Source organism: Vanessa tameamea, chromosome 25 (genome assembly GCF_037043105.1).
Source record: "Vanessa tameamea isolate UH-Manoa-2023 chromosome 25, ilVanTame1 primary haplotype, whole genome shotgun sequence".
NCBI classification, from domain to species: domain Eukaryota; kingdom Metazoa; phylum Arthropoda; class Insecta; order Lepidoptera; family Nymphalidae; genus Vanessa; species Vanessa tameamea.
In genome coordinates, this window is record NC_087333.1 from 1433647 (window position 1) to 1565075 (window position 131429).

The 131429-nt window shown below is 33.1% G+C and overlaps 6 protein-coding genes and 2 non-coding genes across 12 annotated transcripts; 2 read left to right on the plus strand and 6 right to left on the minus strand.

The window, feature by feature from the left end:
- Positions 1-2772: 2772 nt before the first annotated feature.
- LOC113399505 (facilitated trehalose transporter Tret1-like) lies at positions 2773-16769 on the minus strand. Its single transcript, XM_026638649.2, has 10 exons — positions 16611-16769; positions 11965-12197; positions 11355-11508; positions 10590-10759; positions 9688-9811; positions 8980-9069; positions 8214-8272; positions 7165-7323; positions 6156-6338; positions 2773-3024 (listed from the first exon to the last, which is right to left on the minus strand). Exons 1-10 carry the CDS (start codon positions 16645-16647, stop codon positions 2797-2799), a joined length of 1437 nt encoding a protein of 478 aa, XP_026494434.2. The 5' UTR covers positions 16648-16769; the 3' UTR covers positions 2773-2796.
- Trnam-cau (transfer RNA methionine (anticodon CAU)) lies at positions 7898-7969 on the plus strand. Its single transcript has one exon. It is a non-coding gene; the product is annotated as a tRNA-Met (tRNA).
- A 12612-nt stretch (positions 16770-29381) lies between the features above and the next one.
- On the minus strand, positions 29382-35739 carry LOC113399507 (facilitated trehalose transporter Tret1-like). Its single transcript, XM_026638656.2, has 8 exons — positions 35623-35739; positions 34751-34980; positions 34015-34335; positions 33612-33741; positions 31762-31848; positions 31199-31416; positions 30509-30691; positions 29382-29673 (listed from the first exon to the last, which is right to left on the minus strand). Exons 1-8 carry the CDS (start codon positions 35681-35683, stop codon positions 29425-29427), a joined length of 1479 nt encoding a protein of 492 aa, XP_026494441.1. The 5' UTR covers positions 35684-35739; the 3' UTR covers positions 29382-29424.
- Positions 35740-39504: 3765 nt separating this feature from the next.
- LOC113399506 (protein transport protein SEC31-like) lies at positions 39505-63973 on the minus strand. Of its 4 annotated transcripts, XM_026638650.2 has the most exons (6): positions 63931-63971; positions 63812-63836; positions 44472-44547; positions 43498-43518; positions 41555-41650; positions 39505-41203 (listed from the first exon to the last, which is right to left on the minus strand). In XM_026638650.2, exons 3-6 carry the CDS (start codon positions 44545-44547, stop codon positions 39654-39656), a joined length of 1743 nt encoding a protein of 580 aa, XP_026494435.2. In that variant the 5' UTR covers positions 63812-63836; positions 63931-63971; the 3' UTR covers positions 39505-39653. The 4 variants fall into 4 exon arrangements, with proteins under 4 accessions (XP_026494435.2, XP_026494440.2, XP_026494436.2 ...); XM_026638651.2 differs by lacking the exon at positions 43498-43518 and having other exon boundaries at positions 39506-41203; positions 63931-63973; XM_026638653.2 differs by lacking the exon at positions 43498-43518 and having other exon boundaries at positions 39507-41203; positions 63812-63972.
- Positions 63974-93073: 29100 nt separating this feature from the next.
- Trnav-aac (transfer RNA valine (anticodon AAC)) lies at positions 93074-93146 on the minus strand. The gene has a single exon. It is a non-coding gene; the product is annotated as a tRNA-Val (tRNA).
- Positions 93147-96018: 2872 nt separating this feature from the next.
- LOC113399498 (PSME3-interacting protein) lies at positions 96019-101524 on the plus strand. The gene is made up of 7 exons (XM_026638642.2): positions 96019-96226; positions 97343-97441; positions 98328-98448; positions 98755-98869; positions 99602-99696; positions 100545-100677; positions 101208-101524. Exons 1-7 carry the CDS (start codon positions 96130-96132, stop codon positions 101295-101297), a joined length of 750 nt encoding a protein of 249 aa, XP_026494427.1. The 5' UTR covers positions 96019-96129; the 3' UTR covers positions 101298-101524.
- Positions 101525-105422: 3898 nt separating this feature from the next.
- LOC113399497 (zinc finger protein ZFP2-like) lies at positions 105423-117117 on the minus strand. The gene is made up of 15 exons (XM_026638640.2): positions 116845-117117; positions 116103-116234; positions 115213-115602; positions 114625-114747; positions 113390-113517; positions 112601-112675; positions 111881-112013; positions 111071-111192; positions 109703-109763; positions 108719-108741; positions 108363-108450; positions 107832-107954; positions 106962-107072; positions 106217-106332; positions 105423-105664 (listed from the first exon to the last, which is right to left on the minus strand). The coding sequence occupies exons 1-15, from the start codon at positions 116950-116952 to the stop codon at positions 105460-105462; spliced, it is 1938 nt and encodes a 645-aa protein (XP_026494425.2). The 5' UTR covers positions 116953-117117; the 3' UTR covers positions 105423-105459.
- Positions 117118-118783: 1666 nt separating this feature from the next.
- On the minus strand, positions 118784-130090 carry LOC113399503 (zinc finger protein 99-like). Of its 2 annotated transcripts, XM_026638648.2 has the most exons (14): positions 129864-130090; positions 129454-129585; positions 128795-129250; positions 127458-127580; positions 126219-126346; positions 124842-124916; positions 123255-123387; positions 122428-122549; positions 121397-121460; positions 121286-121308; positions 120331-120517; positions 119774-119884; positions 119261-119376; positions 118784-118872 (listed from the first exon to the last, which is right to left on the minus strand). In XM_026638648.2, the coding sequence occupies exons 1-14, from the start codon at positions 129969-129971 to the stop codon at positions 118851-118853; spliced, it is 1800 nt and encodes a 599-aa protein (XP_026494433.2). In that variant the 5' UTR covers positions 129972-130090; the 3' UTR covers positions 118784-118850. The 2 variants fall into 2 exon arrangements, 1 of the variants encoding a protein (XP_026494433.2); XR_003368985.2 differs by lacking the exon at positions 118784-118872 and having other exon boundaries at positions 120331-120513.
- Positions 130091-131429: the final 1339 nt, after the last annotated feature.

The following is a 131429-nucleotide window of genomic DNA, read 5'->3' on the forward strand; positions in this document are numbered from 1 at the left end:
AAAACTCATTTAAATTATGATCAGTATAATATTTACGTTAGATCAGAGCGATGTTAATCAACCAATGATAGACTTAGCACCTGCACAGAACATATTATATTGCACAAATTTGTGCCCAATCACAGGAGATCCGACACAGATATACTTTCCAACTTTTATGTCAATGCTACCAACATAAAAAATCCGAGCTGATAATTTCTTGAGAGAAAATTCCAATAACCATTGATTATATAATATCAAAATCCGGGCTTCGACCTACATTATCTGCAGCCTCAAAGTTAGCCACTGAGTAAACGAGTCAGCCATCCATAATAACATCAGTAGAATGTTCCTCTTCGAATTCTATGAACAATATATATTACTATTTCCTCAACTAAGTTCCATTGTTCGAAAGTAAGCCAAGTGTTAGATTTACTGTTGAAGTCGGTCGTAAATAATATTAAGTAGGTCTTTAGTAAATGCCATTTATGCTGGACTCCATGATCTTATTTATCTTTCCAATAATATAAATATAGTTCTACGATAGTTTAAATACTACTTAATATATATATACGGTCGTATATATAAATAACGTAAATTGCAGCCAGTAAATGTTCCACTTCTGGACTCTCCCATTGAGGAGATTGCTTGTAGCTTATTCTAACAGGCTGCAAAAGTGCGTCTTTATGATAAACATATGGAAATATCATTGGAATTAGCAGGATTTATTATATACTCAAATTAGGCTTATGAAATTTCAGCAGTGCTTGTCTATTTTGAAGTGAAAATTATCGTCTTGTCCACGTTCTAACCAATGGGACATCTCGGCTCTCATATACATATATGTATATAGCAAGCGAATATTGGACGGACCCTGTCTATTCTTGCCTTTGCTTGGTTTTCTTGTTAAATTGGTAACAATTTCAAGCTATCTCCTCCGTCCAATCAGTACATTATATACGAAGCTAGTGTAATTTCGGTAGTTCGGGATGGCAAAATAAAATTATGTTTTTTACAATGATGCTCCAATCTCTCTATATATCTTTTACAAGCCCTCACAATCATCCAATTGTTTTCCTTATGACAGCTCAATCATTTTTAAAATAAGCAATAGTGTTACATGCCAGTATTAAATGTTATCCCATAAAATAATATTAACTAAAGTTGTACAAATTATTGATCAATTAATTACAATAATAATTGTATATATTTATAATATGTGATATTATTAATGATATAATTAATTATAATATCCTATGACGTAGCACCGTATGGAGGTTAGGGCTAATCTCGTAACACTAGATCTTCGACTGATCGATATTTAAAATAAAAAGATGTTTAAAACTCGTTGCGATTAAAATTAACTCAAATTGAAGCTGAAGCTATAATGACAAAAAAAATTAAAATATATACACCCTTCTCATTCAAATAGTAACGCCCAATTTTTTATGAAAATAAAGAGGCGAGTTCCGAGTTTCGTGTGGGTCTCGGTGCGATCAACTTTGGGAATCACTGGGAGAACATGTAAGTCGTTCTGTCGACAAATACCCTCAATCGTAAAGTAAAGTGTAATAATAATAATAATAGGTAAGTAAAATTATATTATAAAAAGTGATATTTATTTATTCAAGATTTAGATTAATTACATTAGCATATATTTAATACAATTAAAACAAAATTTGGCCAATTTCCTTATTATTAATATAACAAAAGCCCTTGACCTTCGCAGAAGACCAAAAACTATTTATACATCTATATATTTGTATAATATTTATCAATAACAAAGCAAGGTTTATATACATTGACTACTTATTATTAAATGGTCCAATCCGCCTGAAGAAACTTTTTAAGACATTTTCTGCCTCGCACAACCACTCTGTGGAACCAGTTTTCGCCGACGGTTTTTCCGAATTGATACGATTTGGGAACCTTCAAGAAAAGAGCGTACTCTTTGCTGAAAGGCGGGCAACGCACCTGCAAGCCCCCCGGTGTTGCAGATGTCCATGGGCGGTGGTAGTCACTTTCCATCAGGTGAGCCTCCTGCCCGTTTGCCACAAATGAAATTAAAAAAAAAAATTAAAAAAAAAGTCCTTTCTTACACGGTGATCAGATCAACAAAATGGGATTGAAGATTTATTAACTTTGCATACTTGCTCACTAATCCCGAACCGATTCAAAGTATTCATATTAAGCTATAGAATTACCGATGATATGCTCTTGATGTTGTTGAAAATAATAAATAGTTTATTTATTATACGCAAATTAAAAAAAAGCTTTTTAATTAATTGTACAAGAAAATGAAAGCGTACAAAGGTAGACTTATTCCAATAAAACATCTTAAAAAAACAGTAAATTTCTCATACTAAATATTATTAACATGCTAATGGGTTTTATAAATCTTTCCACTTCAAACTTAATTAATTTAACAAATATAATCTAAATTGATTTTTTTGCTGTCTCTACTCTTAGCCGTCGCACGCACACTAATACATCTTGTTAGTACGAGCCTCACTCATGCTAACGCACTGATACTTTAGCGTGGGGGGGAGCACCTTTGTAAGCGAATGGGTATATACCCAGACGGGTTCACAAAGCCCTATAACTGGTAAATGAAATGTTCATAAAATCATAATTAAACAAAACATCTATAACATCCTATAATTACTAGTTTTCGACCATAATTGTCTGTTTTGAGCATATTTGTATCAAAAAATTGAAAAACGGGATCAAAAGTTACAGAAATGTTATTTCTTTGTCTATTATTATTATATATATATTGTCTATACAGATAGAGTCATTATTAGAATACCATTAAACTCATTTCCGTCGCCTCAAAAACGTTTCCTGAATTTGTTCATTAGTGAGTCCCTTTGTTTCCGGCACTAAAAATAGGCCAATGATGGTGTCTATAACAGCGAAGCAAGCGAAACTGTAGAAAGATCCGTGGACTCCGAAGAATTTGACCATGTAGGGGAAGACACCCACGATGAAGAAATTGAGGAGCCACACCCATTCCATTAACAGCATGGAAGCGAGGCTTTGTACCTGATGGGTAAATAAAAACACATCAGATAAGACAAGTACAATCTTGCTAAGGTAATGCGTTTATAACGTCAGTGTTTTGATCATGAACACACAAAAAATAAACAGTTGACACAGTCTGTACGCCACCAACCTTGGAAATTAAGATGTTATATCCCTTGTGCATGTAGATACACTGGCTTACTCAAACCGGAACACAACAATACTGAGTACTGCTGTTTGGCGGTGGAATATCTGATGAGTGGGAGGTACCTAACCAGGTGGACTTGCAAAATGCCCTACCACTCAGTAAGTTATTGGTATGGGAAATATAAGATAATAATATTCACTTCACTCAAAGTACATCCTCATGTCACAAATATTTTTCAATCTGGATTACTTCAAGTAAACATTAAACTATAAATATATTTCCTTAATTACCAAATCAAAACCCGAAAAATTCCATTGAGGATACATAAATTACATTCTTAATGTGTTTTTATTTCGTGCAAAAAATTGTAAATGCCAAACTTGTTCGTACCATTTATATTTAATCAATATTTTCGCATTTAACCCTTAACTGATCAAAAGCTTTTTGACCTTTTGAATAAAACACTTTCAGAAGTAAGTACGAAGAAATATTGAATAATCAGCATATATCTGTAATAACAGAAATCTGTGCCAAAAAAGTTCTGTGCATAGATTAACTAAACTAACTACTTGTAAAAAGTAAAAAGAAATAAATTTTATTAAGTTCTAACATAATAAAAATGCCCAAGTCTTATACAAAAACATAGAAAAAAATCAAACAAGATTATTTACGTTTATTTTTTCACAGAACTAAATGCGGTACGAAATTATATCTTAAAATCATGATTGATCACTTCCAGGCTTTTTATATTCCTTGTATGATAATGATTCATGATAAAAATATTTTTGCTCTACTAATCCAATTTATTATAGCTGAATGTTTTTAATGATGCATGACATTTATTAATTACTCGTCTGTCCGCGGCTTCATCCATGTGTGGGGGGGGGCAGGTTTTAGGTTAGCTTTGTTTATGTAAACGGTCGGATAAATAGGCCACCTGATTTTATGTGGTCTCATCACCGTCCATAGACATTGGTGATGTAAGATATATTAAGCATTACATCGTCAAAGCACCAGCAATCAGAACTTAGATGTCCCTTGTACCTGTAGTTACAACTGCTTACTCAACCTTCAAACCCGGAAGAATACTAAGTATTGCTGTTTGTCGGTAGAATACCTGATGAGGTACCTACCCAGACGGGCTTGCACAAAGCCCTACCACCAAGTAAAAGTCTTATCTGTACCCCTGACAAGCCCTGACTGTAAGATTTCATGTTGATATCGATCAAATCTTTGATTGAGGTTCTGTAGTTAAGACTTGAAAGATAAACAAACAAAGGCACTTTATATATTAAACCCTCGGCTCGTGTGTTTGATTATGAAAAAATAATAATCACATATAGCCGCTTAGGAATTCAATGAGATACACACGTACAAAACGATTATATGTATATAAATATATAATCTCGGCGCCGATTGTTTAAGATAAAATATTTATTTCTCAAACTGCAATGAAGATAATGTCGTTATTTTTATCTAAATGTAAATTTATTTTATTTGATATTTAAAGACCTGTGACGTCATATTTAAATTTGCAGTAGCATTCTTATCAATATTTAGTTTGTACAAGTTGGTATGTCAGTTTGTATAAAATGTAAAAAGCGGCCAAGTGCGAGTCGGACTCGTCCATGAAGGGTTCCGTAGCAGCAAGTAACAAGGTTTATGTTTATGAAATTAAATGTTTTTTTGTTTTTATATTTGAGTTGATTGAATGAAAGGTAAATTGCGGTTTACGATTTATGAAATTAAAATAAAAAAAACTACTTACTAGATCTCGTTCAAACCAATTTCGGGTGGAAGTTTACATGGTAATGTACATCATATATTTTTTTTAGTTTTATCATTCACATTCACAGGGGGGAGGACATTTTACGACTTCGGAAGTGTCTCTCGCGCAAACTATGTACTCAACTTGGAAAAAAAATTTGTTAGAAACCTCGATATCATTGTTGAAGGCCTATCCATATATTCACACGTATACTCATCTAGTCTCAACAGTATAGTTCTTATAGTTTCGGAAAAAAGTGTCTGTGACATACGGACGGACGGACAGACAGACAAACAGACATGACGAATATATAAGGGTTCCGTTTTTTGCCTTTTGGCTAGGGAACCCCTACATAAAGGAACTACTACTATAGCGATGCACCCAAGCCTCGCACGGGTGCAGCTTAGTAAAAAAGATAATATGACATAAAAGCAGTTATGCCATATGCATAAATATTACTATGCAATGCGCTCAGGATTGTGGTGATTTTTTTTTATAATTGAATCGTTATATTAGGAGATTAACTCTTACATACAAAGACAGAATTTTTACCTATTAATAATATTAATATAGATGTTATAGAAAAGGACAAATTTTCGGCAAATAATAATAACATCCTATTCAAATACTATTGTAATTAATCTAACTTCTAGAAATACTATTATGACAAATATGTTTCAAGAATAATGTGTGTTGAATATTTTTTTATAATTTGATTGTGATATCTAGTTGAAGAAGATATACTACGTCTAGATATGTGTTTTTGTCCGTGTCACCGTTTCGTATCAGCGTCGCGATCGAAAAACTCTAGACGCAAAGTTAGAATAGACCGTTACTCCGTTACGTCGCTGCGATCATTGTTATCATCACTGTGTGAAGTTTTGTATCACCTTTGACACAAACGACTCATGACGCTGACGCCGTATATCCAAACATCCAAACAGTTTGGAGTTACGGTACGGAAAAAGATCTGGAGGCAGCTTAAGAGGCACGTATACTCGTAATATCAATACACGCGTATGTGTGTAAGCATGTCTGTGTATTTTTAATAATGACATTGACTACAAAAAGTACCGTTATTATGACATCTAAGATGTCAGATGTTAGTGCATATAATTTGCACAACTAAAAGCCATTAAACTAAGAATTGAATTAATACAGCTTACACAGCCTTTCATTGGAAATACTGATTTATAATATATTAATATGTTATTCGATGACATAATAATTACATACCTCTGGTATAAAAGCTTCCGCTAGCAACACGTATGGTACACTCCCGGAGCCAAACATGAAAGAGAAGCAGAACAGCAATATGAGCACAGCTGTCACCCATGGCGGTAGAATGCTGGTCTGAATAAGTACGCCCATCCCTGCGAGACACAGGCCCACAGCGATTGAAGAGGTTACGAGAAGGACCTATAAAGGAAACTTAGGACTTTAGTAAAGATCTTTGTCTCTATATTGAAAAAGTCAAATTTGTTGCCTAAATAATTGTTTCTAACTCTACCAATATATGTATTGGAGTTCGTTGCTTCAAATTACGTCGACAAACCTCATCAGATTTCATAAAACGACACTATCAAAATCATTTAACGCATCACACACGAAAAAATCGGAACTCACTCAGCAAAATGATAGTGAGAGTGATCTTAAAGACTGTTCACTGAAGCAATGGGCACTTATTTTTAGTGATTAGATAGTTTAGTGATGTTTTCGGATCGCACGTGAAAGTACTACTTTCATTTCTTGGTCTTGGAACTGAATGAGACGACGCAGGTGCTACTCACACATACTAATGCATCGATTTGTATCAGGTCATCTATTTGAATCTAGATTGCGCTTTTTAAAATGTAATTGATTTCGGTGAAATCTATAATAATCGGTTGACCATATTGTGGACAAAATAATCGATTATTCGAGAATATCGAGACGTCAATTTTTAAATTTGGAAGATAACTTTTTTTTAAATAACGCTATACAAATTTACATCCTTAGGCTGTTGATAAAGATTACTCGCTACAACTATATGTAACATTTTCAAGGTCATAACCTTTATCTACCAAAGTTATTTTCAATTACAATCACTATTAAATTTAAAGCGATACCGTATCACACCAAAAAAAAATTGTAAATTTATCTTTGCTAATATTTTTAGGTTGGTTTCAGTTACAATTTAGTTATTCATTCCTGTAATTTAAAAAACGAATTCTTGGCTTGATGATAATGTTGTTAAACAACTCACCCGCCTTCCAAATTTGTCGGAAAACAAAGCACTTAAAAGACTTCCAAAGAGGAGGACCAGCGCAAACATCACGGAGCAGAAATGTGAGGAGAGACTGGGTGCAGCACTCCCAAATATGTCCTTGGCATAAACCTGCACCGCTACCATACCCATCATCACCTGTTAAAATAAAACCCATTAACGATATATTAATTATAATTTAATTGAACATTATGACCTTGAAACTCCTTGCTTCTGTACCTAACCGCTCAACGTTTATCAATAGGTTAAGTTCAATATTGCACGCACTAATCTAAAGTGCTTTCAGAATTATTTGTTAATCGTAGAGAAAGATTAAACATTACCTTGTTGCTAGGCTTGCAACGAATATTCGGTTACTATTCGGTATTCGCCCTATTTGGCTGCTTTTATTATATTCGCCCGAATAATAATACCGATTGATTCATATATTTTGTTATAAGGAGATAATTGGAAAAATTAAAAAAATATCGATTCATTAGATACGTATGAATTCATTGATCATATTAGCAAATACAATTAATATTGAACCATACCATAGTTTAAAGATAGAAAATAGAACAATAAAAATCTCTTATATACATAGATACAAAGAATATAAAACACTCTCCTTATTTCCAATCAGTTTAAAAATAAAAAAAATAGTAAAGCTAGTAACAGGCGTTTACGTTTTCAATATTAAATAATGTTACACATTTTCACACTTTACATCAAGAGCAGAGTGGCGCAGTGGAAGCGTGCTGGGCCCATAACCCAGAGGTCCGTGGATCGAAACCACGCTCTGCTAGCAACGTTTTTGTTTTTTATTAACATATTTTTTTGTTGTTATTTTTTACATCGATATATCTCATAGCTTATTGTATTAATTTAATTCTTTATAAATATACATTCCCTTGTACAAAATGACACTAACATTCAGTTATCAGGAGGACTGGTGTCTTGTATACGTTAAAATATTAAATTTGAAACACGTATATTCCGAACAATTAAAATATATATAATTAATGATGTATTTACGTTTTTATACTTACTTGTACAGACAGCGTGAGACCAACTACGGTGAAAGCTCGTCGCGATGACGGGGAGACGACTGTGAAACAAAATTAAAGTTTTAATTACAGATGGCGCTAGTGTCCGTTCAATAAATTTTAATCGTGTTTTTTATTAGAATTGTTTTCAAACTAGCACTGAATAACTTAGTTGAGTTATGTATTTTCACATAACTTAAAATTTTATATTATTATATTATAGTATTATAGTCAAACATATTCAATTAAAATATTCAATCTCCCCGTTTAAATCATGAATAGCTTACAAACTTTATAATAGTTGATACAACTAACGCCATCTAGGATCTGTGTTTGAAGTTTTTTTTATTGAGACTGATTGCTTGGTCTAAGAATTTGCGCCACATTATTTTTAAATGACATTGACACGTCTGCCTAGGAGGTGATTTTCAGTCATCTGATGGTAAGTGGTTACCACTAACCATAGATATTGGCATATAAAAAAAAAAAATCTTCCTTCCTCCATCGCCAATGCACTACGAACCTTAGGAACTGAGATTTTATGTCCCTTGTGCATGTAGTTACACTCGGAACACATAAATACAAAATATCGGTACTTAGCGGTAGAATATAGAACATAGCACATAATTTAAGTTCACAAACCGCAAACAAAACACCGGGAGAACAGGATTTAAATGAATGAATTATTTTCAATTCATAATATCAGAATGAGTTCTCTTAATAAAAATTATATAGTTGCGTCTTTTAGTTATATAAGTAAAAAACTCACACAACATTTTGAATGATGACATTTTCGGATTCTCCTCATCGTCATTGTTCAAATTCAGTTTTTCTTTTTCCGCTTCATCAGCCTTAGCATCTATAACATAAATAAACGAACGATAAAAATACAGAGGGGCGATGTTTAATTTAATTCTTAAACTAGCGACCCCGACTTTGAACATGTGGGATTTGAGAATATAGTAATGTTTTGATACCAATATAATCCATACCATATAGCACTCAAAAATAGTGTAACGATCTACCAGTGCTTTGTTTTAGAACTGCAACATAATTTCCGTAGACTCTTTATAATATTATAATACGATTAGGGGTTAGGTAATTCATTATCAGACATTATGATATCCGAAAAGTCTATTCGTTCACGTTCGCAATATATCTCTTTTTGATGTTCCCTTAACTATGACACTTTCGGCTGACCCGTTTTCTCTACGCCGAGCTGACGTTTCCAGCATGTACGATAAAAATAAATAAATCCTAATTAAACTTTTTGATGCTTCGACATATGTATATATAGGTACGCCATCTGATGGTAAGCAGTTAATATCACGCAAAGACATTGCACTTTAAGATATATTAATCATCCCTTACGTCGTCCACGCGCCCCTAGCCTTTGGCGCTAAGGTGCGACCGGGTGTTATTTATATTATAAAATAAACTCATCATTAAATAGCATAAAATAATGCAAAACTTCTACCAGAATCAACTGCTATTAGTTCCACGGCAGGCGTTATCTGCTGTTTTAGTCTTGAAAACTCTTCCATCACAACTTTTGATGAGATCGACGCTCCTCTGTAATGAGCGATAGCCAAACGAGCATCCTGCAATAAAATACCTTCAACGATTAATATGGTAGTCAGTCTGCATGTGAGCGGTCAAATAACATCAAAATTTTATTCAAGTAGGCTTTTTAAGCACTTTTGCATCGTAATTTTACAGAATTGTATTAAATATAAAGCTTCCAATCGGAATGCAGATTCTACCAAGAAAAATCCCGAGAAACACAGTAGGAAATTAAATACAATTAAATTTATATAATATATCCCATCTACAAGTGCATTTCTTTTAACCTTCATGCTTTTTTACCCTGTATATTTTTTTTAAATGATATGTCTTATTTAATAATATTGTTTTTACTTAATGTTCAAATCTATGAATCGGCAAAAATTATATTCTATTTTACTAGTACAATGATCCAGTTGCTGTTCGATCGATGTAGAGACTATGAACGGGAACATATCATTGGCTCACAGTTACGATTAAGATGAGTTTTATGTTTTTGGGGAAGTTTGATTGGAATAGAATCGGGAATGTATCCTAGCTGTTAAATATTAGCAGTATTAACCCCGAAATTTACGAATACTTTCCATAGAATAATTATATAGTTTATTTCAACCATGATCAGCTCATCTGCAGAACTCACTTCGTACGTCATTCGTTATATTTTTGTAATACGACATTTTGTTTTTATGCGTAGATATTTTAAACATTTAAGGACATAACTACTTTATGATATTTCACTAGTTTGTACTTAGAATAATGTCCAGTGACACGAATTTTCGCAAAATTTATGGGAAGAAATGCCCTACGTCCACTTACCTCTTCCCGCTTTTGTCTCATTAGGTGTACAGGACTCTCGTTAATAGTCATCATGAGGCCCACGTAGATCAGACAGCAAATAATATTTGCCCAGATAATATACCTGTACGTTAAAAACCATCCGAGGAGGTACGAAAGGAGGACCCCTAAACAGTAGAAGGTGATCGGTGCTGTAAATGTTAAATTAAAATTGAAAAACATCTCAGGAACTCCTTACTTCCTTCATATATTTACTAATACATGCTAAATATTACTTTCATCCAGCACATGCAATTTTCCTCACTGTGTTTTTCTTTACCGGCGAGCATGATGAGATACATTCTAAAAATAAAATGGGCTGGGCTCTCGTGAGTCACATTAGGCTAACTATTAGCCTAAATACTATTCTAAATAATACGTATAATTTTTGGTTAACGTAATATTTAGAATAGTACGTTAACCAAAAATGTACTTAACATACCATAAGTGATGTTCTATTAGGTAAAGATTTATGCCAATAATCTGTCAAATGCTTAGAATTATCGGACGAGATTTTTGCTAAAATTTTTTAAAAAGATTTTGAAAATATTTTTTCTCTTTTATCTAAACCAAGGTTTGTGTCTTGCTTTCCTGATACCATGCCAGCAGTCATGATCATGTCGCGTTATCTTTAACTGGACTATTAATTATATTTAAAAGTCACAAAAAACGGAAAAAGTACCAATTAAATCTTACTTAAAGTAATTTTAAAATGTTGAGAATAATGAGTCAATTATTTAAACTAGCCTGATGTCAAAGTCCCTCGTATAGATTCTTCAACAACTTCAGATATAAAGATGGGTGAGTGAACCATAATGGCACCGCTAGATGTACCTCCAATGAACCTCGCAATAAGTATGACAATTGATGAACTTGTCAGGTCGATCATCAACCAAGATATCTGGAACATAAGAATATTATATTTATAAATATAAATTGATCTTTGCAGGCATAAGATTATCTGTAAGAGTATCTACTTAAAGATTGCTATGAAAAAAATATGTGTCTTACTACACTGACAAAACCATAATATGATCATAGACCTTAAATTAAATCGCTCTATGACAACATGGTTCATTAAAAGAGTACGAACTCTTTTACTGAACCTAAGACGAGTTCTAATGATTCCATTTTAGCTCATCAATTTATAAATTGATTTAATTTCGAATTTTATTTTATCATTTACTTTTCTTTAAATTTTTGTAGTAATGCTAAAATCGACCAAATGGACGAATAATTCGATGGGGGAAGTCAACTTTTTATTAATAAAGGCCTGACTATACGATGCATTGACAGAATTTTCAAATATCATTATTGTCAAGTATTTTCATGTACTGTGTATATCTAAAATAGTTACCATAAGTGGCAGAGCTATGATAATTCCACCCTTCTGTCTTCCGAAGACACTCAAAATCCAACCAATCATCGCCGTTCCCGCCATCGCTCCTAATGAAGGCAAACTTCCTACTAAGGAGCTCTCTAATTCAGTCATCGGTGAAGAAAGCAGAGTTGTATTTTTGTCTGTGTACAATTGTAGCGTGTATGATGGCCACACATACAGAAGACCAACCAGCATATTCCCTATGGAACCTAGAAGATGAGAAAAATGCTATATGTATAATATAAAAAACATTTCAGGTTGTTCACCTGCCCAATAATACGCTGCCATTAATCACTTTCTAAGATGTTATGTATCTTGTGTTTGTTATTAATTGGTAAGCAAATATTAGCCCTTTAGCTCTTGGATTAAAAAATAAACGGCAGAGACGCGTGGAACTATGAAGAAACTACGAAAGTAACGTGGAACTGTGGAGAAACTTCGAAGCGGTGATGCAACAAAAACGAATACAAATTTCAAGCGTTTTTCATTCCCTATTTTATAACAGAGTTGCTAATTTTCTTCTAAAATGTTAATCAAGTTATCCTGATTAGTCTGATTGCTGGGCTAAGACCTCCTCGGAGAAGGTTTGGAGCTTATTCTACCGTGCCATAGTTTATCATAAAAAGGAGTATAAAATTTGCACTGATCATATCAATAGACTAAATTGAAAGTGGGTGAAATTGCAAAGCGCACCAATTAACATAATAATGTTCTATACTAAGAGTTTCTCCGATGCGCTACGTCTTTTGGGTCAAAATTTTGTTAAAACTGGGTTAGAAGTTTTGCAGTTGGGCATTACAAAAAAAAACGCTTCCTTATTATTATAAATTTGTTAATTCTTTGATTATTCTTTCAGTTTAACTCGAAATTTAAAAATATCAATATCATAGGCCTTGTTGTTTGTGATATCCATCTCTAAAGCTTCAAGGATTGCAATATTTTATAAATAACATTGATAACTACCGATAATTTATTTATTAGTAAATAATATTAATAACAATATTTTTAGTTAGAGTTATAAGTCTACAATTTGACAATGCGTACAATTTATTTCAAATCATAGAAAGAGGGTTTTTTTATAAATAAAACATTATTACATTCGACCTAAAATCATACGACGTCTGATAAGATCTCGGAAATATATGACAGGTGGTATATTAATTCATCATTGTACTGATTGTGAGTGATATAGAATTTACTAAAGGAAATTGTGTTTTATATTATATAACTATATCTATACACTTATAAAAATATCTGGGTGCTATGAATTTACACATGAGAAATTCCTTCGAAGATCTCTTCTGTTTTGCGAACGCCCGGTATCCATAAATGTGAAGGAGTGGAGAGGAGAAGAATAAGTAGTTTTCACATCAGGCATGCGGAAAGAAGATGTGCGAAGATTATGTTTTGATAACGTTATAAGATAACGTTATCAAAACAATATATATAAATGTTATAATAATACTCTGTAAAATATATTTAAATTTGATCTAGTTCAACCTGGTAATTCCAGGTCTCTCATTCTAGTTAAAATTGGTTTCAACTAGATCGTTAAAACTATTATCATGAATAAGTCAGTTTTATACAATTTTATTAAACTTATCGTTGATACAAAACAAATGATGCTTTAATGATTAGTTGATAGGAAAAATACGAGCGGCACTACTAAAGAAGTCATGTTGGTGCTAGGTAGTTTTATCAGAAGCGTAGTACACGAAAAACCTTTCTATATACAGCTACTAGCAGAACCTGCTTTCCCGCGTGAAATTTATAAAACAAACTTCCAGCCCTATTCTACCCCCTTAGAGGTAAAGTTTGGTAAAATGTGATCGAATTTCTACATATAAGGAACCAACCTGCCAAATTTCAAGTTTGTAGGTGTTATAATTTCTGAAATTTCGTCATTCATTATCGTGAGTGGTATTTCGCATTTATATATAAATATTTAATATATATATATATATATATATATATATATATATATATATATATATATATACATACATACATATATATATATATTTATTAAATATTAGCTCATATCGAAAATCAAGAAGACGACTTGTCAAAGTTCAACAATATGGCTTTCGACCTCATTTATAGTAAATAAATTTTCAATTGACAGATTAAGAACAAATAATTAATGATAATAATAATAATAATGCCACTAATAAACAGTTCTTCATTAATAAGGTTTTTGTTTTTTTTTTTTCATCTTCTCTTTGTAAGTCCAAATTTTTATTTTTAATATATTCGTATTGTAAATTTTCTTTTTTTTTTTCTTTAATTTACCACATCCACCCCCGGCTCACAGTTGCCCGTGCCTTTTTTTACATTTTACTTTTATAAATTTTGGCGTTATTTTATATTTCTACTGAACATCAGCAGATCTTCGCTGGACTTTGAACTTGTCGTCTTCTTGGTCGTCTTAATATATAAATAATCCATAATAAATAATATATGATAATATATAAAAATACTGTATATAGTAATTTTTTTTTATCCTTATTACTGCAATCCAGCGGGCCCTGCTCCGTGCTAGATCAGAGAGAGTACAGCCTCGGCGACTCTGATATCGCGTTTATGTATAGATGTCTTGAGGCTGTGCTCTAGGATGGTCTTTTCTGAAGCACTGAATCTGCTGATAGCGTCGTCACCATCGTCCGTGTAATAGACACAGGTGTTAGTGTGTCTAGTGATTGCCACAACTGCGTGAGGAACACTTTCGTGTGTACGGAGCCTCACATTCTTCGACTGGACTATGATAACGTCGCCGTAGGTCTGTCCCTGAGATTCGTGGATGGTCATGACGCTTGACCTTTTCCGTATCCCTGGTCTATCAGGAGTTTCTTTTCCTCCTGCGTATGAGCCAGATATAGGGTTTTGGTTTGGCCGGATGGTATGTTGGCGTCAGTGAATCTCTCCATTTTGAGGGAGTGGACGATGGGACTTGCAGAGTATATGTTACGGTAGACCTCGCTAATGGCGTATGCGACGTCCAGGGGGTTTCGGTGCGTACAGGATAACTCACGGGTGATGTTTGTTGTCAGGCTTGGTCGGCAGTACCTCATTTCGAACAGATTTTCTCTGTCGATATAAGGCAACTGGTTGATATCTCCGATGAGGACCACCTCGCTAGCTCCGGACAGCTGTGCCGCCATTACTATGGCTCCAAAGTGGTTCATGAGAGCTTCGTCGACCGTAAGACGGTTACATTTTATGCTCCCATTGAACCCGTTCACTAGCACAGATGCCATAGTTCGTACCCTTGATTTAGCTTTTTCGCCAAATCGGTGTTTAAGTTGTTCTTTCAGGTCTTTGGCGGCTTCGATTGTGGAGGTGACTACCACTTCTTTGTCCTCAGCGAAATTCCTGACAATGTGAGTCGTCTTTCCGCATCCTGGTACCCCGTTTATCCACGATCATATTGTAATTTTTGGACTACCTTTGTTGCCTTATTTATCAGGCAGTTATAAATACTTATATTATAAATGTGAAAGTAACTCTGTCTGTCTGTCTGTTGCTCTTTCACAGCAAAATCTGCCATTCAAAAATACATTTCATACAATTGATGTTTTATTCCACCAATGAGTTTTTATTATGTTTTATCTGTGTTTCTTACGCGTTCGGTGAAGGAAAACATCTTAAGAACACCTGCATGAGTCGAATGAAGATCTGCGATATGTGCCTGCTCAAACTCATATTGCATTTTGTATTGAATAAGCTCTACATCGTCCTTCTCAAACGAGAAACTTAACCCAATAGTGTGACATTAAAACTCTGTTACTTTTTTTTCCATGAAGCTCTATCACCTCAAAGGTGTGGCTGTTTAGTAGTACCGACTTTAACACGAAGTTATTTTAATAGTTAATATCTAGACGCTCCTTGAAACAGCTTATTTAAACAAATATTAGAATTAATAGATAAGTTATAATCAGCCTCCTTACAACCCTCTTATAACTATAGAACGATTTAATTTACTTTTTCATGACATTTCGTCTTCTTAGAGGGTTTATAAGGATCTATATGATGTAGAACCGAGCTCATTTAATAGGGAATCCGCAAAAACTCTTTTTTTTTTATCATCTATATATTAAGAAGTGAATAGATCTCTGTCCTTACCTATTCCTCTTTAAGCATATTGCGCAACCGATATTGTAAGTTTAGATTGATTGATAGAATATTGGTTGTCGCCAGCGGATTTGCTCGCGTTTTAAAGTTAGTTCGTTGGATATTAGGAATAAAAACCAACTAAGCAACATGGCATTAATACTTGTCGAAATAAGCCCTATGTGAAATGGGGTATATTTCTTAAAGTCAATACCTGAGTAAAGTTTTTTACGAACAACCTAGCTCCTTGTACTTAGATTAAGTGCCAGTATATCGTAACAATATTTCAGCCTATTTATGAGATTTAATTTTTCATATTTATAGAGAATTTGCTGCAGCTTCGCTCGTGTTTAAGGCGTAAGTCTGAGATGTTACGTCTCCTGTGTCTTTAGTTACACGATCTTTCATTTATTTTATTTATTTTGTATTTTATACATAAATTATAAAACTAAATTATAATTTTATTATTTTTTGCCACTAAATTTTTTAAATTAAGTAACAATTAAACTCACACGCCACGCTTGTTTGGGCTTGATGCAACTTTCCCATTTTTGTATCGCACTTACACTGAACAACTGTCTACCATCACGTATTATCAGTCAGTTAAAACATTTTGTGAATGTTTAATTACATAAAGGTACGGTAAATGTTTGAACATCAGAACGCGATAGCGAACTTTGTGTAGTGTAGTCAACCGTCTACGTAAAACAAAATTATCACGATTCTATTTTCTAAGCAGTCGATATGTTATTATAAATGTGTGCATATTTTACTATCGACTCGATTTGAATATCGAATATCGATTTAAAATTTTGATAATGCTTGTTTGTTAATTTTATGTTGCTAATTGTTTTAGACCGTGACCACGATTGGTGCAATTTATTCCGCACACTGTAAACAAAAAAAGTTATCGCGGTTACAACTCACAAAATCTAATTTTCATGTGAAAATCTAGGCTTGGTTAGATAATCTGGTAAATATAGATAAAATCGACGAAATCGTTTTTTTTTTGTTTTTTTTAATAATACTATGCTATTAAATAGAAATATATATATATTTAAGAAGCTACATATAGAACTTTTTATTTATATACGAACATAATCCTCAATACTTCTTATAATATTGTACATTTCTTATAGCACATATATAGATAGGTACGATATTTCTTATAATTAGCAAATACTTACTTAAAAGATTTTAATGCGGTCATCATCTCCTTCGTGTTTTGTTTACACCCATCGTTGATATGATCGACAAAAAATTGTCAACCTCATAATGATTGCGACAGTTGCATTCTTGCTGGATAATAATAAAAAATATATAATATGCCTTTTTATATGAAATGGGACAAATGTGCTACCCGATCGTGGTCATCATCGCCCCTGGGCGATGATGACCACGATCGGGTAGCACGATCGGGTAGCACATAGCACGATCGGGTAGGTAGGTATTGGACCTGTCCAATGTCTATTACTGGAGCTGTAAGAAATATTCATCAAAGCGCTACCAAGCTTGAGAACTAAGACGTTATATTCTTTGTTCCAGAACATCTTATTGCCCATTACATTGGCTCACTCACCCTTTAAACTCAAGCATAATAATACTAAGTATAGCTATTTGACGGTAGAGTATATGATGAGTCTGGCCACCTACCCAGACGGACCACCAAGTAATTCATTCCCTTTAGCCTTATTATTAGACGCATAAAAAACCATTGAATAAACAACACGCCTATCCATATGTTCTGAACATGTACCTTAGGATATATATTATAAAAAAATAAGACCAGCTGATTTAAATTTTCATTATAAAACTTAGTATTAAATTTAATATTCGATTGAACGTTTATGAAATGAAATCATAGTTCTCAGACTAGTTTTGAGACGGCACAGTGGATATAATCTACATATCGTGGCGATAAGATCCAAGAAAACATCGAGGAGTTGCTATGTTAAATTTGCGTTCACAATTTATCTTGAGATGCCGCTGAAAAGTTTAAGTTGCAGAGGAGCAGACTATCAATAACTTATTCTCGATTTAAGAGGAATACATTGTCTAGTAATAGGATTATAATGAGTTTGTTAATGAACGATAAAATATTTTTAATTATTTTATATATAACACAATATTTCAATCGATATAATAACGAATAGTTTGATAATAGACCATTGTAAACTATGTTTTTTTTCTATAAGTATTTAAATTTATATTCATAAACGAGTTTGAATGATTAATGAATACGTGTTATTATATATTTTTATTAATTAGAAAAACGAATATTAACGATTATTTTGAGTGTGGCACACGGACATAAGATCTCAAGGACTAAGACTTTATTCATTGATGATGTAAGAAATTATTAATATTCCTTACAGTTAATGGGCCACCTGATGATCAGTGGTCACTATGGTCAATAGATTTCGGCGCTATAAGACATAATAAATATTCCTTACACTGCCCATGCGTCAACCTTAGGAACTAAGATGTTATATTACTTGTGACTACAGTTACTCTGAATCACTCACCCTTCAAACCGGAACCCAACAATATATTTTCTGTAGTGTTTGGCAGTAATATATTACATTAACAGCCTGTAAATTTCTCACTCCTGGGCTAAGGCCTCCTCTCCTTTTGAGGAGAAGGTTTTGGGGCATAATCCACCACGCTGCTCCAATGCGGGTTAGTGGAATCCACATGTGGCAGAATTTCGTTGAAATTAGACACAAGCAGGTTTCCTCGCGACGTTTTCCTTCACCGCCGAGCACGAGATTAATTATAAACACAAATTAAGAACATTAAATTCAGTGGTGCTTGCGTGGGTTTGAACCCGAAATCATCGGTTAAGATGCGTTCTAACCACTGGGCCATCTCGGCTCTATTAATCTTTTTTATCTTTCTTAACATTATGTATGATTGAACAATGTAACGCTCAAATAAAAAAAAAAAAACATTGATAAATAAGGCAATATTACTCAATACAGGATTATATTAAACATTAAAAAGCACAGACTTAGTATCTATTGACTTCTAGACAGGATATATAAAAAAAAATGTTGTTTACATACATACTCTGTTACTAAAATAGTGGAGAAGAGTTACTGAGTTTTTTGGCGGTTCTTCCGGAACTGTGTAACAGTGTAACATGACGAACCAAAAGTTATTTTATTAGCCGACTTGAATAAAGAATATTTTGATTTTGATATTGATCATGTCTTATCAAAAGAGCATATGTCATAAAAATATATATTAAAAATCCGAAACATCTATTTAAAAAAAAAAAAGAAAACTATTTATTTTATTAACAATTGAGGAAACTGATAATTTAATTATATAATAGAAGATCATATGCATTATTTTTATTATACCATCGTCAAGGGAAATAAAAAAAAATTAAAGTACCTTATTGGAAAACGTTTACGTAGTATTGTCTAATGAGTACTCATTAGATAAGATAATTGATATTTGTTTGACAAAACAAGTTTTGTTTTTTTTTTATGGCACAGTTTGGCGGACGAGCATATGGGCAACCTGATGGTAAGTGGTCCCTATCGCCCATAGACAATGGCACTGTAAGAAATATTAACCATTCCCTACATCGCCAATGCTCCACCAGCCTTGGGAACTTTGATGATTTTGATTGATTATATTCCTTGTGCCTATAGTTACACTGGCTCACTCACCCTTCAAACCGGAACACAACAATAGTAAATGTTAAGCGGTATAATATAAGTGCGTGGTACCTATCCAGACGCACAAGGCTTGCACAAAGCCCTACCACCAAGTAAATTCGACTCACAAATGAGTTACACAAATGTTGCCAGAGTTTAAGACCGTTTACATAAGACTAAAGTCATCGCAATGTATTGTTGTTGTTAGTCGTGGTACACAGAACACACGTCGCAGCCAAATTGTTAAATAAGCTTTTTCATTAAAAGCCTAGCCATTTTATCAAACGCTGTTATTCAACCAGTGGGCTGAACGACTTCAGCCAATACATATCCATTTCATAGAATAAGGGATCATTTACTTTAGTCCCTCCTGAATATAGACAAAGGTATGCTAAAATAAAGGATGAGAAGAATCTAAATCTAGCTGCCTGCGGCGCTCATAGCGTGCTGATTTAAAGGCTACATACGCATACATCTTAACTAATGATTGCCGATTCAAAGCCAGGTAAACACTCGTGCATGCCTTAGCACTTAACATCAAGATTAAGGTCCGCCTATAAGATATAAAAAAACTTTTGAAAAAAACCAACTGTTATTATTAGAGCAATCGGGATTCTAAAGTTATGTTACACTGACGTATTTCGACCAACTCTGTTCTGGCACTCTCATAATCCAAAGCGAAGGCCGATCCGATACCACAGGAGGAAGAGGAGGAGCTTTTTTGCTATCCAAGACACGGAAGAGTAAACACTTCCAATTTCCAGACACAGGTTGATGTGAAGAACAATAGATTTTTAAATACCCAAATGGGCTTTGAACAGTACACAAGAATCAGTGGCTTTATGTGCTAACCAAACCCACGAGGCTGTCAGCATCGTAGTCTTGCCAAAATATTGCCTATATAGATTTTTTTTATTATAAACAAAACACCTGCTAGTTCGTTGAGAATTTATAAAAAGATTGGCCTACTTATAAACGATTGTACAGGGCACTATCAATATTATAAAATACTTATTTTGTATTATTGCTAACTTATCTGTAATAAATATTATTTATAATATTTATTACATAAAGATAAGTTAATAAATAATAAAGTTCAAAGACCTTTAATAGTCGCAACGCTACAAATGAAATACTGATTATATCACTTTTCACTAGATGGCGTTGTAAAGTAAATATTAATTTATCTTTAGAAATTACTTTTTTTTTTGTTTTGGCTTTTATTTGTGCCAAGGGGACACAGATTATTTCGCCAACGTCACGTGCGATGGAGAAGACACGATTGATCGGTACGGTCGAGATTACAGGCTTAATTTAATTTTGAAGGCATAATGCCAAATTTCGCTTGTCAATTTTTGACATATTTAAGCTAGTGTGCGTGTAATTGCGTGTGTGTGTATGATCACAACTAATTAAACCTATCGATATAAAGCGTTATGATGTTATTACATTATTAATTCCGTACATATTTTCTATGGGTTATATTTTTAATTATATATAAAATAAAATTACATATGTACGAATCATAATAAATTAATGAAATAATTATAACATATTGGACATGAAAAATAAAAAAAACTATTAAAATATTAAAATCGATTGTCTCTTATTGATTTTTTTTTTTGTAAAAAGACAAATCATAGACAATTTCGAGCATGTAATAATAATGGATAACACAAGTTACTTCGTTATTTTACATAGGATAAATAACGCAAAATTATATAACATTTTTATATTAAATTTTTTTTTAAGTATTATATCATTTTTAAGTATAAATGTTAACGTACTGATTTTTATGCACACAACGAGTTAACATTTCTTATCTCGATTCAATATTAGTTGTCCCTAATTTGAGGGTAGATCTGTTAAAGTAGAATGGAACTGTATATCACCTTCTTTTTAATAATGTAAACAGTCTGGATAAAATATTTAAAATTGTAAATAAATTGTGCAGTGATAAATAAAAATGCTCAAGTAAGTGAAAAGTAATTTTATTTTTTAATAAATAACTTTATCAAGTTTAATAATAGCTTCCGCTCTGCTTTACTGTGATCGAACCTCTATTAAACTCAATTTCTCATATTGTTTAACGTTATTTATAGTTTCTTAAACATTATATGGTAATATAACCTTCAACCTTTCTCAATAACAGACCGATAATAAGCTATATGGATGTTATATCATTGTATTGCAACCGGAGTTTACGGGTTCATATCTGGCCAAAAAATTCTCATATGCATAGATTATGTTTATAATTCGTCCATTCCTTTGTGGGCCTCCAAACCTCCAAATCCGGTCCTGTTCACCGACCAAAGATTCCACTATAGTGGTAAGTCATAAAGTAATTCTTAGGAATACTGTAGCATCAGTTAAGATCACATTGTTTAATGTTAGCATAAAATTTAGCATTTTTAAATTACTTTAGGTTAATAACACATTTGATCTCTCATAGTATACAAATCTAGATTTTTTGTTGTAAACAAATTGTGTTTGTGATAACATCGTTTACATCGTTTGCATTACACAAAATATTGTATCATCAAATAATTTAGTTAAACTTAAAGTAATGATACAATACTGATAAGGCGAACTGATCTTGGAATGCAATGAAATATACAAAACAGGTTCGCGTCGTTATAAATTATTCAGAGATAACACAATCACGTGCAGTTCAAGTAATGCTAATATGAATATCGTATTATTTAATTTAAAATTATAATTGATTAAAGAATTAAAAATCGGGTTCTTTTAAGGTAGGTTTTTGCAGACATTATTTCGACTGACTTAACTCTCGGATTTTTTAGTCTTAAACCGAACCGAATCCCCGTGTATTTAGTGTTGGACGGTAAAACAATCCTGCACGTCGTCATCATCCTCCTGCCCTTATCCCAATTTTATTTGGGGTCGGCGCAGCATGTCGTCTTCCATACTTCTCTGTCTGACGTCATCTCACAAGTAACATGTCGCCTTTCACACAATCCATCCATCGTTTATTTGGCCGTCCCCTACCTCTATACCCATCCACATCCATGCTCAAGACCTTCCTAACAACATGGTCCTCATTCCTCCGCATAATGTGCCCATACTATGACAGCCCGTTTCTACATAGCTTCTCGGTTATCGGTGCCAAAAGAATCCTGCACGCATCCGATGAAAATCTTCCACATGTGTATCCACGAATCTGATTCACTCCAAGAAAAATATAATTATTGAAATGAGTTGGTATATTCTAGCCTGATTATAGTCTTCTCTTCGATAGAAGAACAGGTTGCCCATACACTAACCTTATCAATAAGTTCAATGAGGTAATCAACAATATTTGCTGATAGAGCCCGTCTGGGTTCTTCTCCCACAACAATACTTATTATTGTTGTGTTTCGGTTAAAATTGTGAGTGAGCCAGTGTAACTACAGGCACAAGATGCATAACATTTTAATTTAATGACTTTGAGCAGTGGTGATCATCATGTACCATCTGCCAGTCCGCCTATATGACATAAAAAGAGACTATCTGGAAGGGATTATTGGCAAAAACAATATGTCATTTCGTTTTAATTTCAATAAATCGTCTAAAAATAATAATTTTTATCATATATTTGAACAAGCTTGGTAAGATTTGCAAATCTTGAAGTCGCGATGTTATCTAGCGTTAGGTTTTTCTGTATTGTTATAAGGATTATGTAAAAGGCCAAATCCTTGATGTGCTCATTCGTTATTTAATACTCTATAGTATATATTATACAACGGTTATTAAATATATAAACATATAATATCAACAAAGTACTTAAAGGTAGATCTAATAGTGTGACAATTTACGCCTTTGGTATGACAGGATCTTATCCAACTTAATTCAAATAAAAATATACTGTAGAACATTATTGTAAATCAATATTATCTTTGGCATAAAATTATGAGCCATCATGGAACTCGGCCGATGAGAAACATCGATATTTATTTAAATATGGTGAGGAGGCATGATGGATTTGGATGGATGGATAGGTAGGTGATCTAACAAATGGGCTATCTATGAGAAATATTAACCATTTCATACATGAACACTGCAGGACCAACATTGGGAGCTAAGATGTTATGTCCCTAGTGCCTACACTGGCTCACTCACCCATCCAATCGGAACACAATAACACTAAGTATTGCTGCTGGGTGGTAGAACAGATGTAACAGTGGGTGGTACATACCCGGACGGGTTTGCACAAAACCCTACCACCAAGTAACCGTTACCGTCATGCTATACGCGTTGGTCTCACCCTCAAGTCGAGCCTTTACATATTTCACATTCTAAAAGCCTAGCGTTTAAAACATTTATATTAAATAAAGATTTCGACTTTGACTATAACCTTGAAGAAATTTCTCTTAGAATAGATAGAAATCTGTGGATAAATTATCGGCGGTTCATAGTTTTTGAGGAGATATTCAAAATTACTGCAAAACTGTTTTCTTACGTAATTCGATGGTTTGAAATAACAAAATAAAAGTAAATATCCCAATGCTAAGGGCTAAGGCTTTTTCTCTCTTTCAGGATTAGATTTGCAGCATTTCATTCATTAAATAGCTTACCAGAATTTTATTTCTGTCCAGTACTGAAAATAGCCTTTTACTATTGAAATGGTACAATTAAACATTTTAGCCATCAAAGGCTGCCATTTTTTTAGGTTTGGGTTCGACAAATCAAATTTTAGTTAACGAACGTCGTGTGACATACTATATGTACATATAATGTATGTTTGGGGAGCTTATGTGTATTATTATTTCGCCATGTGTACAATAAGGAGCCGAGATAGCACACTGGAATAGAACGCATGTAGTTTTTAATGTAACAATTATTAAGTGAAATGCTTAAAAGGAATTATTATTTGATTTGTTTTGATTCGTTCAAGCCCGGAATTCATATTATACATATATTAATAAGATAAGGAAAATTGAAGAATAAAATGAGTTATCATTATAGTGTTGTATTATTTGTAGTATTTATTTTGCCGATCGAAAGTATGTTACATGTTTTGGTTGAGCCAGTGAAATTACAATGAATTTGTCGAATTGACGAATGATAAATCTTGAAATGTATATGTCTGTAAACGATAGTGACTATTTTCATTCAGTGGTGATCTGACTTACTTATGAAGCTGATATCGAGGTGGTCAGTTCAAATTGCCTGAAGTTTGGAAGTTGTCAGAAGTGTAGAACTCTTTCAGATCGTATTGCCGTCCAATCGGATTCTTAGAGTGAATAAATAGAGAGTTGATGCTCTTTTTTGCGCACACTTATAACATTGCCAGCGTAGTTCGTCATTCTGCGTTGAGAATGGTAACCATTTCCGTAATCGATCAGAAAGACATCGATAAATCATCAATCATAAGTTGGCATGACTAGTGGTAGTGCCACACTGCATACCTTCGGGCTGCAGCCGAATGAGCCGGCACGCGCGGGGAAGTACCACTCTCTCACTTAAAATCGGCGTAAAGTGGTAGCTATGCTTCCGCGTTTCGTCCGGTATGTGAGAGTCCAGAAGGCCCGATCCCCCTCCGCCGCAAAACATAATGTTTGTGCAGAATTTGGTTTCATTACCCCAGGAGGGTACTCAGCGACTGCGGTGGAGAATCCCTCTCTGGGCGTCCATGCTCAGGACGTACACCACCTGAGCAGGGATGTCCAGGCTGCCCACCGAACTCTGGGGGGGTGCAATTTTGCGCTTGCCACTATTCGGGGCAAGCGGAGCAGGCATCATAAGGCAACCCCTACCACCCACACTGTGGACTTCTGCAACATAAGGGGACTCGATTCCAACTTAAACGCTGTTCACTTACACCTTGAGACGGCGAAGCCGGCCTTGCTCTTTCTTACCGCTCATCCGGACCATCCGGATGGCTACCCGCTTATCGTCGATCCCCCTCTAGGCTCGTCGGACCACTGGCTCGGTCGGAGTACAGTGCCGGTTGCGCGGTACTCACGACCTCGTTTCGTGGGCTACCGCAGAGTGTGGCACTACAAGTCAGCAGATTGGGATGGGATGCGGTGCTTCTTTGCATCCTACCCATGGGGGCAGGTTTGTTTCTCGCCGGATGATCCGAGCGTTGTTGCTTACTCTGTCGCCGATGTGGTGCTTCAGAGTATGGAACTGTTCATTCCGTATTCTGCGGTCCCCATCGGTGGCAAGTCCCAGCCCTGGTTTGGTCGTTTCTGCAAAACGGCTTCACGCCGAAAATGGGAACGCTACCAAGACTGGGCTAATGTATCGGCGTCTCGTGATGTAAATACCAGCGCATTCAGAAAGGAATATAATTCTGCCTCTACATCCTTCAAAAACGTGGCCCCCCCGTTTCCGTCCGTGAAACAGACCCGTCCAATTATAGGCCCATAGCCATCACCTCCTTGTTCTTCAAGGTAATGGAGTCCATTATTAACTGCCAGCTCCTGCGGTACCTAGAGGAGTACCAGCTGATTAGCGACCGCCAGTACGGTTTCAGTCGGGGTCGCTCAGCCGGTGATCTTCTAGTTTACCTTACTCATAAATGAGCGGAAGCAGTTGAGAGCAAGGGGGATGCATTAGCAGCCAGTCTGGACATAGCGAAGGCCTTCGATCGCGTATGGCATAAAGCGCTTCTTTCGAAGCTTCCTTCCTATGGGCTTCCCGGGAAATTATGTAATTGGATTACTAGTTTTTTGGCAGATTGGAGCATCAAGGTCGTTTTCGACGGTGCATGCTCCGACTTAAAATTCGTCAATGCTGGTGTTCCACAAGGCTGCGTTCTATCACCCACTCTGTTTCTTCTGCATATCAATGACATGTTGCAAATCAGTAACATTCACTGCTATGCAGACGACAGCACCGTAGACACCTCATACACCGGCCGTGCTAATATTTCTCGGGGAAACGTCGAAGAAAACCGGAACAAACTTGTGTCTGAAATCGAGTCTTCATTAAACTAAGTCTCGAACTGGGGTTGGCTAAACCTAGTCCATTTCAACCCCAAAAAGACGCAAGTTTGCGCGTTAACTGCTAAAAAACACCATTTGTCGTATCTCCACGATTTGAGAACATTCCGTTAGCCGCCACAGCTAGTATCGGAATACTTGGCGTCGATATTTCGAGCCTCGTTCAGTTCCGCGGTCAATTGGAAGGCAAAGCCAAATTGGCATCAAAAAAGCTCGGTGTGCTCAGCAAGGCAAGACAGTATTTCACGTCGGCCCATCGTCTAAGCCTATACAAGGAGCAAATTCGGCCTCACATGGAATACTGCTCTCACCTCTGGGCGGGTGGTCCCCAGTACCAGCTCCATTTGACCGTATCCAACGTAGATCGGCTCGAATTATCGACGTTCAAGCCCTTTCCGATATGCTTGATCCTTTGGCTTTGCGTAGAGATGTTGGATCGCTGTGCATCTTCTACAGAATTTTTCACGGGGAATGTTCCGAGGAATTATTCGGATTAATCCCGGCTGCTGAATTTCACCTTCGGACATCTCGTCAGAATTCCAAATATCACCCGCACCACCTAGATGTCCGAAAATCCACAACAGCGCGATTTTTAAGACATTTTCTGCCTCGCACAACCACTCTGTGGAACCAGCTTTCGCCGGCGGTTTTTCCGAACCGATACGACTTGGGAACCTTCAAGAAAAGAGCGTACTCCTTCCTAAAAAGCCGGCAACGCACCTGCAAGCCCCCCGGTGTTGCAGATGTAAATGGGCGGTGGTAATCACTTTCCATCAGGTGAGCCTCCTCCTAGTTTGCCAAATCTAACATAAAAACAAAATCCGCATGTGTGCCTTCGTCAAAAAAAGATAACGGATTCTGAATACTAGATTACAAGAATCGAATCACAATAAAAATTCGACGTCATTACAAGGTTGTAATTTTTATAAGCGTATCTCTGCTGTAAATATTGATTTAAATTACTTTAGTTTTATCAAAATTTAAATAAGTATCATAATTATTTTAAGATAAAGTTTAATGTCGTAAAAAATACAATAATTAAATAGCTACAGCATGTACTATTATATCAATTTGATTTGGGTGACTTCATGTTTATAGTAATTTCTATTTTCGTTTTATAGAGAGAAAAACAGACGAGGTGGCTAGATTTATTATGGACTAACCATTTTGCATAAAATTGTTTTTTTGTTTTTTATGGATTTTAATTATGCCGAAAAGGCCTATTCGAGAACACATAAAACTATCTTGAAAATTTCTCGTCAAGCTTTTATATGATATAAAATTGAACAATGTAACAACATAATGAGTGTTATTTACTTCAAAGTTTATTAAGTAATGTTTTACTTTTAATTTATTTATCAGAATGGAAGGTTAAGGTCTTATACTATTATAATATCCTATAATATAGGTATAGTCCATTGAAATGTTAAAATTTTAGAGTCAAACTGAACATTTTCTAGAGGACGCAATTTTATTTGTGGGACATGTAGGGGGTGTCAGTACAACCTTAACCCCAAGTTTGTGGGGTTGCCGTACTTGTCCCCCGCCCGCCGTTTTTTGAAGAAAAAAGGGGTGGAAACATATTTTTAACTATATCTCCGAAACTATTAATTGTACGGAAAATTTGTAAGGACATAATTTGTAGCAAATTGTTGTGGCTACAATTATGTTTATGTGACTTTTTACCATAAACTTAATATTTAAAAAGTTATAAGCAAAAAAGTGAGATTTTTTTTTTGCTTAATAACTTTTTTCTGTTCATTATAGCACAAAATCAATCAGGTCAGAACAAATTTATAGACGACTTTATATTGACCAGGTTCGATCAGAATTTATATCGACCAGGTTCATCAATGCTCATGATAACTTAGCCAAAACATCATGTTTCAAATCAAATCATATATAAAAAAGCTATTATTGTTTTTAACGTATTTGCTAATTAAATGAATCAGGCGCTATATTAATTTTATATTATTTATTATTATTCCTAAAAATTCTAACAATATAACTATGTACGTTTTAAATTAAACTACTATATCACATGGTTGAAATTTGTCTAATTTTTAACAAAATTCAACTATTTTTATTTGGGGCACAGATGTGATGTGCGTATTCACCAAACAAATCTTTTTACTTATTATTACCCTTTCAACAGGCGATAGGATTATTATTTTTCTTATTTACTTCGCGTTCATTTACTAATAATCAAAATTATCTAATGTTTTCTGTAATCCAATAAAACATATTACGTTTGCTATATAATGTAAGTTATAAACAATAAATAGTTTTTCACTCAAACAAAATTAAAGCATCTTCATAACGGAAAACTGTTTCCGAAAATAGAAATAAATGACAATTTGTTTAGTAATCTTCATCTTCATTATGGAAATTCGTTGGTTCTAACGGAGCTACTTTTGTCACATATTAAGTATTAAATAAAAGACACAATGAAATAAATTAACAAACAGAATAATTAAATGAAAAGAAATATTTAAATTGCTATTAAAAATCGCTCATGAATAACCAAAATAAATTAAAATGATGTTTTATAATACCGCATATAATAGAAAGAGACAATGAGAAATAAAAAGAGAGGCAAAGCGATTTCGGACAGTTTTCTCTACTGTAAGCCGCGCAAAGGAACTCCATTTCATAAAAAGGGGTTAAGGAAAATAAGACAACGGTACTTAAAAATATATAATTGACAGCTACACTCGCGGTTGACACCTCCTTCTACTTTTCTTCAAAAACAGCGGCTGTATTGCATCAGCTGATAGACCTTTCGTCTCGGGAAGGCAGAAGTGACTGTAGGCTGCTCCTAGGAAGCACACCACTGAGAAGCCGTAGAATATAGGTCCAAGACCAAAGATTTGTACTAAGGGGTAGAAGACGATGATTGTACCGAAGTTCATGATCCACATACATGCCATTGAGAAACTGTTGCAGAGCCCGCGAACCTGAAATACAAAACACTTTAATATGGTGAACAAAGTCTTATGGCATTGACGACCTCTGTGGTCGAGTAGTGTGTACACCGGTTTTCATGGGTACGCCACTCCGAGGTTCCGAGTTCGATTCACGACCGAGTCGATCTAGAAAAAGTTCATTAGTTTTCTATGTTGTCTTGGGTCTGGGTGTATGTGGTACCGTCGTTACTTCTGATTTTCCATAACACAAGTGCTTTAGCTACTTACATTGGGATCAGAGTAATGTATTTGATGTTGTCCAATGTTTATATCGTTTCATTTGACGCAACATATTAGCGTATTTTATCATTTATATTATTATTTATTTAGTCTCATGTTACCATAACAATCTTAAAATCTAAGGCACAGTTAATATTTCATACAATGCCAATTTGTATGAGTGGTAATTACTTTCCAGGTGGGTCTATACTGGGATGGGTATATACTGTACTATGGGTGGGAATATACTGTTCTTTGCCTCATTATTAGAGCAGGCGTCGTCAACAACTTGCTTCAACCGTCCACATATGGTTTGTTTAGAGTCACTGTGCAGCTCGTGCGTCCAATGTTTTGGGAATAAGAAGAATATTTAGTATATTTGAGTTATTTTCCGATTCAGTTAAATCAATTATTAATGGCTAGTGAAATGCTTTTATAGTCAAAAGTACTTGTCGGATCCCTCTTGTATATTCCATGATGGGCCGAATATGGTTTGAACCGAATGCGAAGTTTGGCAATTGCATTTTCGCCCGCTTTACTTTTAGACTATTGATTTGACAGTGATTTTCATGTTCTTGTAATTAAAAAAATTAATTAACTCTCTTACCTCAGGGAGAAATACCTCAGCGGTCAGTACGAACGGGACGACGGCTGCTCCAAGGTTATAGACTAAGGAATAACCATATATGCAAAATGCTGTGAACCAATGCGGTGCCCAGTGTACGTGGAGCTGAGAGCCGAGTAATGACGTTAAGATGCCGGATAGCATAGATGTGACTGTCATAAGTGACTGAAAACCAAATGACAAATATTCTTAATGGTGTCTTCTTCTATTATTCCATTCAACGGCAATACACCGATAATCGTTAGGTGTATAATGGCATTTAGTTATTCTGGCTCATAGCCTTCAAATCGAAACAAATCAATATATGTTACTGCTATTCCACGGCTGTTTAAGTGATGAGTAGGGTTTACTTGGTAGGAGAACTTTTTGCAAATCTGAATATCACCTACTCATCAGATACGCTACCATAAAAAAGTAACACCTTAGTATTGTTTTTGAAGGGTGAGTGAGCCAATATAACTACAAGCAAAGAGGACGTAACATTACTTATGTCAGTATCATAGATTTCAATTTGCAACAATGTTTATATAGATATTTTCATTTTTGTATTCTAATTAAAGAATTAAATTATTTTATTTTAGTATCTATTTTTCTAATTAGACGCTTTCTATATTTTGTTTACTTTTGAACCCTTTAAAAATTGTATTATATGAACCAAAATAAAGAAATTACCTTTCTACCGTATTTGTCTAACATACAACCGCAAACCAAACTTGCGACCAAGTAGGCCACGGCCAGTAATATAGAGCAAGTATTTGGATCCATCGTGGGCAGAGCCTCCATAAATAGAGGTTCCGCGTACACTTGCAAAACAATGGAACCCATTGAAATCGTTATCGCCATCACTATAAGAACTGCGAGCAATGCGTTCTTCGATGTTTCAGATCGTCCTGCAATTTAAGTGTAATTTAACCTCCTCACAAATATTATTGGTGAGTTGGTTTGTTACGCTTTCATGTCCAAACTACTTAACTGATAGCTAAAATTTTGTATAGGAACTCAGAATAGAAGGTAGTGCACCTAAAATTCTAACGAATTCCTCCTCCCCCCTTCACACGTGGGCAATGATGCAGGTGCAATGTATTAATAAGTTCCTTTTAATATATTAGGTGGATTTTAAAATAATATTGACACTTTAAACTGATGATGATCAGAAAAGCATACAACATAATATAAAGCTAAGATCTTTGCGTACTTGTCATCGACGTCTGTTTTCATAAAAAAAAAAAACATACTTAGAAACTGCCACGCTGATTCTCGTTTTTCATCTTTTGTAGTGAAGCTTAGCGGATCGTCCAAAAGTTCAGCGGTTACTTTCGCATCTAAAACATTTCAAAGAAAAATACGATTAAATAACAAACTTAAACTCAGAGTATGATTTGGATCCTGATCCAATTATTTGTACTAACGTTGAATGGAATAATCAGGTATCATGATGAATAAAAAGTCTACTTAAAAATATCAGCCTGTGGTAAGATTTCGTATGAGTAGGATTACTCACTTAGGACCCCACGCATAACTTACCCCCCCGCCAAATACTACCCTTAGCTCGTCTGGTTTTCTAAAATAAATTGACAAAAAAACTATATTGGTTGATTGAACTGATTTGTGTAGCTGGATATGAATCATAAATATTTATAGAGATTTTTAGAAATAAAAACGTAATTAAAGTTTTCATTTGAATGAATCAACTAATGAAATAGAACCAAGTGGCAATTTATAATAGTAGCAATAGCTTCCTACTTTAACTAGTAAACTCTCATACATTTGTATTAGGGAATCAGCGACTGCCTCATTGCTCTAGTGGCTAGATATAAGGCTGCAGGTCCATAGGCTTCAAACATAAGGTTAAACCCAGCCTGATCTGAATTCAAGCGCCAAAAAAAGTAGTAACAGTGAGTTTTGAAATCGGAAGTTCGTATTTTCCCTTGGTTTAGGAATCAAGTGAAACCTTTGTTCCTGCGCCTGAACTATCCCATCGGAATAATCCGATAAGTCATAAGACTGAGAGAATAAAAATTGCACCTTTACTTGCGGACACACTTGCGCACTGTAATATCATGCGTACCTGTCTGGTCTCTGGTCTGAGATTGACGACCGTGGTCGAAATTGGTCAAGACGACATCATCATTGGATATTTTTTTTGAGCTTATCGTGCCAAATTTTTAAATAGCCTAAGTTTAGGTGGATATAAAGCTGACAAGATTCAGGTAAAGGTCCTATGTGTTCGTTTACACTTTGCTTACCTTGATTCTAATCTGCGATTATAATCAATGTTTACACGTATTAATTGTATAACATTCACACATTTGCAATTTAGCTGAAAGTGTTTTCGTATCATTCAAACAAATAAATTAAATCGTTGAAGCATATTATGTCAATACATTTAAAGAGACAGATATCTGAAATCTAGAATCAGATAACTTTTTATTACTGATATCAAAGGTAGGTTGCTTTGAGTATATATCGCGCTTATGCGTTATTTAAATTTAATTTATATCCTTCTGTTTGTCTAGCTACTTAAATTTTACAATGAAATTTTATGAGAGTTTTTGAATAGTCTTAACGGTCGTCTGTTATCAAATTACGTCCAGAAAATAGTTTTATTTGAGTTACGCTGATTCCTTTTTACTATGCAATCGTTAGCGGAAAAACTTAAATAAAAATATATGTTAACCGACAACATGTAACGCATTTCCACTACATTGAAAAAATATAATTAAACCAATTAGCAATAAATTTCCCACTGCTGGGCTAAGGCCTTCTCTCCCTTTGAGGAAAAGGTTTTGAAGCATATTCCACCACAATGCTCCAATGCGGTCTGGTGGAATACACATGTGGCAGAATTACGTTGAAATTAGACGCATGCAGGTTTCCTCACGATGTTTTCGTTTACCGCCGAGCACGAGATGAATTATAAACACAAATTAAGCACATGAAACTTCAGTGGTGCTTGCCTGGGTTGGACCCAAAATCATCGGTTAAGATGCATGCGTTCTAATTACTAGGCCATCTCGGTTCACCCACCTGATTTCGGCCCATTAACAAGTTGTTAAAAATAATTTATCGACATCTAAACACTCACCATCATTTCCAGCTTCTAATATTAAATTTATCTTTGGATCCAACTGTAGTTTAATTTTTTTTATCTCAATTTCTATTTCTTTCGAATTTAGTTCGAACCGATGATAGAAAGCAATCGATTCTGCAGCTTCCTAAAATAATATAACCCCGTCATTAGCTGTACTAAAAACTTCACTACATTCAGCAAAGAAAGAAAGTGTATTAATTTGTACCATATGATTATATAGCGATATAAAGCGCTTTAACAATTTCAAAATACATTATTTAACTGCATTACAGTATAATAAATTTTCTATTTAATTTAAACTCAACTGCCAAGTCTAAGCCAGCTAAGATCTCAAGACGTTATCATCGCAATGTTGCAATAAAATCTTTAAACAATATTATAATAATAAAAAGATTACCTTTTCTTTACCACATTTTAATAAAAACACCGGTGACTCCTTTAACAGCGCTAACATCACTATATAAAAAACTGATAGTGTTAAATGAACATACAAAACATTATAGTAAGATAAATAACCCCCCAATGCATAGGAAAATAATAATCCAACGAAAAATCCAGACACAGTCGTTGACGTTAGACCTCCTCTAATGGAATCGTGGGATATTTCTGATATGAACACAGACGATACTGCCTGCCCTGCGGCTCCAACGCCTGCTAATCCAACAGCAAATATTATCACGTATACAGATTTGCTAACAGAGATAAGCGCCCATGTCATCTGAAATTATTAAACCTTAATTTAATATGGCTCATATAAATCTAACAATATTAAACCTTAATTTAATATGGCTCATAGTGTTTCAAACTTTGGCTATGTCATTAATAAACTATGGGATCGGTAGTAGGTATCAAAACAATGTTAAATAAATTATAAACAAATAAGAAATAGTAGACCTGTAATAGTATTAAAAAAGTAACACTATTAAATAAATGTTTCTTTGAAATCCAACGAACAACTATCGATTAGAAGGAGAGACAATTAGAGAGAGATGAAAAATAGAATAAATATTCCTTAATCATAACAATATTAATATATTTCTGGTAACGAATGCCGAGAAAAACGAAATCGATTTATGCCAAATGTAGTCATTTCACGTATATCCACGTATTGTTTATCTGCCTATGTAACTCACCACATATGGTAAGCCGAATAGCATAGCGGAGTATTTCCTTCCGAACTTGTCAACAGTGTATCCACAAAATGGCGTTGCGACCAACGCTCCAATGTTTGTAATACTTCCCAATAGTGATAATTGCGCAGTCGTCATGGGTGCGTCCAGTATTGTTTCGTTTGATTTAAATACCGCAAATGTGTATGATGGCCAAGCATATATGAATCCAGTGAGAGATACGAGATTGGCAACTAGAAAGACAAAATTTGTTCGATGTTGTATGTAACTTAGCTACGGTTAACTAAAGTTATAAAAAATATTTTCAACAATTTAAACACTCGTAAAACACGTAAACAATTTGTTTTGACTTGATTCGGTGGAGCCAGGATCCCCTTTTTTTCACGCAGTGGAAACCTTCAGCGTATCCGGTCCCCTTTGGGGAAACCGGGTTATGTGGGATTCCCACCCACTAAAACCACCGCAATGGCCGTCCTCTGCACGGATTGAATTGGCTGTGGGATCGTTTCAATATAACGCATCCACGTCCCGTGCAGTGCTCTACTCGAGGTTCAGCGGAGCTTTTCTTAGGGGGCGACCGTAATCTCACCCCCCGCACTCCTCGCTATTGCGTACAGCATCACGAGGCCATCCCGGCTGCCATCCTCCTTAAGGCCGTCTGAAATAGAAAACGTGAGGCCCTCACCTCACGCGTCCACGACCCAGAGTCACGTCCTATCGGGATCCCGTCTCATCAGACCATGAGAATGCACGTGTATTTGGGATCACTTTAACACTATAATATCTGTCTAATCTATCGTCATGATTGTACTCCATAACGGAAATCTAATAGTAAAATCTATTTATATATACTATATTTTAGTAAATCAACTAACTTATCATTGTTGATGCAATTTGCACTAAAAATGCAGATTTTTTCAATTTGAATTCCTCCATTTTGTTACTTAATCGAGAATCGACACTACAATGAATATTACTCCTCGTACATATGATGTTAAATTACATATATTATATAAATTATATAAAACTATGGTTTATTGTTTCGGATTAGATAATAAAATATCACTCAGCACTGTTAAAATTTATTTAGTTTCCATAACCTGACTTTGCTTCAAATATATTCTATAAACAATGTCGTCAGAATTAATATTATTGATGATGATGATCTCTTCCTGATAGATTTCGTACGGTGGCGTTGTCATGGGAGATGAGCCCACTGCTCAGTTTATGCATAAGTGCTCTCTTTATTTCCTGGCTTTCATTATCCGATGGGACGGAAAATCCAAGACAACCGAAAAGAGTTCAAGTGCAGAATGTTGCATCGAAAGGTGTCCAACGGCATTCGTGTCTTGCGACCTTTCAGATTCCGGATTAGTTCTGAAAATGTATCCAAAGAGAAACCCAAGATTTCTTTTGGTAATAATCTAAGTAATAATTTCAACATAATTGTATGAAATTAAACTGAAACATAATTACTGGGATAAAACATAGTTATATATATATAATTGAACTTGCAATAGATATATGAACACAACACAAACAAAGAAAGAGGACTACATAAAAAGGGGGACAAAGGATCTTAGCAATAAGAAGTATTTCTTCCAGACAGGCTGTTGATAGACTTAATATAAAATTGTTACTATAGGTCGTATATACTCAAAATAGTCAAGTTTTTAGCTACCTCATTGGTCTCATTGGCTACATATGAGGCCGCAGATAACGAGGTCGATTTTAGATGAAAGTTATTGGGTTTTGTGCAATTCACAATCGGGAAGCCGTTGGTCCTGCGCCTAAACTCTTTCCAGTCGTGTTGGATTTACCGTCACGTCGGATTGTAGGAGTGCATCTGTGCATAATCACACACTTGCGCATTATAATATATCCTAAGTAGTTAGCTGGTCTACTTTCAGGTTCTCCGCTGTGGCCAAAATCAATCAATCAACAAAAAACAGTCTTTAGATATTAAAATTAAGAGCTAATGATATAAAAGTGTGCCCAAAACAGTTAAATGACTTGATATATTTTTCCCGATGACAAATGTCCTATCATAGTTTATATATAGCATAATAGTTATTAGATGTTATAAAAAGAAAGTTCGGGGCGGAATTTGATTACTTCGAATCTGGGAAAAATTGTCTCGAGTCGGAGCAGACTATAAATTGATACAATTCCCGTCTTCTGACTATTAATAATTATGTTGAGTCAATATTTGGCTAACGAGCGATGTAAAAATTGAACCTTTGTGCTATTGTCATAGCTTAAGTTAACCAAATGTCGATTTAAAATTACTTAACCTATATCATTTCAATTTTAGATTTTAATTACCTCAGACACAAATATAATCTTTTGACAATTTAAAAAAAATTTTTACTTTATTTTATCATGAAGAAATCGTTCAAGTAACAGACACTCTAACGAATCGACATCATCTTGTTTATTTCGTTTCTCCTATCGTTCACCCCTTAACAAATGTCATATTATAGAAGAACTCGTATCTGATAGAGCATTCTAACCGTTATATCTAATGAAATAAGGTTCATTATAAATATTTTAAATTCATCCGTGTCGCCTACTTTACGCGTGTTGTGAACGATATCTAACAGCAAATAGTTTTCTGATAGTGTCATTTCATCTTATGTAAATATAATTACTCCAAAAAGTACAGTTAGCAGATAAATATAAATGCTTTCAAATTATTAATAAAAATATACTCATGGGTATATTTTATATCGATGAATGACAACGCCAGCCAGGCGGTTAGTACGGTTAGTACGGCCAGATCTTCAACTAAAAATGAATTGGCGAAAACTTTACAATTTTATATAAAAACAAAAAAAAAATATTGTCTTACGAAGACAAAATTATTTTGCAGAGAGATAAATTTTCATAAATTGAAATATGTTGTATTGCGGTACTGTTAAATATTAGTATTATTATTTTATATGATACATTAAGATTATTATGTTTATCTATCTTACGTCGTCGTATGACGAGAGCTGTCTGTATAGACACATTCATAGTCCGACACATCTACGAAGGGTACAATTGAAAATCAGTGTGTGGTTAAGGAACTCAATTTGGTCGCTGAATGGTACCTTTATTTGGGAGACGTTTGCAGTCATTGTTGTTTTAATCATTATTTTTTTCTTTATTGTTTAGATTAAGTAAGGTTTTTTTTATCTATTTTTGTTATTATTTAAATATATTATTTCTTATTATTAAGTGCTTTGCATTGGACAACAAATTTCTAAACTATTCAAAATGGCATCAATTAAATTATGAATTGTTCCGAACGAATTATTTTGCCAAAAACCTTCGGTCGGACACTAATTGTAAGCGACCTCATTATTCATATTATGAAAATTATACACAAATATTTATTGAGAAACGTATTTTGCTGATGGTACTAGCTGCGCAGGATTTGCATACGTGGCATAATTATATATATATCATAAAATAATTTACTGTCCAAATAATTTATGTTATCATTTACAGTAAGACTGTTTGCATGTATGTGTATTGACGTCTTGTAAGTTTTTAAACATATCCTTAAGCAAAGCTTGCTTTCCTAGATCTACGATACAGTTATTTTTGGTATTCTAATTATAAATTTTCTAATCTATTCGAAACAATAGAAGAAGGAATTTATAATTTCCTAAGAAAAGTCAGAATTCTGAAATAACATTTAACGTTGACAGTTAACTTTTGACATTGACAGTTTAAAATTTCGGCTTAGAAATTAGAATCAGTATGAGTCAATTATCTTGTGAACATTACCTAAAAAAGCCTACACAATTAATATTTAATTGTGTAGGCTTTTTTATCTGTATATAATTTTTGACACTAATTTTGGTGTTACCAGTTTATAGTCAAAAGCTACTTTAAAATTGTTATTATTCTATTATAATAATCAATGTTATTGTAAATAAACATAATAGGTATTTTGTAAATGTATCGTAACAGAGACGTCAGAATAATTGAATCATTTGAAACAGGCCTTTTTATACCAGACAGTTTCAGCGTATTGTATTATCAGTTACATTAAGATCACTATCGTTTAATGTTTGCTTAAATGCTTTTCAACATTTGTGTTCCAAATGAAGTTCAAGGCAATTAAAAAAAAGAATTTAAATATTATTTAAGAAAGTAATATTTGTTTTTATTGTCATATTAAGGTTAATTTATCATCGAATTGTACATGTATGTCGTCAAAATTAAAAAAAAAAAAAGTACTTTTGAAAAAACATGTAGTGTAGTCTAGCAGTGCACCAAAAACAATAAATTTTAATATAATTTTATTATCAGTGTATAGGAGATATAATGGCAATGTAGAATAAATAAAATGTTATATTTTTTTATTTTATTTATTTTAATTGATTTCTATAAACAATATAATATTTACAAAAATAATATAAATAATCATTTCAGTTACCAAGTCCAATTAGTATATATTCATTGATTGATGTTCTATTATTATTTATACGTTTTATATATCTTTCATATAAATTATTATAATTATAACATATGTAATACTAAACTAGATATATCCATAGGATTATAAAAACAATTGTACAATCGATATTTTTATGAAGATTATATTATTCCCTTAAATATATCATAAGTTTCTTCTTCTTGGCGTTTATTTAATGACGTAATTAATTTTTTAAAGAAATTGGAGCAAAGATCTTTGTTTAAAAAATCATTAATAAGATTGTTCAATTGTATTTCATTAATAATGAATTTGAGAAAATATAAATGTGTCCAAATAAATCATCATTTTTAGAACGGATATTGAAAAAATAGGGTTTCCTTTATTACTCAATAAAAGTCCTATACAATAACCTTAGGAATGCAATTATTAAAAATAACTTTAGTACTTAATAAATAAGCATAAATTAATTGTTTATCAAAATTTAATGGATGCATGCGATCTGTGCCAGCAGAAAGACACAGCTAAACTACTTATTAATGACCCAGCTAAAACTAGAAATCCACCCCATAACGCGGCTGTGGACGAAATGCATATACCGGTCTCATGTGGGAGGTCTTCAGCAAAGACCACTCTCAGACCCTTTTCGATAGTCGTAACTGGTTCATAAGTTCTATTACCCACGTGAATAATATCACGTCTTTTCCTCCTCGGCTCTGTGCTTCCAGGGTTCGGGCAGACTTCGCAATCAGTCTTACATAGTTCAACTTCGCATTGGATTATCAAATCCATTTCGTCAGGAAACTTGAATGCGTTAAAATAGGCGTAAGCTATGATGGAAGCCCCTGTATTACCCGTTTCTCTTGTCTTCTGGAATGATCCGAAGAGTTTCGGTTTGAGTACGCAGCCATTAGAATCGGTCAAGGGTACGACGTGATTGTTTCCAGAATCTCTAGCTATGCACTCTCTTACTAAAATATCGAAACCTGGATCCCCGGTAACAGATACTACTAATGTCATTATTTCACCGATTTTGATTAAGCCATTAGCTTCAGGAGCGAACGGACCTTTTCCTGTTTGAATATCCAAACGAGCCATGGCAGTGTCACCGCTGAAGTTACTTGTAATTTGATTGAGCATGCCGACACTAAGTGATGATACTAGCTGCTTTGTTAAGTTTCCTTCCCAGAGACATCTGACTCGACGGATATGATCCCAGACTTCCTGTATACCAGGTTCGTTTTGAAGAACTAAAATATTCTCCAAGTATGCTTGACCTTCATTTTCGAAATCACTGAAGAATTTTGTACCACATTTGTCAAGGTTGACAGTAAAGGAATATTTAATTTGATTGGAGTTTTCTCTCACGTAAACACAATCAGAGTCTTTAAAATGGTCTTGAGAATAGATAATACCATTATAAGCTTTGTTGAATTCTATATTGATGGTCATCATTTGTTTGCCGCAGGCAACTGTTATATCGTGAATATGTGGCGGATGACGGTCATCGTCATCTGGCCCAGGAGGAAGTTGTGATGGTAGGGTTCCGATGTTGCCATTGTCTGGATTTTCAGGCTGTTGCGTAGGGAAATTAGGCTGAGTAGGTTGATACGTCGAAGTTACTTCATTATTAGGCTGGGAAGGTTGACTAGGTTGGTAATCTGGCTGAGAAGGTTTGCTTGAATCGTATGGAGATTGGGATGGTTGACTAGGCTGAGAAGGCTCTGATGGTTTATACGGATATTGGGATGGTTCGCTTGGTTCATATGGTGGTAAAGTTGGCTGACTAGGTTGATAGCCCGGTTCACTTGGCTGGTACGGCAGTTGGCTTGGCTCCGATGATGGTTGCTCCGGTTGACTTGATAAGAAAGGCGAGCTAGGTTGATAGTTTGGACTGGAAGGAGATGGACCCTCGCTATACGAAGGCGTTGGGCGATTTCCCGATGGAGGGTAACCAGTTGGCGGTAGATAAGATGCAGGTTCAAATGGCCTCGGTCTCTCTGGTTTGCCACCAAAGTATTGTCGTGCTGGAAATATTAAATAATATTTAAATATTTAAATTACTAAATACAATTTGAACAAATGTGTATGTTGTGAATCAGTGTTTTGTGAAATCTCGTAACCAGCGTGATAAGCGTGACTTGTGGATGTTTGTGTTTCGAAAAAATATCTACTTCAGAAAGAACATCTTAAATATCGAAATTAAATTTTCAGTCAATAATTATATAACCCTGCTGGGCCTCCTCTCTCTTTTGAAGAGAAGGTTAACAGTATGATATGACCCTATAATATTTAATGTCTTTTACGTCAAATTATTTGTATATCATACGAGTGTCATTGTCATAGTCTATGGTCACCTGAAATTTACTAAAACGGACCTTTCCTATTCTTCTGTTGGTATAAACCTTGAATCCATTGCAGGAGATTGTTGACCATTTCATCGCTATCCGCAGCTTGTCCTGGTTGATATTCAGCTGGAAACTGGATTATCAGTGGAAATATCCAAGAAGATCTTATGATTCCAAATCCATCACCGGATTATTCTCGTTTATGAGAGAAGACGAAATGGTTAAATTAGAATTTTAAATTCATAGTTATATTATATAAATAGTAGAAGGATAAGAAACCAAGGTTAATGATGAACGAAAGAAAATATCTAAGTTAAGTTTCATAAGATCTATTTATAGTTAATTAGTTTCATCACACATATTAGGGAAGTTAGAAGTAAAAGGAAATCATCTTTACTATAAATAGAAAAATTAAAAGTAAAAAAATAGAAATGTGTAAAACACAAGGAAAAATTAAGACGGAAGTGAAGAAGAAGAATTGAGCTGAATATAAAACTTCAACTCATTATGTTCTGTTAGTTGACAGAGAAACATTTAATCTATATTATTATAAAATCTCGGGGCCAATTCTACTAGGTAACTATTCCGATCCAATTTTCCAATTTCGACTATTCCTCACAAAAAATAACCTGAGCTTAATCCTAACTGATTAGCTTATTCATATCGATTACGATACGATCCAGATTAGATTCCAAACCAACTTTAATCGAAACACAACTGGATCGTTGCGTTTGTAGAATAGAAAACGTCTGAACGATTATTTTTCGAATCGATTGCGATACGCTGTCAATTTCTTAGTAGAATTTAGGCCCTGTATGATTAAGTAGACCTCACTTTGAAGACACATTGTTATTGGTTAAAGTCGAAGTCATTTCATCATGCAGTTTTTATTTTTTTATGCAGACTTGAAAATGTTATAGTAGATACTAATAAAATATTTATAAGGACTCATAGAACCCTTAATTGCAAAATTGCATAATGTAAAAGCAATATGTATATTTAAAATTATAACCACGAATTAAATCAAGTTTTTGCAATGGCTAATCAAAATCGGATTAACTTGACTGTAATCTATACAGTCATTGGTCGATGAAAGCTGATGACGTAATAAGCGACCAATGAGCGTTAAGTATATAGTTTCTTAGTTAATCTTATTTTGGTTAGTCTGTATATCTTGACAACTGTAATTTAGTCTTATTAAGTTACTCATCTCAACTTGGAAAGCGTTCATTTCGCATCGCATAGTATATTTTTTCGTTGCGTGTAAATAAGCATGAGTATAAATGAAAACAAGACTCGTAACCTGAATTATAAAAAACTGTTATTCATAATATGTAATTTCTGTATTATATTAAATTGTATTCAAATGAAACATTACGTGATATATCAAATAGTCACATATATATAAGGAGACAAAAGCCGATACCGCTGTGAATATAATTACATTGTGATGCCTATTCCAATCACAGAAGGACAAAGACCAATAAACACCATTATTATTGAATTTAGGTAGTTGGTTAGATAGTAGGTATCTTAGATAATCTGTATTATTAATTATGGATTTATTAAGACATGACGTTTTGAATGTCGGCGAATTTGTTTGAATTAAATTATAAAAGTAGTTCTTAGGAATGGTATTTATAATACAACAATATTCCTGAGGTGAAGATGGTGAAGATGAGAAAATGTTTTATTAATGAATTAATGTTTGTACATCAGCTACAAACAGCTATTGATACTACATTGGGTTTACTTATTCGATACGATTTGCTCATCGCAGAAAACTTAAGGTTGGTTTATCTTTGCTCCTTCTTAGCTTGAAATACGTATTATCATGATTGTTATTAAACAAAATTTAAATTTAGAATAGATTTTGCGTCAGAGAATTTAATATATTTTCCAAGACAAAATTACAAGTCTCGTTTTACACTGTTATTAAATCCACTAAACCATAGTGTATTGTGTTTACGTACCGATCCTAGGCTTTTTCGGTTCTGTAAAAATTTTGACATTAAATAAGTGTAATATATTATAAATATATGTACAAATTAACTTAAACTAACATTTGTCCCTTTTCCACGTTTAAGGTTAGAACGAGATAGCTATATACGTTTCATGATTACCAAGTTCATTTAACAAATATCGAATTTTCGAAATGTTTTTAATTACATATGTAGAGAATAGTAATGTTGAAATTATTTATTAGTAAATATTGTACTTATTTGCCTCCACTGGTGACAGGAGGGTTCGTTTTTTTGCCCAGAGGATCAGAAATGCGATTCAATATTTTCCAATGTTGCTAGCATTCTTGCCACCGTTCCGCGCGATCAAGATTTACGCAGTACATTTTTAATTAATATTTGGACATATTTAAGGACTTAATATTAATAAGCTTCTTATGTTAATCTTATTCCCGATAAGACATATTATAAAACAGACAGTAGTTCAATCTTTGTCAAAGAACTAATAATCATGAATCACTATTTGAAATAAATACATAAGAATAAATGATGATAATATAAAACTAAATTTATTTTACGTTCAATTAAATAAGTATTCAATCTCCTTGGTTTCAGTGATTGTTTTTAAATATTCATTACTTATAAGCTGTTTTACGATCGTTGTTAAACGATAAGCTTCAACAATAAGCAACAATTGTAATTAGATTAAAACTGTAATAGAATTGTCATTGTAGAAGAGGTCAGTCAGTCAACGCTCAAATCATTTGTCAATTTTTTTTTAAATTAAATAATGTGGCTAAAGAAGCTAACTTACTAATTCTTAATTTAAAAATAAAAGGTGTTCTTTTTTTAAATTAGATAAAAATACAATAAATTCATTATTATAAAAAACAATTTAAACATATCTTCACTTTGATTTAAATTTTTATAATAAAATATTAAAAACGCTAAAAATGATTTTAAGTTTTTGTTAAGTTATTACTTACGAAACCGTGAAGAAGTGTCGATTGCATTTGTGCACACGACAAGCGCTGTCAGCGCTAACAAACTCCACCCGTACATCTGAAAATAAATATAATAAATTTATTAGATTTTGATTTTCGCTTTAATAATGAGCATGACGTGAAGCCATTAATGCTTTAATTAAACAAATAAAATATCAAAATGTATTTTAGTACATTTTTTAATGATATGTGATTAGACATTTATAAATTAAACACATTACGTCAATCGGTCGATTTTAAAATAAACGTAGCTTTAACTTTGATAAGTAATATTCCAGGAAATATTAACTACTGAGTAAAGATTCGCTTCAAATCCCTCTTCGTTCCATGTGCGCGTGTTCTATGTGCGCAAAGGCTCATACGTCATTTGACAACCGATGTACGGCGATACGCCATTTTGATACTTGTATTGTATATAATAAATTTTATAACTATAATAGTCAATATCACATTCCGACGCTATATATCGCTGGTATTCTTCAGCAAGTTTCGATTTTCTTATTACAGAATACCTCACTGGCCCTCTGGTTGATAGATACAAGAATCTACTATGTATATTGGTACAGTTTATGTTGGCTTATTCTATGATGAATTATAGTAGGAATTATTAAAGTATTTTCTGGATTCCTAATATATTTCTCTGTTATTGTTAACGAACGTATAGATACTACACATTTAATATAATCTTGTAAAATGACAATGTTTATCAATCGAAACTATTTAATTAAAATAAACCTATTTAGCCGAGATGGCCCAGTGGTTAGAACACGTGCATCTTAACCGATGATTTCGGATTCAAATCCAGGCAAGCACCACTGATTTTCATGTGTTTAATTTGTGTTTATAATTCATCTCGTGCACGGCGGTGAAGGAAAACATCGTGAGGAAACCTGCATGCGTCTAAGTCAAGAGGAGGCCATAGCCCAGCAGTGGGAAATTTACGAGCTGTTAATGTATTTAATAAAATGTAAAACCTATTTATAATCAAATATCACACATCTTTATCAATTCAGTTTTATTAGAAACATTGAATTTGAATAAAATTTCAAAATTAACAAACCAATGATGTTACATTGTCTTAGTCTTAAGCAATTGTGCATTGTGGTCGCGAGTTCGATTCCCAGAGGTTGATTTATCGCTTAGGAACAATGGCCCGTATCGCAGCTGTATGTTAATTGATCCTTGACATAGTAGCTAGTTTTTGTCTTCCTCTTCTTAATTAAATATTATGACTTCTTAAATTAGTAGCTTATATTTTAACATAACTTTGTATCATTACAACTTCTTTGGAACATAAGTGAGCAAAAAAAAAAACAAAACCAAAATATACTTTATTCAAGTAGGCTTTTACAAGCACTTTTGAATCGTCATTTAACAAACTATTTAAAGTAAAGCTACCACCGGTTCGGAATATAGATTCTATCGAGAAGAACCGGCAAGAGACTCAGTAGTTACTCTTTTTCAATATCTAAAAATACAGTCATGTTAAAAGAAAGAGCGCTAGAAGATCTCTTAAAAATCTTTTTTATTAGCCAGATCACCGCTAACCCGGGCGCCTGTTGTGCTTAAGACGAGGCTGTTTGAACCCAAGACAGTATAGATTTACGTATCACACGCATTGGGTCAAATGAACTCTTACACAACGATAGAAAACATACACAGGTAGTTACGTTATGTATAATTTAACATCAAGTGAGTCTAAAAAGTAAATAAACAGCTTGTAACGTGTTTTATAACTAAACAATGAACGTCACGAATAATGATTGTTTAAATTTATTAAATCATTAATTTTTTTTTTTTTTACCTTTGGCGTTTGATTTGACGCGACATCGGCGCTGTAAGAAATATTAACCATTCCTTAAAACGTCATAGCGCTATAAAACTTTGGAACTATTATTATTATTATTTTAAAGGGTAAGTAATATTACCAAATATTACTTAAATATAAAATAGAAGACAACAATATTAAGACCATAGTACTGTCTTATAGTAAAATAAATTATACATATGTAGATGGTATATACCCAGACGGACGTGCTAAAACCCAATAAATATGGTCGCATATCTTATGAGGGAAACTAACGGCGTAAAAATTCGTCTCTAACTGTAATCTCTGTGTCGATTGCAATTAAAACACTAGGATCTTATATTTCAGTTTCGGAAAGTTTCCGTAGTCTCGGAATGGCAATTCAACTATGATATCAGGAAATACTGCCAGCATTCTTACCACGAATCCTAAAATAGCTTTTCTAATTAATATATTTATAATTATGAAAATAATTGTACAATGTCAACAATTATTACATAAATAAATAACTACTATTATAATGTTTTAATTAAAATAATAATTTTCATTTTTAATGAATATATGAAGTAATGATTTGAGTCCATTCACAGCGGCCATTTGTTATTGAGCTTACAATGACTGAGATATTTTATCTGTGGGTGACTGTATGTGTGCACGCACACAGGTTAATCTCTAATCACTCTCACCATCCGATGGGACGAAAATCTGTCATGACCGCAGAGAGTTCAGGTGTAGAGTCAAAACTTAATGGGTTTTCCTAGCTAGGCCAGGTTCAAGGGCTTGGAGGCCCTAGGAAAAAAAGGAGTAGAAGGCGATTTTTTTTAAATACGCGACAAACTCAGTTTAACAGATTTTCTGTTTCTGTAACAAATTAACAGTAAGAATGAAAATGTTTTGATAAACTATATTTTTTTTCTTATCTATAACAATATATCATATTACAAAGGCCTCTTTCTTGTGGAAGACGCTGTTGCTTTCCTAGGGGCTCGGGAGTTAACACTACCAACTTCCAAAAATCGGACTATTTAAACCTAAGGATTGTAGACTGTAGCCTTATAAGCCCCTAGACCAACGTGACTTCATCATTGAAAAGTTGAAATTGGCTATCGTTTTTATATTATTTGTAAAAGTACCTGTCCAACATAATGCTTAACAAATATATGCAAAAACAAATATTATGAATAATAAACTCATGCAAGCTTCATATATTCACGAGTAAAACCAAACATAGAAACATGTCAATATAGGAAAGTCATAACATTGCCAAGTCATTATTAGAAAATTCACATTTTATAACTGTTTTGTGCGTGACCTATTATGTAAGCTTTGGCTAGCGTTGACTGGCGGTTATGACGCTGCGTTTGTTTTTATTACATAAAAAATCACTTTCAAATTTAAAAACTCAAAGCATTGATCATCTTTCTAATATAATTAACTGTCTATTTTATTATTATAGACTTATTTAAGATCATTTAAGATCAACTTCCAGGTGAAACAAAAAAATCATGACATTTCAAAAGTGTGATCTCCATGCGAAAAGACAAATTAATATTTATTCACTTTTTTTATTTCGTTCGTAAAGCTAGATTCAATTATTAGGTAGTCTAGGTATGCAGATATGCAAATCAAATAAAAGTAAACCAACAAAAAAAAATAATAATATTTTTTATTGTGAATTAAATTATTAATTATCATACATATATAATTACAAGTAATGTAATTTTTATCATTTATAATTTAATTTAAAAAAAGAATATATTCTAAACGAAATTTCATTTACGTAATTCATTACCATAACTCATAAATCATAATAACTCGTAACATCTATAATTTTTTTTATCAAAATGTAAATTATAATTAATTAAAAGTCATTAATTGTTCATTAATTAATTAAACTAGAGTAATTGGTAGAAAGAGGGACGAAATATGTTATTTAGATATTTTGACTGAATGCTACACTTTCGGATAAATATCAGGCATTGTAACATAAATGACGTAAGTGAAGCGGTACAATGTTCAATACAATGAGCGGAATAATATTCTATCTTCAAAAACAACACACACCTTGTATAACTTGATAGACTTTTTTTTTTAATTTCTCACTCACAAGCAATGTAAAGTTTGGTTAATACATACAGTGTAACTTAAGCCACAGGGGACATAACATCTCAGTTCCCAAGGCGATTTGGCGATGTAATGCAATGAAACGTATTGGAATGGTGAATTTTTTACGGTACCAATGGGTTATTCAGGGGCGGACCGTAAGTTTAGGGGGCCCTGGGCTAACACTACTGAGGGGTCCACCTAAGACATATCTGAACTTCAATTAAGACTTGAATTAAATTAATTGAATGGGTTTGATTAATTGCAGAACTCGCAGGGCTGCAAATCATACGATGTGTTTAATTTAATAAAGTTATGGATTCTTTCGAATTATCGTCATTTTTACTTTGACTTGACTTAGCTGGGGCCCCCTTGTTTGTAATGTTTTTAATAACCGTAATGTTTTTCTACTAAAGAAGCCGTAAAAAGGTAGTCTATATATAAAATATCAGAAAAACATGCCGTAACAGTCATCCCGTAACTCTTACGTCACGTGTGCTTTTTCGTCAGCGTCCTTTATTGGGAACTTTTCACATAAAGCTTTATTGAAGATTATACTACTTGTAAGCAGAACAAATTATTTATATCTATAACATAGTAATCGGACATTATTAAATGTCACTGTATAACGACTCGATCGTTTTTTTTCCCGCGAGAACCGCGTCCCAACCGCCCGTCGGTGCGAATTTACACATTACATAATAATACGCGTGCGTTTGAACGTATTGAAGACGTGTCACTTTATGTAATTCCTGTTCTATACATTGTAATGTCATTCATCAAAGATTAATGAAAGAGCTTACGTATTTAAAATGAAAAGATTATTATTAGCGATGACTATTGAAGTGATACAATAACATCTAAATAGACTCATACAAACGCTTATGATCTAGTTTAAAGCCAGCACTGGTTCTGTATATATATTCTACATATATTCTCAAAATCAAAATATTGTTTATTCGAGTAGGCTCACAAAAGCACTTTTGAAATCGTGTTACAGTGTAGAACTAAATTTAAATTTATCACCGGTTCGGAAGTGGATTCTACCGAGAAGAACCGGCAAGAAACTCAGTAGTTACTCTTTTCCACCATTTTAATTATAAAGTATGTCAGTAAAGAACATTTTTTTTTATATAAATATCCTGCTTAGAAATATATATTAATACTAAGTCAGTAAATACTATGTCCACAATTTTTTATCTTTAATACAATCTTGTATTGAGTAATATGCTTTATTTATCTTTTTTTTTTTGACATAAGCTTTAAATTTATTTATAGGCCAAGTTAAAATATAGAAAGTAATAAATTTATTAACAATTGATAACATTAAGTGCTTAAATATATACGAATATGAATTAAAAATAGTTACTGTATAAATCTTGACCGCGTGGAATGGTGGCAAGAATGCTAGCAGCATTTCCCCATTTCAAAATATCATTGTGTGTGTCATGTATAAAAATAAAAACATTCGTTCCGTTCGTTTTCTATTCGTTTACGCATACTATCAGATTAACACTGCAAAGTCGTACTCAAGTAAAGAAAGTCTCGAACAGTATCGAAGCAAATCCAGAAGAAACCAAACCAAAATAGGACGCGTAGTTTTGGCGCCAATTAAAATTCCCACAGACACACACAACAACGCGGAGATAAGACGGCCAAAACACGATGCTACCTCTATACAAGTACATCTGTCCCATTTTGGTATAATCTTGTTAGTCTCAGAGAAAGTTACTGTTTTGAATACGAGACAATTTCCGTATTCCCTTCGACGTTTTATTTATAATTCAAATAGACCCTTAGATGTAACCGCTATTATTTTATAGTCTAAAATTCAAAAATAGAACCCGTGTCTTCTAAAATGTGAAAGACTTGACTTTAATCAATCAAACTCATCATATATTTTACTCATAAGTAAAATGCAAAAGTATTGTATTGTTTCGGTTTGAAGTGTGTGTGAGTAACTACACGCCTAGAGCTTTTGTAACTACATGCCTAGAGATTTTATTATATATATATATAGATATAAAGGTAAAAATTCAAAATAATTGTTTTTTAGAAAGTAAAAATAGGCAAGGGCAACACTGAAAACGAGGATGTTGTTATATTAAAAAAAAAAACATACATAAGGAACATATAATTTCAGTTCCTAAGGTTGGTGGTGATTTGACTTTGTAAGGGATGGTTAAGAATTCATACAGTAATAATGTCTATGACATTATCAGTCTGTCTACTAAAATAAATGGCCCATAGATCCTACTCAGCCAAACTGGCACCAAGCCCTACCGGTTTTTTTGAAGTGTCAATCCCGCTAATGAGAGCCGAGATGGCCCAGTGGTTAGAACGCGTACATCTTAACCGATGATTTCGGGTTCAAACCCAGGCAAGCACCACTGAATTTTCATGTGCTTAATTTGTGTTTATAATTAATCTCGTGCTCGGCGGTGAAGAAAAACATCGTGAGGAAACCTGCATGTGTCTAATTTCAACGAAAACGCATTGGAACAGCGTGGTGGAATAGGCTCCAAACCTTCTTCTCAAAGGGATAGGAGGCCTTAGCCCAGCAGTGGGAAATTTACAGGCTGTTAATGTACCGCAAATCGGTCAAAGGAACATCAACTCATCCACTGACAATACGAAGTTACATAAAAATCTCTTTTCGACAGACATATTGCATTGCTTGCGACGTCTCACAGTTCAAATGATATTATTACATAACATGATCACATACAATATCGATTTTCACAGATCCAAATGGAATTATGTAACCCGGACAATAGATCATTTATCAAATATTCGAAACGATTCGATCGCTTTCATGTTAAAATTGCGATTGAAGTTAAAGGAAGTAATCATCACAATTGTTATGTCAATCAGTCAATCCTTCAACCTATATTCAACAAACACAGCGTTGTATATAAAAATATATATATTATAATAATTTCTTCTTTCTAGTAATCGAGTTTAATTGATCAATTAGTTATTAAGTACTCTACCTTATTCCATTCGAAGATTTTTTTTTTCGAACTGTGTATTGCTTTTGGCCCTATTGGCCTCTACAGCGTCACCAGGAGGGGTAGGCGAGCTAAACTACTCAAGCCTTGATGTTGAGATCCCACTTAAGGGCTCAGAATACGCGCGTCCTAAGGGTGCCTCCTGTGAGGCCGGACCTCGGCTTAGGACGCCGTCAAACAAACCCTTATTGTTAAACTATATTATACACTACTAACAGTTCTTGATTAATAATAATCTTCACAATCAACATATATCCACTTTAATTTTACTTCCAAAGTTCCTATAACAGCTTTGACGAAATTCAAAACGCCATTTATACGCAAATCCATAATCAAGCTATCCACCAATGATATCACGCCATATCGGAGTCAAATGTTTTTATTTGTCTTTAGTCCTATTGTGAAGACTATAAACCTTGAACTAGCATTTAAGCCCTATTAACCCCTACAGTAGATTCCACGAAGGTGATTCTGTAATATATGAATTCGAGATTGTGTCTGTTTCCTTGCGTATATGGGCCGGAAAGCGGTCGGCAAAGTCGCCATTTTATTCGAGAATTGCGCGAATGAATGAATGAAAGGAATGAGTAAAAACTAATCAATTTAAATAGATATATACTAATACTATAAATAAAGAACACTTCTTTGCTATTTAAATTTTGAGTATCAATATTCACTATTTTGGAGCAATATTTTTTTTGTGGTTCGTTCTTTTTTGTTTCGTTGTCGTTCGTCTTGGTTGTTTGGGCGCAAAATATTCTGCCAATGTCACGTGCAAAAGAGATGATACTGAGATTAGACTGTTTAAAATTTTGAAGTGTTTAATTGCAGGATCGATCCTAACTCCTTGGACTATTGTCGTCCCCACTTCTAACACAAGTGATAAGCTTCAAAGGAGAGGTAAATAGGAATATTAGTAATTTCTTAATTAATTTGGGGCAGCGCTAATAAAAAAAAAAATAATATGCTGTAATTATTTTAGTAAATCTTAATCACGTTCTGACATATCACGTCCGAATTCTGAAATCGGTTTCACGTTTGATCTTACGGAATAATTCTACAATTAGAAGATATAATAGGCATACACAAAACTTTGCATAATGTATGCGGTCAAGTTGAAGCGTAAATATTAAATCTATATTAACAAAGCTAACACAGAAACTAGATTTGCAATCACAAATAGTACTTAGATGTTCGAGATCATGCCAATATTTTGCGTTAAAACATCTTCGTTTACGTATTCATAATCGTTCTCAACAAGCTTGTAGACAATTTAGATTTAAAAAATAATAAATATACTGTTAATAAATAAAATATGTACCCATCTAAACTTATATATTCGTTGATTCAAGAAAAACACAATGTGCAAACACTGCTTTCACTTATACCTTACTCGTACTCCGATAAATAAATCTGACACAACCGGATATTTCCAGTTCATGACCAACGGATTTACGCGCTTCCCGTGGCACGGGAGTGATTGTCTGTAACACTTCAAATTTTTTACGGGCCTTGGAGCTAGAACCTGGGGATCTGCGGCGTTATATCTAGCCACTAAACCAACGAGGCTATATATATTATATGTTATATTATACTATATAAAAACGATAAATTTATTAGTACGATATAAAATTAACGTGACAGCATCTTATGGAAGAGTACTAGAACATATATTTATATTAAAAAATCGATGAATTAATTATTATTTGTAACATACTTTCTCATAGTAGAATAGCTAAGAATAATCAGATTCACAAAATAAAAACTAAAACTAATGATGATTATAATTTCAATATAATAAAGCACATTATATACTTTGTATCAAAATATTTATCATTCTAGTAACAATCTGTGCTCGCGTCTTCGCCGACGTGGACTTCAGATCGTGACTATTAAACTGTATACGTAGGTATATTTAAATCTCATTATTACTGAAATTTGAGAACGTTTAAGAATGATCAAATAATTATATAATAATAATTGTTTGAAATAAAAAAAAATACTAAAAAATATATTTATATAATATTATATGAAACCTAAAAGAGGCGAGATAGACCAGAGGTTACAGCGCGTACATCTTAACCGATGATTGCGGGTTCAAACCCAGGCACCAATGAATTTTCACGTGCTTAATTTTGCGTCTATAATTCATCTCCAGCTCGGCTGTGAAGAAAAACATCGTGAGAAAACCTGCACGTGACTAATTTCAATGAAATTCTGCCACGTATGAATCCACCAACCCGCACTGGAGCTGCGTGGTGAATATCCTAACCTTCGCCTCAAAGGGAGAGGAGGCCTTAGCCCAGCAGTGGGAAATTTACAGGCTGTCAATACTATACTATTACTATTATATAAACCGTATAACATAGAAAGAGAGGAAAAGGTCGCCTGGAGGAGGCATTTTAAGTGTCGATTTCTGCCAGTCCACTCTACTTTGAGCCGCGTAAAAGAACTTCCTAATGTTTAAGCGACTTTTCATCTCTTTCTCTACCTGCTGTCCCTTTCTTCGATATACGGATTGATATAACATTATTTACAATTTTTTGTTTTTAATACACACGGGATTTTCAACAACAGTGTTTAATTTTAGTCATTTAATGATCATCAAACATTGTTAACTTCATTCATCGTGACTGTTATTTAAAACGTAATATATATCAAAAGCAATTCCGGTCTAACCGAATATCCCACGAAACATCTCTTTTTGTTTAGAAGTCGTTATTATATTTACATTATGCGAAGTCATAATAACTACTGTAATGACATTATCTAACAACTAAAATATTTTCCACGAATTACGATTAAATACAGAAAACTAAGCTAAAAATTCACAGTCGAAATAACTCCTGCATTTTTATTAAATCTTATTTCTTAATGAAACGAAACGACGTTAGCTGAATGTAAAAGAGCTCTTATAACCAAGTAATAAAGATCAAAATATAACAAAAACAGTCTGTTTTTTGCATAATCATTCACAACAACCAATCAATACAGTTTTTTTTAAATAATTATAAGCTTTAAATGTAATGTATTAGAGATTAAATTACCTTGTGAACACATGATTAACCTAAAACAATATTGTAGCGTGAGAACACTTTTTACACTTACGATAACATCTCATAAGCATTGTTTTGTTTGTAAAGTCGGTTAACATTTCTGGGCCGAATGCAGCCAATGAAATGGAATTTTTATGTTGTAATAACGACAAGACTTTGACAGATCATATCTTAGAAGTATCGGTGTTAGCTTTTTACTAAAACCTATAAGATATAAAATCAAACATTATATCAAAATATTATTTATTCAAGAAGATAACTAAAAGCACTTTTGAATCGTCACGTTACATTGGTGAATTAAATTTAAATAATACCACCGGTACGGAAGGTAGATTTTACCGAGAAGAACCGGAAAATAACTCAGTAGTTACCCTTTTCCTCCATATTAATTACAAAGTATATAATTAAAGTACGATTAAATTTCCTATATCCTGCCTAGAAGTCAATAAATACTAAGTTCACGATTTTTTATCTTTAATACTATGTGCGTTATTTATTAATGTTTTTTGACCTTTAAATTTATTATTATGTTAAAAATTGCTATGTAATCTTATGATGTACGTACGTTATATATATAATTTAAAAGAATATATATGTATGTATTTTTATGTGATTACTTATAGTTTAAAAGTATTATTACTGATATGTTTTTTGTTTTGTTATGGAGAAGCGAGTACTTCTGATACTATGAGTGTTTTCATACTTAAAACAGGGTTTAAACCTTTTACTTTTTTTACTTCTCAAAAATTACTTTTCAATTAATATAACTTAATAAAACTTAAATTAACCGAATATGTTTTTAGTAAAAAGTATTTTCAATTTTTCAGTCTTCAAGATTCAATTACTATATATTTAATACTCTAACTTTTATTTTATTTTAATGATCGACTTTTAAACATCCATTATTCCGGATGCTATCATTATTTAAAAAAAATAATAAATTTTCAAACTAAACACAAGAAGCGACTCGACCACATATACACATTCAATGATTATGATCCTCACATTATTATGAATATATTATTATGAACCTCCTTCAAACCATACTTCTAAATTTCGTTTATGAGACACTGACTATAATAATAAAAATAATTATATTTAAATAGCGTATTTATTGACTTAAAAACGAAACTCCAACGGAAGTGTGTATATCAGATATAGTTTTCAAGAGTTAGATGTCGATATAATTTGAGTCCTTACAGAATAACACCGCTAGTGTTGCCATATTTATAATGAATGGCAACTTTATATCAAGAAATAAGATCAACATTTGCTCGAATACTTATCAGGAGTAAACAGTAGTTGTAAGTATGTTCACGCGTCCATAATAGCCCATAAATCAACACAATGGTGCAATATAATTAATTATATTTACATCACTACGTGAGAAATGAAGCTGATACATTCTTACATAGATTATGTCAAAGAATATATGAAGTGTTAACCCTAAAAAATTGGGGTTACGTGAACAACTCTTAATTAAAGTAATTTATCAGAGATCAAAGACGAAACGAACTCTTTTAAATTTTATTTATTAAGTTTTACAATATAAAAACACCTACATAAATAATTCTGTCCCGTATCTTCCGTTCGATTGAACGAAGAAAAACATTCAAACACACGAGTCATATCATAGTATTAGTAAGATAAACCTATATTTTTTTCTGGCATTTATTTGTGCCAAGAGGGCACAGATTATTTCACCAATGTCACGTGCGAAACCTATATTTTTAAAAACGCTTGTCAATCAACGTCATTGGTCAATGACAGCCGATGACGTTTAAATGACCAATATCAATATTTACTAACTTTGAAAATGTAATCTCGACCGTACCGATCAATCTCTATCGTGTCTTCTCCATCGCACGTGACATTAACGAAATAATCTGTGCCTTTTTGGCACAAATAAAAGCCACAAAAAAAAAAAACTTTGAAAATATTAAGACGAAGAAAACATTTTTATAATAATGAAGTTGGATGCTTTGAAATAATTTCCTAAGTCTATTCTTGGTTTTGTTTGAATGAAATTTGATATCTTCCATAGCTAAATATAAGATTTCTCTGGGAACTCATCTAATAGAAAGATTATTATGTACTTTTTTTCTCAATATAGACTCACAGGTCTTCTTAGTATTTATTCTATATTTAAATAAATCATCTCCATAATCTTTTCACGATAATATTTGATGTAGCAACCCTTAATTGTAAACAGGATTAACAAATGCAAACATTGTAGACAATTTAATTAAATCGAATGTTCGAGTGTAAACTGTTCTTATAATCTCGAATTCGAAATTCAAATGTCATTATATAAATGGTTCGTGAGTCTGTCAATTAGCCAACAAGGAGAGCCATTGTTAGGGTGACGCAACACGAGACATCTTATTTTAAATTTACACGTTCTAAAGGCTCGCGAGCTAATTGTCGAACGAACTTACAATCACAATAGCAATGTTAATGAAATGCTGTCACTTTTGTATTTTTTAATATCAACTATCAAAAATAATTAATATTTCATATAATTGGAGAGTTATGTTAATTTTAATTCGGATTGAAACAATTTACTTCTAAAATGAAAAAATAAACCAAGTCTCAAAATTTAACAATCCAAGTATAAACCATCAACTTAAATCCATCCGTCTATTTTATCTTAAAAATTATCGGTGAAACTTCATCGCCCATAGGTCGATGGGAAAGTTCTAGGTCTAAACTGAGACTAAGACTGGTATCATTCACCTTTGCCCTAGCCTTGTGGCGAGGTATGCTGAAGATTTATATAGTGGTTTTAATGGCGAGGAATCTCCGTGAAGTTAGTATTAATCGGCGAAAACTAACTTATATCAGCACATATGTTTTATTATTACCTCTTGGAAAACGTAAAGATCCATAAATATAAAAATAAAAGTGAAATATTATTTATGTTACTTCAAACAAAAATTATAAATATTGGGCTTTGTAATTTTTGCCTTAGATCATCATTTATGGAGATTTATTAATGAGCGTTAAAAATATAAAAACCAGATAATATATTTTTAATTTTTTTTTTCTTCAAGTCATTTTCTACCTTTACCAAGATAAGGTCAAGATTATGTCCAAAGACATAAATCACGCCACCGAACAGTAGTCTTTTATAGCTTAAATATCGATAATAATGACCACAGTAAATGTGTCAACGTACTTCAAAGTTATTGTTGGGGCATTATGCAAATGACCAAATGATTTTGTAATGTTGAACGACGGACATACATTGAATAATATGTTAAAATCAACCAGTAACATATTATTTTATATACGACCTTAAACGCTTTTAATGTTGTTTATATAGCCTTTATTGACTGCCGTTTGAACAGTACTTATTCAAAGATTTTATGCAGGTTAAAGGTTAATATAAGACTGAACAAAAACAGAGGTTGTAAGGTAGCTAAAGTGTTACATTTTTCGGTCAAGAGATGGCGTTATGTGTATGTTAAATCGCGCTATTATTTAAATATTTTTATTTCACATAACTACGTCCTAAGCTAAGTTTTTTCTATGCTACCGACTACGTTCTGAGCCATTCTCATAGGAAACACCGTAAGGATAGACGAAATTCGGAACATTAGGAGCCTTGAATTTCGAAGCGGAGTCTAATAATCTAAGAGGCAATAGCAATTATCAAAAAAAGCCAAGCTTAAAAAATAAATTCGCAGCCGTTAAAACGACTCCATCTTGTTTTATTTAAAAAACTGTGACTCCATCTACCATTGATACAGTTAAGATCTGTAGAACGAACTACATTATGTATTTGAATACTAGTAGAATTTTAATAAAAGAGATTCTAATAATATGTTTTAATAATATATACCGCCGACATATATTCTGTCACCGGACAGCAATACTTGGTACTGTTGACGGTTGAGTGAGCCAGTGTAACTATAAGCACAAGGGACATAAAATTAGTTCCCAAGTGATGTAAGGAATGGTGAACATTTCTTCAAACGCCAATATTTATAAGCACCAGCGACCATTTATCACAATGACATAAAAAAAAACACATAAGTAGATCTACTTGCATAAATCTTATGAATTCATTTGTATTTAATACTAACTATCCGACTCGACTCAACTCCAATCGACCGTACACGTATAATTAGGAGAAGAGAACAGAGAATAGAGAGATGTTCCGGGTAACAGTTCCGATTATTAGAAGTTGATTGTATTTAAACAACGAAATATTACCGAATTTCCGCTACTTAGTACGACAGTTATTGATACACCAAACGGTTTGCTGAACATAAATAAAACTATCTTTATATTGGGTACTCGGTCTTCAATATTCTACGATATAACTAAAATTTATATAAATAATAAATTAAATTTTTGCATAGAACTTTTACAAACAATCATATGTTGTATTTATAAGATACACCATCGATAGAGATGTTTACGGCAGTCGTTCATAACTTAAGTTTCGTCAAAACAATGACATAGTTACTTTATAAGACGTTAAATAGTCGAATGATAAAGTTCGAATTGTAGAAAGTATTACAACAGCATTACATAAAAAAGAGGAGACGCTAATTTGACATATGTTACAACATAATAAGAGTCATTATTATGTGCCCAATAACGACGTATGTAACCTCTGACATAAATTGTACTGTTATAACGTAGCTGATTCTTATAAGACAAGTGATAGAAATTATTACGTTATTTAAAAAATAAATAGCGTGTTTATGATAACTACGTAAACTTATGCAAAATACATGCAAATATAAACATATCTAGATGCAAATAATATAATATAGTGACCCGATGGTCCAAGAACACAAATAGAACCACTAAATTCTATTTTCTTAATTTGTGCTAATAATTTATATCGTGGCTATCGGTGAAGGAAAACATCGTAAGGAATCCTGCATGTGTCTAATAAAAGATCCAAATAATTCTCCAAATAAAGGAAAGGAGGCCTAAGCCTATATGAGTGGCAATTTTATGTTATTTAGTGCAAATTCATGCACAAGTCAAGCAAATGGAAACATATATTTACAAATAAAATTAGCTCTTTATAAAAGTACACATTATAAGTGACTCATTCTCCCTCATCGAGAGTTTAAAACTAGCGTCTTTACCGATAATTGGTTCAAGTACAGACAAAGTATACTAAATCCATGTCTTCAATTTGTGCTAATTATTCCCGCCTGATAATCGATTAAATCTACATGTGTCTAATTACAATCTGTCACATCTTATTAATACCAACAAACATTGGAGATTCTTGGAGGACTACTAACATTTCTCAGAGAATTTTAGATTTTGGGTTACTTTTGCTTTCCTTCTTTTTTGGATAATTTGTATTCGGATCAAATCCCTGACCAAATATTTCAGATACATGTAATATTGTCATTATAAGCACTAACTTGACCCACTAAAATGTAAGCGTTAATTTCATAAACAGTGCTAATGATTTAACCAAATAATATGGTTGTTTCGCAAGACCAATTTCTTAGATCCATCATAGTGAGTCAAGGCAAACTGAAACATCAATTTTATCCTCCGAATCTGCAATTAACTTCGTATTAAAGGACATGTCAGATAATTTCGTAAAGTACGCTGACCTTTCTTAATTTAAATAATTTTGCTATAGCATATTAGCTAGAACAAGTTTAGAATATACGTCGTGAGTTACATCAATATTTTGCATTAAATTCAAGCTGGTTTGGATCTAATGCAAAATAGCACCTATACGGAATGTGGATTCCACTAAGAATAGAAAATTGTCTTTTTTCAATCTATCACGATATTCAAAAATCGAAATCGATCGATCGAAAATCAAAAATTCATAGATAAGTTTTCTAGAATAAAATATATTCATTTTCAATTAAAATAAACTTTTTTAATTGACTGCTTCAATCTTGATAGGCTAGTAAAATATAATATAATAATAACCGGATAGAGTCGAAAGCATATAAGACACCGTAATTAAAGATTGACTAATTAAAATACCAAATCTAAGGTTTAAAAATTTCACGGTTCAAGATCAACTTTCGCTATTTCGTGTGATTTTAACTTTTACTATGACGTTATAGTTGTATGCTAATATTGTACGAACATGTAACATTTTAACATAGTATTTATTGAAATGAAAAAGAAAATTATGAAAGTTAAACTTATTAAATAATTTTAATAGTTCTGTGCCACAGATGACATATTTTTTTTCAAATCAATTATTTTAATTTGAAAATAGAAACATTTTAATATAACCATAATAATATATATATATTTTTAATCTATTTGACAATTGTAACTTTCATTGCTTTGGCATAAAATATTCTGCTTAATAATATGCCCATTTAATTATAACGAAAAAAAAAATACATTCTCTTTCAATGTCGTTGTCATTTACGAACGTGACAGCTGGGATAATGTCACCGTTGTTAACTGAATATAGTTCGTGAGAGACGAATATCTCTGTGACACGAAAATCCTTTCACTAGGAAGTTTGGTTAACATCCTGGAAATAAGCGAGTGACATAAACATATACCATGTCACATAGAAAGAGTTGTGTTCGATTATTTCGAAATAAGATTCTACACGCGACTTCTTCCGGGATAAAAAGTATCTGAAGTCGCACACTGGACAATAAGCTATATTATTTTGCAATTTAAAAATAATAACCTAGCATTCATCGCATATTCTTTCGTCAAAACGTGTTTTAATCGAATTTTAAAACTATATCAAAAATATAATTTTACTGGTATTTTATGCGAATCATGACGTAAAAAATATGGCCGCTATAAATAGATTCTAGTATTCATTTTTTTAATTATATTGAAATTAGTATCTCCATTATTATTTATAGTTCTAATTCAAGCTTATTGAGCTTCTCGAAACTCGCGATATCTCGATTCGAATATTTTAAAGCAATTTTATTCAATCTTCTTAAATGCGCGAAAAAGAAACTCAAGCGAGCCCCCCAATAATGCGTTTTTAAATTTAATTCTTGTATTCTTTTGATGATTGATAAGTACTGGCCACCGATTTTTTGCGTTCTAATGTAAAGTGACTTCCTAAAAAAGGTGTCCATGCCTTTTTAGTCGACCCGTAGCCTCTATTAAGGCTAGACTGTCGTTGGTTTAGCCCAAGTTACTCTAAGAGTAGCTTATGCCTCGGGAAGCACAACAAACCATTGGTCCTGCGCCTGGAATATTTCCGGTCGTATAGGATTTGCCGTCCGATCGGATCATTAGAGTGTGGGAATGGAGAGTTCCGCTATATTTGAGTACACACCTGTTACCTATAATATGTCCTGCATAGTTCGCTTGTCCCCCGCCGTCGCCGAAATCGGTCACAACGCCATCGTACTACTAAGACTAAACCACAATGCTTTAAAACATTCAAATTGACCATACATTGCAATCTGACAAACGCTCTTGACAAATGTTCACTGGTATTAGTAGAATATGAACTCCCAAGGGCCTATTATTATGTCATTATTACTCACAACTATTGTCATAGCATTCGTGCACTGTCCCGAATTACAATTTAAACATAACAAGTGGACTTGCCATTAAAATAACATTCGGATTTGTACTATATTCTTATAATTCCGTTCAATTTTCAATTTCCTTAGAAGTATCTCACTGATATAGCTCTCATCTCCTTTTAAGACCAAGAATAGGATACATTATTCATTATTTTAATATCAGGTATTATATAATAGAGTAAGACCTGAACGCACTATTAGAGAACAGTAAATAGTTTTTGAACCATTTTTATTTTGCGTTAGATAGTCCGTTAATTAAGGACGTAATGCTTTAATTATTTATATGTCTCTTTAGACAGTCAAAGCTGAGACCGCGTCGAAAAAATATTAGCCAGCTGTTGACCACTTGTACACGCACACTAGTAAAGTAATTTGACGTTTGGAAATCTCCAAACGTCAAATTACTTTACTAGTGTGCGTCACTCGTCAAGCGTAGCTGTCACTCACACCAAGATATTAAACTTGGCTTTATGTTTTAGTTATTTTGTAGTGCGACAGGATGTATAAATAATCTAAGTATTATATACAACTTGACGTTACAAAGGAAGGGAGTAAAAGCCATACACGTCATATAATATGACGAACTTTATGAATGGTCAAATTATTATAATACATAAATCATATCTAAGTCACGTTAGAACTGGATTTGACTTTTTTACACTTCAAATTTTAAATATAGATTCGAATAGTTTGTAATAATTTAATTCGAATTCGGATTTTTCTGTATCAATAATGTTACATAGATTAAAAAGATTATATATGTAAATATTATTTTTTTTATTTTATCATTCGTAATGCTTATGACCTGCAACGATTACGCGAACAGGTTGTATCTGTGATGGGAGTCAGTATTGTAATCATGGTAATCAGCAAGTAAAAGTGTCCGAGTATAATGATTAAAGTAGAGATTGCATGTTTTCACCTTTAGTCTAGAATAAAACTTTTTAGATTTTTTAATAGAAAATCTATTCGGAACATTTTTTTTAAGACAGAAAATATCTTAAATTTTTATTTAAACATGTATAAGGTATCTGATATGCATTTGGAGTTTTTTTTTTATTTTTTTTTTTATTACTGACACATTTTTAATCTGTCGTAAATAAAAATAAAAAAATTAAAACTAACTTCGATAATTGCAAATTAATAAAAAATATAAATACTATCGAAAATAAATATATATGTACTTTAACATTTTCCGTTTATTCTAAGTTCAAAAACCGCTCATTGGATCATTGAGAAACCTTTCTAAGGCATAGTATCTATTTATAAATATTGCACATCCTGCATACATGTCATGTCAAAACGAAGATAGCTTGACCCCTGTACTTTATAAGAGCGCTTATTTTATAAAGGTCAAATTGGATTTTTTTCATTACATTCATTTTACAAAAATAAATAAGGATTTCTTTCCGAATATTTTGTTTGCTTTTTTTTTATTTCTTCAATTACTTCATATTTATTATGATTGAGACTGAGAAGAGACATTATGTAATTAATAATTTATTAGTTAAAAAAAAACATAAAATCTTTGTATTTAAATGCATTTTTTTCAATTAACAATATTCAATTACAAATCAAATATACCTAAAGACGTTGAGATAAAATCTCTCTCATGGTATTGTAGTTTTAATCAAGATGTCAATCTATTTAAAACAATAGACATTACATACTTAGATAAATTATAGCTTTTTAACACTTTTAAAAGCATCCATTAACCAACCAATATTACTGACAATTGACATTTATATAAAAAAATTAAAGTTCAACAACATAGCAAAATGTTCCCTAAGACAGTTAAGATAAATAAAAAAAAAAATACCTTAAATCCTTTTTGAACGACACAGCTAAAACAAAAGAATTATATTATTAATCACACCACTAAAATCACAACCGTTACAATCGCGTTTTTAAATTTAAAATTGAACGAATGGAACGAACCGTATTTTTTTTTAAATTGTAATGCCTTGCCGGCTCTGCGTGTTGGAGGTGAATGTTTGCGGGCATTTCATAGTTCACGCTTTTAACCTCTGTGGTGATGTTACCACCATTATTGTGTGACCCTCATGTGGTAATGCCTGGTACCACACGTGGGGTTATTTAATATTGGCGTATAATTTGCACAATATGGGGGCAGGAGATGATACTTATTAACAATAATTAGAATATTACAATTGTGTAGTTTTTTTCTCTTAATTTGAACATTGAAGGGCTTGTATTAAGACGCTTGTCTACGCCGAAAATACGCATTGAAGATTGACCAGATTTTTTTACTCAATATATTTGAATTATTTAAATAACAATACTCTTAAGTTGCTTATATTTCTATTTTCTCTTCTACGTTTATTTATATTTAAAGTGATTTATATATTGTACGGCGTTAGAATAGAATCTGCTTTCTTATTTATTGTCATGTCACTAATTAGAAAAAAAAATGCACTGTTTACAGCTCTAATCAGAAATTTCATAGTAAGATCATAACTTAAATTATATTATAAAAAAAATCTGTACTTACTTGTCTATTTGAATGGCAAGAGTTCAAGATTAATAACTTCAATAGATCAATAGGTTTCGTAAGATGTGTGTTATTATATACTAGCAATTATGCCCATTACCTTTCGCGAATTTAATTAAAAAAAAAAACTATATGTCTTGTTTGACACAGACAGACACAGCCGGTTGGAAGTTGTTTATAAAAAACGGAAAAGAAAAAAAAAATCATTCTATAAAAATTTCAGACAGACAAATTGGAAAGGTCGCCTGGATAACATTACGCTTCTTCCTTACGAGACGATTTCGCTCAACTGTAAGCCGCGTAAAAGTACTCTGTTCCAATCAAATATAGTTTAACGTACACACACATTTTCTTAACTAATACACTACCCACTCGTCCTGGTCTCGCACGAGCAGAGCATCTACAAAACAATTTTATCGTAATACGTATGACTTTGTTGGTTTACGCGACGCACGCCGTAAATCTTCCAGTCGGCCTTTTTCACGGCATCTTTTTTTTTTACGGCATTGGCGGACGAGCATATGGGCCACCTGATGGTAAGTGGTCACCGCCTCCCATAGACAAAGGCGCTGTAAGAAATATTAACCATTCCTTACATCACCTATGCGCCACCAACCTCGGGAAGTAAGATGTTATGTCCCTTGTGCCTGTAATTACACTGGCTCACTCACCCTTCTAACCGGAACACAACAATACAGAATACTGTTATTTGGAGACGGGCTTGCACAAAGCCCTACCACCAAGTAAATCTTCAACGATCATCGTCATATGTCGGCCAGTTTACACAAAACCTTGATTATACACCGAAAGCTTCTTACTTAGTAAAAAACAGTATGGAAAATCCCTTCGGTAGATTTTGAGTTTATCGAGTTCCCATAGACAGACCCCGGCAGCTGTCTCTGTTTTTTTAAAATATATAGGTAACTAGCGACCCGCCCCGGCTTCGCACGGGTGCAATGCTAATACTAAATATACTACAGAATGTCTTACAACGTTCACAGTTTTTCAGTACTAACAATACTACAAACCGCTATGTCCCTGCTTTTTAAATCTGTAATATCTTCGAAAATATTCATTTAAATTACCTGCTATAAAGGGCCATATTGATCTATATTAAATTCATAATGTATTTAAGGTACCTCATTCGCTTCTAAAATAAGCCACTATTTCTCGTAAAAGTAAAGGATAAAAAATTATTATTGTAAGTTATCCCTAAGAGATAGACATATACCATCGGAGATTTTTTTGAAGACCTTTATAAATGTACAATACTGTAGTACATTTTTTGATCTATCTCGTAGGGTTCACCCAGCGTTTGCAATGTAAGCGCAAAAAATATTTTTATTTACGTCATCACTTCAGAAACCTCAAAAAATATTATCAGTGTTTCTCTACTATATTGTGCATGTATTATACATATAAACCTTCCCCTTGAATCAATGTATCTTTTATAAAAAAATCGCATTAAAATCCTATGTGTAATTTTAAAGATCTAAGCATACATAGAGAGAGACAGCAGTAAGCGACTTTGTTTTATACTATGTAATGATAATGTAATAAAGAATTTTCTATTCTTTTAATTATTGACGCTATATAATTCAAACACTAAGAGACATATTTTTATGTAGTTAGTATAAAGTAGTAGTTTTTATATAGTAGTTGTCGTCTGCTGCTTCGCCCAAAATAAATCGTTTTAGATAAAAAGTAAATGATTATAATCTAACTCTGTGCCAAAATTAATAAGCGTCAATAGCACAATGGTTTATGGGCCTAGCGACGTAAAAAGTCGCAGGATCGATCCTGACCCCTTTGGCTATTATCATCCCCGCTCCTACATTATCAGCCTGTAAATTCCCCACTGCTGGGCTAAAGGCCTCCTCTGCCTTTGAAGAAGGTTTGGAGCATATTCCACCACGGTGCTCCAATGCGGGTTGGTGGAATACACATGTGGCAGAATTTCGTTGAAATTAGACACATGCAGGTTTCCTCACGATGTTTTCCTTCACCGCCGAGCACGAGATGAATTATAAACACAAATTAAGCACATGAAAATTCAATCCCCGCTCCTAAGATAAGTGATAAGCTTAATTCATTTGGGACATTTCTACTATTTAAAAAAATGTAAATAAAAAAAACAATCACCATCCATCCATCCAAACGTCCGCCCTTATAAAATTAGAAAGATTATATTCGACTTTTGACGACGATCATACCTTTTCACATGGTCAGTACCTAATACCTCATGATACATACCTCACGACCACGACCATCGGATAAATTGAAAATGAAATGATCACGATTAAAACACGAAAATAAATAATCTCATATAGCTATGAATGGATATCGCAAAAGTTTTAAGTGTAAGTACTTGAGTGAATATTTCAATAAAAATCTATATATCTATCTTTTTTACAAATTTTATCAAAATCGGATTAGTAGCTCAGCCCGGTGAACCTTTTAATTCTGAAGTGACGATTGATGATTATGCGTTTTATTATTTATTGTTACTAGCATAATTATTATTATCGATGGCTACGGATTCTCTCTCCTCTTGGGGGTAAGGATTGGCTTAATTTTCTTCTGCTTCCCTTGTACCTGTGATTACACTGCTCTGCTGTGCTAACTCGTACATAAAAAAACCGTAAAACCGATAAAAAAACAAACCGTCAAAATACATAAAAAAAATTTAATATAAAGAATTTTACAGATTTAGTTAAAATTTAAATAAGTTGCAAAATCAAGTATTCCATTTGATCAGCATATTAATACGATATATGAATTGTCATTTGTATATATAATAGCATATTAAAATACCTATTTATTATATGATTGCGTTATAATGACGTTAATATGTTGCAATATAATAATAATGGATACGCAATCAATGTCAGTAAATATATTCTGTAAGAAGAAATTCGAAGCTCATGGTAAAACTCGAGCGTGAAATTTCGGAATGTAATATGCAACATTATACGATACTCGTATCAAAATGGCGCACCGGAGTTGTAAATTTTTACGAGTGAGATGGGAAGTGAAGTTCTACAGAACGGAACTGTCGTTAGTGGCGTATTCGGTTTCATTTGAAATAACTTTGTAAAACTTAATTTATTAAAATATACTCGACTCTTGTGATTTATTATCAGATACGCTTCAATATAGATGTACGCAAAGTTGTAGTGCTACAGCGCCATCTAGTAGCGGAGTTTATCAAAATAGATCGTATAAAATAAAGCTTTATCCAAATATGTGTCAACTTTGATAGTGATTGATCAATATCGAGACTAATAATCTCAAACCAATATCCAGACAAATATATTATGTATATATAATAATATATTATAATCTTTATGTAATATATAAAAAAATAACTGAAATAAAATTGTCATTTCCACCGTCCAATGTTTAGTCATAATTCAATTTTATCCCAGTATAGTTTTGCCGTGGCCACTGTTCCGAAAGCAACTTTAAAGCGAGGAGAATCTTTACATTGTCTTCTTGTTTTAAAATTTACTACTTTAAAACTATTCTATGTATTATAGAACTATTGTAAAATTCTGTCAGTCATTGAATCGAATTGATTCGGCAAATCGTTGAAATCATAAACAAGTAACTTTTTTTTGGCATAGACAATGTCTCGAGCCTGTAGTTGCACTAACTGACTCACCCTTCAATCTGAAACAAATCAATACTGAGTATTCTTGCTTAGCGGAAATATATAAGATAGAGTAGGTTACTGTGTCTGTGTGTGTTTAACTTACTGGTAAAACTTGCTGGCTTTACGTCCATGGAGTGCACATGAAATGCCTTTAACTACAAACTTAATCATTTTCCTAATATTATAAATGTATGTCTGTGACCTTTCATGCTTAAACCGCTAAACCGATTTAGATGAAATTTGGTAAGGAAATAATTTGAGACCCTCCAGGGGGTAACTTGGGGGCTGACGATTTGTGTTCTATGGGAAAAGTATTACATTCCTTACATAGCCCATGCACCAACCACCTCGTAAACTAAGATGTAACATCCCTTGTGCCTGTATTACACTGGGTCAACCTTTAAACCGGAACACAACAAAAATGAGTCAAGCCCTACCACAAAACAGGACGACAATCTATAGACGTACCACTTTGTATGTTGCCTATATCAATTGTTAATTTTAAGTCTTTAGTGATAAATTAGTAGCGTAAATTTAAATTAATAAATAAACATAATTTCTTTCGGAAGGTATTTAAATATCGAAACCCATACCTACAGTTCGCATTCCGTTACATATATATTGTAACTTATAAATAATTAATTCGTATTTAACCCGATATCAATTTAAGTTCATCTGACCACAGACATCCAAAGTATTTTTCTAATTACCTACAATTTGTTTCATTCATTCTATTTCGCAAATGAGACAATGTGGAAGGTAATGGAAGGCATTGAGACGCCTCGACTCTAAATTTCGCAAAGTTTCGGCTATTTACAATACGTAAAACAAAAGACAATTTGTTAATAACATTATCTATAATCTAAACCTATGTCGATATTGGAGGGTTCTGTATAATATTTCATTTAATTATTTAATAATACGATTATATAGTTATTATTATATAATATTCTATAGTATTCATTTTAATTTTGTTAATATTTAATTATGAGTATTATATTTTGTTGGTGATGTCTTTGTTTTTTTTGTGGCATCGATAGGGAGACGATCAAATGGACTATCTGATGGTAAGCGATCAGCACTGCCCAAAGACCAAAAAAATTTTCAGCCTTACATAAACAATACGCCATCAACCTTGGGAACTAAAACGTTACGTCCCTTTTGAATGTAGTTACACTGACTCACTTATCATTTAAACTGGGTAGCAATATTATTAAGTATTGCTTTTTGGCGGTATAATATGTATGGGTAGTACCTAACCAGACGTGCTTGCACAAAGACAATGAGTTCTGAAAGTAACAGATCGTTTATATCTCAAAGCTAGATCGAGGCTTCCTTTGATCTTAGGAAGCAATTATCACTCAGCTCCAAATCTAGAATCTAGAAAAATATCATCTGACTTCACCGCCGAACACGAGATAATGTATTTGTTCCATTTGCCGTTAAAATACTTGGACCTTGCAGTAGTAGTGCAAAAACCTTAATCGAAAGCAAAACCACTCGCTTATTTCCTCCACTGGTGACAGGAGAGCTGGTTAATTTTTTGACGAGAGGATCGGAATTTCCAGTAAACGGGGAAATGCTGCTCATGATTTTTACATAAACTATTTTTAATTTTTATTTGTATGTAATTAAAGCCTTAATGTTTTAAGTTCGATTTGATTTAAGAAACGAAACTTTAAATGAATCTGAAAATCAGTCGTGCATGCCCGACTGCCGTAATCTTCATTTAAAATCTACGCTTTCAATCTATCTGATCATTACTCGTTTGGTTTGTATGATACTATAAAAATATTCAAAGCTCGATTAATTCTTTTTTTAAATTTTTCATTCATTCATAAACGTTTATTTATTACATCCACGGAACCCTAACCGAAAGATTTAAGGCTTAACAGCCGTGTGAACGAGACTAGTAACGGAGCTAACCAAAAACTCATTATAATAAAATTTGACAAATTAATTTGTACACGTTTCGAACTGACCTTAATTTCGGTGAACATCGTTCATTGTCTCTAAAAAACGAATTTTAATATATTAATTATATTTTTAGACGTTTTTTAATATAGTTGGATATATTTTGATATAGGTATATATCCAACTATATTAATAATTATATTATTTTTTTTTCAAAATCAAAATCATAATTCGCTTTTCGCTGATACAATGACTTAACCTTGTCTATTTACGTCTCAGTTATTCTACAATTTTATAATATATACATATATATATATATATATATATATATATATATGACTGGAATACTTTTCTTAATTAATTTAATAACGAATACCTACACGGTTTCTTTTTTATATTTCTATGTAAGTATGTGTGAATGAAACTCATTATTAATAAAAATATCACGCATGTATAAAATTCAAATGTATTAATTATTTTTCTTTGAACGCGTTATAGTAACTGAACGTACCAGTCGCATTAGAAAAATGTCTTTTGCATTTTGTTATTTTTTTATGAAGCGTTTTGGAAATTTATTTTCTTCTTGGGGTATGCTTTCCAGTTGGACCAAATCCAATTTGAAGCAAAATTACCGCTTCCATCCGCGGGTTGAAAAATTACGGGATGAATTTTTTTAGGGGCTCGAATTTAATTTATAAAGGATTTTTTTGTTTTTCGTTAAAAACTTAATTATAATTTACGAGTATATTTAAATATAATCGTTAAGAATCTTTATATTATATATTTGGCCTTACTTATAAATATTAAATAGAGAATGAATAGGTACATTCTAATTTATCTCATTCTGTCATCAGTATTTTATCATTTGACAAAAGAAGACAAAACATTGTGTAACTTTACAATCACTACAATACGGTTAATAAGTTCAAAGTTAAAAGCCGGTCACCCATCTTAATTCCACCCAAAACAAAAGTTGCTTAACCTACGGAATAGATTGTAAAATAATTCAAATATCCCACAAAGCTAAGATTTTATCAGATTCAAATCTTTTTAATTATCATATTATTGCTAAACTAGAAAACTATGGTAATTGCATCAAATTATCAAAGAATGGTCGCAGCATGCGTAATAAAGTATGATTCTTTACGTATAATTAGTTATAATGCTGTTTTGTTATGAGCCGAGATGGCCCAGTGGTTAGAACGCGTGCATCTTAACCGATGATTTCGGGTTCAAACCCAGGCAGGCACCACTGAGTTTTCATGTGCTTAATTTGTGTTTATAATTCATCTCGTGCTCGGCGGTGAAGGAAAACATCTTGAGGAAACCTACATGTGTCTAATTTCAACGAAATTCTGCCACATGTGTATTCCACCAACCCTCATTGGAGCAGCGTGGTGGAATATGCTCCATACCTTCTCCTCAACGGGAGAGGAGGCCTTAGCCCAGCAGTGGGAAATTTACAGGCTGATTATGTTATGTTATGTATGCTGTTTTGTTTGTACGTCATTATTTTTAAAAGGGACCTTGTTATACGCCCTTATATCCATATAAAGCAGCAACCTAGTGGTAACTAATCCATATAAAGGGAAACAGCAGTGAGATATTAAATTTACTTTTGTCAAGAACAATGAAAAACCAAAGACTACGCAGTCGTTGAAACCACTTATTCCGATTTAAATACAACATAGACGGATTATTTGTTAAAATATTTTAATGTAAATTGGTTTGTTATGTCGTAAATAATGTTAGATTATGTACTAGCGGATATTCAATCTTAAGAAGAGATGAGAAACGTAAGGTGAGAGAAGTGAATATTTGCGTCAGAAGCGTTTCATTCAACATGTTGCACTCAGCCATTTCACTCACGATCAATGATCCCCGCGTGCAATTCATACTGCTTGGTGGCTTTTGGTGCGCCCCACGAACGATCCAAGACTTGACCGTCGCTAGCCAAGGTTTCCCGCAACGCACGGCTCGAGCGCCCGGATTTTTGCATCCGCTGCACCCTGGAATAAGACGGACCCGATAAACCTACTCGAGTACCACACCATACCGACGATAAATAAGGTCGTATGTAATTACAAAATAATTGGTGAATATATTTCTTATTTCTTAACTTATTAGACATAAGATAAAGTAAGGAAATATCGAATTGTTCGTTTTAAATCCACTTATATTGTTTGGGTTAGATTAAGTAATATGGTTCTTAATGATGAGTTCAATAATTTGAAAAATAACAGAATATCTGAGACGAACTCATGTTTAATCACTATTTTTTAAAACAGCTAATGTTAATTTTACAAATGCAAATCAAAATACACTCGGAGACCATTGGAGGCATTGGATTTCTGGGCACTTACAACTCCAGCACCTGTCAAGTTAGAGGGATTACACAATAGACTTTTTAAAAGTCTGCTTCTTATTTTTATGAATTGGTATAACACCGCCCATGGACATTGGCATTTGGCACCGTAAGAAATTTTAACCATTCCTTACATCACCAATGCGTTACCAACTTGGAAACTAAAACTAACATACTCGCCCTTCAAACCGAAACGAAACGACAATATGTAATGCTGTTTAACGGTAGAATATATTATGAGTGGGGGGTACTTACCCAGACGGGCTGGCATAGAGCCCTACCAACTTTTTTTTTTTTTTTGTTTAACGAGGAGGAAATGCATTTACGCATGCCGCCCGGTCGGGGGACCGGGACGGGTATGTGGGACTCAACCGGGGCCTAATGCCCCGTGCCAGGGCAGATGCCCTGTCCTACCCACTAAAACCATCCTCGGGTTTCCACCATGCCGCCGAGTGGTGAGGCCACGGGATCGCCAAGGGCATGCAACCGCGACCCCACCAGCGGCAGCCGCCGTAAGGCGGCTGAATATTCATGGAAAGCGCGCCTAGTGCGCGCCTTCCCCCTCATCCTCCATGTGGGAATGTGACGAACTCCCCCGAGTCCGCCACTGGAGGCTGGGCGTCAACGAAGCTGACGCCCTGCGGCGGATAAGATGGTAGGCTCCGCCGCTGACCGCCGGTGTAAAACACCTGGGAGGCTCGAGTAGCGAGCCCTCCCACTCCCTCCTAGCCAACGAGGCCACTCACGTGGTCCGCCCTGACGCCGATCAGGGACGTACCAGGAGCGGCCCCGCGGCATCCCTCCCGCCAGTCTTAGCCGTGGCCGACGAGCAAGCTCAAGCCGGCCCCGTTGCCCAGGGTACACCACGAGGAGGTGACTGACATGTACCCCAGAGCCCTACCACCTAGTAAACTACCTCAATTACATATTGCCAAAGTTAGTCAATATCAAACTCATTTGTAAATCATTAGTAACCTACGCGTTCTACTGATTATGGTAATAACATCCCAAAATTTGAGAGAAAATATCACATAATTAAAAAAAAAAAACTTGTTCGACGTTTAAAGTATTTAAGACTTCCCTTAATTGTGGCAACATTATAATATGTGTATATAAATAGTTCATTATATTATATCCGAGGAAAAGTTTTGAATTCAAAGTAATGGTAACGTGACCATTTTTGTGGTCACGGTTTAACGCTTGGGTGCATAAATACCAATATCAGCAGGGTAGATTGCGCCTGACAGATTTGCTACTTATAACGACCATAGAAATCAATCAGTGACCATCCTAAAATAAGGTTTCTACCGATGATGATCCGTTTCTATAATAAAATTCCGCAGACATTTTTAACTTTGTCGTTTCATAAATTCAAATAATTTGTAAAAAATACATTGATAATGAACGCATATTATTCGATACAAGATTATATAGATGATAAAAAAGCGTGGAGTTAATGCTTGTTGACTTCCAGACAGGATATATTACATACATATATAATCGTATTTAACTAACATGACTGTATTTTAGATGTTGAAAAAGAGTTAAGAGTAACTACTGAATTTCTTGTCGATTCTTCTCGGTAGAATCTACATTCCGAACCGGTGGTGGCTTTAATTTATTTAAATTATTTATTTAAATTAAAAATGTATATTTTGATTTTTATTTTGATTTTGATGGTAAAGCCTTGCACAGGCCATATATGTAGGTACCCATTTGAAGATTTACATCACAGAACTTTGCCTAATTTGCGAAACGTTTACTATATGACCTAAAAGAAGTGGCGGGATCAACTGGATTTGGAAGGCTTTGGCGCATCTAGGTGGAGGCTTATATCCAGCTATTGATGACGATTGGCTGACGAACTATACAACTATACCTCATCATCATTATTAGTCAGTGTTTGTCCACAGCTGGGCACAATAAATATGTATAAATACATTTACATATTTGTATAGATAAGCAAATAAAACGCCACGTTAAACAAGTCGATTGGATGACCTTAAAAATTGAAGGGATATTCAATAAAAATCCTCAGATATCTTTTAGCTCTATATATCTTATAGCTTAAGCTGTGCATTGATAGTCAGTTAGGTAGGGCATTTTATATATAGAGCAAGGTTTAATTAAAAGTTTCATATCCAGATAAAACTGTTAACTAAGCCTCGTAATACATACAAAGTTTTATATACAAAGTTCTAAAAACTTTTAAATTTCACAGATAATATTAAAAACAGTTTCCCGAATTAACTAAAACCACAATCTTAAATAAGTATGAAAACTGAAAGTGAAACTGCAGGTGCTAAGTTAGTTATGGTGATAACGGTTACACGCACACGCGCAATGTCCTATGATACTAAACATTCTAAAGACTAAGCAAACATTGTCTTGTAAACGGATATATTTCCTATGAGAAGAAAACAAAGCTAATGAGTATTATACATTTTCAACCTCCGTCTAACGGTAGCAAGATGATGGGTGAAAATACATCTGCTTATTATACTAGAGAAAGGTTTCTCTTGTTTTATATCCAAAATGTTCGTATAGTATCGTATCCATACTAATGATGTCGTGACTGATTTCAATCACTGCGGCTAAACTCAAAGGAGACCAGCCAACTACGCGGGACATTTATGATCCATCCACCTCTATTCCATTGCTCTTATAATCCGACGGGACGACAAATAGGACACGACAGGAGAGAGTTTAAGAAAGAAAAACCCGATAACTTTTTATCGTCCGACCTGGGGTTTGAACGAAGAACCTTGGGTTCTGTGGCCTTATGCTAAGGCACTAGGCCAACGAGGCAGCTTATACTAATATTATAAATGAGAAAGTAACCCTGTCTTTTAGGCTTCCACGACCAAAACACGCACCTTTGGTATGAAGCAAGTTTGAACCCGAAGGAAGGACAGTTTATTTTTGTATAACTATAACAAAAATCTCGCAAAATTCATTGAAAACTAGTCGTTTTTTCTATTCGTGTTTTAGGGGTTGGTAGTCAAGTGTTAGGCGTAAAATAAGTAATCAACCAGTTTTTATAATTTTTACAGATGGAACTAGAATATAAATGAATATGTTAATTAATACTTTAATCGATTATCGATGTTTTTTTCGATTTAATAAAAAAACTATATGCATTATGAATGAATTATAATTCATTTGTTTGTCGTATCAATTCTGTATTAAAGTATACACAAAAATATATAAATATTATTAATTTTTGGTATGATTTTTTTTATACATCGGAAGAAAATGTTAACATCTTATTAATTATGGCAAATCCCGATATCGAAATGTTAAGTTGACAATTGGATGGAATCGATTTTGCGAAACGACACTGCATTTTTGATGGAGCTGTCATTCATTCATTTGTTATTACCGATTTTGTTCCGTTAAATAAAATATTGAGAAGAAGTCAGTTAACGGTTTTATTTGACCACAGAGTAATGAAGAGCAATCTGAGACCGAACGTGCGGAGGATGCGACATATGAAACAATTATTTTTTATTCATTAATTGACTGTTAATACAATGACGTCACTACGTACCATAGAATGAAACTACATTTATGACGCATGTCAATTATCGTGTTTAAAAACTTATGAAATGTATTATATGTCAATTTAATAAGGTTAGACAGTTTTACTTTTTTTTAATCACACATTTAAAGTTAACTTTTACGCAATCCGCAACGGTTACGTTCTGAGGCAATATGGAATCGACTGTTCCAGTCTCGTTGATAACTTTAGATAAAGGGTTCCATCAAAATAGCCAAGAAAGACAATTATATCGCTATTGTATTTTCGAAGGCGGTGAGTTATGATGCTAATTCACCAATTCCAAGAATTAGTCACCTTTATATTAATATCTATGTCCCTGAATGCTGAATTCCGGAAATGAATCCTTGGAGTTTTAAGTAAAGTTTAGTTGTACATCAGGGCCGGGTTTATGTAAGAGCAACCGGGGCAACTGTCCTGGGGCCCCACAACAGAGATTCCCACGAGTTAACAAATATCTAAATATAGTCAAATTATAACAATGTTACTAATTACTGTTTTAAAAGTTACCAATACACGTAAATAAATTATAGCTTACTGGTTGAAATTAAAATATTCTGATTAATACATAATATAATTATAAGGGTCTCCACGCCTCTGTTGGTCTAGGACCACTCCACTCCTTTATGGCTCCAGGGCCTCCAGAACTTTAAATCCGACACTAGTGTAAATATATATTATATTTGGTATTTATATAAGTATATATACATTTATAACTCTATACCATTGTTATAATTAAATTAAAAGTAAAAATCAAATTCCCTCGTTAAAATCATTTATTTCCATTAACATAATTGTGTGAACGGGATCCATTACAAATATCATTAAATTAAAAAAACATATAGAAATTATTAGAATTCTTATAAAGGGACGGATATAGTACATATTTTGGCGGCCATACCCAGGTATTTAAGGTACGCGTCTATCTTGTTGGACGTTTAATTTAATGCTTATTGCAGGTGTTTATCTATAAGGAGCTTAGTTTAGTAGTTTATAAGTTTGATAGTATCATAATATACACAAAAGTAATTAATTCGTTGGTAAAACTAATAAATAAAAAAATCGGCCAAGTGCGAGACATGTTCACGCACGAAGGGATCCGTACAATTATCTAAAAAAAAACGAGCAACGTTCGTTGTATGTGAGCTCACTTAAATATTTATTTTATTCTGTTTTTTATTATTCGTTGCTAAAACAACGAAACACGTCAACAGAAATACATCATCTGTGAAAATCTCAACTGCCTAACTATTATGCTGTGGGATAACGCAGCCGCTATCCATACTATATTTGTGCTGCAGAAAAGGGCTATTCGTGCTATAACCTAGGAGCCAAAGAATCATTAAGTTATAAATTTAAAGATATCAAGATATTAACTGTTGCTTCTTAATATACTTATATTCTGTAATGTTTTGTATGTACGGAAAATATGAATGATTTTATGAGAAAATGTGATTCTCATAGCATTGGTACAAGGAACAAACACAATCTTGTTACTCCTGTTACTCGACCGCGTAGAGTCAGTAACTCTTTTGTGGGGCAATGTATGGATCCCAGAAAGCGTTCGAAATGCTTCTGTTGCCAAATTAAAAAAAAAATTTAAGGAACGTTTGTTTGCGAAAGGGTACTATACAATTAGTGAACTTATGATTGATAGCAGACCTTGCGAATGAAACGATCGCCTCCTGGCTATTTCTATTCATATTCAATATATGTATTTAATTAGTTTGACAAAAAAAAACACCTGCTGAGTTTCTTTCGCCAGTTCTTCTCAGGTCAGGGTGTTTCCTTTTCCGAACCGGTGGCAGTGTTTAATTTGACTATAAATAAGTAAGTATAGTTCTTCTATATTGAATAAAGGAATTTGAGTTTGAGTTTGATTACGGTTCATGGTATATGGCCTGGTAACAGACAAACAGCTGAGTTTTAAAGATAGGGTCCCGTTTGACCCTATAGATACGGATCCCTAAAAAATAGCTTCAATAAATGACATTGCATTTAATTAATTTTACATGGTAAAAACATTTCGTATATTAATTATATAGCCTTTAGTAAGTATTACATCCGTTACTTTGTCCCTGTAATTATAAATAATACTTATTATCCACGGCTTATTGTTAATTTAAAAATCACTTAACGTCAACTCATTAGCTACCAAGAGTTTTATCATTAAGTTTCACTCAAGGTCTCTAAAGATATACTAAAATTATTACTAATATTATATATAAGAATTTTATATTCATGCGTGGCAGATAGTATAACTCATAAAAAAAAGGTTTATTTAAGTTTAGTCCAGAAGTAGTTTATACTAAGTTTTTATACCTTAGTAAAGGGGTAAAATATGCTCAACTCATGAAGTTATGCGGCGACATGTGCCTTTTTATGTGCCTTTTATTAAATTTACTTTTTCTTTCACGCATATTAGATTGTTTTTTAATATATATTTAATTGAATAAGTTAAGTCAAAGTTTTAAGTACTACTATTGCTATTTAAAGAAGTCGTTTCTTTATAGATACTTTGTAATTTATTGTACACCGCGAAGAGAAAAAACAAACATGGACACAGCCTAAATAAAAAAAGCGTACAATTTTGGCGACCTTATAGTTACCTAGCGATACCTTCCAGGCTACCAACTGTGTTATGTAGGTAATAGCTCAAAGGATATGAGATGAATTAGCAAATAATCGAACGTGGATTCAATCATACAAAATTTATGGGGCAAATGGCCGAACTAGAACGACTTTGTCGGCTGTCAGCTATCGTCGCCCCACACTGACATCGGATCGGATAATATGAAAACAAGTACTTTGTTTAATAAATGACTAGTCTACTAATATTTACTTTTCCCCTACCAACAAAAACCGATTCATAATTTAATTCCATTCCAATATTATTACTAAATGGCGAACCCAAAAATAAATCTGGTAAGTAACTTAACGACCCTCCATGAAATTTAAATAATTTGCCATTCAAATAACAACAGGTTAAAAGTAAATATGATAATAATCGTCGTAACAACATAATTCTCGATCTGCGCTTCGACTTTCACTTAAAAATCTCAAATAATTCATATATTCATATCTGGTCACTTTCGTAGGCCTTTGTATTTAAATTTTGTTTGTTTTCTAATGTCGTTCGTTCGTTCTGATTGTTGCATGTAATGTAAGGATCCTCGAACTTTGATATTAATTTTTTTTTGTATGAAATTGTCAGAGTTATGCTATCAGGTGATACCAATAAAAATTCAATATAACCGCCATTGCCAAACACGTGTACTGCAAGAAACTATTAATTAAACCATCAATGCTTTACTATGTAACCTTTAACATTACAACTATCTCTTATGCATCAAACACTTGGTCACTCAACCACGAAACGGGAGTACAGACATTTTTAAAAAATATTACTAGATATAACTGTAAGGAATTACTAATAATCCTACTTACCCCTCCGTTTAAGTTCAAAGCTTGTATTAGGAGTGGGGATGACGTTAGTCGAAGAGGTCAGGTGACAGGTCTTGAAAGGCCGGCAACGCACCTGCAAGCCCCCCGGTGTTGCAGATGTCCATGGGCGGTGGTAGTCACTTTCCATCAGGTGAGCCTCTTGCTCGTTTGCCACCTCCAACATAAAAAAAAAAAAAAAAAAACAATTAAACTATTGTGATTTTGACGCTTCAAGTCAAAGCAGGATATTTATATATTTATATCTACACGTTTATTGATAAGTAGGTAATGTTGTATGTGGGCACTGAATTAATAGCCCATAATAGATCCACTGGGTCAACGCCGTTAACGAAGCTTTGGAGCATATTCCACCGCGCTGCTCGAATGTGGACTTATTTTTCTGTAAAACAGTTCTTGACTAAAATATATTAATTTATAACACAGCGTCACTGCACTTAACAAGAAGATTATAAGCAGTGTTGCCTATTAAATAAGAGAAGTCTTATTTAATAGGCAACACAAGTCAAACGCGTTATTATGAATCCTTGATATTTAAGCTCATATTGATCAGAAGCTCTTGGTTGAATAATAATATGTTTTTCCGTTTTCAACTTCCACTTTACTAATAATAATTCAGGAACATAGATAATATATATACCACTTTAAAATGCTTCCACTATAAGCTTTCAAATGACAAATATTTTATTTAAATATATTATACTAGCTGAACCTGCGGCTTTACTCGCGCTGGTATTCATACAACTTTACCTTTAACACACAAATCCATTTTACTCCCTCGAGGGCGAACTAAAGAAGTAGTCTACGTTCTTTCCGGGAGTGAAACTACCTACATATCATTTCATCAAAATCGGTTTAGCGATTTAAGCTTTAAGAACAAACAGACAGAGTTACTTTCGCATTTATAATATTAGTAGAGATTAAATATTCTTATGTGGAATATTAATTTGCTTAAACCGGATAATTGATCGGTATATTTAAAATTTAGTGATGCGCTTGCTTCAGTTTTAATTCACCACTCCTCTAACAAATCTTCAATAGAAATATTACCCACAGTAGGCATACAATTTTTTTTACTTACATTTATTTAACATGCAACAAGGTGATCATTAATGTTAAAAAGCAATGTTAATTTTTTTTTAATTATAAATATCAAATGCTGATTAATGAGCCCAAAAATTTCGATACCATTCAAATGTTTTTGTTGCATGTAGTTGTGAATAGGGCTTAAGATTTCTGGTATGAAACCAAACCTGCGAACTTGTGTGTTTCAGTTAATAAACGTTTCTATTCTATTCAATTGAAAATCGTTTCTCGAAACAAAACCAATAATTCCAATGATAATAATACCGACCACAGCTAAGATAAACGTGATATTGATCTTAACAGCTTTCAAAAAAGGGGGAAAACAATCGTAATGAAAACCGACACATTTTTACTTATAAATAAACAGTCAGGAAGCTTAATTATGGAAAAATTCCACAGAAAAAGTGGACCTACTTCAAACCGAAACGACGTGTTATTCAAAATACGAATCACTTCCGAGGCGACATATATACGTAAGTACTTGGTGATTGGTTTAAATTCAGAACGAAAGCAGGCATTGGTTCGCGCGTCTGCTGCAATGTCTGTCGTGACAGCCGGAGTCATAGCGTCGTGGACGAGCTATATACATGAACTTATATCAAAATATGCAAAGCATTTCGGAGATGGTTTTATAATATCATGTTGTTATTGTTATATGTATAAATAGCTGCACTTCCGTTTTGAATTTAGACTATTGACGTGACAAGAGTGATTTCCATATTCATTCTTAACATAAAAGTCGAAGATCGGGTTTATTGTCGTGACTTAGTAGATCTAAGTCCAGCAGTACTTTTGATCTTTGACCTAGATAATTTTTAGTGACGCAGGATCGATTGGTCTGTTGTTCTGTTGACAAAAATCTGCTTAAGTAGTTATTTTTATATATAGAAGATGTGTTATTTTAAATTTGCAACTTAAATAATCTTAAGTTTTAAGACCTTTAACAAATTGTACATATAAATGTAGTTTATTAACTATCTATTAAATAATGTATGTATGTCTGTATGACAATATGAAAAACATGACATTTTATATCAACAATCGACTCGTGTAATAACTACGAAAACATCTTGACTGTTATCGTAATAGAATTAGCCGCGACTTTATTTAAATTTTGATACTCTTGAGGTTATAAAATTAAAATTATAAATTCAAAAAGGTTAAGTATAACTGTTAATAGGTTTGCCGTTGCCTGTTTAAGTAAATTACTTTAAAAGATAAAAATACAGCTTCTAACATTTCTCTGAAAATCTTTATCTGTTCTTTCCGGAATAATACCTCTATCACACACTCATCAGGCCCATCTTAATCCAGGGTGCAAATAACCCGGGAGCCGCGTCGATAATGATCAAGTTTTGGACCAACAGTGAGGTGCCCTGAAAGGTTTCTTAAAATTGTTTTTTTTTTTTGGATAGGGTAGATGGCTAGAATACTGCCTGCACCCGGCCTAAAAAGTATATAGTTTTTTTTAAATATAATACTGACCTACGCATAGAAAGTATCTTTAAACTTCTTATATGTAAATGTGTTACGAAACAGTACATAGAATTCGCGTGTCTATTGACATATGATCGTATGTTACGTTCGACTTTGAAGAAAATGTTTCAACATTAACCTTCACATAGATGGCACAGTAGACCCAATTGCTTTATGCATACTTGGTTCAAACCCTGCATAGAATATACCATGAATCAAAGTCAAAGTTAAAGTCAAAAATCTTTATTCAATGTAGAAGTGTTTACACTTGCTTATTGATAGTCAAAAATCTACCACCGGTTCGGAATTTAGCACCTCGGACCTGAGAAGAACCGGCGAAAGAAACTCAGCGGGATATATGATTCTTGGTGTGTGCGATTCCCGGATATCCTTTAGATATTGAATAGAAACTAAGATTATATGTCCCGTGTGCTTGTGCACTTGTTTATTTACCTTCGACCCGGAATAAATCCATACTAAGTATTGCTGTTTGGCGGATATGTGATAAGTGGGTGCTACCTACCCAGACCGCCTTGCACAAAACCCAACCATTAAGTTTCGTTGAGCGTGTATCGATGGGGAGTTTTTGCTGTGTCATGTGTCACTGGAAATAAGCGTGATACTTTATTCTCAAAGGCTTTTAACCTAAGCTTTAAATTTATAAACGAACTGGGTGTCGTCGTGTGGAAATACTTTATGTTATGTGTAATTAAAATGATTTTATTAAAGTGCAATACATATTATTTCAATTTTGAAATGAATTTGTTTTATTTATCTATTATCTTAGCCACGCTCATATTAAACAAGATATAATAAAATACATTCAAATTAAACAGACACAAATTTAAATAATATATTATTGTTATGTTTAAAACATGCGAACTACAAAAATGGTAAATTTCTAAGATTAAAATTTACTTATTCAAATTTTAATATTAATTAAAATAAATATTGTAATATTTTATATTCTTATCTTTAAAAAAATTCATATTTCATTTAAATGAATCTTTCATGAGTCGTGTGTCAGTTGGACAGTAAAACAAAATTGCGGAAATATTATTGTTAAATAACACTCTTAATTTGACGTTATGAAAATGCTGACGTATTGCGTAATAAAATTCCAAGCATAAAATTATTCCAGCAGTTTGACTATTGCTATTTTTTTATGATATATGTTGGCAGACAAGCAAATGGTATCTGATGATAAGTAGTCACCACCGCCCATAGACAATGGTGCTGTAAGAAATATTCCTTACATCGCCAATGTGCCACAAACCTTGGGGGCTAAGATGTTACGCCCTTTGTGCTTGTAGTTACACTGGCTCGCTCGCCTTTCAAGCCGAAACACAACAATACTGAGTTCTACTGTTTGGCGGTAGAAATTTTAGAGTGGATGAGACCAACTCATATTCGCTTGCACAAAGTCCTACCACCGAGTATATTTAAATAACATGTTTAGAACATTTTGATCAATAAGCCGTTTTACTGGATAAAGGATTGTGAAGATGATAAAAAATTGTAAAGACTATTATTTTGTTAATTTCCACGGGTGGTAAGAAATAATTCAATTATAATATTTATTAATCTATGTTACGGACTGGCGGGAAAGAGTAACTACATACCGAACAGGTTGTACCTTTACGTGCCCTACAACACCACAAAAAACAACTTCCGTAGTTTTGGTTGACCCTTATTATCACTACATGGTAATTCCAATAAATAACAATTTTCCAAAATGCCAACTTTAAAATTTTATATAACACAAAATAACATAGCCTGTAAATTTCCCACTGCTGGGCTAAGGCCTCCTCTCCCTTTGAGGAGAAGGCTTGGAGCATATTCCACCACGCTGCTCCAATGCGGGTTGGTGGAATACACATGTGGCAGAATTTCGTTGAAATTAGACACATGCAGGTTTCCTCACGATGTGTTCCTTCACCGCCGAGCACGAGATGAATTCAGTGGTGCTTGCCTGGGTTGAACCCGAAATCATCTGGGCCATCTCAGCTCGTCCTCGGCACCAGGGTCGGACTGGGCCGCAATGGCCCGGCTGGATCCAGGGCCGTCTTGACAGTAATAATCGTGGATGAACTTTTCTTTTCGTAGCAAGGCTAAGTACATTACGATCGAAGACTGACTCTGAACGGTTACCTCATTTGTAATATCAATTAATTTACTTTGACGTCTTCTATCTTCAGACCATTATAAAAAAAATAGCAAGGCTGTATAAGTAATTAATTAAGACGCTAATTATTATATAATTAGTGTGCTGTATTAGGGACTTAATTTATAGCTAGTAGCAAAATTTGCAGTCTATAAAGTTCTAAAGATTTCGACACCAGTCAGTGAGTGAACGGTATTTGACATTTATAGATAATTTCAACAGAATCTGTACAATGATTTAAGAAACATTAAAATGATTTACATCAATATTACATTGTTTTAATAACTTGAAAGATCAAACATTACAACTGGAATAGTATTACAGAACCCAAATTCAAGAGTGCCTATATGTAACTTTTCCTAATGACAATTAAAGTTGTTTTTTGAAATGTAAAACGAATTCCTTTTCAGTTTCTATTGCATATAGTATTCTCTCTCTTTCACACATATTGTTATAGAAAAAGTATATCGCCGAGACTGTTTGTCTATCTGTCATAACTGGATAAACTCTAAAAATATCGAAAAATTTTCATAGGTGTTTCCAGGACCGGACCGTAAGTTTCGGGGGCCCTGAGCTAATACCACTTATTGGCCCACCTAAGACATATTTAAACGTAGACTTGAATTAAATTAATTGAATGGGTTTAATTAATTGCAGGACCCGCAGGACTGCAAACCATACGATCTGTTTAATTTAATAAAGTTATGGATTCTTTCGCATTATAGTCTATTTTTGACTTTGACTTGACTTGGCTGGGGCCCCTTGAATCCACAGGGCTCTGGACTGAAGCCCAAAATGCCACATGGTAGATCCGGCCCTGGATTTTTCATTAATGTACGGATTGAAAAGTTTAGGTATATAATTAAGGATATTGTGTTAATTGAAAAATTTACTTCGTGTTCAAGTTCGTCTGCGTAGGTACCCCCACGTATTCGTTTACTCTACCGCGAAACAGTACTATAACTTAGTATTGTTGTGTTTCGTTTTTAAGGATGAGCCAGTATAATTATAGGCACAAGGCACAAATTCTTGGTTCCAAAGGTTGGCGGTGCATTGGCGATATACGTAATAGTTAAGGTTGTTATCCTGGTGGTGGTGGTGACCACTTAACTATTAGGTGTTCCATTTGCAATACCGCACACCTTTTATAAATGTTTGATACATTCATAAAACATACAATAATTTCTTATCGTGGTCCTCTTGTTTATTTATGTACATATTCAGTTGAAATTGACTATATGTAGTATTTTAAACATTAATGCAATATAAAAACATGCAATAAAGGTTAACCTAGCGGCATTTGTCACGTCCATAACTAATATTACTGCGTACGACCAAAATGATGTGACCATCACGAATAATGACAGGTCGATAAAACCTTCGAGATTGATGATACGTACCAACAGAACTGAATTATCTGTTTCTGTACATAATAAGTATATTACGTGCGTCCCTTTTGAATGGAGATTGATCTGGGTTTGAAATATGGTCCTAATGACTTTATTTAATATTGAAACTTTTATTCCTATGCTTATATGGATGGATTTGGATGACGACCTAGGTCCTAGGAGAGTTTTTGGGGGATTATTCAACTTTGATTGTAAAAGATTATTTTCTTTACTGTTTTGAGTTCATTTCATTGTTTGCTATTCAATACGTGTAATGATATACTAAATGTACCGAGAGGATAGACAAATATAATGAAGGCGCGCTAAAATCGAAAAAAAAAAATTGTTGATTTTTCACGTATTTAATTGTTTAACGTACGCATTTCAGTCAAAATTGACGTGTTTTTGTTTTTTTTTTTATTTGGTAGGTGGCAAGCGAGCACGAATCTCACCTAATGGAAAGTGACTACCACCGCCCTGGATGGATATCTGCAACACCGGGGGGCTTGCAAGTGCGTGCCGGCCTTTAAGGAAGAAGTTCTTTCCTTAAAGGTTTCCAAATCGTATCGGTAAAAACCGCCGGCTAAAGCTGGTTCCACAGAGTGGTTGTGCAAGGCAGAAAATGTCTTAAAAATTGCGCTGTTGTGGTGTTTCGGACATGTGTTATCATCGTTTGAGATCTTGAATAAACTACGTTGAACGATATGTTCTGTATTATGAACGCGAAAATTGATTTTGTCTGATGAATGTGTCGTTCGAATTTTCAAACTGGATATAAGTGAATTGGATTAGTGTTGTTCTAGAATCTAAAGAAATAATCAAGATAAAAAAACTTTAAATTTCTAAACATAAAATTTCATTATTTTACCAAGAAAGATAGAACGTTTCTTCAAGTTACATATTTTAAGCGTCATTAAGATGATAACATAGAATTACGACGTAATTAATGCACGTATGAAGATTACAAGTTGAATGCAAATCACTACACCTCAGTTTTATGAAAGACGCGTTTAAGTTCCGGATGTGATTTCTCTCATATATCATTGCTCATTGGCATAATTTATTACTTTAAAAAAAAAAAACATATATCTATACTTATATTCTTATAAATGCGAAAGTAACTCCGTACGTCTGTTACTCTTCCGCGGCCTACTGAACCGATTTTGATTAAATTTGGTATGAATATTAATAGTATTGCTTCGATAAGCTGAGTAAGCGTTTTGTCACTTCAAAATTAGAATTGATTATTTCTATAATTGGATCGTTTTGTGCGGAAATGTCCCAGATGCACTAATAATTTTTTTTAAGATCTATGTCATTAACAAAGTGACCATATAAATAAATATTGAGAAATATCTTTAGAATGATATGCATAACATTATAGTTTTAGAGCTTGTGCACCCGTCTGGGTACCAATCATCAGGTATTCTACCGCCAAACAATAATAGGTACTTAGTATTGTTATGTTCCGGTTTGAACAATGAGCGAGCCAGCGTAGTTGGTGGCGCATTAAAGGTGTAAGGAATGATTAATGTCTTTGGGCGGTGATGACCACTTACCATCCGGTGGTCCATTTTCCCGTCCCCCTACCATTTAAATGAATAAAAGTATAAATAATTTAGGAATTAGCATCTCTAAAAGCTAGCTACTAAACCAACGAAGCGAAGCGATAACTTAATGTAACTAAATAGTAAACTGTAATTTAAATAAGCGAGTAAGCCATATTGATCTGAAATGTACATTGCATTGAAGGTACTCAATTGGATAACTATTGATACTGTATTGTTTGAAATCACTTCGTAAATAAGTCATTAACATACATTTCTCAAAATGTAAAAAGTAAATGATAAAAATGGTTTTTGTGGCTTTTTTGTAGACCTTTTTAAGATGTATAATACCATAGTACATTATTTTGATCTATCTCGTAGGGTTCAGCCAACATTTGCAATGTAAGCGCAAAAAATGTGTTCATTTACATCTCATTAGAAACCTCTGAAATTATCAGAATGTCTCAGCTATATATGCATGTATAACGCATGTATAATATGTTAAAGAAAACCGCATAAAAATCCCTTTCAAGGTTTTAAAGATCTAAGCATACACGCGGACAGACAGACAGCGGGAAGCGACTTTTTTCTATACAATGTATTTATAGCCCTTCAGTACACTTAGTAATCAAAATCGGGTATTACAAACAAGCGTAATACGTTTTTAATTTTAATTTTCATCATAAGTAGCAAAAATAATTAATTAGCATATATTAGTTTAACAAAAAGAAAGATTTGAACAGTACGTACGTAACAGTTCCATGTTAAATATGTATATGCATACATATTTATATGTATCAACGTTCTGATAAAACGAAATTATCTAAGTTATAATCGAGGCATTCTAAAAGATGTAAATAGGTATTTCTTTTGATTAAATAATTTTTCACTAAATTTTTTATCTCCATATTATATTAATTTTAGAGATACGCAAAGTTTATGAGTACATTTTTATAGTCCAGTCGTTATATACAAAAATATGACCGAGAATGATTTTTGAATATGACATGATGATGAAAATGGCATAGCATTGATTTTTATTTTTCAGTTTCGCGATCGATATCTTTACAACCATCAACGGTAGGTTAAAAATATATAGGACTTTTACTTGGTGGTAGGGCTTTAATATTTCTAATATTTCTTACTGCGCTAATGTATATGAGTTGTGCTGACCACTTAACAGCAGGTGAAAGAAAAAACAACCTAAATCGTAGAGCTTAAACGAATCAACAAAAAAGTGACCTATCATAATTTTTCTATAACGACGTACAGCCGGGTTATCGCAACAAAAAAATTAACCCTTTTTTCAAGATGGGGGCGAACGCACACAGGACATCCAAGTCGACAATATCAAGTTAAGCTTTCCTAAGCCCTCCCATTTGTATTTCCAAATGCATATAATGACTGGACTAGTAATATATATTGTGTATTATTTATTGTTATTTTTTTAAATAAAATTATCACTACGCCTGAGTTACGATCACAAAGGAGGACGAACTCCGGATATGTAATTGGGACCTAAACTATCAAAACTTACTAGAAGTTAAAGAGGAAAGTCGTGAAACCGTTACCCCAGATCAGATAAAGCGTTTTAGGAAGAACCTAGAAACAACATTTTATTACAACATAATTTAAAAAAAAACTATACGAAACCCACAAGACTGTATTTATATACCGCGATTGGCATAAATTTCTGACGAATTATTCAGTGTAGACGGTTCAGATAAAAGAATTAACGAATATAAATTACTGTTTAAGCTTATGTAATTGTAGATTACAATTCGTTAAGTATTTGAATATATTAAACATTCTATATGCACTGTTTCGTATAAATTTACTTCGTCTTATATATGACAGAATGTAGTTGGAGATTCTAAAATATTGACTTACGAGCATGTTTGGAATCATACCAGTTAATACGTTTAAATTTAACGTTTAGTAACAAGCTTTTTAAATGTATTATAATAGGAAAAATATACTTTAAAGTAAATTATAATCCCCGTCATTTTGTTTATGTGTATAGATTCATAGAATAGACACAAGTCATAATTCTAAGAAAAATATGTATTTATAAAAATCATCCAAATGACTTTTATATCTATCAATATTATTTGAAGAGATGATGTGTATTCCACCAACCCGCATTGGAGCAGCGTGGTGAAATACATATGCTCCAAACCTTCTCATCAAAGGGAGAGGAGGCCTTAGCCCAGGAGTGGGAAATTTACAGGCGAGATGACCCAGTGGTTACAACACGTGCATCTTAAGCACCACTGAATTAGATGTGCTTATTTGTAATTATAATTTATCGTGCTAAAAACAATATATTATAAAACATTAGAAAATGGTCAGTCTTTACGCCCCGCCGTACAATGTAATCTTTACTTAACATACGACCTTTTAAACTAGGCGTACATAATTATATTGACATACGACACAGTTTTGTTAATTATTCTTTTAAAAATATTTACGTAAATTTATTAAGTCTTAATAGCTCTAAGATATACGAGCCGAGCAGCTTCGATCCTGACCCTCGGGTTATTCTCGTATCGAGACCTAACATAAGCATAATGTTTTACTAGACATAGAAATAAGAATATAAGTGAGTCTTAGAATACTGTAACTGCGACTATAATTAAAAAAAAAGCTGTTTAGAAAACGGCTACCTAAGATGACTACATATTTAATTGGAGAAATATATACATAGTCATCCTAGGTAGACTGGAGAAACTACTGAGAAACTAAAGGGTAACTACTGACTTTTGCCGTTACTTTTCGGTACCTGTAATTAAATTACATCTACCTTTTTTAAGGCATTTTTAATTTTTATAAGATATAATGATTTCACCGCCGAGCACGAGATGAATTATAAACACAAATTAAGCCCATGAAATTCAGTGGTGCTTGCCTGAGTTTGAACCCGAAATCATCGGCTAAGGTGCACGCGCTCTAACCACTGGGCCATGTCATAGGAGCCTCGTAACCACAAACTAGATTACATAACTTCTTGATCGTAAAAATATTTAAATTTTCTTCAAAGCTTAGCTTCCGAATGATCAAATAACAGTTGCATACTAAATAAGTCACGATCAACGCTGAAGATACGTTTATAACGAATAAGAATACGATTGGCTGGTATAAAGGACTTTTTTAAGCGATAAGCAATCTTTCAATAATAGTCTTAATGATGAGCTAACTATAAATAAGAATTCGGGATATTACGAGTTATAATAGTAATTAATAATGCTCTGTTCCGGTTTAAAGAGTGAGTAATCCATATTAATATTATAAATGTGAAAGTAACTCTGTCTGTCTGTCTGTCGCTCTTTCATTACCAAGCCAATGAACCGAATTTGACGAAATTTGGTATGAAACAAACTTGAACTCCAAGGAAGGACATAGGCAAATTTTTTTGTCTAATACATGACCCCTAAACCGCGAGCGAAGCCGCGTGCGACAACTAGTCTAGTTATAGAAACAAGACCGTGACGTCTTAGTTCCAGTTGGCGTGAGTTGGTAGTGAATGGAATGATTAAAATTATTATAATATAAATATTTTTTACGCATGAGAAAGCCTTTGGATGCTATCCAGACTCATGCGAGTGGAAAAAGTTTTTATGTTTGTTCAAATAAAAGTGATCTCGCCTCTCGCACTCCTCAGCAGGCACTCCTGAGGAGTACGTACGCCAGCGCGACGTTAAGCCATGCTGCCATATTTTAAAACCTATATAAACTACCAGCTTCAACAGGACATGTTCAGTTCACAACCGTAGTTGTGTCCTGAAATTTATGTTTTTGTTTTTCGTCTGGCCGGACCTCTATGAACAGTATGCCGTCTTTTTTATGCTTATTTTCAGTGCATGGTAGTGCCTGTGAAATATGAAATATCCGGAATCGTTAGTTAACATATTTATATAGGTAGGTATCTGACGACATCGGTTTTCATGGGTACGCCACTGCGAGGTTCCGGGTTCGATTCCCGGCCGCGTCGATGTAGAAAAAGTTCATTCGTTTTCTATGTTGTCTTGGGTCTGGGTGTTTGTGGTACCGTCGTTACTTCTAATTTTCCATAACACAAGTGCTTTAGCTACTTACATTGGGATCAGATTAATGTATGTGATGTTGTCCAATATTTATTTATTTCCTATTATAGAAGACTAAACAAGTAACTCTACATTTATGTCATGATGACATAAACGAATTGAAATGACATTTACGTTTTTTTTTTAAATGTATCTCTTCTACGACCAAATGTAAACAGTACTAAGTAAAGTAAGTCTGTAAATATTCCACAGCTGGGTAAAGACTTGACCTGAAGGTGCCAAAATGCGGCATTGTCGATACACATTCAGGCCTCACTCCATCCTTACTAGCTAAACGAATCCAACAGGAAACTATTAATTATCATCATACTAATAATATTTAGTACTAAAAATTTACCATGTAAAATAATAAAAAAACGCGTATTTATTAAGAGTAGATTCTTCTCATGCATAGCCTACCAGCGTCCTGTCAAATATAATATATACTAATCGAATAGATATAGAAATAGACAATTTTACTAATATTTAATAATTTGTTATAATCATAAAATAATAAATATTAAAAATAACCTTAACCATAAACAAATCAAATACGTATCATACAAAATCACTATTTAAGAATAAACATTAAATTAACATATTTATATTTGTTGAATACATAATATACCATACAGCTGATTATATACCTAAGGTAAGATTTGAATGGTTTGTTGTATAACAGTCAATGTTTACAGAACAGCAATCAAACAGTAGTTGTAGTCTCGTTCAAGTGAATTGTAGACGACGTTACGTTATGGTGAAAGCTACCGTCGAGATGGATCTTTGTGTATCGTATAAGTTTACTAAAGCTAACAATTGCTACTTGAAATTGTCACTGAACCGCATAATAAATAATACAATTTACTAGGTAAAAAATATATACAAACCATAGATTTACATATTCCATGCGATTTGAAGATCATCACAGCCCGTAGAGATGGGCACTCTGAGACATTTTAACGATCACTTGCGTCGCTAAACCCTCCTTGGGAACTAAGATGTTATGTCCCTGGGCCTGTACATAATATTCGATGGCACGGTAGCAACAATACCTAAATAATAACATCAATATCAATACTGTTCATACTTTGTGTAATATCAGCAGTGCCGGACAAGGTTTTCTCAGTATGAGAATAGTTAGGCCAGTCCACACCGCTGGAGTAGGCCGGTTTGATGGCAGTATGAGTTTGCAAACTTTACTGGTCATGCACCGTTAACTCCGTACAGTTATACGTAAAGCCATTAAAAAATCACTAATAAATTAATACTGATAATTAAAATATATAACATCTATGTATAATTCAAAAAAAATATTATTATGTTTACATAATTCAAAGTTAATGTATAACAAAAAAATATAACCGACTCCAAATTTTTTCTTCATATTTAAATCGGAACCGGTGTATAAATAACTAACCGACCACGGTTTGCGTAGTTCTGAGGTAACGAACATAATTAATAAAATACAATCAAATTGATAACCTTTTTTTTATGTAGGTTAAAATTACAGATTTTGAAGGATTTCGATCCTAAATTGAATTCCACATTGACGAAGCCGCGGGTTCTCGTTTATTAAGTAGGTTTTCATTATATTTTATTTTATTTTTTTTATATTTTAAGAAAATATTCTAATTCTATTGCTTTATAAATATTTAAATTATAAGATTTAAATGTATTATTTAATTATTACAAAAATAATCAATTATATACTAATCCTAAAAATATTTTGCGTTATCATTGACAGTGATGACAATTTTTAATTATTATTCATAGGAAAAAATAATGCTCATCACTAGATACTTAATAATTTCTCTCTTTTCTCATTAAAATAAAGTAATAAATACAGTTAAACTAAAGAAATGTAAAAATAATGTTTCCGCCCGGGATCGAACCGGGGGCCTTCTGCGTGTTAGGCAGATGTGATAACCGCTACACCACGGAAACGTTGATGTTGATTCTGAATTAGTGCAACATTTTGAAAGTGTAATTCTGTTTTATTTAATATCAAAATATCATATATACATTATAATCGTAAGAATTTTATTAATTCTTGCATATTATAAAAACGTGATTAAAAAAATATAAAAAAGTTTCTCATAACATAAAAGATAACATTATTGAGTACATACCTAAATATATGTATTTATCACAAAATTATATTTTTAAAAAAATCCGATTTCAAAAATAACAAAGAAACATTTTTTTTTTATGGTATCGGTAGGCGAACGAGCAAATAGGCCACCTGATGGTAAGTGGTCACCACCGTCCATAGGCAATGGCGCTGTTAGAAATATTAACCATTTCTTACCAACCATAAACCATCAACCTTGGGAAATAAGATGTTACGTCCCTTGTGGCTGTAGTAACACTGGCTCACTCACCCTTCAAACCGGAACACAACAATACTACTCAGTATATTGCTGCTGTTTGGCGGTACAATATCTGATGAGTGGGTGGTACCTACCCAAACGGGCTTGCTCAAAGCCCTACCACCAAGTTAAGTACAACAAGCTGAAATATAAAATCTAATCTAAATCAGTATATCTTTATAAGTTTTAAATATGTGACACAAAAAATCTGAGCAAAAACACATAAAAGAAACTAGTTTCTTAGCTATAAATGTAATGCAGCTTACCTTTTAAATCTTATAACATAATTATCATTACTGATCATTGCCGAGAAAAAAATTACTGCACATATATTTTACAATTGGAGACTGGTATTTTCGAATATATTACACAATATTTTAATTTCTTTTCTCACTTTAAATTTACGTTTAATTGAAAATTTAATTTTATGTTGAAAAGTAAAAAAACTAATTAATCCTGTGCTTAATCGCGGGGTTACAAATAAATAATCAAATTAGAAGATCATAAGATTTAATTTAAATACATTTTTATACAAAACTAATTTGCAAACTCATTTTACAAAAAACGTCTGTTTTCAATATTACAATAAATAGTTTAAAATTATTTTGTTGTAGAAATGGAACATGAAATAATAATACAATATTTTTATTATTTAATAATACATATCTTTTAAAAAAAGCATTTAAATCTCATTCAAATTATTATTTAAACAAAAATTTTTGTTTTTTTTTCAGAAAACTATTTCTTTTCAATTTTTAAAATTCAAATTTCAAATTGTTAATGATATTTTTTTAATTCAACTTTTTTTATTCATATGGCAAAGATACATGCAGATAATGATAATAAATAACTTTGAGGATATGGATTGTTGGGAAATCATAACAACTATGTACTATTATTATTTTATTTTATAAATAATATGCATTCTTATACAAGTTGTTAGGCATAGGATTCACATCTATAAATAAAATTCATCTTATATCATTTTAAGATTGTATAAAAAATGCTTTATGTTTTGGAATGACAAATGAGCAAAAATATTAAAAAATATAGTAGCAAAACTACTATTATGAAGTATTTGCTAAATTATATAAATAAAAAAAAAAATATTACCCCTTCAACATTTATAATTTTTGAAAGTATATTTTTTTAGTTGTAATTTAGAATACATGCAATATATAAAATCTGTACAGTATTCAATCATATTATATTTTTTTCTTAAAGAATTATAAGCAATCTCGATAAATTAATTGTCATACACTATCTTATTCATGATTTACCCTAGATAATGCAACATAACTATGCTTAGTATTCATGTCATAGTATCCAACGGGACCAGCATCACAATCTGCACAGCTTAAATACTTGTAATTATCCACAGTATGCGTAAAGCCTATGTTTTCAAAAGTATACATATTTTCAACATGGTAGAATTCATTAACTTTTTCGTTTTGAATCCCCGAGTCCTTTCTTGTGTCTTGTTGCATTAGAGGTAGATCTTTCTGTAATTAAATATAAAACAAATTTAGTTAATTTTTACACATAAAAAATATTATAATATTCTTTTATAGTAAATTAGTACTAGTAAAACTAAACACTTAGCAGATCAATCAGGTGTTATTCTTATTTTCTATATTTCAATTTATTATCTTAATTTTATTTAATTTGGTATCACTGTGTGATAGGTGACTTTAACCTAACTTTTAAGACCAAAACATAAAAATTCGTATAAAAAAATTACAACAGTATTAACCTCTTGTTTCATGTATTTCCCGGACTTTTTATCCAATATTTTAGAACCGCAAAATTTACATTTAACGATAAGTTTATTTGTACCATTTTCTACATATTCATTTGCATCTTCAATTGCATTATTGTCAATATTATCTGAGTCTGACATGATATAATATTATTTAAAAATGAATAAGACACTAAAATCAATAGAAAGTTAGCTTTTGTATTAATTCATGTAAAAAGTTATAACCGGCAGTACGGAACTGAAAAATGCAATTTTGCATACAAAATGGCATTTACGAAGTTTTTTTTATAGAAGTTGTTGTACGCTAGGTTTTTATAAACGAAAGTATAGTTTTAGTTCTTACTGAAAACTTATGTTTTGAGTAAATATCTACCGTTTCACGTTAATTAACATTTATTTGATATTATTTTTTTGATCAAAAGATTATTACTACCGATATTCGTAAACTTATCACTTTGCAGTTATCAAAGGTGTTGACATGGAAAGGAAAATTTGATACAGGTAAAATATCAATTAAGTTGTAATATAACTCAAAGATAATTACTGAATTTATATATAGTAATTTAATGGCCTAAATATCCATATCTATCTACTCCATTTCTGAATTCTGATAGAATTATATGAACACTTATTCTACTACATCCGATCAATGGTACATTAATAAAAAATTTTTTAGCAATGATAACACTTGTCGAAATTGTCAATTTGAAATTTTGTCAAAAGTGTGATTGTAAATTTTATCAACCATCAAGTCATCGATTATCGACTTAAATACATTTATTTTTTGCAAATATTAAATATGAGTTCCGGTTTTATATCAGAGTCTGAAATATTGGAGGCCAGACGGCGACGTCAGGAAGAATGGGAGAAAGTCCGGACTGAAGATCAACCTAAAGGTAATAGATATATCTCATGTGTTTTTTCATCATGTTATCAAAATGTATATTTTGATAATAAAAACTTATACATTTTCACTACCTCTCTTAGTAACTGAACGAATATTTTTTTTTTATGTCAGTTTTTTATATGTTAAAATAGTATTATGCACACATCACATGAAAACTAATTAAACATATTCAAAAAACTAAGCATAAACAAAGAGGGACTTATTGTTTTTACAAGGGACCACTTTCAGATAACCCTTAGACATTGGAATAAAGTTCTAACCTGTGCTGTGTAAATAATTTAATAAATGTATGATTATCAAATGTGTGAGTTGTTAGGGAAATATGTTGATCTATCTCCAAAACTTAAGGAAACCTGGACATTATTAAATCACAATATGTATTGCTTATTCAAGTAGGTTAATAACATGTTGGAGTGTAGATACTACTAAGAAGAACCAAAATGAAAGTCAGTTAACTCTTTTTCATCAATCAATACTACCCAACCAAATATTATCCGACAAATAATGTTCTAAGAAATAAATACATTTAATTTTATATTCAATATTTAATTCATTTTGATAGTCTAGGCGATATGAATATAAATATGTCAGTAAAAATCTCAAAAGATTGAATTTTGTGAATATTATATTCAAATGTTTAACTTCTGTTTGTAATTTATACATAACAATATATTTTTATTTGAATATTCCAACTACGGGTAAGAGGGACATAACATCTTGATTCCCAAGGTCGGGGTCTCAATGACAATGATTAATGTTTCTTACAACACCACTGACTATGGATGGTGGTGACCATGTACCATCAGGGGGCCCATTACCCTGTCTGCCTATTTATATCACAAAACAACATATATTAGACCCATGGATGTTAGATCATCCATGATCTTTAGGATGGTTAATATATGAACGTTGGCAACATCTTTACCACTAGATAGCAGGTTTTAGGTACATTTTTTCAAGATTTACATAATAATTGATTTACAAACATCCATCCATCCAAACTTTCGCATTTATAATATTAATAATAAAGATAATTCTTATTAAGTTATACATACAAGATATAGTTTATGATAATATCTATGAATAATTTGTTTCCAATAACTAGAAGCTCCAGAGGAGGCATATGACAATCGGCCACTTTTCCAGCGGCTAGAAGAACAGAGATTGAAGAAAGAGGCAGAATTTGAGGAGGCACATAAACTTAGTAAGTGTAAAGTTTAGTTCCCCGGATCTCGGTCATTTTTTTACTTTGCAGTTAAAATTGCACTGTTTAAGCTGGTCAAATGAACACACACCAGTACATATTATTTACCTTATTTTGTTTCGAGAGTGTAAGGTGACAGGATAGTTTTGATTTATAAGGGTTATTTTTATATTGCTTACTATTAAATATGTACATGTATAAAAGCGAAATATAACTCAAAGATTAAATACGAAATCTCAGAAGCTATAACACCTACAAACTTGAAATTTGGCAGGTAGGTTCCTTATAGGGTGGATTTTACGAAACTTCGCCTCTGAGAGGTAAATGCCACAGGTTCAGCTAGTAAACAATATATTCAAGAAATGCAGTAGACGCTTAAATAACATTCACAAATTTAATATTGTATGTACTTTGTTATGCTGAAAAGCTAACAATGGTCTGAGCATACATGCTAATGTAAAACTATGCTGATCTATTTTAAACAGATCAATGATTGCATTAAAGTTGCCATCACTTACCTGCACTAAATTGTTTGTAGATTCGAGTATGCTTACAGGCAAGATATATGTATATATTAATATTAAATTCCATGGCTTAACAATTTACTTAAGAGTTATAAATATACTGTATGCAATACTTGGATTTATTTTGTTAATATTGTTTTATAACAATTATATCATGTAAGGTTTAACTATGGTTAAACATGTGATATAAGTTCATTGCAAGTCGGTAACTTCAGGATTAGCGTGAAGCATGTGGTATTTGATATAAGTAGATTTTAAGCCAAAACTTTTTACATCATTTTAACAGCTGTTCTGCTATTTTTGAGTAGAATCAGCTTTATTTTACTTTGTCATTTAGTCAAAATTAATAATTGATCTTTCAGAGAATATGATCAGAGGTCTGGATGATGACGAAGTTGGTTTCCTAGACCTCGTGGAGCGTACTAAAGCTGAAGTCGCTCAACAGATCAGCATTGAAGAAAAGAAGGAGATGCAAGAATTCAGGTTAGATTAATGCCTTTAAAATAATTAAAAAAATAAATAAATGAGTCATATCAGTATAAGATAATACACATGATAAAACGCATTAAATTAGTGTTACTTGATTACCGTTGATACAGAATGTATAAAATTGATTGTATTTGGTTTATGTGATTTAATTTGTAAAATTTTACTAAAAATGTTATAAAAGAAAATACGTAATCGATATTCATCACTACATTTAATCACTGCCAATAATGAAATCGAAATCTACAATCCAAGTGAAAAGAGTTTTTTTTTTTTTTAATATTTTTATTATGTTAATTGCAGGGAAAGAGTCTCGAATTTGGCGGAAAGTGAGGAATTGACGCGGCTGAGAGCACAACTGGCCCCCGCTCGGAGCACGCAGACCACAGCTCAAGCACAGAAGAATAAGTTACAAGGGGTAATTACAGTACACATTTTCCTGAAAGATTTCGGCCTAGGCGGCTTTCTTCAAACGAGCCAATTGTACAGGAGATATTACAGTATGAACTAACACAGGTGTGATCTTTCCTTACTCTTATAGTTCTATGGAATGGCAAATGCAACAAGGTATGATAGAATTCAGGTGCCCGGGTGCAAGTAGTGCTCAGGTGATCTACCCTTCCCACAAAAATTTTTAAAAGAATTTAGGGCCGGTTTTTTTTCCATTCTTAGGAAATGGAAATTATCACACTGCCAACTTCCAAACTTCGGAATTCATGGCAGAATAGTCCAATAACTTTTTAATGTCACAATCTGTGATTCGACCCCGGGACTATGAGATCTAATCAAATAAATAACTACATACATAATGTGTGATGAAGCCTTGAAGTTTTTAAATTTACTTATTGAACAATTTAGACATGGTTCTATAACCAAAATAATGTATTTCCGAGGCATTTAAGCTTAACTTGATCATTTGATACTTTGTCAAATTTAAATCCTTAAGTTAAAAAATTATGCCCTCAACCTAAAAATAAAATATTTTAATTAAAAAAGTAAACTTATGAAAATTTCGCATCAAAGTTACACTCATATATCATTGTAATGGAATGTTACATATTATAAAACATTGTAACGTTTATATCATGAGATCCAAAGCTTTTTACTGTTAAAAAAGTAAATACAAATATGTATTTTTTGAACTTTACAGGTTGTAGTAAGGAAGCGAAAAGCGAGTGACATGGACGGTGATAAGGAGAAGGGATCGCCCCCACCCAAAAATGGAGTTGTTCACCATAATAGCAGGTTTGTGTTTGTTTATTATTTTACAATAGACAAGGATTGGTATTTTTTTATATGTTTATAATATAGTTATACGAATGGGCTAAATAGCCACCTGATGGTACCACCATGGTTCACTATGGCTCATGGACATTGGACATTACAGTAAAATGTTACGTCCCTTCATATACTGAAACATAACATCTTAGTTCCCAAGGTTGGCGACTATAGTTACACTGGCGACTTAACCTTGAAAAAGGAACACATCTTGTCTGAGTATAGCTGATCTTCTACAGAATATGTGATGGCCCACCCAAATGGGCTCGCACAAAGCCCTTACACCAAGTGAATATGCTAGATAATGCATGTGCATTCGATATATATACATTTAGGAGTTCGAAACAGAAATTATTAAAAAAAACAATAATCCTACACTTTATTAAATCATTTAATAATAAAACAAAATTACAAATTGATGTTCCCATTTAGCTACATAACCTAAATACCAAAGTAAAACAACAATCAGCTATACAAACAAAAATACTTTTATCAACCTAAGTTAAAATTGCAACCACAACAACAAATCATGTTTCAACCATTCTGTACCAAGCCAACGAGTAGGATGCCCTTTAGCCCGGCGCAGGCTGCCTCATAAAGACTTTTTTTTATAAAAGAAATGAGTTTCTTAATTATACAATGTTATACAGTATGTATAACTTAAAAAAAATACATTTATTACCAGTTGTCTTGTACTCAAACATAATAATCATCATGAATCTATTAAGATTGATTAGATCTTAAAATGTGGTGCCTCTATTCTACCCTCAATATCTCACTCTTGACTCCAATAACATTAATTTACATAATTTCAGTGCTGATCAGAACGGTCTGTCATCACCGGGGGAGACGATGGGAGCCCTACGGTGTGTCGGCGTGTTGCCCGGCCTTGGTCACTACGATACGGATACATCAAGTGACACGGACGACTCCAGTGATAATGATTCTGTAAATATGCTTTTTAATAATTCATCTAATAACAGTTGACTTGGCCGGTATTTTTGAATCTTCGTAGGAACATTTATAGGTTATTTTTAATTTTTCTACATCATTTACAAGCTATAGTCTATGAGCTGAGATGGCCCAGTGGCTCAGTCCAGTGGTTCTAATCAAGGCAAGCACCACTGAAATTTCATGTGCTTAATTTGTGTTAATAATTCATCTCATGCTCGACGGTGAAGGAAAACATTGTGATGGAACCTGTATATGTTTAATTTCAATGGAATTTTGTCACATATATTTCCACCAATCCGCATTAGAGCAGCATTATAAGCCTTAGCCCAGAGCTGAGATATTTACAGGCTTTATTTAAGGCTTTAGTAATGTCTTAAGATAATAAACTTAAACCAACAATCTTTAAAATTTTACATGTTGCAAATTTCTAATACTTTTTTTTAGGTGTACTGTTGTTCCTTTGTCTTTATGGCAAACTTTAATTATTTAAATTAAATTACATAAAGTCCAATTAATTATTTCAGACTGACAAGTGTTGTTTGAAAAGGGATCTCCTCGGTCGCAGGCCGGACCAGACGGGCGAAGGGAAACGGAAGGAGGAGGAGAAGAGTTAAATTTAATTTTGAACTTTATTTCTTGTGTAGTAAAGTTGTAATTGCATTAAAAAGCACATAGATTTAAACCGCCCATTGGCAATTTTTGATTGATTGTTATGTAAGGCTGGTTTCTCTTAATAAGGTATCTCGTATAATTTAATGAATATGTGTACATTTATGTTGTAAATTAAGTACTGAAATTTGTTATTTGTATATCTATATAATAAAAATCTGTATTTCAATTATTTAGTAGAAAAGTAGAGGTCTGTCCGCAGCGTTGCGTCTTAATGGCAGTTTTTAAATAATTATTATATTATATCTTCTACTTATGCCCGGTTGTCGAAGTTTTGCTCATTAAATATATTACTAGTCGGTCTACTATAGGTCTCCCGCGAAACTTCGTGTTAATACAAAAGTTTTTTTTTTTTTAATTTTGAAACCTATCACAGGTTTTGATTTGATTTAGTTTCATCTGAAAGTCATTCATCTACATTTGGTGCCAAAATGATGACGCCTTTTTCGAATTAAATTTTTAATGTTAAGTAGTACATTACTTCAGTTAGAATTGGTGTTTTTCGATAACAATTTACTTTATTTTTTACGTTTTTCAATTTTTTTTATACAAACGTTGTACCGCCCTCTGACCGGCCAGTATCTTCTGTCTTCTCTCTAAAATTAATTATTTGTTAAATTGTAACAATTAAGTAAATTGCAATCAAGAATCCTCTTTAATTTTCTGCACATCTACGGCTGGTGTTCTTCAAGATGGGACCATAACCGATTTTTAATGTGCAGCTGCATATCGTGCCATAATCACTGGGACAAAAATCGACTTACGCTTTTAATATATAAGATATACTAGCTGGACCCGCGGTATCAGTATTAAATTCTTCAAGAACATGGATACAAACCAGGGCCGGATCTACCGTATGGATTTTTAGACTTCAGCCCAGAGCCCCGTTGATTCAAGGGGCCCCAGCTAAGTCAAGTTAAAGTCAAAAATAGACGATAATGCGAAAGAATCCATAACTTTATTAAACACATCGTATGATTTGCAGCCCTGCGAATCCTGCAATTAATCAAACCCATTCAATTAATTTAATTGAAGTCTACGTTCAGGTGTGTCTTAAAGGCCCCTAAGTAGTATTAGCCCAGGGCCCCCTAAACTCACGGTCCAGCCCTGATAAACTTTCATCTACAACGTTACCGTTGTAAGGTAAGAAAAGTAATCTATGTCCGTTCTTGGAGTTTTAAAGTTGGAGTCTAAATTTCATCCAATTCGGTTCAGTGATGTAGCCGTGAAAACGTAACCGACAGACAGACTTCCAAATTTATAATATTGGTTTAGATTATTTGAAACTAGCTACGGATTCCAGCTTCGTATGGGAAGGATTATGGCCGTAATAGAACGATTATATTGAAGGACAAACATTTACTTTTATAGACAGGCAGACTGGCAAACGGATCTGATGGTAAGGTTAACATTGGCGCCGTAAGAAATATTAACCATTCCTTACATCGCCAATTTTCCACCAACCTTGGGAACTAAGATCTTATGACCCTATATTATATACTGATTTGACTTATTTTTGCTTTAAAAGTTAAGTATAAGTTAAACGTCGGTTACAATACGTTTCTGGGTTGTTATTTTAAACCGTATACAATGAGGAGAAGCACTCACAGGAGACTTAGTTTGCGTTTGCGATTTCTGATCGAACGTACGTAATGTTATAAGTATAACATTTTTTCAGAAAATCAATAACATTTACGTAAAATAACAATGTACTTATGTATTGTGAAACATGTTAATATTTAATTTCTTTAAATGTATGCCTTAATGATCATTTAACTTCTACGTTAGAAAAATCGCGAAAAGCCCTTTCTGCGGTACAAATATCGTATGGATAGCGGCTGCGCTACCCCAAAGTATTATAACAACCGATTCTTGGGGAAGTACCCACTACAAAGACGGGGATTCTCCCAGCGTATTGTACGCATAATTGTATTGGACGCGTTCAGCGAAGTTAAAATAATATTAGTACCGCGTAAAAAGTCTAGATGGCGGTAGAGTGTAGTGTTTTGATCTTAATGAAAATATGTAGGTACTAAGCACGTTTTTAATGTCTTGTTTAGGATTTGATCAGGGGAATGCGGATGCATTTGGGGTCCCCCAAGACTGGAGGCCCAGGGCGAGCCACCCCTTCCAGCCCCTCCCTCCCTTGTTAATCCGCCACTGCTCTCCAATCCGTGTATATATTTATTGGTCATTGCAATTGGGCATCATCAGTAAGACCAAGAAATTTATATGACTCAACTGGATCTATCGATTCTACGTGGACATGATAAACTTTAACATATTTCATATACGGTGTGCTAACTTTTACAAAAGTTTGTTATTATTTAATATTTATCCCTACACCTTAATTACTTATCCTACACCAATATACCATATCAGGGGTTGTTTACATTGTAATCGTCATTTGTGTTTATAAAAAAACGTATCGTAACTTAAATACAGATGTATAATAACGATTCGTTAAATGTCGGAACCGGGCATAAATGATTTCCCAAACATTAGAAATATTTTTGGAGTCGCCATATTTATAATTGCTTATAATTCAGTGTGTACATTTTCGAAGTGTACGATAGTAGTATTTTTAACGTCTACTTATGGCAAAACGAAGCGCCATATTGAACCAGTTATATTAAGCGTTAAACAAGCACGAGTGTTTTATGAATTTTAGCGTTTTCGATGTTTTAACTTGAATTTAAAAAATATTAAGTTTATCATTTAATTTGAATTAGTTAAGTTATTTAATATTCAAATACAAATTATAATGAAATAATTATATACTGATAGTGACCACATATTTTCATACATTCGTCATTTTAATATTTATAACCTAAAAGGAAACTATATTGGAGGCTTGATATACGGTGAAGGCTACTATTAATGTTGTTGTGCTGCAGAACCCGAGGCCCTGGTTTCAAAACTCGAGACGATCCAGTAAAATATTGGTTTTTTTGTCGCGCTCACGGTCCTATATAAAGGTCTCACAACTCAGCAGAATTCGTAAGTAAATAGTCGAAGTGCCATCTAATGCCATCTATTGCCATCTTTGTCGCACCGGATATCCCTCGATCGTAGCGACGTTCGCGGCTCGTTAAGAGTCATACGTCAAAACAGATAGTTGCAAGATTCGCGGTCAAGAAATTCTTAAAATTCGGACTCTGGATGTTAGAAGTGTACGTGAATCTCTTGATCCCGCGTCGGAACTCTTCAATCCCGTCGGATTATAAGAGTAAGGGAATAAACGCACACTTGTGCATTAAAATATGTCCTGCGTTGTGGGTTTTAATTAATAATCATGAAAAACATTTCGTTCATTTAAATTTTATTATTGTGACTTAATACGGGACGGGATCAATGTCGGGACCCCAGGTAACCGGCTCTAATGCTCGCAGTGTGTAAGACTTGCTATGCAGGCTTGGTGTATACACGTGTATATGTCTTCACGAATTATAAACACAAATCAGGCACATAACAATTCAGTGCTGCTTTCTTGTGTATATACCCCTTAATGTTTATACACAGCCTAAATGATTTTAATGTAATTTCATGAACATCCTATAACATAATATTGTTAAATATATATTGTTTGTAAAAGATATACAATTTGATTGATACTCTTGTCTGTACAGAAGTGAGATATCTTAAATGTCTTTGTACTAGAAAATGTGATTTATTTAAATCTTACAAGAATATAATGTTGTGAATATAATTTTATGAAGTTGTTTTATTATTATTATTTTGTGTTTGTTTCCTGGCTGCTCCTCGAGTTGTTTAATTGGCTCTACTCCTGATGGCCACAGATCACGGGACGGGTTTAAACCCAAGGTCGGACCCTTAAAATGTGCTTGCCTGGGTTTGGACCCGTAATCATCGGTTAAGATGAACCACTGGGCCATCTCGCTCTATACGCCAAATATATATAGAAAAAAACTATTTATAACTAAGCCGGATAAAAACCTACGTCTTAGTCCAAGTGACGTTCGCTACACTGAGTTGAACTTCATCGAGCCATTAGGACTTGATCCAGGTTTGAATCCAGGGTAAGGAATTTGAAAACGATTTTCAGTTTGAACTTTTATTAAAATTAAATAATTTACAATTTAAATATTAATACTTTTGGTAACCGAGTGTTAGATAGTCAATTTCATTGTGTTCGATCACAATCGAATCGGACACAGCGTTCACCGGATCGACCGGATCGACCGGCTCCGGTTCGGTCTTGCTATCCGAAACCTTCTTTGGTGAAATGTTGCCTTCATCGCTGCCCTCGTCCGATATGTTCTTCTTATCTTCATTTTTTTTTCTCCGATTCCTAAAAAAAAAACCAAAAACGAATTACCGTGTATAATAAATGTAAAATTAATACAAATATCTTCGTGTGAGTGCTATTTCTACTGACACACACATGTAGGGATGTCGACAGGATTCTTTCAAAGGAGATGCATCTTCAAATTATACTATAGGTAATTCAAATATGTATATAGATCGCACAATAGTGGATCTCGTGCGACACGACGTGCGAACACGTGTCGTCGGTCGCCGGTGAGTCGCGAGTCTGTGCTTGTGCAGCGTACACAGAAAGCGGATAGAATAGAGAGGAGTACATTGAATACAGGACTCATTGCAAGTAGGTTCACCCCCTTGCACCCATCGTACTTAAATAACGATAAATTCTACATTCGCATGGAGGGGATGGATTACCACGTGGTTATCACCTGGCTACACCAGAATATCTACTAAAATACCCGTCTCTTAGGGGGCGTCACGGGATCACCTCCAAATCCATCCATAAGCCTAAATATTGGCGTACTATATAGTAAGGTGATATTAAACCATATGATCATCTAAAATAGTACCATAATACCTTTTAGGATAAGGTTGTTTCAGATGGAAAGTCCTGTAGTGCAGCTTCATGCTGTTGCTCTGTGTGAATCTCTTGTCGCATAACGTACACGCGAACGGCTTCTCTCCCGTGTGCGTCTGGAGTGTACAGGAAAAACATTTTAACCGACTACAGCGTAACTAAAGAGGTTCATTTCATAATGGATAATGTCATCTTTTCAAATCACGTACAGTTCAACGAATCTTAGAATAAATATTAGTTTGTAAGGTAAACGATAACGTACAAACAGACATACCCATTACATTTAATCGAATATACTATATTTCAAATTCAGGAAATAAGATAAGCTTTGCTATGTTATGCACTATAGACAGTTCTTGATTAATATATCTTTATTATTTATAATACAATAATCTCTTACTTTGCAGTGCAGCCATACAAAAGAAACGAGAAGTGTTTAGGGGCCCGGTTGAAACGAAGTTATAAATATATATATATAATTTTAATTAACAATTTTATTTAACAACATTTAAGAATAATGAAATGACAAAATTATTATTAAAAATTCCATGTGAATTAAAACAAAAAAAAAGTTTAAATAATATTATATAAAAACGTTTACAATTTAATTTTTTCTTACAGAAATATTTACTACCAGTTCACCCTACTGTAAGCCGCAAAAGAACTTCGATCTAATAACATTCGTTTAAACGATTAATGGTAACACGCAAACAGACATTGCTGTTTTGTATAATACGATACCTACCAACATGTGACGCTTCAATCCGATGTTCGAGAGAAACTGTCGTCCGCAAGTCTCGCACGAGTGAACCTTTTCCCTCGTGTGGAGATTCTGATGGACTGCGACGCTACCGGGCTAGATATTATTAAATATTATTAATAACTTTTCGCTTGAGTGGGACGGGGGGGGGGGGGTTATGGCAATCGGCGTTGTGATCACCATATGATCCGTTGACTAGCCAAACGTGAGATCGTAGCACACAAATAAACACCGGTATGGCAATCGGCTCAGGTTTGATCACCATATGATCCGTTGACTAGCCAAACGTGAGATTTTTTTTTTGTAGCACACAAACACATGCATTTATATATTTTAGGATAATGAATGTTACGTTCATATCATATTCTAAATTTTCAACTAGAATATTTAAATCGCTTACACAATTAACTATAATAAAAAAAAAAATATTTTATTGTAACATTTAAATCGAAAAAAATCATATAGTAAAAAATCATAACACGATTAATAGTAGATCAGTATTTTTTTATATTTTTATTATAACATGAGGCATTTAAATGGTATCATAACACCATTGATACTTACTATCAGTAATTTTGAATATATACATCACCGCAGAATTGTAAATACCGTTAGATCGTTGTCTATCTCGCGAGATTGTAAACTGCCAAAATATCGTGAACGGTGATTTAACTCAAAATAAAACGTCAAAAATTTCGATAGTTTGTTATATTTCGATTATGTTAGATTAGAGTTTATAATTTAACTGAATTTACTCACCACGATAGATAACAATCTACCGAAAAGTAATGCGTTATATTGTAAGGAGCATGTTACGGTTCATTATATTAGTATTTGTAATATGTATATTCATACCGCTAAGGATGCTCCGCAAATCTCACAGATGTGTCTCTCGTTGGGGGGGCAGAAGGACGTTCCGGGATGTTCCGCAAGGTGATGCTTCAAACACGCCGCTTGAGTATCGAAGTGCTTGCCGCACTGGAATTTCAGTTTTTTTTATTAGGACTATGTATTTATATGTGATTACAGATCTATTGTATATATACATATATAATTGTAGGTAACTAACATAAATTTGTATTTAAAATGTTGAATAAGTGTACAGTAGTTTCTTGCGGGCTCTTGTCGACAGATACTACTCTCTGAACCAGTGATAAGTTAACTTAATATAGTTTGCAAAATGACGATTCAATAGTATTTGTACTTGAATAAAGGATATTTTAATTTGTCAAGACGTTTTTAAACGTTGAAGTTAAGAAAATCGATTCAGGAACACAAAAATATTGTTATTTGGCGGTAGAATATTTGATGAATGGGTGGTACCCAGACGGGTTGCACAAAGCCCTCCCAAAAAAGGTTAATTCTTATTATTAAATAATAGCTCACCTGGTGACACGTGGTCGGTTTCGTCTTTTTTCTTCTCATCTTCTTGTTTCTTCTTATCTCGGGCTTAATGGGAACTTTTTCGAACTTTCTGGAAGATAAGTCATCGGAATAGAGTTATTCCTTTGTTTATTTATGTCTAGATAGACTGTCAAAGCTGAGAACGCGTCGGAAAAAATACTGACCAACGGTTGGTCACTAACTGCACGCACACTAGTAAAGTAGTATGACGTTTGGCGATTGTCAAGCGTAGCTGTCACGCACACCAAGAAAAAAAACTCGGCTCGTTTGTTTTAGTTCCTAAGAGTTAATCATTCAACGAAATTTAACCAAAATAAAATAAACAGCTAGAAACTCACCTGGATTTCAATAAACTTGTAATCTGAAAAAAAATATTTTAAATTAATTTCACTTAACGCGTACAAGACAACACGCTTACACTGTGTGAAACAGAACATTTTCTGATTATTTGAAGTGGTAACTTCTTATGGGGCTTCGTTACGTAACGCGTTACGGCGCCAGTCCGTCTGGCTTCCCTTTCTCCTACGCATACGGCAGCGGTGGGCAGGCTCTTCCTCTCTCACTCTAACCCACAGCCGTAAGTTACCACTTCTGTTGGGCGTCCGGAGACGCACGCATTTTTTTTTTTAAGTTATACTTGAGCGTTATAAAAAATGATAAGATTGAATGGTTTGGATGACAGTGATATGGGAACTACATGATGAAGTTGCTCGCTAAACTGTCAACTGTCAAGTCGCTCGATATAGACAACTTCACACCTTAGTTTACAATATATATATATATTTTTTTAATTTAAATTGTAAAGTAGAAAAAATAAGAAATACCATTGATTATAATAACAATAATTATTTAATTATTTGCATAAAATTAAAAAATATTTTTAATTAAACCGTAGAAGTTGTTTACACGGGCGTACGAACGTAGTTGGACGTACAAATGGATAAATTTAATTTCATTTTTAATAAAAAACTAATAGAGTTTTACCTAGAAATGGAGCTTGCCTATTGTTTTTTCATCAATATTCGACATCTCGGTAAGGTCTACCTGGTGCATCATGAGTGCCATAACGACAAAACCCCACCCAGTGCGTAACCTAGTGACAAGTTTAAAGCAAGCAAGGGGCTCGTCGTTAACAGAGAGGAAGTAAAAACAGCTAATTTAAGGCAGAAAGATCGGTGCTTTTGTATTTATAACGTTAGAAATATTAACCATTCCTTACATTACGAATACGCCACCGATATTTACACTGGTCCACTCAACCTTCGAACCGGAACACAACGATACTAAATATCACTTAAATGTAATGTTTCTGCTGTCGTTACCTTATCTTGCATCTTCTTCCCCAATATCTTTCTGGGCTGATGTTCAATCTGCAGACCTTCACTGTAACGAAGGTGTTTCATTGAATTTATTTATTTCATTTCTATATAATATAATTGATACTTTAAAAAGTGTTAAAAAATTATTAAATCGTGTAATACAGAACTGATGCCAAGCCTTGCCCAACAGATTCATGTGCGTTAAACTTATAATAAAATAGTGCCTATATCAACTAACTAGAGAACTGATTTATTAATAAAGTAAATGTTATGATTTAATTATAATTTATACCCCATAGCACTCAGGTATAATGTAGATTTCTACCTGGTTATTATCATTAGTTCCGGAGCTTACCTCATACATACAAACATACCAATTTTACCTCTTTACAATATTAGTATAGCTGTGCGTTTTTGATTCTAACTTTATTTGAACTTAGCGTGAACTTTGTATTTATTTATTTCTAGGCAGATTTCGTATATATAATATTGTAGAAGATGGAAGAAGAGTGGGGGAAACCATATAAAAAGCAGCGCTAGCAGCCGACGCGCTCTCTTTGCTGTTCGGCTGTTATCGGGTCAACATCTCGGCAACGTCATTCTGTCCGTTGGATTTTTCGTTAGATTGTTCCGTAATTGTTGTAATAGTTTCAGAGGTCTTACATTTTTAGTTTTAGTTTAATTGATTTTTAGTTTGTTAAATTTAATTGTTTTCAAAGTAGATTGGTTTTGTAAATTGTTTTCTTGAGGGTAGTAATAAATTTGTATTTAAAAAAAAAAACTTCTGGTCTTATTTCTAAGAATATATAATCATTCTTTATTGAGATACTCTGTCGTTAAAATAGTGGAAAAGAGTCACTACTGAGTTTCTTGTCGGTTCTTCTCGATAGAATCTACTTTCCGAACCTTATATACTTAATTCAATACTGTAACATGGCGATTCAAACTTTTATGAGCCTACTTGAATAAAGAATATTTTGATTTTCTATTCTCAATGTGTGCGTATTTAAACTTGTCTATAACCTATTCCAATGGAAGTAGGAAAAAAGATAAACAAACCTTAAATTTACGTATTTCATGCGATTCGCTAATAACTCAGCTATATTGTGCACTACTAAGAGTCTATGATTAATATATCTTTATTTATAATAACAACACTATTGCACTTAACTACTTATTTCCAATATTCCGATAACAGTTTCGTCGACGTTCGAAACGCCATTTTTTCGCAAATCCATAGTGAATATCATAGACTAACGTCAATTTGCTGTCAAATGTTGTTTATTCGGCTTTTTTCCTGTTATGTTTGGAATAGAGTGTATGTATTGATGTGTTTAAACGTGTCTGTGTCTGTCAATGCGTACAACTTACACGACAACTTCAGCATGCATCGCTGAATGGAAGAGATGTTCCTCGTACGCCTTCCTCGTCTCGAAGCGGATGTCGCAACGGGAACAGAACGTGTTCACGTCTTCATCATCGTCTGGGCTCTCCTGAGACAATTTAAACATTGATATCAAATGTAAAATATACTTTATTAACCTTTAAATAAGCGCTTGAGTTGTCTGGAAGAGATGGCTACTTAGATGTATTTTTTTATGTTAAGTCGTGTACATACATTACATACATACATTAGCAGCCTGTAAATTTCCCACTGCTGGGCTAAGGCCTCTCCCTTTGAGGAGAAGGTTTGGAGCATATTCCACCACGCGGCTCCAATGCGGGTTGGTGGAATACACATGTGGCAGAATTTCGTTGAAATTAGACACATGCAGGTTTTTTCAAAATGTTTTCCTTCACCGCCGAGCACGAGGTGAATTATAAACACAAATTAAGCACATGAAAATTCAGTGGTGCTTGCCTGGGTTTGAACCCGAAATCATCGGTTAAGATGTACGCGTTCTAACCACTCGGCCATCTCGGCTCGCCAAGTCGTGTACAATAAAGTATATCAACAATAACACTTTAATGAAAATATCAAATGTATAATTTACTTTAATTAATTAATTATAAGGAGAAGAACCGATAAGAATCTAAGTTGACGACAGACAGTAATATAATTTGATCTCTGTATATGAATCTTGTATGTAAATCAATGAGCACCAACTCCTCCCTTAATAATTACTAAACAGATATTTCGGACGGTCGATAATATCGGCGATAGAAAGTCGATTCGCTCACAATGTCCCGAGTGCAGTGCTTGATCCGCTTGTGCTGGTGCAGGCCCGCCGCGCTCACGAACGACGACCCGCACAGCGCGCACACGTACGCGCTGCGGTGCGTGCGCAGGTGCGTGTAGTACGTCGACGAGTGCCTGGCGGCCGGGCGCGGTTCTTATTCGTAAACTTTTTTTTATGTTATCGGTAGGCGGACGAGCAAATGGGCCACCTGATGGTAAGTGGTCACCACCGCTGTGAGAAATATTAACCATGCCTTACATCACCAGTTCACCCTTCAAACCGGAACGCAACAGTACTGAGTAGTGCTGTTTGGCGGTGGAATATCTGATGAGTGGGTGGTACCCACCCAGACGGGCTTGCACGAAGCCCTGCCACCAAGTAAAATACTCGAAACACAGTTTTGGAGTTTATTTCTTCGTAATTAAATGCGAAAATGAATTTCATTGTTTGTTAGGTTTTTACGACTTAACTTCTCAAATAATGCCATAAAATTGTGCACACACGTTGTCAAGTTTACACAAAGAGTCAATGTGTCCTCACCACGCCCTCTCCCTCTTACACACGGACGGTGACTAGTTTACCATAAATATATTGTTGTCTATACTAATATTGTTAAGCTAAACAGTATTTATTTACTAAAAGTACAAAATATCAAGAGGCAAATTTGACAAACAATCGCTTACCATCAGGTAAACTCATATAAATAAATATATAATCTTACCTAAACTCTTCATTGCAGTACGAACATTTTCTTATGACACCGCTGTGGTACTGTTCGTGGAGGATCGCCGTGTTTCTTAAAACAATGAAAATCACAATCTTATTACAAATTCATCGAGACAGACAGATATTACTTGGAACCCCTACTTTCCGTTTGCATACGATACAGAGAACGTTTTTGGGCAATGCTATACGCATATATAACAAGATACCGGGAAATGTAACCAATTTACCATTTACGAAATTTAAAAAGTTTATTAAGACTAAATTAATAAATAAGTCTTATTATTCATCAAAAGAGTACTTGTTAGAAAAAAAACGCCTGGATTTAGGCTCGGGTTCCATCACCGGACACTAATTATTGTAAAAAAAAACAGCATTGTAAATCTGTTTATTTGAAAAGAGCAACTGTGCGAGTTTCTTGCCGTTTCTTCTCGCTGGAGGCTGCTTTCCGAAACGGTGGTAGTATTTTAATATCGACGATTCAAAAACGCTTCGTTGTGAAGTTAACTTGAATAAACATGATTTGATTTCATTTTCATTTGATTGTAACACTTATTTATATAAAAATAATTTAAACATTAATCATTCAAGTACTTTTGAAACGTAAATCATTTACTTATTATAATATAATATTTGCTGTTATTCTTCGAAACCGTTTGCTTTGAAATAAAATATTCTCAAAACATTGAATATGTTGTTAGTTAAATTGATTAGGCAACGACGTCGAAGAGGCTGTATAACGGAATACCTTCGGCTAATTGCAGAGCATTGTCTATGAAATACTCACTCCACCGGACACACGAGATGGCAGCGCAGACACAGGTACTTGGTGTAGTGCGCTCGCATGTGTTTGCGCAGATCACACTTCCACTTGAACCGCATGCGACAGAACCGACACTCGAACGAACCGATCGACTGCAACAGTTTCATTTACAGGTTAAAATCACGCATGAAAATAGGTCATCTTGTGTCCATACTCTGAAATAAAGACAACCGTCAGGTCAGATTTAAAGGTCTGGAGGTCCTGCGGCCACAATGGAGGCGTTGTAATAAATACTAACTATTCCTTACATCAACAATGCGCCACCGACATTGGGAACCAAGATTTTACGTCCTTTGTGCCTGTTGTTACCCTGGCTCACTCACCCTTCAAACCGGAACACATCAATATTGAGTACTGCTGTTTGGCGGTAGAATATCTGATGAGTGGGTGGTACCTACCCAGACGGGCTTGTACAAAGCCCTACCACCAAGTAAATGATATTATGAATTAATTAGATTATTTTAATTTCAATCAGTAAGCTATAATTTATTTAGGTATGTAGTTTGATATGATATTCCATTGAGTGCACAGCTATTTCTATGACTTTCTATAAGAAAAACTAAGGGAGACACGGGGTGTTTATATATACTAATATTACTCAGAGATAAAATATATAAAGTACATAATTGATATATTACATAATTTCAATTCATTTTAATTTATATATTAAATGTAATTTATTATTTATTTATTATTACATAAAAGAGCACCAGACTGTATTAACATAATTGTTAACAGCAAGCCGTGTGCACATACTCAGGAATGTAATCCAGCTAAAAATTGTGTAAGTCCATAGTTTTAATGTATATTCTGATTGTATTGTTTTTGTATCTTTGAATAATAAATAAAAAATTAGATAAAAGTTGTCCGTATAGGGTAACTTTAGAAAAAATAACACAGGTAGGGTATAAATCATATTAAAATCATAACACATGTATGAACATCAAGACATACCTCGTTTACTAACAATTATTTGTAATTTATCCTATTAACCCTTAATGTTTGTGTTGTTCCAGGTTACGGATTAACAAGGAAGTTACTACTACTATACTTGGCTTTAAAATTTAATTGAGTTTGTTATGTCAACCGTACCGATCAATCTCATTCGTGTATTCTCCATCCTACGTGACATTGGCGAAATAATATGTGCCCTGTGGCACAACTAAAAGCCATTAAACTAAGAATTTAATTGAATATACCTCTTTATGTCTCAACTTATTGTGTCTCTTCAGCATCTCCTCTTTAGAGAAACCTTTGAAGCAATCGGTACATTTGAACGCAGCTGCTTTATATTTTTCATCATTCGCTCTCGATCTGTGTTCCTGAAACCGATTACACGTAACAAAACTTTAACGAGGTCACATCGCACTTCTATTGAAACTTCGATAAGATCAACAAAACTCGAAATTTGAAAAATAATATAATATATAATATAAAGGTTATATATTTACAATTTTACGTGTGGTTTCTATTTTATCTTACGATTTTTAGTTACACTAACTAACACTTAATTACCACTATTTATCTCTATCACTATTATGTCTATAGTGACCACATCAGATGGTCGATCTGCTGGTACACCTAACAACGCCAGCAAAAAATATTATAAACATATTATATAAAAAAATAAATAAAAAATGGCAATTTTTTTTTTTAATATAAACTAATCCTTTTACTCATCCGCTTGTATCCAGTTACATCCAGTTATATATGAATCTTGGCCAAAATACATCTGATCACATATCCAGTTATATCTGGATATATCTAATTAACAATAGATACTATACCTGCACAGCCTGTTCTTCTGTCAAATCAATCTTCTTCCAATTATTACCATCCATTAAATTTATCCTTTTGAATTTATCCTTTGTTTTAAACCCATCTTTATGCTTCCAATCAGTAACGTCATCTTTATCTATATTATCTATGTATGGACTAGTTTCTATCTTTGCATCAACATGATCATTTTCATGAATATCTTCGGTGTTAAATGAATCATCAACGGCATCTAATTGCACATTTTCAACTCTTTGTTCGTATTTGATTTCGTCTTTAATGGCTTCGTCGTGTTCAATATTTAATTGTTTAAATATATTAGATGTGAACGTTACTCTTCCTAAAGGTGATTCTAGATTATGAGCAGATCTATTTATTTTATATACTGATTCATATGTAATCTGAAAATTAAAATTCATTGATGTAGAAGCATTACAATTTATTTTTATTTATTTCATTCGTTCAATAACACTAATAAATATGTAACTATTAATCTAGAGGAAGATTTGATCGGAGAGCAGTGAATTTTTTTTTATATTATAAAGTATGTTAATGCAATTTACTTATTGAGAGTCAATGTAAGAACTATCAAATATATCCAAGGTTATTTAACTTTTATTTGTTTTTATACTCATAAATCTAGGCTAAATATTTTGAAGAACTAGATAGACCTAAAGATCTAGATTTGTAGGCTCAAAATTTGTACAAATACTTTGAGTCAGACCAATACAGTAAATTTAACATGGCAAAATTATTTAATAGCTTCCTAGAACCTCATAGAAAATCAACAGCATTTTATCCCCGCCCCGAAAACATTAAAACCCGTCTATTCTGCACCTGATATCAAATTGCTTTCATGTCTATTTATTTACTGTCTTACTATTTTGTTTTAAAGACTTACCGGGCCTTTCCTCAACATGTCTTTAAGTATTTTTTGCCCGCAATAACTCTTTTCTTTGAACTTGTGGAACTTGTGCAACTGCATTGCACATTCGAAACAAAAATAATGGGGTAGGTTGTCCGATTCGTTTACCTGTAAAGTATTCATTGTATAAGTTTAACTGAGTATTTATAAAATAATATAAATGAAAATATAAAATATACTATGTTTATTTTATTATGTATTTACTACTATGTCGAATTATGAGTCATGCATGCGATCATCTCAATTGTTGTAAAGATAATGAAAGAGTTTTTTAATAGTACTATTTAATTTTGTGTTTCTGTCAAACAACTTGCTGTCCATGCTTTAGGTGTAACTACCTATTATTGAGTTTAGTAATTAAATGTTCTGTCAGTCTGTCAGTGTCTGTTCATTTTATTTCCAGGCAGCATTGCAATATAAAGTTCAGAATTGTTTAAAATTTTTATGTCCTTAATTTTCGTATTCTAAGATAATACGTATTTTTCACCTAAGTTTCACCAAAAACACATTTTTGTTGTTATGAAATAAAATTGTTTAGATATGAAATTGAAACAAATTATTTGGTTACTAAGAATAAATTTAACGTTTTATTTACACTTTTATAAATAATCTTAGAGCTTTATCATCCTTCATAATATTACAATATACAAACAGTTCACCGAACTAACGTAATAATAAATGACTATTTATTGAATGAAAATTATTATATAATACTTACTTTTAAGGCTAAAACTTCTTCGTAATATGATTTTAATTGATGCTGATCATAATTATAAACCTTTGATTCGGTTCGAAGGCATATTCTGCATATTTTTAATTCTGCCATTATTAAAACACATGAATATGATACACAAAAATTAAGGTACCCTTAAGTTTTATTTAATGCAAACAAATTACAGAAAATGTATGTTTTATTTCAATAAAAGCCGTAAAATCCAATGTTTTTATTTAAAAACAACAAATTATGACATTGATTGATCAGAGAAAACACCATAGATAATACATATATACTGGAAAACACTGTAGATGAGTGTCTGTCGTCTGAGTGAGACAAGTGTGTTGCCTGTTGATTTTTCTATTTATGCTGCGTGTAGAGCATTATATACATAATTATTAAAACTATTTTTATGGGGCAGGGTATTACAGAAATTATTTATTAAGCACTTTATTGCACAACACAAAATATATATTATACTTATGACGGGCTTAATTCTTAAAACATTCTCTACCAACCAACCCTGGAAAGTGCCAGAGAGTATTGCCAGACCCCTATGTAAATTTACTTTTTAATCTCACCCAAAGCCCTTAGAAATTATAGTTCTAATAACATTTATGCGAAACATAATATTTATCATAAAATATGATATTTAATAGGCATATATTTATGGCTATTAAATTATGTTTTGTGATGAAAAAAAAAACTTGAGATGAGTAAATTCCATCTAGTGGAGTATTAAATTGACTTAAAAGAAATATCTTCAAAGAATAAATATCATATTAAAACATTTTTTCATATTGTATTTTTGTCTGTATTTTTTTTGGGTACCGGAGTATGATAAAGTGTACGATACATTAAATAAATGGAACAAAATCAGACTCAATCTCAATCGGAATTAAAATAACAATGTTTGTGCGATTGGCATCTTTGCAGTAAGTTCAATTAAGATAAACATATTTCACCGCTATTAAAATACTTGGTTTGCTTTTAAAGCCGACGAATTAAATGAAACAAAACTATAACAATTTATGATTATATTTTAGTCCTTATATTGTTATTAAATTTCGTTAACTTTTACTAGTCTAAACAAATGTTTATATACCAGAGTGATGTTTAAGCTGAAATATATGTACAAACGTTTTAAGTGTTTTTTTTTTCTCTTTGGCTCATTTTTCGTTTTTTCTTTTTTTCACTTTTGTTGTTGTAGCAAGCAATTGTAATTAATAGTTTAATTAGCATGTAGTGTTTGCTTTTAAATGGTTTTACATAATCTATGGATGTATATACTTAATTGTGTATTTATGTAAGAATGACAAATGTAAACATCGCTAGCGAACCTAATAAATAAAATAAATAAATAAACAAGAACAAACCATATTCAGTCGGTTGAAGGGCCCATCAAGCCCGTCTAGGTGGGTACCATCCTCTCATCACACAAGGCAAGGCACAAGGGAAATAACATCTGAGTTTCAAGGTTATATATATTATAGTGCTAATGTCTATGGGCGGTTTAGTCATTTTCCATCAGGTCTGGAATTATGTGATATAATTTTTTTTTTTTATTGTAAATATATGTAAGATTGTTAATAGTACCTTTCGAATGAGGCAGTTCCAGGGAACCAATAATATTAGTTAGTTAAATGTACAGATTTATATGCAGTAATTAATATAGTTGTTTTTATACATGTGTTCCTAAATTATGCACAAACCATTAAAGTCCCTAATCATTTAATTTGCACAGAAAATGTAATTAATAAGAAAACACAAGTCAAATTGTATATATTTTTTTATTAAATATTACAAACTTAAGAACAACAGATCTATATTATTTCTGAGATATTATTCCTAGATCTATTATTTTCTAATATACATAACAAATAATTCTACTTCGTCCATAACATATTGCAAATTCGTTAAAAAAAAACTACATTTCTTCTATTGTTAATATTGCTTGACACAGTGTCCATTGAATCAATTCTTCATTCAGCCTTTTTAGGATGTATAGGTTACTCCTTTTTTCTTCTATTTCTAAAAAAAAATAAAAATTGTCCAAATATTTTTTTTTAAATACATTTTATTTTAAATCGCATTAGTATATGTGGTGTTTATTATAAATGATTTTAAATCGTAAAAATTGAGGAAAATATTTAATCTATACATGAATTGAACTTATTATGTTACTATCGATTTCAAAGCGTTAATTTTTAAAGAGAGTAAGTATAAATAATTAAAATTATAATAATTCCTCAGGTATTATTAGAACATTTAATGAAATTTGCAAAAAAAAAATATTATTGAATTGATTTAATAAAAAATATAGCTAAATAACAATCTAGAACAGGTACTAATATTGTAAATTTAAATCAATGCTTTCTTGCCATAATTATTTGCTTAAGTCTATGAACTTTTTATATACCTTTTAGGATAAGGTTGCTTCAGATGAAATGTCCTGTAATGCAGCTTCAGACTCGCGCTTTGTGTAAAACGTTTGTCACAAGAGGTGCAAGCAAACGGCTTTTCTCCTGTATGAGTCTGAAATATAACGACGGTGATGTAGAAGGTTTATTTTCCATTTACGCAAGATTTTCGCATGTGCCATATAACATAATACATGTCAAAAGTAAATATTTATAAAAAATTATATTAACTTATTTTATAACAAAGACGAAACCGATTCTAATAACATCGCTGTAATCGCGGTTCGCTGGTATTTATTGAAGAGTTACGTCTCTGAACTCAATATAAGACCTTTACGAAATTTAAACGGAACCATTTTGGAATAATCGTATAATCAATTTGGAAATCCATCAGTATATAACTGTCTTACGTTTAAACACACAATAAATATATATATACATTTTTTTTTATGTATGTAAAATAATTAAAAATATAAATGTCCGAGTAAATCATGTAATAATCCCCAACATACCAACATATGTCGTTTCAGACCGACACTCTCGTAGAACTGTCGTCCGCAAGTCTCGCAGGCGAATATCTTCTCGCGGGTGTGCATGTTCTTATGGACGGCAACACTGCCGGGCTGAATATAAACACCATAACACTAAACATCTACGACACCGGTGTGTCTATGGTTCATGATTTCTAAACATGACGTATTTGACAGGACTTGTACATTTGTAACGATTTTAATCCTTTTAAGTATCACTAGACAGAGATAGCAGTATTTTTTTTATATTGTCAAATAAGTTGAGCTGTTTTCTATAATATTACTCCACATACATGTGCTTCCGTTCCTTGAGATACATTCATTGCTTAATTTTAAATAAAATTCTATGATTTTTAAATACAAACAAGTATGTACTTATGTACATCTGTGACGTATACAATTAAATTTTGATACCTAATAATATCAGAAGTGAAGACTAACAAATTGTGACATAAAATTAGTAATGTAGTTGAAACTAGAATTAGAACTTAGAAGTCATTTTGAACTTTTACAAATGTGTAGTGTAAATATGTACTCACAGCAAGCGACGCACCGCATATTTCACAGATATGCCTCTGGTTGGGGGGGCAGAAGGAGGTCCCCGGATGCTCCTCCAAATGGTGCTTCATACATGCCGATTGGCTATTGAAATGTTTCCCACACTGATGACAAGTCGTTGGCTTCTTGCATCTCTTCCCTGATTTGAACGAAACATCATCGATCTTTCTGGAAAGAATATTAAATGTAAATAAACAGACCGTAATAACACTGCTGGTGAAAGGCGTTCGTTTTAAGGAGAACGTTTGGGATTTATTCCACCACACTGTTAGAGTACATACATTAACGGCCTGTAAATTTGTCACTGCTGGGCTAAGGCGTACCCTCCATTTGTGGAGAAGGTTTGGACCATGGTGCTCCAATACGGGTTGGTGGATACACAAGTGGCAGAATATCATTGAAATTAGACACATGCAGGTTTTCTTACGATGTTTTCCTTCACCGCCGAGCACAAGATGAATTATAAACATAAATTAAGCACATGAAAACTCGCAATCATCGGTTAAGATGCACGCGTTCTAACCACTGGGCCATCTCGGCTCTTAAGAGTACAGATTGATGGTACTGATGGATGGTGGGCTTGATTATTGTAAAGATGAGTATGACCAAGGTGTCATGCCTACAAATGCCTCTCAAAATACAAAATCAAAATATTCTTTATTCGAATAGGCTCATAGAAGCACTTTTATATCGTGCAAAGAATATGTTTCACCTAAATCTTAAAATTGTATGTTGTTATTGTCTATGAAAACTTTCTATCAAATTGCCCAGCTTACCTTCAAAATTTAAAACTGGCTGCTATTTTACACTATGAAAATTATTTACAATTTATTTTGTAAATTGACAACCTGTATCTATTTTGAGAAGATTAGACTCTTAAACCACCACGCCATCCCAAAATATTTATTATACATATGAAACTAAATAATTACTCACCGTTTTTTGAATAAACTTGTTATCTGAAAAATTAAAAAAGTATTTATGTATCGGTTATAAATGGCACATGTATGAATATAATTATAAAAAAATATTTAAAGCCTTCGTTACCTTTTCCGGGGCGGTTTTCTCGAATACCTTCAACGGTTTTGTAATATCATTCTCTGTATCGTTTCTGAAAGATTATTTATATGTAACACATATCTATACATATAATAAAATTGGAGTGTCTGTTTGTAATATTAAAATAACAGCTTTACACTAAATACATATATATATATTCGCAGATACATATATACATATACAAAATAAGATATTTTTCAATTTTTGTCTGTCTGTCTGTTTGTTCCGGCTAATCTCTGGAACGACTGGACCGATTTTGATGGGACTTTCACTGGCAGATAGCTGATGCAACATGGAGTAACTTAGGCTACAACAAGAACCTTTTGTTAAATTCAAACGCGCACAGCTCGCGGGCACAGCTATATTGGAATAGTTATGTTACATTGAGGTATAATATAATATTATTTCCTTGTAATTGACAACGTTTCGCTTTGTTTCCAACATAACATTTCGTCCGAAAACTGCTACGGAAAAATCAATAATAATTAAACAGTTTTAATAATAATAAAATAGTAAAATTATGGAGATATGTTTATTAAACAGCAAACTTTGTCATTGACAAGAAACTTTGTAAGTATTTAAACTGAGTACAATAACGGTACTGTATCGTTTAATGAGATTTCGAGATTATTCTACTAGAGTTAGAAGCTACATATTTGGGACATTTGTATGCGACACACATTGGGCCGAAACCTTGATTTGAGGGACTTAGGGTCCACATTACGAAATACCGGTCATAAGAAAGGTTTTGTTAATGATCACCTGGGATCTTCAAACCTAAAATAAAAAATATATATATTGATGAATATTGTTTTAATAATTCATATATTCTCAGTAAATAAAACATTAAATTTTGGTAACTTTATGGAGGCCCTAACATAAGATAAAAAAATAAAATTAGTATCTGTTTGTCATTTTTCCGATCGCTTAATCTCGAAGAATTGCGATTATAAAATAGGGTCCCAATTGAATTTACGCATAATCAAGCTTCAAACCCAAAGACTTTATAAATAGCTCACTCCTCGATTTCAGCATGCATTGTCGAATGGTATAAATGTTCCTCGTACGCCTTGCTAGTCTCGAAGTAGATGTTGCAACGCGAGCAATACTTGTTCACTTCTTTGTCGTCTTCTTGATTCGTCTGCCGAAGGAATTTGAACTTTATTCTAAACACATAACGTACCATATCATTCAATATTAAAGTCAGAACAAAATCGTCCATCGACTAATACGCCTTATTGATCAAAGTTTACTTAACATGTTCAATTTATAATTAGCAAAGTTAAAGGATTTGAGGATTTTTATTATAGATGTGAACAGGTAACCCCCCCCCCCCCCATCAACCCCCTCATGAGATATACACCGCCAAACAGCAATACTTAGATTTGTTGTCCTTGTCCAAGAAAGAATTAATTAACTTTGCGGAAATAGAAACTGTTCTCTTGTTCTGTTGTCTTTGGAAATTCTTCTCTTGTTACTACAATTCAAATACATATGTGTTGGTGGAATCATGTTTTGTGTAAATATGCCATATATGTGTGTGTGTGTGTGTGTGTCGTCAGGGCCGGATTTACCATATGGGTTTTTGGGCTTCAGCCCAGGGCCCCGTGGATTCAAGGGGCCCCCAGCTAAGTCAAGTCAAAGTAAAAAATAGACGATAATTCGAAATAATCCATAACTTTATTAAATTAAACAGATCGTATGGTTTGCAGCCCTGCGAGTCCTGCAATTAATCAAACCCATTTAATTAAGTCTACGTTCAGATCTGTCTTAGGTGGGCCCCTAAGTAGCCCGGGGCCCCCTAAACTTAAGGTCCGGCCCTGTGTGTCGTAGTATAAATACTCACGATATCATTAGTGCAGTGCTTAACACGTTTGTGTTGATGCAAGCCAGCCTCGCTCACAAACGAAGATCCGCACAATGTACACACATACTGGCTTCTATGTGTGCGCAAATGTGTGTAGTACGTTGAGGAATATCTAGAAAAAAAATACTGGTCTTGTTGTATTAGAATTAGACAGCTTATAGCAACAGATATTATACGACGAAATAAAATAGTTTCAAGAATCAAAAAAAACTTTTATGCATTGTCTGTAATTAGAGTGAATAAAATTCCACAGATATTTAACTTTACGAATGCATAAATGCAAATCGGTTGTTAAAAAAAAATTTGAATAAATATGGTATTTTATTTTATTTTATTTTCATTAGGGCAACCAACAGTAGATACAATATCACATCCAAAATAAAAAATAAAAAATTACATTTCAAAATTTACAAGGCAAAAATATAAATTAAACATAAGCATATTAATTAAAAATAAGAAACACAATACATTTTTTAAACTATTATATAATTAATAATAAATTAGATAAACCATATGATTAGAATTGAGCACAAATGAAATTCTTTATTTTTCGATTGAATTGAGGTCGACTATCGTGACATATGTCTAAATCTTTTACTTTAATACTGATGGTATTAATATAAATCAATATTGGACAACATCACATACATTACTCTGATCCCAATGTAAGTAGTTAAAGCACTTGTGTTATGGAAAATCATAAGTAACGACGGTACCACAAACACCCAGACCCGAGACAACATAGAAAACTAATGAACTTTTTCTACATCGACTCGGCCGGGAATCGAACCCGGGACCTCGGAGTGGCGTACCCGTGAAAACCGGTGTACACACTACTCGACCACGGAGGTCGTCAATTTGGTGATGTGATGGTGGTGTATAAAAATGATAATCTCGATATGGTGGAATTCCTACCTGGTTGCGTTTTATATAATCTGGTACAAAAGAAATGGCTCATATTACGGGAACTAATGTGAGGGACGTTTAAATAGAATTTTGATAAAAGTTCCGGACAGTCAATATTATTGTTAAATTAAGGTATATTTATCTCACAAGATTATATATATGATTAAAAAGCACGGAGATAACACTTGTTGACTTTCAGACATGATATCAATACTAATATTAGAAATGCGAGAGTAACTCTGCCTGTTACCTCTTCACGCTTAAACTGCTGAACCGATTTAGATGATATTTGGTATGGAAATAGTTTGAGTCCTAGGAATGACATAAGCTAATGTTTCCAATTCATCCCTTGAGAGGGTGTTTTGTGTGTTATAGGCAAAGTTTTACAAATTTTGCGGCGGGGTAAAGCCGCAGGTTCAGATAGTATTTGATTGATCAAACTTTGTATTACAAAGGTCGGAACAGATTAACCACTGAATTTCTTGTCGGTTCTTCTAGAAATCTCCTAGAACATCCCGAACCCGTGGTACCTTTACGTTTAATATAATGCTGTAAAATTAAGCCTACTTGAATAAAGTATATTTTGAGTTCATTTGATTCTGAAATATTCTTTAAAATCTTGTTTTATAAAATTAATAAGTAACCACATATTATTGTTACCTGAACTCTTTGCCGCAGTACTTGCATTTCCTCGTGACGCCATTATGGTACTGTTCGTGACTTAAAGCTGTGCTCCTGGCAAACACAAAGTAAATAGAAAAGTTATAAATTAACCGGAACTTCACATAGTGGTAGCCATCATGCTTTTTAATAATAATAATAATAAATAAATAAATATTGGACAACATCACATACATTACTCTGATCCCAATGTAAGTAGCTAAAGCACTTGTATTATGGAAAATCTGACGTCACGACGGTACCACAAACACCCAGACCCAAGACAACATAGAAAATTAATGAACTTTTTCTACATCGACTCGGCCGGGAATCGAACCCGGGACCTCAGAGTAGCGTACCCATGAAAACCGGTGTACACACTACTCGGGAGGTCGTCAATTTTACATATTAGTAAAAAGTTGTAAAATTGTCTATGTCTAAATCTCTTGTCTCTAATTATATTGGGGGACTCTGCAGTCATAATCAGTACATACTGTGTGTAGCATCCGAACAAGATCAAGAAAGAAGAAGAATGATAATTATTCAGTGCTCTGTGCATCGGCTGGGTCTACCCACTCATAAATGATCCTACTACCAAACACATGCAATACTCTGTATTTACGAGGTACTAATTGAAGTAATTTGATGACATTGTTTGAGGTCGCTTGTATGGTGTGTGTGTGTTTTTTTCATTGTAAGGAATATTAACCAGCATTTACGTCAATGCGTTATCAACCTTAGTAACTACAATGTGATGCCTTGTGCCTGTCACGTGCTCACTCACCCTTCAAACCGAAACATAACAGTATTAACTATTGCTGTTTGGTGTTCAGCCGAGATGGCCCAGTGGTTAGAACGCGTGCATCTTAACCGATGATTTCGGGTTTAAACCCAGGCAGGCACCACTGAATTTACATGTGCTTAATTTGTGTTTATAATTCATCTCGTGCTCGGCGGTGAAGGAAAACATCGTGAGGAAACCAGCATGTGTCTAATTTCAACGAAATTCTGCCACATGTGTATCGGAGTAGCGTGGTGGAATATGCTCCAAACCTTCTCCTCAAAGGGAGAGGAGGCCTTTAGCCTAGCAGTGGGAAATTTACAGGCTGCTAATGTAATGTAACGTAAAATGTTTGGTGTTCGAATGGTAGCTGGTACCGACCAAAAAGTTTGTACAATGCCCTAATACCAATTTATGACCAACCTTATTTGTGTTCAATGCTGTGTTTGTCCCAGTCATACTGAGCTGGTTATACTGACCCTTCCCACAAAACTTTTAACATTAAATTCTAATTATCATTGTGTCTGTAATTCTATGGTGTGTTTGTGTGTATGTGGCAATACAACTATCAAACATTAACTTAACTTAATACTCACTCGAGAACGCATATAAAGTTACATCGAAGGCATTTAAACTTAGTGTAGTGTTCCCTTATGTGTTGGCGTAATCTGCATTTCCTTTTAAACCGCATGCGACAGAAATGGCATTCTATCGCTCCTTTCGACTGCAAGAAAAAAAAAAAAAAAGTTTGTAAAAATTAAGATGATTTTAATGGCGCCTGATTTGGATAGTTCCTGACCAGCTAACTACGCAGCATATAGTGAAGTACTGAATTGTCTGCGCAAGCACAGTTGCACTCTCATAATCAGATGGGATGGACAGGAAATCTGACACGATCGGAGAGAGTTCAGACACCAACTTTGAGGCTATTTGTGCCTTCTGAACTAAGTTTGTGAGTAAGTAAGAGTGTACACCCAGACTCCTCTAACAACGGCTTCGTGGCTGTTACTGAGTCCGCCAACTTGATTTGAACTTGGGACCTCGGGATTGACGCCTTTATAACTAGCTACTAGCCCAGTGAGGCAGTGCAGGCAGCGAGTCAAATAAAAATGGTAAAATAGCATATAAAAAATTGAGGGTAGTCATTTAAATTGATGATGTCCTGACCAAGCGCTGGGAGCACTTCTCAAGACTTAATCTACATTACGTTAATGGCAAGATGTTAGAAATATCGTATGAACGGTACATAAACACATAAAATACGAACGAAAACTATCATTAATATTGATATTTATTTACTAACATTATAAATGCGAAAGTAACTCTGTCTGTTACGCTTTCTCGGCAAAACCCTGAGCTGAATATTTCAGGGCTTGTTTCAGTTTTTAAATATGCCATTTCATAAATTCAAATCATATGTAAAAAATACATTGGTAAAGAAGGCATATTATTCAATACAAGATTATACAGATGATAAAAAAGCGTGGAGTTAATACTTGTTTGTATCCAGGCAGGATACATTACATACATATATAATTGTATTTAACTAACATGACTGTATTTTTAATTGTTGAAAAAGAGTAACAACTGAGTTTCTTGTCAGTTCCTCTCGGTGGAATCTACATTCCGAATCGATGGTAACTTCACTTAATATAGTTTTTTAAATGACGATTCAAAAGTGCTTTTAAAAGCCTACTTGAATAAAGTATGTTTTAATTTGAAATTTGGTACAATGCAAGCTTGAACCCCCATGGAAGTACATAGGCTTATTCTTATAACTAACTACTAATATTACTAGTGAGTCAATATTATATACTTTTTATCTAAAATGATACCTCACTATGTCTAATTTTGATGTGCCGCTTCAACATGTCCTCTTCAGAGAATCCCTTAAAACAGTCCGTACATTTGTAAGCAGCGCTTGTGTACTTATCATCAAACGCTTTCGCTTGAAACTCCTGAAAGATAATTTTTTAATTATAATAACATTTGTCACGTTACAGACAGACAGCGCGGTAAAGCTAGTTTAAGATCAAATTCTTATCTTTAGTATTAGTACTGTACGTGCCTTCTGAAAAACAAGATGTAATTTTTCGCTCAGTAAGTTTGGATCACTTATAGAATAAAAATATTCTTTTTTCAAGTAGGCTCATAAATGCACTGAAATGAATTCTAATGTTACAGTGTCAAATTAAATGTAAAGCTACCATCGGTTCAGAATGGAGATTCTACCGAGAAGAACCGGCAAGAAACTCAGTAGGTCTCTCATTTCCATAATTTTAAATACAGAGTATGTCAGTAAAGTATGATTAAATTTATACATACCCTGCCTCAAAATCAATAAATACTAAGTCCACACATTTTTATCTTTAATATAATCTTGTATTGAGTAATGTGCCTTGTCCATCAATGTTATTTTGACGTGAGCTTTAAATTTTTTTAATAGGCCAATTTAAAAATAACTGTGGAATCTTATTATAGAAACGAATACTGTGCCCCAGGAAGGTTGTATTATTTTTGCAAAGTCAAAAATTAGGTTAAGTAGTTAGTAGTTTACTATCTTGTAAAGAGAAACCTTTTCCATACTGATCTGTCTCCATCGCACGTGACATAGGCGAAATATTCTGTGCATTAGTGAAACAAATAAAAGCCACAAAAAAACATCTATCTTGTGAACATGGATGACACTCAAAAAGCTTCAAATTGACATCATTTTGTGCAAGCTAACACAGTTGTGTGCCACCCTTTCATATTCCAGGACATTTCCATAACATTTGATGTTTAGCGGCTTGGTTATAGAATAACTACAGATAAAAGGCCATAACTTTATAGCTTACTATGTAATGTATCTTTACATTATTACATAATGACCTATTCATTATAAATTTGTATAGTGCATTTCAATGGCATGAGGAGTAAAAACAAACAAATCTTAGATTTACAAATCACTATATTGTGTTATTAGCAGTTCTTAATTAATATATATTTATTTATGATACTACACTATTCCAGTTAACTACTTATATCAACTTTAATTTAAATTCCAAAGTTCTTATACACATATACAGCTTAAACAATATACCATAATTTATAATTCCCTTATGTTGACAAATTCAATGCTTTGTTTTGTTATTCCGAGATAAGGTTATTAATTAATTTGAATTTATTATACCTGTAAAGCATCATCTTCAGGCAGTTCATACTTCTTCCATTTGTTGCCGTCCATTAAAATCAATCTTTTAATTCCTGTTTTCACTTTACTTTGCTCTTTGTTTTTGCAATGTCTTTCTTTAGTTTGTATTCTTTTTTTAAATTTGACATCCTTTTGAATTTGGAGTTTATGCTTCTTTTTATTGATTGTCTGTTGTTTTGGAATTGATTTTTTTACATTTGTTATATTAATTTCAGAGTCTCTGTCATCGAATGTTGTATCATCAGTGCTGTTATCAAGCATGTCTTCTATCTTTGCTAGTTTATTATGTTGTCTGACTTCTTCTTTAATTATCACATTATCATCAATAGAAGAGGTCTCATCATTGTTATAAGCTAATACGATTCTTTCTAATGGAGATTTATGTAAGAGGTTAAGTTTTGTTCTATCTACACAGTTGACTAAATCGTAAGTGATCTAAAATTTGATATAAAATATTACTGAATAACTAAGATAAGATATCCTATTAGTTATATGAGTTTATGTATTACTCTGATAATGTAATAAAATATCAGCTAATAGTACAATTATTTGTTATTTTTAAAGAATTGAGAAAAAAATTCAAAATTAGAATCCAAATCATCTCATATAGATTCACTTTTTAAAGAAAATAAAATTACCTGGCCTTTGTGACACATTTCTTCGAGTATTTTCCTTCCAATGCAACATTTCTCTTTGAATTTGTGAAATTTATGTAACAATATTGCACATTCAAAACAGAAATATTTAGGCAACATATCCTGTTCCTTTGCCTAAAAATTATATTTTTTAATTATTTTTTTCTTTGCTTACTTTTATCACCTTATGTAAGAACAAAATTTAATTTTGTGTATTATTTTATATATTTATCAACTATGTATATAAAAGGATCGAAAGCTTTACTTTAATTTTATTTTAGTATTTTATTTTACTTAACCATAATAAGGTTGTAATCATAAACAGCCACTTCAAATTTTCTAAATAAAATCCTATGATAAACACATTAGTACAATTGTTTATAAAAATATAATTTTCAAAATTGTTTACTTACATCTAAAGTCAAAAATTCTTCATAAATAGATCCAAGTTTAAATTGTTCATATTTATATACTTTTGCATCCGTACGTAAGCATATTCTACATATTTTTAAATCTGACATATTTCATATGATTAAATTGCACAAGATATGTTAAAAAAATAATAATATAAAAATATTCTACACAAAACAATCGTACACTTTACTACAGAAACATGAATCAAGGGTTGTACGAATTGTTATACTTTGTTTATCGATACTTTGATGACACTATGAAGGAATTTTTATTTCACTTCGTCTGACTCAAGTCTATAAGATTATTTACTTACTTCGTAAGTATATTGTTTCATATATAATAATTTTGATAAAAACATAAAAACGAATTAGATTTTTTATTTGAAAATCGTCGAATATAAATTAATTAATATACCTTCTGTGATGCATTTTCATTTCGACAATCGATGATGTAAAATAATAATACATCACTAACAGTTCAACTGTCATAATTGTGATAATTGTAGATTAAAAACCGTAATAATTCAAAAATTTTATATTATTATTATTTATTATATTGACAAAGGTTGATATTTAATTAGGAATTCAAATAATAAGATAAATATAACAGTCTTTTCTAAGTAAGAAAACCTCTCTAAACTCTACAAAGTATCTTACTTAAACCTTGATAGATGTCGCTAGACGTGGCGTAATTTAAATCTTTTACTAAAAGCAATGTTAATGTTTATAATAAAGATGCAATTAAGTACAAATGGCATAAAAATAATTTGGTATTAAAGAAGAACACTTCAGGTCAGACGGTCCAATCCCAAGCTAGGTGGACCCCGTTCTGGTTTTCACTAAATATAGTATGAAATTCAACTGAGCTTTACACGCGGATTTTTTTTCTATGGCAATACTTACAAATTAAATCTTTTATACAATTATTCACCTAGAGATACATTTTGAATTTCGAATACCTATACTTGGATAAAAATAATAAAACCTTGTGTAATAATATAATTGTAAAGTCAATTGTTTTATTGACATTTTATTGAAATTTATCGTAGATATAAATATAATCATTGTTCAATAATTACGTCGTTACGCTTTTATGACTCTTTTATTCTTTGCTATTAATAAATAATTTATAATCTTTTCTTAATTATACATATATTTTTATATCCTGCTACAGTAAAAATAGTCAATAATCTTTTCCTCGTGTTTTGCGTCACAATGTTTTAATTTTTTTTAAAAGGACTTAGTTATTTCGTATTTCATGCGCCTTAATAATAAGTACAAATGTGTGTGGAAGGCAGGAGCCCCTAGGTTGCCCTGTAATAAGGGTCTCCTGGCTTCCCCTCTAGGATACGAACTGTTTATTTATTTAGTTTCACAGCAAATAGGATAATGACTAAACCTATGATTTTTTTTTATAGTAAATCCGACCTTAACACTGATTTAAACTTATATTTACGCGAACGAGATGAGCAAGTTGCATAAAAGTAAAGACATTGACACCACAGAGTTATAAAATAAATTACTACGTAGTTCTTAATGAGATGAGCATTGTCACAAAGTACCTAC

Bases quoted from the DNA above. Each gene is read 5' to 3' on its own strand.
- LOC113399505 (XM_026638649.2), bottom strand. From the start codon at position 16,647: ATGGGAAAGTTGCATCAAGCCCAAACAAGCGTGGCGT. The intron at 10,760-11,354 runs GCTAGTTTAAAT...TAACATTTACAG, and splicing joins ACGAGGGACTTTGACATCAG to CACCGATCACCTTCTACTGT. The intron at 7,324-8,213 runs GTAAGTATAAAA...TTATTTTAACAG, and splicing joins GTCTCACGCTGTCTGTACAA to GTGATGATGGGTATGGTAGC.
- LOC113399507 (XM_026638656.2), bottom strand. From the start codon at position 35,683: ATGGAGGAATTCAAATTGAAAAAATCTGCATTTTTAGTGCAAATTGCA. The intron at 31,849-33,611 runs GTGAGTGTTTAG...GAAATGTTTTAG, and splicing joins ATTAGAAGCTGGAAATGATG to ATGCGAAAGTAACCGCTGAA. The intron at 30,692-31,198 runs GTAATTTCTTTA...TTTGGTTTTCAG, and splicing joins TAGACAAATACGGTAGAAAG to TCACTTATGACAGTCACATC.
- LOC113399506 (XM_026638650.2), bottom strand. From the start codon at position 44,547: ATGTACGGGTGGAGTTTGTTAGCGCTGACAGCGCTTGTCGTGTGCACA. The intron at 43,519-44,471 runs GTAAGTAATAAC...AAATTTTTACAG, and splicing joins CGACACTTCTTCACGGTTTC to AACCGAAAAAGCCTAGGATC. The intron at 41,651-43,497 runs GTACGTAAACAC...TCCAGTTTCCAG, and splicing joins ACCGAAAAAGCCTAGGATCG to CTGAATATCAACCAGGACAA.
- LOC113399498 (XM_026638642.2), top strand. From the start codon at position 96,130: ATGAGTTCCGGTTTTATATCAGAGTCTGAAATATTGGAGGCCAGACGG. The intron at 96,227-97,342 runs GTAATAGATATA...TCCAATAACTAG, and splicing joins GACTGAAGATCAACCTAAAG to AAGCTCCAGAGGAGGCATAT. The intron at 99,697-100,544 runs GTTTGTGTTTGT...ACATAATTTCAG, and splicing joins GTTGTTCACCATAATAGCAG to TGCTGATCAGAACGGTCTGT.
- LOC113399497 (XM_026638640.2), bottom strand. From the start codon at position 116,952: ATGGCAGAATTAAAAATATGCAGAATATGCCTTCGAACCGAATCAAAG. The intron at 112,014-112,600 runs GTAAGATTATAT...CCCGGCCGCCAG, and splicing joins TACTGCAATGAAGAGTTTAG to GCACTCGTCGACGTACTACA. The intron at 108,451-108,718 runs GTGAGTTTCTAG...CTTATCTTCCAG, and splicing joins ACAAGTTTATTGAAATCCAG to AAAGTTCGAAAAAGTTCCCA.
- LOC113399503 (XM_026638648.2), bottom strand. From the start codon at position 129,971: ATGTCAGATTTAAAAATATGTAGAATATGCTTACGTACGGATGCAAAA. The intron at 129,586-129,863 runs GTAAGTAAACAA...TATAATTTTTAG, and splicing joins AAGAATTTTTGACTTTAGAT to GCAAAGGAACAGGATATGTT. The intron at 129,251-129,453 runs GTAATTTTATTT...ATCAAATTTTAG, and splicing joins AAATGTGTCACAAAGGCCAG to ATCACTTACGATTTAGTCAA.